This window comes from Lissotriton helveticus, chromosome 3_1 (genome assembly GCF_964261635.1).
Source record: "Lissotriton helveticus chromosome 3_1, aLisHel1.1, whole genome shotgun sequence".
NCBI lineage: Eukaryota > Metazoa > Chordata > Amphibia > Caudata > Salamandridae > Lissotriton > Lissotriton helveticus.
The window spans coordinates 1773864682-1774008860 of record NC_136061.1 but is presented as its reverse complement, the minus strand read 5'-3'; the positions used below and the strand labels follow the sequence as shown (position 1 = coordinate 1774008860).

The window sequence follows — 144179 nt, the reverse complement described above, 5'->3', positions numbered from 1 at the left end:
CTTATTAATCGTGCTCGGATCAGAGGTCTTTTACACAATGTCTCATTCATGAAAAAAGACAGATATGGTATGAAAGCACACGAGTGTGGTCTGAAGATTGTTTTAAAACATTTGCTCTTGACACTTTTCCATGTTGCTGCCAATCTATAGGTACTGATCATAGTTCACGGAGGGTGTATAGAACCACAATTTCATTCTGATGTACACACCAATCATAACTACCTAGATTCTCTTACTGTTAGCACCGCTACTGTGGGCAGTGTCAAGGGCATCGCTCACCAGAGTGTAGTGTCTATTTCCACTAGATCAATGTATGCGACCCTGATGTTGTCAAAACGGATCACAGATTATCTATAGGGACAGGTGGAGTCGCAGCTGTCCTCATTGTACATTGGGCCATGTAGTTACAAAGTGCATCATCCAATCGTCTCATGGTGATCGTCTGCTGGGAGTTAGGAGCAGGGGGGAGGGGGGGGGGTTGATTACAGTTGTCCACACGGTATATCATCGTTCAAGCCCCTTTTATGGGATTGAATGCGAAACACCCATCTCTGTTCTTTCTCCAGAAGGAATCTTTCATTACTCAGTTGCTCTATCACAGTCCATGAAATTTCCTCAGGCTTGTGATTCATTTCCAGGAAATGACTGGTGAGTTTGGTACTTGTTTTTTTGCACTTTATCGTACTCTTGTGCTCACCTATCCGGATTTTAACTGGCCTGCTAGTCATTCCTACATATTCCAATCTGCAGGGACATGTGATCAAGTAAACAACGTTAGTGCTATTGCAATTACTAAAATTCCTTTGTTCCCAGATGGTCCCGTTGTTGAAGGTCAAGTTAGTACTTTTTCTTGTCAAACAGCAGACTTTGCAGCTCCCACAAGGATAGTGGCCATGTACAAAGTTTGGATTCTTTTGCCCAGTGTGGCTGTTAGTCTTGGGTCTTGTGTGGATTAGGACATCCCTTATGCTTCGTGCCTTCTTATGAGAGAACATTGGTTTCGGTATTTCCAAACCACCACTGTTCAAAATCTTCCAGTTCCTGTTAATGATCTTAGTCACTTGATTCGAACAGGTATTATAGGTAGTGACACAAATCGGTCTCTTGTCATCATCTTTCGGTATTTTCTCTTCCAAGAGGCTCTCCCGGCAATTGTTCCTGGCTCGTTTGTAGGCCTGATCGATGATCTTGTCAGGGTACATTCTGGCTTCCAACTTCTTTCTCAGATCCTTTGACTGGAGTTTGAAGTTGTTGATCTCAGTGCAGTTTCTGCGGAGGCGCAGGAACTGTCCGTAAGGGAGATTATCCCGCAAATGTCTCGGATGGAAACTATTGTACATCAACAGGCAGTTCTTTGAAGTACTTTTAAAATGGGTGGTGGTCATTAGTCTACCCTCCTTCGGAAAGATATTCAGATCCAAAAAGACCAAGTTGCTGTTGGAGGTGGTGCTGGTGAATTTTAAATAATCGTCTTGTAAATTCAACCAACTTAGGAATTGCTCGGAAGCCCTCTCATCTCCATCCCAGATGATCAGGATATCATCGATGTATCGTTTCCATATCTTGATGTTGTCTCTGAAGGGGTTGTTTGGATGCAATATTTTGGTCACTTCCAAGTGGTGCACATACAGACCAGCTATGCTGGGAGCAAATGTGCTTCCCATGCTACAGCCGTGTTTCTGAAGATATAGGGTGCCATTGTACTCGAAGAAGTTCTCTCTTAACGCTAGGGAACAGCATTCCATCACCACATTGCGTGGTGTCTGGTACTCCCAAAAGTCTTCGAAAAGGACGTCTTCGACAATTTCCAACGTTGCGTGGTGCGGCAAGCTGGTGTACAAACTCTCTACATCACAGCTGATCAAAAGCTGGCTGCTGGGATCGAAGCGGACGTTTTCTAGTAGATTCAGGACGTCCTTCGTGTCCCGGAGATATGTAGAAGTTTTTTGGACTATAGGTCTCAGGAAGGCGTCTGCAAATCTTGACAGAGGTTCTAATATCGACCCAATGCCAGACACAATGGTCGTCCCGGAGGATTCTGTAAGTTCTTGTGTATCTTCGGGAGTGTGTACAGGTAGGGGGTCCTTGGATTCTTTTAACAAAGGAATTCACCCTCCTTTTTGGTAATCCAGCCGTGTGTTAAGGCCTCCTCTACCATAGTCTTGATCTTGATTGCTATCCTCTCCGTCGGATCTGTGTGGAGAATCTCATAATTTCTATCATCCTGGAGTAGTCTCATACATTCACGGTCATATTGATTGGCATTTTGTATCACAGTCGCACCACCCTTGTCCGCCAGTTTTATCATTATGCCATTGTTGCTGGCATAATGATAAAACCGGCGGACAAGGGTGGTGCGACTGTGATACAAAATGCCAATAAATATGACCGTGAATGTATGAGACTACTCCAGGATGATAGAAATTATGAGATTCTCCACATAGATCCGACGGAGAGGATAGCAATCAAGATCAAGACTATGGTACAGGATGCCTTAACACACGGCTGGATTACCAAAAAGGAGGGTGAATTCCTTTGTCAAAAGAATCCAAGGACCCCCTACCTGTACACACTCCCGAAGATACACAAGAACTTACAGAATCCTCCGGGACGACCCATTGTGTCTGGCATTGGGTCGATATTAGAACCTCTGTCAAGATTTGCAGACGCCTTCCTGAGACCTATAGTCCAAAAAACTTCTACATATCTCCGGGACACGAAGGACGTCCTGAATCTACTAGAAAACGTCCGCTTCGATCCCAGCAGCCAGCTTTTGATCAGCTGTGATGTAGAGAGTTTGTACACCAGCTTGCCGCACCACGCAACGTTGGAAATTGTCGAAGACGTCCTTTTCGAAGACTTTTGGGAGTACCAGACACCACGCAATGTGGTGATGGAATGCTGTTCCCTAGCGTTAAGAGAGAACTTCTTCGAGTACAATGGCACCCTATATCTTCAGAAACACGGCTGTAGCATGGGAAGCACATTTGCTCCCAGCATAGCTGGTCTGTATGTGCACCACTTGGAAGTGACCAAAATATTGCATCCAAACAACCCCTTCAGAGACAACATCAAGATATGGAAACGATACATCGATGATATCCTGATCATCTGGGATGGAGATGAGAGGGCTTCCGAGCAATTCCTAAATTGGTTGAATTTACAAGACGATTATTTAAAATTCACCAGCACCACCTCCAACAGCAACTTGGTCTTTTTGGATCTGAATATCTTTCCGAAGGAGGGTAGACTAATGACCACCACCCATTTTAAAAGTACTTCTGCCTGTTGATGTACAATAGTTTCCATCCGAGACATTTGCAGGATAATCTCCCTTACGGACAGTTCCTGCGCCTCTGCAGAAACTGCACTGAGATCAACAACTTCAAACTCCAGTCACAGGATCTGAGAAAGAAGTTGGAAGCCAGAATGTACCCTGACAAGATCATCGATCAGGCCTACAAACGAGCCAGGAACAATTGCCGGGAGAGCCTCTTGGAAGAGAAAATACCGAAAGATGATGACAAGAGACCGATTTGTGTCACTACCTATAATACCTGTTCGAATCAAGTGACTAAGATCATTAACAGGAACTGGAAGATTTTGAACAGTGGTGGTTTGGAAAAACCGAAACCAATGTTCTCTCATAAGAAGGCACGAAGCATAAGGGATGTCCTAGTCCACACAAGACCCAAGACTAACAGCTACACTGGGCAAAAGAATCCCAACTTTGTACATGGCCACTATCCTTGTGGGAGCTGCAAAGTCTGCTGTTTGACAAGAAAAAGTACTAACTTGACCTTCAACAACGGGACCATCTGGGAACAAAGGAATTTTAGTAATTGCAATAGCACTAACGTTGTTTACTTGATCACATGTCCCTGCAGATTGGAATATGTAGGAATGACTAGCAGGCCAGTTAAAATCCGGATAGGTGAGCACAAGAGTATGATAAAGTGCAAAAAAACAAGTACCAAACTCACCAGTCATTTCCTGGAAATGAATCACAAGCCTGAGGAAATTTCCATGGACTGTGATAGAGCAACTGAGTAATGAAAGATTCCTTCTGGAGAAAGAACAGAGATGGGTGTTTCGCATTCAATCCCATAAAAGGGGCTTGAACGATGATATACCGTGGGGACAACTGTAATCAACCTCCCCCCTGCTCCTAACTCCCAGCAGACGATCACCATGAGACGATTGGATGATGCACTATGTAACTACATGGCCCAATGTACAATGAGGACAGCTGCGACTCCTAGTACAAACATCAGGGCACAGCTGTTTTGATGCACAGCGACACCACCTGTCCCTATAGATAATCTGTGATCCGTTTTGACAACATCAGGGTCGCATACATTGATCTAGTGGAAATAGACACTACACTCTGGTGAGCGATGCCCTTGACACTGCCCACAGTAGCGGTGCTAACAGTAAGAGAATCTAGGTAGTTATGATTGGTGTGTACATCAGAATGAAATTGTGGTTCTATACACCCTCCGTGAACTATGATCAGTACCTATAGATTGGCAGCAACATGGAAAAGTGTCAAGAGCAAATGTTTTAAAACAATCTTCAGACCACACTCGTGTGCTTTCATACGATATCTGTCTTTTTTCATGAATGAGACATTGTGTAAAAGACCTCTGATCCGAGCACGATTAATAAGGTTTTTTAGCACAACCATCACACCACAGAATGTACGCATCCAAGCCCTTCCCGTTTCTTTACAAAAACAAGAGCAAGCGTGAAAAGACTACTGATCACAGTCCTCACTTGGTGCCAAAACACGGCGGCCATCTTTGAAATGTAGCGCTCCAGCCTTTTGGTCGAGGGCGTTCACCAGAATTGGCCAGCATCACGCAAGAGAACGGTGACCTATATCTCCCTCACAGACGAGAGACCGCGAGTCCTCGGAGCTGCACGGAGGTAGGGACAAGAGGCAAACTCTTACGCCGGTGATTCAACCGAGCAAAACCATCTCCGCCTGCAAGCTCATGAGGCATTGAGAATTAACGAAAAAAGTATGTATAATGTAGGAGTGTTTAACATCACTATCTCCTTAGAATATCGAGTTTAACAACTATGATACAAGGGTCTATCTCGTTATTTGTGTGAGTGGATGTATGAACGTGTTGAGTCACAATTGTATGGGTGAGGAGATAACTGCGAATCGCGTCAAATTGGTTGATTCGTGATGAATTGTCTGGTTTATATAACCAGCCATGAGAGGTATTTATCGATTACCTTGCAACATATAATGCATAGACAATAACTTGTGACAAGGCGAGAATCTTGCCTAAATTGGTAATTATTTGGATGATACAGATCCAATAATTAGAAGTAAAACATGAACTTGTTTGTGTTTTTTCTCCCCTTTTTCTTTTCTTTCTTTATTTACAGAGACCATTGGTCCTCCTTTTTTGGCACTTAATATTAGTGCCTTGCTTCACACGGGCCAGCTCATGCCCAGAAGCCTAGATATTCAGCCTATTTTTGCTGCTTTATCTATAGGACAGTAGGCTTATGACTATAGAACCGAGCTATTTGTAGTAGGGATCACTACATGGTCCTGATGATTAGGTAGTTGGGGACTGCCTATGAAACATGTCGACTTGGTAGTTAGCAATTGCACTACCTCACTTTCCCCCTTTTTAACGTTCCCAGCTAGAGATCTCAATAAAATTTATTTTTCTACTAGCCAGGGAATTTTTAATTTTTTGAATTTTTTGTGCACTCACTAGTTAGGTCCCTACACTTCACTGACACCTTTACACCTACACATAGCCCTGTCACATCTATAGTGCTCCCGCGTAGTCCGTCTGGTCGTAGCACGCCCCGCCCCGTTATAGGGACGGGAAGACCCCTATGATGAAGCATGACACTATTGGATTTTTTTAGTGTGTGAGGGGTATTTTAACAAGCACATGCGCTCGCATCTTTCCATCTCTAAGAGAGGGCCCACTACTTCACATAAACCAAATTCAAAACATTTTTTTTACACCTCTACACATTGATAGAATCTTACTGTTTACATGGATCGTTTAGGAGGGTGATTCTATCTCAACCTCTACGCTTCCCTTCTTGATTTGTTGTGGTTCTGGCGCAAAGTACACAACTTCATCGACACGCTCATAGGAAGTAACACAAAACGTGGACTACCTGGTCTTGCTACGGCCTTTATGACCACAGAGCTCCAATCCAAAGAAGACCGCGACCTAGTTGACCTCCTGCTAACAGCGTCGGCCAAAACAATCCTAGCTAACTGGAAAAACACAGGCAAAGCCACTTTCAAGCGATGGTTCAACTGGGTAACCTTCCTGAGGGGGTCAGACAATATCACCGCAAATCACCACTCAGCGAACCACACCGCCAAAGGGGGAATGTGGGCCGCCCTGGACGCTCACCTGGAGCGATAAATTCCCCCCCCCCCCTTTTCTCTCCTTTTCCCCTTTTCTCTCCTTTTTCCCTTTTTCTCTCTTTTCCTCTTCTCTCTCCACCGCAGCCAAGAATTTTGTTATACTGCATTGTATTATACTTGTAAAATTTATTTTCAATAAAATACTTTGAATAAAAAAAAAAAAAACTCTGATAAAATCATGTCAAATGTAATACTAAGCAAGAAATTACCAAATTGTACTAAAACATGAAAACCTATGGCTATAAACTTTCCAAAAATACCAAATCCCTGGCTGGGGTGACAAACTGTCCAATAACTGTAGAACAGACACAAAAGCCCCAATGGCTAGGAGCAGAAAAGGAATTATGCTCCACTATTACAATCTTGGCAACTATGGCAAACCCTAATAACCGTATTGACAATCAACACTGTAAGTCATATTGGAAATTCAAACAAAAATCTAAAAACATTATTTTCTAGATCAGATTTCCTTTCCCTAGGTAGCCATTGCAAAATTAAAACTGATCATTTTATATCATGACATGGGAAAGAACTGGCAATTGCATCTCTACTAGGATCAATTCCCCAAATCCCCTACTTAGGAACAGGAATAAGTTACAAAACAATGAGTTCTTTAACTACTCAAACGGTGTATTACGAAGAAAGGTCATCTGGCAGATGCACCATATATCAGACTTAATGTTGAGATTTCAGACAATTGGTAATGTCATTTCTAAAATCTTAGTGCTTTATAATTTCATACAACCCAAATCCGATTAAAAACATTAAAAGAAAACATAAAAAGGGCCTGTAAAAACAACCTCCCCGCCCCCACCAGTGGTCCAATTGTCCCTCACATGGGAATCCATATTTAAAGGTAGGATAACAGTGGCTCGTGACAATCTGAGTTCATGACTTTATATATAACAATTTGCACTGCTCATAAATGCACAATATGCTTGTCATGCTGATTATCCTGTTGACTTTCAAGCTGAACCAGGAGATTCGATTCACATTGTAAACTTTGCATTAGGGGTACAAAGGCACTATCGAGACACATGTTGAGTGTGGATGTCGTATATCTGTTAAAGCTGGTTACAGGCCATTTTGGAAAAGCCTTGACTCGAGCCCACAGAAGCAAGCTTCCTTAAATCACCCCTCTTGCATGCATTTTCTTGAATTGAAAGTTGTACAATATTTACCTGCCTATATACTTAGACATCTCCTTGCAATGCCCATCTAATACCTCGTCACAGAGTACTGCACTGACCAGTATTCTCTCTTCCAAACCTTACATTTCTCATTTAATTGTGTCTCCATTACTCTTCCCACAGGCTTGTAAACGTTTTCAGAAAAATAAAATAGCATAACACACCTTTACTTAAGCTATTCTGGACAAGCATTAACAGTTTCACTAATATGATACTTTTGCCGTTTTATGCATTTTTTCCACTCTTGACTCCTTGACAGAGAATGAGCTACATGTGTATATTTCCCTAGTCTTGCACGCCAGTTACGCTTATGCTTTTTACCTTCACCAAATACTCCATAAAACGTATTGGAAGTGAAAAAAGAAATTCTATTTAAACATATGTTCCAATCCCACTTCAAGAAACCAGCATCAATAAGGAGGTATGTACCATAGTTTTAATATCACTTGCTCGCTTTCGTGTCTTCCATTTAGGACCTTGTATATTTAACTGACGTTGTCGTTCGTCCTTCACAACAAAACTGCAAGTTCCAAATCACAAATTTTCTTGTTTCAACTGCAGTCATAGTAATTATTCTTGTGGTAAACAATTTCTTTGCGTTTTGCTTTGCTGACACTTGTATTTTGCTCTGTTGTAGTTCAGACAAGAGTAGAAGTGCCAGTGTGTAAGCACCTAAGCTCAAACACCCATGTGCCACAAGGACATGCAAATGCAAAGCATGGAACAGGTACAATTCTCACTTAACAGATCTAAATGTAACTGCAAACTACACAATGCAATGAGAAACCAAGATGGGAGACAAAGCCAAGGAGGACACCAGAAAGGTATTAAAACTGGTTTGTTGGAAAGTGTCTCAATATGCAATATTAACTAAACGCGTGGTTCCTAGTTGCATCACACTGGAGACATTCCATGCCAAAAAAGGCAATAACTGAACAAGTTAACTGGCTTCACAAAGCAAATGTTACACTCCTCTGATAGAAGTTATTTTACTGAGTTCTAAGCTCAAGTTGCTTTGAAGTAAAATGGGAGTTAAGATATCACATTAACAACTACGGTGTCCACTAGGTGCAGGGAATTGCAGAATAGGGGTTATTATAAGAAGTACTAGACTAAGTTGTAATGTAGCAGGAGTAAAATACCAATGTGGCAGCTGATAAACACTAGTGCACTATCATGAGCTGATTTGGACCTTAATTGTTCAAGAATGCAGACAAATTGTTAGGCAGGTATGTGCCATATCTCTGAAGCCCTGAAGAAGAGAGGGGTCTGTGAAACACGTGCTGGCTGATATTTCTTATTTGGAACTTTTTATGATCAAAATTGAGAACACAATCGACTGAATAACATACATAGTGGATATCCATGAAAATTATTTTCAAGTGCCTGTACAAATTCGCTTGAAGTATCTACAGATGAAAAACAAAAAATATAATGTAACTAGAATTCAGAAAAAAGGGGAAGGGCTAATAAAGCCAAAAAACAAGCCTGACAAGTTATTAATGCTGAATTCATGCTTTCCAGTTTTCTGCATAGTAATCCATTAAGGGACTCTTCCATGACTTGAAGCCTTAGAACCTGTTCACGAGAGGCTAAAAGGAAAAGGTTTTGTTAATCTCACTATTCAACTGTTTCAAAAATTGCAGAAGATTCGGGGTTAGCCCTACAGTTTGAGCTTAAATTTCAAACCCAGTACATGGGCGGAAAATGACTAAAAGCACTATTACCAATGCAAAATGCGCCCAGGAGAACAACTCAATGTTTTTATAGGATGCTATTGCCCACATTCAAGTGAAAGGAACACCCACCATTCATTATGGTTGACAGCTAGAAAGTAAGCCTGGTAGTAGACTGTTCCAGTCAGACTCACTGTGATCAGATTGCTTTTCATGAAGATCCTTGTAGTATTTCTGCACCCTGGGGTACTTCAGAGTGCTACCTGAAGAGTTAAGGTGGCAAGAGAACTTGCATCGCCGCAAGCTCAACAAGAGTTGAAGAACCCTCAAGATTTCTCCAACAGGGTGGCCCCGATTTTTAAGGACAAGATCTTGAAGATCCTCTCTAAATTCCAAGTTTCTGAGGACCACACAGCTCTTTTATCTATGGAAGATGATTCCTTTGGGCAGACCCCCATTAATAGTGAAATGTCCTTTTTTTCTAGTTTGCTGGCAGCTAAAATTTAAACTTTCCAGAGACAAATTACATCAGGTTCGCCAGATTATTCTTGCCCGCCCACAGTGCTGCAACTTGTAACCAACGTAATTGCTGCTTTTTTGGAGAAAGTTTCCACTCAGCTGCTGGAGTCCGAAGTCTATACCCAGTGCTGGAAAGAGATCATCATCCCTCTTAAAAAGAAACTGAAAGGAAATCCAGAAGATTTGAAAAATCTTTGAACTATCTCCCTGTTGCCTGCACTAGCCAAAATTCTTGAGAGGCACATAAATCGGGAATTAGCGCCTTTTTTTCTTAACAGATCACAAGCTTTTTTGAATTCCTCACAGAACGCTTTAGAAGGACCCACAGTACCAAATTGGCACTGATCGCAGTGGCAGATTCCATTTGCTGAGATAATCGGGGGGGGGGAGCTAGAAGGAGCTATGATCCATTCAGCTTCCTTTTGTATCATTCAAAATCAATGAGAATGGATCACTTGTACCTGCAACCAGGGTTCAATATGTTCTATCAGTCAGTACTCAACAGAGTACTAGTAAAAAACCCTCATTCACGTAGACAGGTCGGATGGCGGTTTATCTTGATTCTCCGCTGTCAGGATTGTCAGATCACATCCCAGAAAAAGACTAAGGGTGAATATAATAGCCCATGCTTGTAAATCTAAAAAGCGAATCTGGAGACAACAAAACAAAATCACGGCAAGTACTGTACCAAATCTGGCCGCCGTGAGTCCGCATGCACAACCATTGGTTAGCGCTCTAGTGAGAGAGGGCAATCACTGTAGTCCAGGTGGTGGACTATCTTTGTGGCGCACTTCCCCAAAGTTCGCCGAGTAGGAGGTCACGTTGAGGGGAGCGTTGCGAAGTTAGGGAATTGAACTCGTCGCGCTCGAGCCCTCATAGCCGTCGGAGAAGTTTGCTGACAGTATTTTCAAGTAAGAATGGTCCGAGAATAATTTAGCAAGAATGCGCATTGGTAGTTATTGAGTGCACTTAATGAAGCATTCATGCAATCACTAATTCGAGAAGGTCAAAGGGTAGATACACAGTTGGAGTGAAGTAACTGCAACAGTTTTAAGTGATAGAAAAGAAGACAGTTATCTATCACTTGTACTAATTAATTTAATGGTGAAGCAAGACATAAAATTGAGTACAACTTACTAGAGAGCAAATAGGTTTAAAAACAACTGCAGTGCACAGTTATGGTGAGGAACCCCAAAGAAACATAGAAAAAAGAGAAAGCTAAGGTGAAGCAAGTTACAAAGATTAATAGTTGTAATTGACCCACAGCACACAGAATACAAAACCACTAAAAGAAGAGTAGCATTGGCCACATATTCGCAGGGTGGGTTAACAGGATAAATTACCAAAACAAAGCTAAGTCGTAGATATGGCATAAAATGTATTAATGAGTGTGTTTTACTTATAGTTTTATACATACCTGTGAAGCTGAAAAGAAGCAAGAAGACCACCGAAGCTGAAAGAAGAAAGAATAGCAGTGTGACTGTCTCTTGTCTGTCCAATCCCCTTTCCCCCGTGGGGTTACATTGGCTAGACGTTTCATTTGCGTTTGGCTGTGGAATCTTGCGGGGGCATTGGGAACTTGCGGCGTTCTGCTCCCGTGCCTTTGAAAGAAGGGTCCTGAACCTGACAGAGTGAAGTGCCCATGTTGATTTGGGCACCTGAGAAGAATGGCGGAAGGCTTGGATTTAAAGAAGTTAGGAGAAATCCTAGAAGGGATACAGAGGGAACTAATTTCAGTCAGAGAGGAGAATAGAGAGTTGAGAAAGACTACAGACCTAACCATTAAGATGAGTAGTTTAGTGACAAATCCCAGTTTGCAAAATACAGGATTCCCGTTAGGAAATCCCAGTGAAGCTTCAGGTTCCCAAGCAAAGGTCACCACCCAGGTTATACAATCGTTATCCCCAGAAATCCCTTTGGCACCTCCAGAACGTTTCAATGGGGATCCACAAAAGGCTCAAGTGTTTTTGAGACAATGCACCTTACACTTTGTGTCGCCCAGCAGTTTCCCCGAGGCACAGTCTCGAGTTGCATTTAGCTTGTCTTATTTAAGTGGGGATGCTGCTTCTTGGTCAATGCCCATGGTGACCAGAAATGATCCAATTCTGTACGATCTAGACGAATTCAAGAAGGAATTTCTTAGGATCTTTGACAGAAGGAGAGTATCTCAAGCTACAGATAACAAGTTGTTGGAGATAAAACAGGGCAGTCGAGAATTAGTGGCATATCTAGCCCAGTTCAATAAATTGGTTGTGGAGACAGAATGGCCAGAAAATAAACGAGCGGCAGTCTTTTATCGGGGTTTAAAAGACGAATTGAAAGATGCCTTGGCACAAGTGCCCAACAGACCCACAGAGATTTCGGCGTTAATCGATTTGGTATTAGAAATTGACTTTCGTCAAAGTGAGAGAAAAGGAGAGAGGAAGCGAGATTTTCACCCAGGTGTGCCCCGGTTTGATCGTGTAAGAAATGAAGGCCACAAGGAAAACTATTCAAGCCGCGGAGGAGAGCCCATCCAGATTGGAGCCCTTCGTGGACCTCTCACTAAGGAAGAAAAAGAACCTCGAAGGGTAAACAAACAATGTCTTTACTGTGGAGGAACAGAACATTTTGTTCGCAATTGTCCAAAGAAACCCAAGTCAACACCGCCGGAAAACGCTTCGCACCACCAGTAAGTGGAGTTGGACTGGTGGATGCAGAATCTAAGACAACTCCAAAAACCCATATCTTGGCAAATACACTACAATCGGCAGCTCCACATTTGGTCATGATGATGACCCTATGGTTCCGGAAAAAGATATTGGAAAAGATAACCGTAATGGTAGATTCCGGAGCAACGGGAAATTTTTGCGACTTAAAGTTCGCAGAGAAGATTGGTCTTCGGGCAATCAAGAAGAAAAGAAGTGAGGCGGTTCGAGCTGTCGACGGAACAAATTTATTGTCGGGACCCATTGTAAGTCACACAGAGCCAGTGGAGTTTGAATTGGAAGATGGACATCTGGAGACGTTGCAATTTCAACTAATACTGGGTCTGCCCTGGCTCACAGAACACAATCAGACTATATATTGGGGAGCCCGATGAATTACTATGAATTCGGAGTATTGTAAGGAGAATTGTCATAAAGGATGTTAGAGGGTCACAGAGAAAAATCCAGCATTTCATTTAAGTGAAAGAGGAGCTACGATTTGTGTTATAAATACAGTTCTACCTGAGGAGTATACCGGGTTCGAAGATTTTTCAGTGAAGTGGAAGCTGAAAAGCTTCCTCCGCATAGAGAATTTGATTGTGAAATCGAATTAGAGCCTGGATCAAATCTACCATGTCGCCGGATATAAGCATTGACCGAAAAAGAAGATGAACATTTGAAGGAGTACATATAGAAGTATCTAACCAATGGTTTCAAAAGGCCATCACAATCCCCCGTCTCTTCCCCACTTTTCTTTATTCCAAAGAAGAGTGGAGAGATGAGGACCTGCATCGATTATAGAGCTATCAATCGGATAACAATCAAGAATAGATACCCCTTGCCACTAATATCAGTTTTGCTGGATCATGTGAAGGGGGACGAAAATGTATACAAAACTGGATCTGAGAGGGGCGTACCATCTAGTCAGAATTCGCGAAGGAGACGAATGGAAAACAGCATTCAGAACCAAACATGGACTTTGAGTATCAAGTAATGCCATACGGTCTGTGCAATGCGCCAGCTGCATTTCAGCATTTTATTAACGATGTGTTGAAAGAATCCATTGATCAGTATGCAATAGTATAAATAGATGATATTCTCATTTACTCAGATACTATGGAAGAACATAAAGATCATGTGAAAAAGATACTGCAGAAATTGCAAGAGAACAGTCTTTTTGTAAACTTAGACAAACGTGCTTTCAGTGTTACTTCTGTTGAGTTTCTGGGCTTTGTGCTTTCCCCAAAGGGAATCACCATGGATGAGAATACGATAAGGGCAGTTCTTGAATGGGAATCACCTAAGTCTGTGAAAGAGATTCAAAGTTTCATTGGGTTTGCCAATTTTCATAGGAGATTTATTCAGAACTTCTCTCAGAAGTTACTCTCTATGACCAGATTGCTGAAGAAAGGCGCAAAATTCGAGTGGACCGAAGAGGCTGAAGAGTCATTCATCCAGTTAAAAAAGTATTTCACCACAGCGCCAATCTTACTTCATCCAGATCCCACAGAACCTTTCTATGTAGAAACGTGAAGCGTGGCTCAGTGGTTAGAGGCGGCAGACCCGGAAGCTGAGATCGGCCGTGGACCAGGGTTCGATTCCCCGCCTCGGCGGGTCTCGGGCTCAAAAAAAAATTCCACGGACTCGATCATTCTCGCTCCGGTGCCTACTCAACTCACGGGGTCACACTCTGCCACTCTGGGCAATAGCTTGCTTAATCTCCACTACGCCCCTCGCGGCGGGATGCCTGGCTTTCACCTTGTGGATACCCTGCCGGGGTATCTCACAGGGGAATACAAGGACGGGTTCCCTAAGCAAGCGCTTAGATACGGGTCGGTGATTTACGCTCTATAAATACATGTACATTTACATTACATTTACAAACGGACGCCTCTAATTTGGCATTGGGAGGAGTGCTGTCTCAAAGCCACAAGATGACTGGGCAACTACATCCAGTGGCTTTTCGTTCCAGAAAACTGAGCACGGCCGAAGTAAATTACACCATTACTGAAAAAGAGTTGTTGGCCATAAAGGATGCCTTCAAGGAATGGAGGCATTAATTGATGGGTGCAAGGCATGTCGTGACAGTGTATACAGATCCTAGAAACTTGAAATTTCTCAAATCAGCCAGAACATTAACACCACGACAGTTACGCTGGTCTTTATATTTTGCGGACTATGATTTTGTCATTACATATAGACCAGGAGCACAAAATGGTAAGGCAGATGCCTTGTCCAGATTGAGTACGGAAGGAGTTGTCGAAGAAGTCAAAGATCAGACAATAATTCCGGCAGAAAGGGTAATCAGAGCAGTGTTACAGGAGTCTCAGAAGGATGAGAATCAGAATTCTATGGCTCTAGAAGAAATGAAAGAATGGCTGAAGGAGGATCCAAAAAGAGAAATTCGAGGGGGGTTACCATATCACAATGGAGCACTCTATTTGCCCACACTTGAAATACAACAGAAGGCATTGTAAGAGAGTCATGATAGCATTTTGGCTGGACATAAAGGGATCGCAAAGACAGAAGAGTTAGTGCGACGACGTTTCTGGTGGCCTGACTTGATCAGAGAGGTGCGGCAATATATAACCACATGTGAGATCTGCGCAAGGGAAAACCCGAAGAGGCAGGCTCCCAAGGGGTTATTGCAACCCCTACCAGCCCCGCCATATCCTTGGCATACTATAACCTTAGACTTAATTGTCGATCTTCCATCTAGTCGGGGATTTGATACCATCTTGGTTTGTGTAGACTTTTACTAAGATGGCGCATTTTGTGCCATTAACAGGGGTGCCCACAGCGCAGACACTAGCACATGTCTTCAGTCAAAGTGTAGTAAGAGCACATGGAATTCCAAAGGTATTGATATCGGATAGGGGTTCCCAATTCTTATCCCATTTCTGGAAGGCTTTTACAAAAAAACTGAACATAGAGACTAGGTATACCACTAGTTATCACCCAGAGACTGATGGTCAGACAGAGCGAACAAAATTACACATTTTATGCAGATAAGAGAAGAAAGGCACCCGAGTTACTAGTAGGAGATAAGGTTTGATTAAATACAAAAAAACATAGGCTAAAAGGAGTTAGAAAACTGCAGCCTGGATTTGTAGGTCCCTACTTGATTGAGAAAAGGTTGAGTGCAATAAATTACCAGTTAAAATTGCCCAGGGGGCTACGAGTTCATCCGGTATTTCATGTTTCCTTACTTAAAAAAGTGTCAAATGGATTGCGGATGAACCAACCTCCTAAACCAGTTCAAACTGAGAAGGGAGAAGAGTTTGAGGTACAACGAGGTCTGGATTCAAAAATTCAGAAGGGACAACTGTACTACTTGTTAGACTGAAAGGGCTACGGTCCTGAGGAACGATCCTGGGAGTTGTCTTCTGATGTTCATGCTCCAAGACTAATTTGAGAATTCCATCAAAGGTTTCCTGCCAAACCACAGCAGAAGAGAGGCACTTTGAGAGTGGGTACTGGCAGGGTTGTCAGATCACATCCCAGAAAAAGACTGCGGGTGAATATAATAGCCCATGCTTGTAAATCTAAAAAGCGAATCTGGCGACAACAAAATCGCGGAAAGTACCGTACCAAATATGGCCGCCGTGAGTCTGTGTGCACAACCGTTGATTAGCGCTCTAGTGAAGCATGTGCAGTCCACGTAATTGAAATTTAGTTTTGGGAATCGAACGAAATTCCTGAAGCATTCATTAGCTGACAAAACTCGAGAGCGAGTACATAGTTTGAGTGAAAGATGTCTGAGTAAACCCTTTACTATAAAATCTAATGAGACCAGAGCAAATCAAGTCAGCACCGAGAACCTAGCAGGAAGACCAGGAATAGTAATCAATTAAAGACTTCAAGCAATCACTAATTCGAGAAGGTCAAAGGGTAGATACACAGTTGGAGTGAAGTAACTGCAACAGTTTTTTAAGTAATAGAAAAGAAGACAGTTATCTATTACTTGTACTAATTAATTTAATGATGAAGCAAGACATAAAATTGAGTACAACTTACTAGAGAGCAAATAGGTTTAAAAACAACTGCAGTGCACAGTTATGGTGAGGAACCACAAAGAAACATAGAAAAAAGAGAAAGTTAAGGCGAAGCAAGTTACAAAGATTAATAGTCGTTATTGATCCACAGCACACAGAATACAAAACCACTAAAAGAAGAGTAGCATTTCCCACATATTCGCAGGGTGGGTTAACAGGATAAATTACCAAAACAAAGCTAAGTCGTAGATATGGCATCAAATGTATTAATGAGTGTGTTTTACTTATAGTTTTATACATACCTGTGAAGCTGAAAAGAAGCAAGAAGACCACCGAAGCTGAAAGAAGAAAGAATAGCAGTGTGGCTGTCTCTTCTCTGTCCAATCCCCTTTCCCCCCATGGGGTTACATTGGCTAGACGTTTCATTTGCGTTTGGCTGTGGAATCTTGCGGGGGCATTGGGAACTTGCGGCGTTCTGCTCCCGTGCCTTTGGAAGAAGGGTCCTTGACCAGACATCCGCCTTGTTATTTACGTGTCAGCATCATCATTGGGTCTCTTTCTGTATACTTCCTCCACCTGGAGGGAACCACTGGTTTTCACAGTAGTGATCAGAAATCGATGGCAAGTGAAGTAGTGCTCAGGTGCATTGAAATGTTAAAAAGCCTTCCGCATACTGCCATAAATAAATTATTCTGTCTGGTGTATGGGAGGGAATTAAAAAAGTTATGTAGTGCGTGCAGTTAGGATTGAATATGGATCCTTTGCACTATTCAATTGTCTCCAAAACTTTGGTCGACATGTTTCTGCCTCAAAATTGCCCCAGGATGGGGTCTATGAGCTTTCTTCAGGACCTAAATAGTGAGAATAGGGTATTTTCCTATCCTGTGTATTAACCTCAGAGTAAAAACTCTGACGTACCTAAAAGGAAAGAGAGTGAAAAATGACCTATGGAAAAATTTAAATTGAAAGAGGATACTGTCTCAATTGTTCAACTCACACATATGCGATAAGCAGACTAGAATAATGGCAATACTTCATATTCGTAAGCAAACATAAAAATGGCAAATCTTTAAAAGCTGTGATATATCACTTATGTTTGGAAAGTAGATTAGGGGTGAGTAGTATGAGTGTGGCGCCTTTAATTCATGGTCTCTAGGTGGTGTGTCTACAGGTAGAACAGAGGTTTAGTTGCTATGTGTTTGTGTTCCATAATTTACATTATCGGTGAAGGTGATGGTCTAAAGACCTCAGCAAGTAGAAAGTAGTTATTTTACATGAATGCGCATTGTGAGATACACATGTGTATCTCTGATCGTAAATATTGTGATTAAGTATAGCTGTCACAAGTATGTAGGCTTTCCTATTTCACAATTAATAAGTTGGCGACATTTGTTCACAATGTCTTATGGCAGTGAATTTCCCCGTGTGTGTGTAGTTGTTAACCAGTGTTTCTCTAATTCTTTAACCTAGCGAAGATTATCTTGTGCGCAACTTTTTTTTATGGCTTCTGGGAATAGGCGAAAAGGAAGGATCATAGTGACAATTAAATAGTAGACAACAGATTTGCTGCGTACCTTGTGAGGTCCCGATTTTGGGCTTCTACAGGACTCCTGGCAGCTTAAACCCTGTAAATCGAAAAGCAAGTTTGATCGATACATTCTGCATGCGGTGTACTTTACGTGTCTTCTCCTAGTGGAATACAGCGTTGGTTCTACCTCGTGTGTGGGGTGCACGACTTATGCTGATGCTGCTCTCAGGGTCCTGGATGAGGCGGGATCGTGAGAGTTCACTAAAAGGAAACTAACTGGAAATGGAAGAAATACCTATTGAGGTCTGAGAGCTTAAAATAAGACTCTGAAAAAAGACTAAATTCATTACAGAACATTTGATGTCGTTTTGAGAAACTATAAATCTATCCGTTGAATTAAAAATAGTTTTCTCAATAGGGATATTGCAATCTCAAGACCCTTTGTAATTGGTGATTATGTTTCAGTATTTATCGAGCTCTTGATCATGGTATGGTTTTGTGTTCTTGATGCTTAGGGCCTTGTGTGCACTAGCATGTAATTTATGTTTCTGGTTCTCCTGTTAGCAAACCCGGGTTTAGGGCAGTCGAGGTTGCCTGAGGTGACGATGCACCAGTTTTTGTTTATTATTTTCTTGACAGTATTGCTAGCTGTGCTGTACGTAGTCACACAAGTCAGAGTGTTCTGAGTGTGGGCCTTGGGTGTTAAATCCAATAGGCTTTCCCGTGGTTGGTTCCTTGCCCTTTTCTGAGACTTTGCCACTATCTTGGCTGGGTAGTCTCTCTTTGAAAGTTTTGAACATAGATCTTTTGCTTGTGTTGGATTCCATTTGCCGCCAAGTGAATTAGGGAGGTGCAGCCATTCTAGTTATGCTAGACATTTTCCCAGCCTTCGACACCATCTCCCCACTGCGATTTGTGCAAAGACTGCGTAAGGGTGATCAGTGGGGTTCTGCCTTAAATCTATTAGAATAATTTCTGGTGACTACAACACAAATAGTGAGCTGCAGAGACTTTAGGGCTAAACTTTTCCAGCTTTCCTGTGGTGTCCCACAAGGGTCCTACCTCAGTTCTCACATTATTTAATATGTATGTGGGCCCTATGGCAAAACTTGTATGCTCCTTTGGTTTTCAGGTATTGTCCTATGTGGATGAGGACAATACCCAAATCCTCATCCTGGTTAGGTCAGGAGTAGCAGACAAGTTCAAGTCTTGAATAGTGGAAATCAGCACCTGTATGCAAGAGAATTAGCTCAAGCTGAACACGGAGAAGACAGAGATTGTGGTCTTCGGGGTGTAGAACTCAGTTTGGACTGACCATTTGTGATCGGAGACATGCGGACAACTACCGGCTCCAGGAACCTCTGTTAAAAACCTGGGGGTGATCGTTGATAACACCCTTAACATTTGACTCTCAGCTCAATAGGACAGTGAGTTCCTGTTTCTGGATCATCAAGTGCCTGAAGAGGATCTTTCCTTTCCTTCCCGATGAGTTAAGAGTGTCAGTGGTTATTGTGCTCATAACAATTCTCATGGACTACTGAAACGCTCTGTATTTGAACGCCAACCAGTAGTCGCTTAATAAACTTCAGGTTATCCAAAATGCAGCTGGCGTTCTTAAACATCTCTCGGTGAGGGAGGAATTGCGGACACCGCACTGGTTCCCAGTGAGGAAGCAATTGATTTTTTAAGCCATGTGCCTTGTTTATAAGGCCCTCAACCAGCATGGCTCTATTTATTTAAGAATCGTCCTCAACAATCTTTCCAGCAGACATTTGAGATCGGCTGGTTAGATGAAAGTGACTGTTCATCGTTTTAGGAAGGCGAGATGGAGTGAGCATACTTTCCCTGTGGCAGCTGCCAGGATATGGAACACTCTCCCTGCACATATTGTTGGCATTATTTCTAACTCCACGTTTCGCAAGCATGTGAAAACTTGGCTTTTTTTTTTTAACAACCATAGCTGCCTTAGATGGTCTCCCCCATTTGCTCTTGCAGTTATAGCGCTTTGATGCCTTTTTTGGTTTTATGTACTTTACAAATTACGAATTTGAAGACAAAAAAGTTCAAAAAGATTAGCTATCCCGGATTCCACTTTTGTTGGAAAACCATTATGGGCTGGCCTTCTTGAACATGCAGCCCCAACCCTCTGCAATTTAGTGACTGCAGCTCATATATGTATAATACATGTCATTTTTCACATGGCATTTCCGTGTTAGTGGAATTATACCGCATGCAGGTCGAAGGGTCCATGGTAGTTCCAGAGGTCTCTCACATTAAAGATTTTAGATCCCCAAGCTAGACGCAGGATGAGAAAAACAACAATCAATTAATAAAACTAATCTTAAGAAGCCAGGTTAGTCTAACATACCGGTTCCAGTCACGCTACAGTACAGTAGAATTCCAGTCACAGTGGAGGCCAAAGCCAGAGTCTCATAATTCCTGATTGACCACGTAGAACTCATTGCCCAATTCTTCTAGTTCCTGCTTAGCAATGTAGTTGTGCTCCAGTCATCTGTTCCTACCTGGGAACAACGTTTGCCCTTCTCCAACCCCTAAAGGTAGTCTTTTATTTACTAGATTAAGTTAAAGGCATGGATCTCAAAGAAATACGTTTGCTTACATTGGAATCAGTCAGCTCAAATCAATATGCTGAATACAGCCAAGACAAAACCTACTAGATAGTGATACAATGCCATAGGGTTGTTGCAACAGCATTTTGTCTGTTACTAGTGCCTGCAAGAAGACACAAGATAACATTTCCTAATACAACACATTTTGGGATATTGGTGGATCCATGCACTGACTCCTACTGATTGGAGAATGCAATGCACAATTGAATCTACAAGGTATTCTAGCCACACTTCCAAGTTCCTTCAATCTTCAGAGAAATGAAGCTCTTGATTTGAAATCATGATTTTCTAGTAGGCATCAATGATGTTGAATGAGACAACAACCTAGATTTTTTTTGAAAACTTTGGACAGAAGGCTGTCAGAGGGAACCTTGATCAATGTATGGGAGAAGACCGAAAAGCGTTGGGTGGTTGTACTCGCAACATAAATTAGAATAATTTTTAAAAAATTGACCGAGTGCGTACCCTTTTATCCTGCGTTTAGGAGCTAGATTTTGGAATAACATTGAGATATATATATACACATATATACACACGACACTAGGACACTGACGAAGGCAAGTGCCGAAACGCGTCTTTACTTTTTTGTGCAATTAACCTAACTGGGTTTAACTTACTGAGAGTGCTGGTGTGTCGACTCTGGTCTGGCAGAGGAGCTGTGAATATATATATATATATATATATATATATATATATATATATCAATCTCGAAAATTGGAATGGATGATAAAGAGAACAATTGTCAAGAATGTTCGGAGAGACAAGAACTAGTAAAGATTTTGTTGCTTAAGTGGGCTGGTGTATTCTGGTAGAGGCATTTATAAACAAAAATAAACTGATTTGATTCTTGGGTTTCTAAAAAGTTACAGCAGTAAGTGATTGGTTTCCAACATAGACTTTTTTTTCCTTTAAGAAGATCCTGTTTGTGTAGGATCCAACGTTCCCGAGCACTGTGTATGTGGCAATATTCTCCTCATATTTACGTTCTGACAATCATGGTATGTTTTTCTTTGCTGGTGACCCGTGTCATGGGCCTACCGAGAATTCCTCTAGATTATTTTTCTTAGGTTGCAATCTTAAAGAATGCTAGACTTGGTTGGGCTATAGGAGTATATGGTACTCCTTGTACATATAGAAGGAGACTGCCCTCATGAACAGGGTATAACACAATTAATGGAGGCAGTTGATCACAGAAACGGGGTACTGGATTTCTTACTGAAAACCCAGTGGTCAGACTGCCTACTGGCACTCTGGTAAATCCATGTAGCAATATGAGTGAGTGCTCTGATAAGAGTGTTGTTTATCTCTCCTGTACCCTAGCACACAGGCAGACTGCCCTATGGCTGGGTAAAGCTGAGCATGGAAATAGCCTCCAGGTTGTAGTGTGCGCTGCAAGATTTAGTCATAGTCAGCCTCACCTTCTCCATGATTGCCCCATTGTGCATTGTCTGATTTTGTATACATACTCACATAGAGAGCGTGGTAGAAATGATGCAAGGTGCCTGGGCAAGGCCTGTTCCAGCAAGTGAGCCTCTGGCCAATGAAGAGTCCCTTTTAAGCCAATGCAGAGAGGCATGCATCACTCTCCAAAAATCTAAAGAAAGTCAACTAGAAGGTTGGAGTGGAGCTAACTGTTCCAAGACTGGATAAACAAGCATTTGCAATGCAATAGGTCTCGCATTAATTAAGTTTGAGCTATTGGCATTGCGAAATATTGCAACACCAATTGCAACAAAAGTCTATAAATTGTAGGCCAAAAAAAGTGTATTTATTTTTGTAGCAATGGTGGCATGCTGCGCTTTAGATGAATATGATTAAAAGTAAAGTGGCCCATACTGCGATTGCTACAATAGTTAATTGTGGATGCGTTAACAATTAATGTGTGCACTGATAGCTGGTGGTGTGTGTGCCTGTAGAAAATGTACACTGATGGCTGGTGGTGTGTGTGCCTGGCGAAAGCGTGCACTGGCAGCTGGTGGTGTGTGTGTGCCTGGAGAAAGCGTGCACTGGCAGCTGGTGGTGTGTGTGTGCCTGGCGAAAGCGTGCACTGGCAGCTGGTGGTGTGTGTGTGCCTGGCGAAAGCGTGCACTGGCAGCTGGTGGTGTATGTGTGCCTGGTGAAAGCGTGCACTGGCGGCTGGTGGTGTGTGTGTGTGTGTGCCTGGTGAAAGAGTGCACTGGCGGCTGGTGGTGTGTGTATGTGCCTGGTGAAAGCGTGAACTGCCGGCTGGTGGTGTTTGTGCCCGGTGAAAGCGTGCACTAACGGCTGGTGGTGTTTGTGCCCGGTGAAAGCGTGTACTGCCGGCTGGTGGTGTTTGTGCCCGGTGAAAGCGTGCACTAACGGCTGGTGGTGTTTGTGCCCGGTGAAAGCGTGTACTGACGGCTGGTGGTGTTTGTGCCCGGTGAAAGCGTGCACTGACGGCTGGTGGTGTCTGGTGAAAGCGTGCAGTGTGTGTGTGTGTTTTTCTGGTGAAAGCGTGCACTGTGTGTGTGTGTCTGGTGAAAGCGCGCACTGTGTGTGTGTGTCTGGTGAAAGCGTGCACTGTGTGTGTGTGTCTGGTGAAAGCGTGCACTGTGTGTGTGTGTCTGGTGAAAGCGTGCACTGAGAGTGTGTGTGTGTGTGTCTGGTGAAAGCGTGCACTGAGTGTGTGTGTCTGGTGAAAGTGTGCATTGAGTATGTGTGTGTGTCTGGTGAAAGTGTGCACTGTGTGTGTGTGTCTGATGAAAGCGTGCACTGTGTGTGTGTGTGTCTGGTGAAAGCGTGCACTGAGTGAGTGTGTCTGGTGAAAGCGTGCACTGAGTGTGTGTGTCTGGTGAAAGTGTGCACTGTGTGTGTGTCTGGTGAAAGTGTCCACTGAATGTGTGTGTGTGTGTCTGGTGAAAGCGTGCACTGAGTGTGTGTGTGTGTCTGGTGAAAGCGTGCACCGAGTGTGTGTGTGTGTCTGGTGGAGTGTGTGTGTCTGGTGAAAGTGTGCACTGAGTATGTGTGCGTGTATGTGTGCGTGTCTGGGTGTGTGCTGCGTGTCTGGGTGTGTGCTGCGTGTGTGTGTCTGGTGAGAGGTCTGTGAATGGCCTCTAGGCACCTGCATGAACAGGATGCTGGTGAGAGGTAGTGATTTATTTGCAGTGCAGCCTCAATGCACCGTAGGCACTTGTATGGTAAGCGTATGATGTTGAGAAGTACTGAATGATTAGCACTGCATTTCGAAAGGCCCTTTTAGTGCTTGCTACGAGAGTCGCCGATTAATTAGCCCTGAAACTGAAGGTCCTCTACGGGCAGGGACAAATTGTTGGTGATAGGGAGAGAAGTAAATTTATGGAGTTTTATATAGCTCGAACTGGACCCGAAGCACAAAGGTCGAGAGTGAGCTCATGGAACAGCGGGACGTGGATGGAGTAAATTACAGTGGTAGGGGCGAATATATTTAACGTGATGTGGCACAAGGAGGTTTTAACTATAACATTGAGGTTTAAACAGCGCACTGAGGGCCACTCAGAGGCACATACGAGGTGCGCCAAAACGAAAGAGTTTCTATACCTGCCCACTAGGAAGCAAAGTAACTTCTCTAATATATTAAAGTTATGATTATTAAAAAAACATTTTCTTTACATCACACGGTTTGCACATTTGGGTGGTGGCATGTTTTTTATTTCCCTTTTTTACTGTTGGAACATATTGACATAAATAAAATACAAATACAGACGCTGTCAGAAGCAAAGATCAGTGTCGTTCTTAGTTATTCACTGACTTTACCCTCCTGCTAGAAAGGGGGGGGAGGGTTATAAATTCCAACACATATGCAAACTTGTGAACTTCTGTATGTCAGATTGTGTGCAACAATAAAACTGTACTTTTTGCTAACATTACTGGAGTTTCATCAGCGACAGTGCTAAGTGCAATCACTAGTACCGGGTAAAGTCTGATACAAGTGGAGACCTCCTTATGAAGGTACTGTTAGAAAACTGGCGCAAACTATGCCAATCACTTCCAGCTAATGGGATACATATCCATCACGAAATGGTCGCTTGTCCGTGTACTTTAATCAGTGCAACAGAAATGAAGTGATTCTGTGTCCCAATGTTTTCCCGCATAAAAGTGGATTTTCCGCATTTGTCACATATTCCAACATCTGCAGTATAAGTTTTGACTTAAAAAATAAATAGTTTCTAGCTCAACGGGATCAACAGGTACGTCAACAAGACCACCCACTGTGCCAGTCAGCGGCAGGTGCTTTTTTCGAAGTTAACTGGTGACATTTGTATTGTTTATTACTGTATTTATGTAGTACGCTTCTACAGAGGCAAATACTTTTGCCGAGAAGGAATTCATATGCACTAAATTGAAAAGGTAGCCAAGTAATACTGCCACTGAATGTGCCCGTATTATGCTGTATGAACGGGAATCATTTTCTAACCACATAATGTAGCCAAACCAGCCGCATAATGTGTGCCTCCACTGCTGCAAATTCCAGCTGCCTTGGCCTATACTGCGCCTCAAACTCTAAGATGCCACAGAGGTTAAACCTATGGGCCTGACAGCAGAAACCACTGGGACTGGGTGTTCTGACAGTTTTGTGACTGTCGGAGAGTATACTTTAGATTAAAACAGAATTGTTCTGGGTGTTACTTCAATTCCGAGTACATATAAAATGCCTTTTCGATCCATAGAAAGAAAATATGCATTTTCAGACGGTGATGTGCCTGTCATTGCCTAGTCAAACAGATTAATTGCTTGGTCTCTATGCAGCTAAATGGAGTGAGGTATTTGTATTTTAAATAGCTACAAGGAAGATATGGGTAATAAAGTCTCATTCCTCAGGTACGAACGACATTAGTAATGAGCAGGTCTTTGGGCAGCCATGGGCAGGAAATTAGCACCTCGCCTTAATTTGAAACGCTTCAGGCCAGGGGTCAGCACTGAGGTACAGAAGTCCTGAGTCTACAAGTCCAGCAATTAGTGCGAAAAGCGGCGCTGGGAACAGAGCTGTTGTAGGTTTTTGTTCCAAGCACTCCCACGCACCATAAACATCGCTCTGTGGAAGATGAAAACCACCCTACGCGCATTCCGGACATGAAAGGCTAAAGCGCAACACAGGCCGAAAAAGAACAGCAAACTGAAAATAAAATTAAACAAGTAACAACATGGTGCTCAGCCAACCTTTGCGAAGGGCCTGCCACTGCATTGGCAGTACGTGCTTTTAGTTAACTTTTTGTCCTCTCGAGCTGGAAACAAATTTTTTGGGCTAAGATAAGCAGATTATGTAGCAGATAATGAATGGGTTGTGTCGTAAATGCGGTAATCGGCGAAGGAAAAACGTGCCTACTACTGTGGTCCTGCACTCCAAGCAGTGACAAACCGTGATTAATTTGTAACAAGCAGGAAGTGGGATAAGGGAGGGGGTGGAAAATGGTGAGCACTTTCACGGCCGCTTTGATGTTCTCAGTGGCCACGCGGTTCACTGAGAACATCAAAGCGGCCACAATAGTGCTCCCAAAGGCTGCAGGGTGACAAATGGTGCGCGCGCCCGGCGCACATGCACTGTACCCGATCCCCCTGCAGCCTTTGGGAGCATTTTTGAAAATCCCTACTTATTTCTCGCAGAGCAACGCATGCGCGTTGGCTCAGTGAGACCTAAAAAATTACCCTTGCAGCATGTATTCAGTTTTTCTCTTCCATTTCAAGGAGCTCTGCACAGTTGTGTAAAGGAAGACAAAGACCAGAAGCATTTAATGAGTAAGGACTATGAGTAATGACTATTTGCTCAGGGTTGAGGAAAATACTTAGCTGGTGTTGAATGAGACAAGGCAGCGGACAGGCTTGAAGTATAGGATCTGCCCTGTGAGGAGGTCGGAGAGCACAGGCCTGCACGCTTGCAACTCTTGATTAATTCACCTGCACTATCCCCTTTGAGCAGCTCAAACGTATGTGTGCTTCACGCTGCTGCCTGTAAATCAAACTGAATGACACTTTGGACAGGGAAGTCTAAGAGACTATGGCTGACAGCAGTTTTCCAGAGATGCTGGTTTAGCCAACATCAGTCTGAGCTGGAACTAAGCCACAATTTAAAGGATACCCAATGTTTATGTGAATTGTTCCCATATAGTAATTGAATGTACATTTCCCTCAGGTGGATATTCTGCAGAAAATCTAGGACATGTCTGGACCACATGGAAGACAATGACGAGGTAATTGAACAGATCCAAATTGACAGCACTTATCAGGTGAAACATAAAAGGTGCAGCCTAACAGAACCTGGTGTGTTCACAAAGGAGGGCTTGAAAAGCTTCCAAGAAGTCAAACAATAAAAGTAACCACCTACAGAACACACAACACGAACTGAAGCACCTGGTGTTTAAATTATTAACCAGCTCAATGGCACGCATTTTAAGGGAGACAAATGGAGTCAACCCGGCCAGTTTTTGAAACTGTACCCTGCAGCCTAGAGATTTTTGCAACCAATGCTCTCTTCGCTGTGGGCTCTTGTCACTAAGTCTCGAGCAACCTTTTCAGACTGATGTTGTTCCCCAAGAACACCGCATTCAATAGCCTCAGATGCCACATGGAGTCAATTCATAGTAAAGTTGACAGTGTTGTCGGCAGAATACTTAGTCACTGAGCAAAACTGTTTATCCCGTGTTGAAAGCTAGACTAACTGACAAAAAGTACTGTTTGTCTAGGAAGCACTGTAGTTTAGCAACTACTGCACCCTCCACTATTTTGCATCCATGAAAGGGTTTGTACAAAAGAACAAGGAAAGAAGTAACTTGGTAACTCTGTGATCCCTCATCTACATTACCAATACCCACCCTTGGCCCATCGCCATATCGAAGGCAAGTCGGCTAAATTGTAGCTCTGGGGTGCAATACACAGGATGTTAATGAAGCAGAGGAGGTTGTTCATATACTGAACAACTTTTTGAACACTGAGTTTTGCGCCTATATGAAAAGCATATTAGCTCTGAGCACTGCATTAAAATAATTATCTCCTCCATATTACCACACACATTTCTGGCAAGCGTGGCCAATTGAAACACCACAAATATGGATTTCCTTAACAAAAGTGGGGGAAAAAGAAAAAAAAACCAGATCTAAATTCAGATATTGCCATGACCTTGTTTATTTTATTCTCCAAATAAGTTTCACGTTTTAACTGCATGCACAAGCATAACTTCCAAATCTGTGCACTTGAGGCATCACCTTTGAAGCAAGGCGTGGGCCTTTTTCCATGGGCGGTTGATGGGTTCAGCTAAGGAACTCCTAGTGACAGGGTTAGGAAGATGAAGCAAGAGCTTTGGACACTCTCAAAAGGGCGATGCCAGCTGAAGATAGGGTAAACAAACGCAGCGTGCCAGGGATTCTTTGCCTCCTGTGTCCTTCTTACAACTGTTTCCAGAAAGCATTGAAGTTAAAGCAAGGCCATCTGGACGGATGTTTATGCACCTCAACTGCCAGAGAGGGTTTGACGATAGAGCCCTGCCAAAGCCCATGTACTGTCAAGAACCAACAACCAGCTGGAAATTACTAGTACCACCATCTCTGAAATGTCTAGAGTAGTGCATATGAAAGCTACAAGCAGTGACTACTCAATGTGCAGGGAGACTACAGTGTGTAACTCAGCCTTCTGAAGCGAATAAATTAACAATGTCACTCCACAGTACGCAGGGTATTATGCTTCAGAACACAGCACACCAGCAGCATGTTGTTACACACTTAAACAAAAAAGAATGCATGAAGTGCTGGACTGACCTCCGTGCAGTTCTGTGCGACTGAGGAACCCGCGAGAAGGGAAGGGCCAATGGTAGACGAAAATACGGGCAGACTGATTACCTGAAATTGGTTTTAGTTTCTAATATGCTGCATTCAATACTGGCAGCCACTGCTGCCTGTCTGGTACTTAAACTCATTAACCATAACCAATAGTCACCACACTCATTGGTCACCATGCCCCATCAACAACACAGTAGGCAATACATACCACATTCCCCTTTTCCGGACTCTTCTAGATCAGTCAACCAGTCCTTATGTAGGAAATCAATGTATGCTGTCAGATTCATACGCAACCTGTCAAGACGTTTAATACTTCTACAGTGTGTGTATGTTTTGGGGCTGCACTTGTAGCTTGGGCTAAGGACAACTGTATGTGAGAACAGGTCATTCTAGTCAATTACCAGCTACTAGCCATATCTTTAATAGCTCATAACCCTCTTCAACGAGCCCTTCCACCATAGTCACCAGAGTTCTTTTCCTTCTAATCTGACTGGTGCAGGTTGGAGATCAAATCTGGCACGAGGTTAACAGAATGCTTTACATCCTCCATAAACTTTCACATTCAACTCCTAGATGGAGCAAGGGCAGGATTTGCACTTTGGTTCAACCTGTAGCATTTGTTGAAGGTGCACGTAGAGAACAAGGATAGGGAAGTCACTTGCAAAAAGCCTCTAAAAACACCCCTCAAATCTTGTCTTGCATAACAGACATGGCTTGAGAGTGACAAATTTGGACTGAAAGGATATAGTAGACTTGAAAAAAATACTCTGTAAAGTGCATACTTAGAACAGACATATTACATGGTAGATAAGAAATTCCCACAGAAGCAAACAAAGTGTTAGCAGCTGTTTACTGCTGTCAAATGCCCATCACCCTTCAACTTTTTTTTTTTTACAAAAAAAATGCTGTTCAGTAAAAAGTCTATTGATAAAGAGGAAATTACATTTTGAAACAGGAACTTGCATTGACAAAGCTACATATTTACATATGCATAGGTTCCATCCCAAAGCTGTGTGCGCCCTGCTAGTCAGCAGAGCTGGGAGAAGTAATTAAAAAACAAAAAAAAGTACATAGAGTTAAATCCTGAAGATGACCCAATTCTCCTCACTTCACATTACAGGTTTTGGTAGTGTTCCTCTCTCGTCACCACTCCAGTTCACTGGCATGGCCCTACCAATCATGGATCAGACACTGACCCTCGGACGGCTCCACGGTATACTATGGTAAGAGTTAGCAGCAGGCTGCATGGGAGGGGAACAGCACACATCAGCCCCCACAGCGCCCAAGTCCCATTGCTCCTAGTTCAATTAAAAGGCAGAATCAGTATAGCCTTTCTTGCAGAGTCATGTTTCAGCTATCATTAATGGTGGTTGTTTTCCAGCCGTGGAAGGCGCAGTTTCAAAGGCACAAGTTCAGGGCGCGTCTACTAGCAGTAAACCTTAATCAATGGAGTCCCTGAGGAATCGGTTTCTGTATCTTGAAAGGAGTCCGTTTTGCCTGTCGGCGATCCTGCACAGGAGAGAGGAAAAACATGAGCTTTGTATGAACACTCCCTACCTTTGTAGGTCTGGCTTAAGAGCACACATCAGTAACCTTCCATTTTTTAACAGAAAAAGCTTTCAGAGTGCTACTAAGAGAGGGGCTTAGGGTCCACCCCAATGTTTTTTCTGAGTGCTGATTTGATTGGACTGAAGTTGTAAGCCTCCGCTGAAGTGTGTGCTTGCAATGTTCTTTTTGGCTTGTGGCAATGCTTATACTCAATACAGCAGTACCGAGTTAGGTATGGTAGCCAGCAAACAATCATGACTAGAGGCTTATCTTCTTATTGTGAAATGTTATGATAAAGGCAGCAGGTCTGACATTTATTGTGAAAAGCATATGTTAACATGAATCCATTCAAGGGTTTATTATTACACTGCAAAAGTCTGTAGAGAAGAATTTTGTTACATGGAATCTCACAGATTGTCACAGTAAGCAAGGGTTTTAGTGTTGGGAACGTAACCAAACAAGAAGTGGGGATAGATATGCCTAACAATAATCCTCATTGGGCTTCCTAAGGAAGGATACTCTATTGTTTTGACGACTGACATTTTTTACATATTTGTAATTTTATTACGGTCTACCAGACGCATGCCTTATGGGAAAGACTGTGCCCAACACTGTAGTTCTGAGCTGCTAATGGTGACAAGCTAATAATAAAGGTAACAGTTTTGAAAGGATGAGGGGTAGTGTCCTGTGGATTGTGTTGACATATTGTCTCAATCTATGGTCCTGTTGCCGAATCCTAATGAGTGGGTAGTACCCTTAAACCCACCATGATGATAATGATTGATTATCCCTAGTAATCAAGTAGACATTGTTTCTTTGATAGCTTCAGTGTAAATTATTGAATGGACTAATTATTGACATATGAAGATAGCCTTACAAAGCACTTTGTCTGTAGCACAACTAAAACATACAGCAAGCCTCGTGAGCGAGGAAAACGGGTTGACTATCAAATGCGTCTTCAGTTTGCCATTTCGCTCTTCTAATCTCCTGCTTACTTCTGGTTCAACAGATACCATAAAACAGCAGGAACCCTTCCTGGCATGTTTTTCTTGCGGTGTGGGTATTCCTCCACTCAGGACTCAATTAGTCTACCTTAAGAAATGAAGATCTATAACCTAATTTTGAACTTTATGACTTGGAGTATTAGTATTCTAAAATTATTGCTTTTACATCCTCGGACGATCCATTGAGATTATATACCAGGATAACATATCATACCAAAAACACTGATTGGTATCCCTCTACCTAAGCAGGGGTAATGTGTGCCTCATAGAACACCACTAGCTATAGAAAAAAGAAAACAGAATCTTTTTCTTTTTACACAAAACCCTTACCCACTCTAATAGTGGTATGCTTTATCATCATCATGACGTGGTTTTCTGCGAAATACAAATAACCCTTGTTTAGGTGAAGAGATACCCATCTGTGTTTTAGGTTAAAGTATTGGGAGACCGAATCGATTTCTTCCTTCTTTAAAAAAAAAAAGTCTCCCCTCCCTTCTAGTTGGCAGGACATCTTATACGGGCCTTCCACACTGTTTATTTAATATATCATACTTCCAATTCCCGTACTAACTCACCATACGCACTCCCCAATACAATTTTACTTAGGTTATAGACAACCTTTTGACTTTTTATGTAATTCATTCTTTATTTCTGATTTGCTTGTAGACCGAATTTTAATTCACGATTCAGAAAAGGGGGTGGTGATGAACAGAGTGTCTGAATTAAGCAGACCACTCTTACCCAGTCCAAAGATCAGGGCTTGATCCATCACCGTTATTTAGCTCACTGCCCCATCCCAGCTCAGAACCTGGCTATATGCAAATGAGTCTGTCCCTGGCCCAGTGCATCATGGGAACAGGGCAGACCAAACTACCAAGCCAATTCTTCACCAGAAAGGAGACAAGCTTCCGGGGACCGGTTTCTGCCATTTCAGGCGTCGTCGGCCCGGCTTGCTTGAATCCTGATGGAGCAGTGAGCAAGGGACTCATGTCCGAGTATACCCTGCCACACCTATAGTGGCCAAAAACGATTCAGAAAAGGGGGTGGTGATGAACAGAGTGTCTGAATTAAGCAGACCACTCTTACCCAGTCCAAAGATCAGGGCTTGATCCATCACCGTTATTTAGCTCACTGCCCCATCCCAGCTCAGAACCTGGCTATATGCAAATTAGTCTGTCCCTGGCCCAGTGCATCATGGGAACAGGGAAGACCAAACTACCGAGCCAATTCTTCACCAGAAAGGAGACAAGCTTCTGCTTAATTCAGGCACTCTGTTCATCACCACCCCCTTTACTGAATCATTTTGTCCACCATAAGCGTGGAAGGGTATACTCAGATGTGAGTCCCTTGCTCATTGCACCATCAGGATTCAAGCAAGCCGGGCCGACGACGCCTGAAATGGCAGAAACCGGTCCCCGGAAGCTTGTTTCCTTCCCAGTATAAGAATTGGCTTGGTAGTTTGGTTTGCCCTGTTCCCATCATGCACTGGGACAGGAACAGACTAATTTGCATATAGCCAAGTTCTGAGCTGGGATGGTGCAGTGAGCTAAAAAACGGTGATGGATCAAGCCCTGATCTTTGGACTGGGTAAGAGTGGTCTGCTTAATTCAGGCACTGTTCATCACCACCCCCTTTTCTGAATTTTAATTCACAGCACAGAGTGTTTGGTACCTGGCTGTTTTACAATAATATTTGAAAGATTTCTAGACATTCCGCTAACCTGTTTGTTTAGTCTGGTTTGTTTTTGGCACCCCACTTCCTTCTTCATTGCTTATATTATTATTATTTTCCCTAATTTTTGTATGTTGGATAGTTTTGTTATTTGGTGGTCTGTGATGGCTATACTGCTTTTGCTCGCATAACTATTACAGTATTGAGAAAGCCCTGGGCCTGCGTGCCATTTAGAGGGTGAACCAGCGTTGGCTAAAACCTCTTATTTTGAACTTCTCTTAAGACTGAACTATTCCGAATATTTAAAACCGCATTTAAATAAATCGCTGTTTCAACACTGCAAAGGATAAGCCTTTGTGTATTGTTTCTGAGATTTAACTCGTCCAAACTAGAGTTCCACAAACAATTTTCAACCCTACTTTCACTTTGATAAATGTAATAGGCCTGATTGTTTACTATGAAAAGTTCCAATGAAGGCTGTAGACGGGAACAATTTATTGTCGAAAGCATGTGTTAAATGCAATAGGTATATATGGGTGGATTGGTGTTCTACATTCAGGCCATCAGATAGGTATTGGGTTACATGGAATCTCAGATTGCAGAAGTAGGCAAGGATTTTATTTTGACCGCCTTCTCTGACACACCCTCGATACACAAAATTTGCACTATGAGAATTCTTGTTAAGCCCTTGTATGATAGAGTCTTTTGCTCAACCAACTGTAATTTTATATGCATTTGTAAGTATAGTGCTTGATGTCCGATAGCTGCCTTGTGGGAAAGCTTGCGCTCATGCAATAGGCTTGGTTATGTACAGGAGGAGTTGGTTATAATGGCAAGACAACAGTAACAACTATAGGTATAAATGGTGCGCTGAGGAAAGGTATTTCAAATGCTGTAGGCCTGATCTGTTTAAAAACTATGACAAAGACAGTAGGCCAGATTCCCGATCTATATAACATATGCTAAAGCCAATAGGTAGATTGTTTTTGCACTGTTAGAGCGTGCAGTCAAGTATTTTGTTACATGAAATCTCACAGGTTACCTCTGCAGGGAATCATTTTGATGTTGGTTACCCCCATGACAAAACCTCGGGGCAGATGTTTTGCACAGTAATAAGTCTTGCAAGAATCTCTTCGAAAGGCCTGCTAAGCCTTAGCTGTCTGCCAGAATCATTAAACAATACAGACATGCATAGATATAAATCTGTATCTAAATAGATTCATAGAGGACCTTTAGGTTTGCCAGTGTCATTTACAGTCTGCCTACACCCACGAACGCATACTGCATGGGGTAATGGCTCAGTCACTGTTCCTCTAGCCTTAGAATGGCAGCATTTCTGATCACATGTGCACATACACCTGAAAATGAGTGCGGTTCAGTGTCAGGGCTGGTTGGCCAGTCTTTTAGATTCAAATTTTCTCCTTTTATAGCTCCCCTTTCATTTATTTTATATTACTTTTTTTAAAGAGGATACTCAGCTCTCCATGCATGAAGCTTGTTTAATCTGCAGTGCACAGCATTCATGTGACCATCTCCTCTAAACTAGGCAGCCAGGAACCCCATAGAATGCTGCAGTCCATAGTGTATAATTGTTTTACCATTTGAATGCATAGTTTCTCAACATGGCGGGCATGCTGGAACGTTAAAACAACAATACTCTATGTACAATTCCACTTCAAAAAGGACACCGTCTTGTTTAGATTTGTGAGTGTAAGTTTAGGCCTACCGCATTTATATGGCAGCATGTTTTCTTTTTTCTATCTAATTTGCCTAGTATATGTTGTTGAGTATGTGTGGGTTTGTGCAGTGGTTGTGTTAGAGGGTGAATGCAAAAATTAGTCGGTGGATAGATGAATGGATGCATGAGTACAGCGATGTGTGACAGAATACATATAAGATGACTTATTGAGTGCCTAAACATATCAATGTCACAAAGGACACTTTCATTCATAAGCCATACATATAGGCATTGGTAATGCTTATTAAATTATTTCAGTCATGCTCTGGTGGAGGAGTTAAGTCAGTTATTTAAGATAAATGTGTGGCCACAGACACTGCAAGAAAGATGGAGAAAAGCTACCAACCATGCCAGTTCCAGGCCTGAGACAGATGTTTGCTACTCATACCCTGAATCCACTATGGACGACAAGGTCTTACCTGGAGCACTATAGGGCCTCATATTTCGCGCTTCTGCGTCAGATGAGGTTTCTTCGGATATCTGTACATTCAAATCTAGGAAGGAGAACAATGAGGAATGTGGAGATAAATAGGATGTGACACTGGTTGTATCACTGGTAAAGAGCCATCACTCGACACCAAACAGTTGGCAGGTCAAACTTTCCTTAAAGCGATCCATCATGCTAGCAAAGTAACGTACTAAGCAAAAATAACCAACTGGTAAAATAACATAGCTAATTTTACTCTTGTGAAGTAAAAAGGGCACACGTGCTATTTTCTAAATAAACCAGCATTACTGACCAGAGGACAACTGTGAATGACGTCCCTGAGGACACTGCAATACCAGCAGTCAGTTTTACGGAAATATTGAACACACATACATGAAAGACCTCGCAAAAGCCGGGAGAGGCAGATGAATGCAATACTGAGAAGAGTACAAGATGGTCCCAGGAAAAATATTAACCCTAAGATGGGTTCATGATCCTCGAACATTCAACAGTCGATATTATTTCAGCTGTACTACTAATCGAAACCCTACTGACAGTCCAAAAAATGAGCATAAAACATATAACGTCATAGCATCTGGAGGATGAGCGCTTAAGAGGGCATAAAAAGTGCAAAGGACACAGATCTTATTTTTGGGTGCAGAACGTTACCCTCTTAATAGGGAAATGAGATTCATGACAGTTATTATACTGGAGCAAAAAAGAAAACAACCTGAAGACGAACCCAAAGAGTACACCATTTAGAGGCATGACTACAATATCGCAGAACTGTGTGAGGTGCCCAGAATCTGAAAACATCCTAGGTCTGAAAATGCTGATAATGTTCGAGGACAACTTTTTAACCACAAAAATAAAATTAGGCATAACACACACTTGAAAAAAAAACTAATTCGAAATATGGGACTGACGCACAGAAATGATTAAATCTTGTAACCCCGAATCCACTTGATCAACACAGCAGTGGAATAACTTGCTGATGAGCTTGTCCGTTCTCCCTCTCCGCCATTACTTCAAGTGGTTTATACGCAACCTATTCAGAATCCTCACTGTCAAGCAAAACTGGTGGGAGCCATTTTACCCAATTCGATCGCAGCATAGAGAACGCTTCAGAGTCACTTAAAGCCATTCCAAAACAGACAACTGGGTGACATGGCAGTCTTCTCACAATATTTTGTTGAGGAAAGAAAACACAATATGCCCCACATTCTACCAATTTTAAGAATGTGGCATTTTGCCATTAACTCACATAATTCCTGTGGCATTGCCATGAACCTCACAATTCCTGGGTAGGTGACCGAGCTTTGCTCATTTGAATAATATATACAAGCAGAGGTAAAGAAAAGAGGTCTGGGTCTAATGCACTAATTCAAGCACTTTAGAGCAAGACATAAGGGAAGAAGCCAGCAGGAGTAGACAGAGAGGCCTATATAGTTCAAGTTCAAGTTCTGGAATTTATATAGCGCACTACTCCCCCCCCAGAGGGTCTCAAGGCGCTTGGGGAGGGGGTTCATTATTTATCAAATAGCCAGGTTTTAAGTTCTTTTCTGAAGGAGATGTGGTTCTGTGTAAGGCGGAGGTGAATGGGGAGTGAGTCCCAGGTCTTGGCCGCCAAGTAGGAGAAGGATCTTCCTCCCATGGTGGATCTTTGGATGCGCGGAACTGCGGCGAGGGCTTGATTGGAGGATCTTAGTTGGCGGGTGGGTGTGTAGAAGGATAGTCGAGTGTTGAGGCATTCGGGTCCTAGTTTGTAGAGGGCCTTGTGTGCGTGGGTGAGGAGACGGAATATTATTCTCTTGTTGACGGGAAGCCAGTGGAGGTCTTTCAGGTGACCGGTGATGTGATCTTGGCGAGGGATGTCCAAAATGAGTCTCGCTGATGCGTTTTGGATGCGTTGGAGTTTTTTCTGTAATTTGGCTGTGATTCCGGCGTAGAGGTTGTTACCATAGTCCAGTCGACTGGTGACCAGTGCGTGGGTGACAGTCTTTCTTGTCTGAGGGGATCCAACGGAAGATTTTTTTGAGCATACGAAGTACGTTGAAGCAGGAGGATGAGACGGCGTTGACTTGTCTGGTCATCGAGAGTGAGGAGTCAAGGATGAAGCCAAGGTTACGTGCGTGGTCTGTGGGTTTGGGGGCTGTGCCCAGAGCCGAAGGCCACCATGAGTCGTCCCAAGCAGAGGGGGATGATCCTAGGATGAGGACCTCCGTTTTGTCAGAGTTAAGTTTTAGGCGGCTGTTTTTCATCCATTCGGCTACCTCTTTCATGCCTTTGTGAAGATTGGTTTTGGCGGTGTTAGGGTCTTTGATAAGGGAAAGGATCAGCTGGGTGTCGTCAGCGTAGGAGATGATGTTAAGGTTGTATTGACGTGCGATGGATGCGAGTGGACTCATGTAAACGTTGAAGAGTGTGGGACTGAGTGATGATCCTTGTGGTACTCCGCAGATGATTTCGGTGGTCTCTGATTTGAATGGGGGAAGTCGGACTCTCTGGGTTCTCCCGGCGAGGAATGAGATGATCCAGTCCAAGGCTTTTCCATGTATGCCGATGTTGCTGAGGCGTTCTATGAGGGTGCTGTGACAGACAGTGTCGAAGGCGGCGGAGAGGTCGAGTAGGATGAGGGCCACTGTTTCTCCGTTGTCCAATAGTGTTCGGATGTCGTCTGTCGCTGCAATGAGGGCGGTTTCGGTGCTGTGTTTGGCTCGAAAGCCAGACTGCGAGGGGTCGAGGGAGTTGTTGGATTCAAGGAAGGCGGCAAGCTGGCTATTGACGGCTTTCTCAATGACTTTGGCAGGGAATGGGAGGAGGGATATAGGGCAGTAGTTTTTAAGTTCAGAGGGGTCTGCTGTGGGTTTTTTCAGTAGGGCGCTGAGTTCGGCGTGTTTCCAGCTTTCTGGGAAGGTAGCGGAGTTGAAGGAGCAGTTGATGACATCACGGAGATGGGGTGCGATGATGGAGTCTGCTTTGTTGAAGATGTAGTGGGGACAGGGGTCGTTTGGCGAGCCAGAATGGATGGAGTTCATTAGGCGGATGGTGTCTCCAGTGGTGATTGGGTTCCAGGCGCTGAGGTTGTTAGGGGGCGGTTTAGGTTCGGAGGTGGGTGGAGAGGATTGTTCTTTGGAAATGTTCTCGAAGCTGTTATGTATATCGGCAATTTTGTTGTAGAAGAAGGAGGATAACGAATCGCAGAGGTCTTGGGAGGGAGTAATGTCGTTTGAGGCTGTGGTAGGGTTGGTGAATTCTTCGACGATGTTGAATAATTCTTTGCTGTTATGGGCGTTGTTGTGGAGTCGATCCTTGAATGCTGATTTTTTGGTGGATCGGATCAATTGGTGGTGTTTACGGGAGGCTGTCTTGAAGGTGGTCATGTTGTCAGTGGTTGGGTTTTTTCTCCAAATTTTCTCGAGAGTACGGCATAGTTTCTTGGATTTCTTAAGGTCCTCGTTGAACCAGGGGGCCTTTTTGCTGCCCTGTTTGGTTTGGTGGTTTTTCAAGGGTGCTAATTCTTCAACGCTGTGAGTGATTCATTGTTTGAGTTTGGTGGCAGCTTGGTTTGGGTCCGATGAGAGGGCGGGAGGGTTTTGGTTGAGCGATGTGAGGAGTTGGCCGGTGGTGATTTTGTTCCAGTTTCTTCGAGGAATAGGTTGTGGGGGGTTGTGGGTTGAGGTGGTTTTGTAGCTGAAGTGAACACAACTATGGTCTGTCCAATGGAGAGTTGTGGTGCGATCGAAGGAGATGTGTTTGCTGGAGGTGAAGATTGGGTCGAGCGTGTGTCCGGCTACGTGGGTGGGGGTGTCAACCAGTTGTTTGAGTCAGAGATTGGCCAGGTTGTCCAGAAGGGTGGTGGTGTTGCGGTCGTTTTTCTTTTCTAGGTGGAAGTTGAGGTCTCCTAGTAGAATGTAGTTCTCGGAGGTGAGGGAATGTGGGCTGATAAAGTCAGTGATGTCTTCGCTGAATTGTTTACGGGTTCCTGGAGGCCTGTAGATGAGGGTGCCTCCAAGTGTGGTCCTGGGGTCGGTGTGGATCTGGAAGTGGAGGTGTTCGGCGGTGGCGAGGTTATCGTCGAAGCTGGTCGTGACTCTGGTGGTGTTCTGATGGCGATGCCTCCAACTGTTTGGTTGGCGCGGTCTTTTCGGATGATCTTGTACGCGTCTGGGATGGCCATGGCGATGTCGGGTGCTGATGAGGTGTTCATCCAGGTTTCTGTAAGGAAGGCGACGTCCGGTGAAGTAGAGTTAAGTAGATCCCAGAGTTCAGTGGCGTGTCTGTGGACCGAGCGGGTGTTGAGCAGGATGCACTTCAGGTGGTTAGAGTCGGAGCTGTGGTTGGTGGATTTGGTGAGGGTCTTGATGCTGGTAAACTGTCAGGAGTGGCAGGCGAAGGGACCGTGGGTACGTCCTGGGGCAGCTTCGTAGCATTGTGCTGTGCATCCGGGGTTAAGGGCTAGGAGGGTCGAGGCGTCATAGGTTAAGCAGGTGGGGTGGGTTTTGCGAGGGCCAGGGGGTCTGGCGCTGGGCGCAGTCCAGGCGCGGACGGGCATAGACGGGCTTACCTTTGGCGCACCTTCGGCACGCATGGGGCGCGACCGCTGCGCGTGAACGCTGCGCGGAAAGACATCTGTAGGTATTGGAGGGGGAGGGGCTAGGCAGGGTCAGCTGGGAGGCGGGCGCGGGGTGGAGCTACGGTCTAGGAAGCACAACAGACAACAAAATGGCTGCAAGTAGGAGAAATCGAAACTGGGCGAGCCTGGGGGATAAACAGAGGCACAATCGGGCATAAAGTATTATTCTGACAACAATGCACAGACTTAACAATTCAGCACAAAGATGGTAAAACGCACAATGCACAATTTCACTACAACATGGAAAGCGGGCAATGCAGGCAGCGGCAGTAATGCGGGGGAAAGATCGCGCTGATGACTCAGCTGGAAGGCGCTACGATACCGCGGGACAGCTTTCAAGCGCTCTCAGGTCACGGAGTCAGCAAGCCTTGGGAGCGTGGGGGAGCGACCTCTTCCGAGCTAGTCAGGAGAGTCACCTATATGTAAATGAGTTCCTCATGCAATTCAAGCCATGTACTGTAGTGGAGGCGGAAGGATACATAAAATAGCCAATAGCACTGGGTGAGGGAAAAATACTACAATGGGCCAAGACAAGATGTCACTGACACATTTTCAGTGCTATAGATGAAGGAGGCTTGTGGAAGAAAGTGAATGTTTGAAATGGGCAGACCCAAAGTCCACTCTGTGTATATTGTTAGCAGTAGGTTTGGCCGACAGTGGTGCATTCAAAACCCAGACCTAATAAGGGCCTGACTCGGAAAAAAGGTGCATAAATTGTTTTTATTTTTAGAATTTATAAAACTCTCTCGAACATTTAGAAATCACGTATTTTGCTTCTGCTGAAAGCGTAAACATTTCAATAGAGTGTGGCGGGTCACCTTAAAATACACTGCAGTCACTGAAAAACCAGCACAAAATTAAATACTTCGGTGTCTATCTTGATCACACAATTTACCTTAGGCATAATCTACCCTGTTCACAAAGAGACAATGCTTCATTCAAAACCTGTCTGTGAGGTATGTCGAATGAAGGTTTACATGGCGCCATTGTTAAAATAATATTTTTTTTTCGTAAGGGAGGGGTGCTGCTTTCTTAAAAGTAGAAACTGGAAAAAAGGGGTGGAGGAGGAATAAGATTAAGTAGTCTATGGTTTCACCACTTCGTATGTAATACAAGAATGGCTGTAGCCTGGAGGCTAAAAGTACTTTCAAGGTAAGATGACAAAGCCCATTTCATGGAAAGATCAGCATATATTGCAAAAGAAGGGTAATACATGTAAGAAAGTATCTGGGGAACCAGGTATACGTGCAGTAGACCTGCACTGCTTTTAAAGAATCTGAAACTCACAATGAATTGCAGGATCAAAAATATGGCACACCTCTCAAGAGAAAGATTTGTAGCTCATGCATAGACTTTTGGGAAACTGCAAAAACGTATTTTTTTCCTCTTCTAATTTAGAGATCTTATTTATCATTTCTTTAGACTGTGGTATAGCCTTCCCTTTATGATAGAGTAGGTTCTATGGTTATTTTAGTTTACTGTGTACGGAGTTTTTACACCATGCTGATGTATTTTAAAACATTTATTGTTTGAAATTTCTCTCTCCACAACCGAACTTTTAGTTAATATTTGCATTTTGCAAAACTTTGTAAATTAACCAGACAATAAGAAGAATACACGATTAGAATTCTCTTTGCATGGGTGATCTCATCCTAATATGGGAAAGGTTTTTCTTGTTAGCAATTTTTTTTTTCAATAATAAAAAAGTGGATTAATTTAAAATAGATTTGTATTCTGCATGTATTAGTTTTCTAATGAACAAGCCACTAATGGAAAGCAATTGATCTGGGAGTTCTTGGTCAAGTAACATGACTAAACTAGACCGCAAAAAGAAAACTTTCAACAAAGTCTTACATCAAACCTTCATTTGAGCCCTGATGAAGTTCTCCAGGTGAGAACGAAACACGTTGGTTGAATATATGCTCCTATATCGCATGAACTATTTGATCTGAAATAAAGACTTTTTGAAATTATACATCGATTCTCTGGACTTCATTACCTGACGCAGGCCCACCCCTTGCTTCAAGTTAGGATCTGAAACACAGAGGCATCAATTGACGGCTGGTGCCTGGGCTTGTTGCACAGGACTTTAATTGTACATGAAACTAGCTTGAGGTGCAGAAGTAGCAGTCCGCCGTTCAAGTCCCTTTCTTTTGTACTGAGTAAATGAATGTATTTTAACATTATTACCCATGAGGTTCTATTTTACGTCCCTATCTGCAGTAAAACCAGTGGTTAGCATGTGCGGTGCTTGTCTTATAAACACAAAATAAGCTCCCCGAGAATTTTGAAATTTATAGATATATGTGACATATCCCTCCCAACGCTACTCCGTATAAGTGTTGGGCATACAAACAAATTTCAAAGATTGTCCTCACACACCACCAGGTGTCATGCTTCATCATAGGACAATCCTCGCTCTTCAAAACCTCCATTTGATGGAGAGCGGGCCTGCATCTGGAGTCATGGAGGCACTTCTAATTAAATATGGATCCATGATATAAGTGCGTTAAATACAAAAGTGACATCCTAAAACAATTTATTCGCTAAACTCCCACTTGGTGATTAAAATCTATTCTGGAGAAAAGGGGAATTAGTACCCCATCACCACGGTTACCGTCAACATGTTTCTGCCTTGCGGCTCAATTGAGTCAGTGGCTTTCATCAGGACGGGCATACGGAATCCTAATGAGGCAATGTGCTTTGCCTCCAAACCAGAGTGACCTGTGTCTACCTCTTAACTAATCTCGCTTTCCAATACCTGTGGACAGACAACAACATCCTTACCATTCCATATTCTACATTTAGGGAATGCATCACAATGCTTGTACATTTAAAAGCATGCAATGCTGAAACTGGACCTGGAGGATGGGGGCATGGGCTTGCCTGACAGTGAGTTGTATTACTATGAGACTAAGCTACAGCATGCGGTGCAGTGTGTGATAGTGGAGGTTAACTGGGATAAGAGGCTGCCGAGGGGGTACTGCGGGACCACACTCTTGTTGGAGTTGTTGAGGGGGTCTAGGGTGCCGGGGCACTTTCCTTACCTGGCATGTCAAGAAAGCAAACATTTGGGAGACAATGATTAGCAGGGTCATGAAACAGCCCTCACTTGCAAGAGAGCCGAGTATCTAGACCCTAGCACCAGTTAAATGCATAAGTGAGGCTATATTGATTTCTCATTGAAGGGAGGGTGGTTGTGAGGCGTTGGGGGACTTAAATCCGGCAGAGCAGTTCATTACTTTTGAGGAGGCTTGCGATGAGTTCTCGGTGGGGACTGGACAGTTCCTCCAGCAAGCTACAATTACCAGTACAGTTCGGGAAATTTGGTCAGGGTTCCCGGATGCTCTCGAGCTGTCCGAGACATTGCAGATGTTGCGGACAGTGGGTACTGCTGGAAATTCTGTGTCTGTGCTATAAGGCACTCAAGCAGGACAGCGTAGGGAGAGCCTTACTGCCAAACGGGCCTGTCTGGATGACTTAGTAGACCCCTGAAAGAAAGAATGGACCACAATCTGCGTACTAATTAGAAAGGTGTCCTGTAACGCCAGGCTTAAATTGTTACACTTCAATTATGTCCACCTCACTTACCTGACACCAATCAAACTGAGAAGAACATATGTGGGTAGGTTGGGGGCCTTCCTAAGGTGCCTACTTTCTAAACATGGCCTGGCTGTGTCCAATGATGCGCACGTTTTAGGGCAATGGTGAGGTGAGATTGGGGAGGGTGACTGGCATTGTGATGAAGAGGCCCCCAGTCGGTGTCTACTGGGCATAAGGTAGAAGCCCTAGAGGGGTGTGATGCGCTGGATGTTCTTGCAGCTTGCGCTGTTCGTTGCCAAGCAGGACCTAGCCATGGGGTGGTTGGGGAGGAGACCCCCTTCAGTGTCACCGTGGAGCAGGGATACAGTTGACCGGGCATTAGCAAGGGAAACTCACACCAGGCAGGCTAGGAAAGATGATGGAGTGAGGGGAAGACTTAGACACCTGGCTGGCAATACTGGAGGCATTCCAGGAAGCCAAGGAGGGCACCCAGGGTGCAGCCATTCGGGTACAGACCAAGCATGCGAGTACACAATGCACAAATGCAGCGGTAGGGATCAACAGTACAGGTACGCAGAAACTGCTGCACAGGTGAGGTTATGCAGAAGATAGACTTGGGATGGGGGGGACTGGGTAGGTTTCTGGTGAATCCACATATTGAGGAAAAGGATTGGTTATATATGTTATTTGAGACAGGGTGGGGTGGCATGACCCTCTTGTGACAATGGAGGTGGGAAAATGATAAATTGTGAATATTGTGAAGCTGTCTACTTTGATGCTAGCTTGTATATCAGCGAGAAGAATAAAAATAATTTAAAAGAAAAAAATATATATATACACACATATATATCAACACACACACATAAATTTACACTACCTGAGTGGGTCCGTGTCCGTTTTTCTGGAGTGACACAGAGGGAGAAAACTGAGTTCTTTGGATGGATGGATGGATGGATGGATGGATGGATGGATATATATATATATATATGTGAACAAGGCGGCAACGCCGAAACGCGTCTAAGCAGACACTGATCTTTGAATAAAAGTTTGGATTCAGACCCACGGAGTCAGCGCCTTCTTCAAATCGTACAAGCATGGTATGAAAGAATATATATATATATATATATATATATATATATATATATAGATATATAGATATATATATAGATATATATATAGATATATATATTATTTAAAATTTGAGACGCAAAGTGGAGACAGACCCTTAAGTTTGTTCTGGGCAAGACATTGACAAAATCCTGATGCACTAATATCTAAAGGAGCCAGAGTAAGTGTGCTTGGGCGATGATCACACTTGGTTCTTTGGCTTCCATATCAAGATCTCCTTTCGTGCCCTTGAGACAGCCACTATTTAGAACAACAAGGAAATATTAAGAGGGAACATTTAGGAAAAATCTATTCCTAGTATACCAACTTTATGAGACCGGAAACACAAGGCAGCAAAAAGCCCCCAGGCAATGGTTTTCATTGAAACCAATGCTTCCTGGGTTGAGTTGTGTCTCTCAGTAACACTACCTACTACTCTTTCAAATGTATACCATGTTCTGCATGGGCTGGAATGCACTGGCATCTAAGTTGTCTTACAATAAACAGCTGGAGGCTGCCATGCAAACATTTGACAAAGTGTGCGAGACCAGTGACCCTGCCCTTGGGTGCAGCCGGAGATGATGGAACATGAGGGCCACCTGAACATAGGAAAGGGGCCACTGAGTATGAAGATTTGCAGACTGTCAAAGAAGAGCCAACTAATGAAGAAGTTCATAATAAGGATATTGCCAAATGCATGAGTGGGGTGGTGCTGTAAACATAAACAGTGGCATGGGTCTGCCATAAGCTGGGTGGGAAACAGGTTCTTCCCAGACAGTAAGGGCAGTGACCTGAGCTGGGCTAGAAGTCACTGGTGAGAGTATTAGTGTCATCATAAATTAATGGCATATGGCACACGTGCGTAAGGACAGAGAAGCTACAGATCGGAGGATGGAATAACACCTCAGTTTCAATAGAACTGTTCGAAAGTGAGAGTCACCTCCCACCCCATACTGATTTCATGTGGACTAGTAAACACATTTGGAGCTAGCAGTGAGAGACCTCCTGGAACAGGAGCAGGCAAAAAATAAAGGGCACAGTAGAACTGCAACCCAAAGAAAAATATGAAACAAACAATAAGTACGAGTGCACATCTCCTGTCTCCCTTCGCAAGCTCCATGGTGGCAGAGGTAGTGATAAAGAGCTTCATGCACCAGTTTTTTTTTTTTTTTACATTAAAGCAGATCTACTTATGCAATAGTAGAAATTAAACAAAATCTGAAAAGAATTAGGAAAGCCATCAGTGATCCGGACAACATAGTTAACTCGCTGTAGGAAACAATGGAGTAGATGACTTCAAACCAGGAAGAGATCTGAGCAAAAACACTGATACTGGGAAAACAGAATACAATCCTGGAAGAATAGGATCTTGAAAACCGGCCACTCAGAAATAATGCACGTATCTGAGGCACAGTCAAGGGCACAGAGGGTAAAGTCATTAAGAAATATGTACCTTATTTAGTTGAACCGATTTTAGAAACAGGTAGCTACCCATAAATCAAATTGATCATGTTTTTTGAGTAAAAACCTAGTCCCGAACAAGCCAGATGCTGCAGAATATTCTAGTCTTCATACACAAGCATGAACAAAAGGAAAAGATCATGCTGAAAGCACATAAAAGTATAGACCTAGTTCATAGAACAATGACAGATCATAAAAACAGAACTTCCCTCCAGCTATTACAAGATCTATTGGATGTGGTAAAAGGGGGTATGTGGGAGATCCATGGGGAGTCGGATCATGGTTGAGGTTCCACAAGGGAATAAGGATTGGGTTCCAATGGTGAGTCAGTCCCCCGTTCATTAGTCTTACTTTTGCCCCTATGGGAAGACTCTCTAAGGTTAAGGGTGTTATCTTTTCCTGTGCCCTTGTTTTACACTTTATTAAACCACATACTTGGTCTCTATGCAAAAGACGGACCACAAATGGTCAAGGAGTTTGGAGGAAAAGCATTTCACATTGAGGACACACCCAGGTGAGTGACATCGTAGATATAGAAGATGTGATGAGTTGGTGGGACCGTAAGAAGCCCAAGTTATAATTTGTTGCGATCCAAATTCACAATTTTTAATGGAGATCTTTTAGAGGAGGGAAGGAATGACGAAGCCGCCTAATTGACCACGTCCTCACACACACACATGTGCAGCAACAGACAAGGCAAGTTGTGTGGGAGTAGAGATATCCTTACCTATAAAAGAAGATGACTTATAAACATTCAGTAAATAAACATAACTTAATGTAAGAGACCATAACCGCTTCAGAAGGTGTATCAGTATTCTGCGAGAAATGGAAATACTATACCCTGACATTTGTGTTGACTTGGGAGGAAGGACGGGAGCAGGCTGGAATAAAGATACCTCTCAGAATTATATTGCTTTTCCTCAATGAAGAAAGCTGCTGAAGTAGGCATACTTCTCTCCCTAAGCTCAGTGTATTGGGTGCAAGAGAAACATTGGGACGGCAAGTCCTCTTGAAAGGTTCCCTTAGGCGTAAGGTGTTTTCCGTAGCTTCAATTTATGTCCCAAGTACTGGATAGGAACGATACTTGGTAGGAGCCACGAATTAAGTCTTACATTTCTATAATGACGAAATGAGCATGCATGCTAAGACCCACAATAACTTACTACAAACTTTGCTTTCTTGTGTCTGGGATATGTGGCTGGTAATTGACACTTGAGTGGAAAAATGAAAAAAGTGTTGGATTTCATACAGCTATTTTGAGTTAAGATTGGGTCACTGTGGTGTTATTCCTCCAACATAACACAGGGTGCGTCTGTAGGCACCATTTGACAAAAATAAAAATGTCTCAGGTTTGTATAGTTGCATTGGTAAAGAATGCACGTGCCCCGTTCTCCCGACACAGGCTTTGTGTAGTGAAGTCTATCACAAGCCTTGAATACGGATGACCATTGCACTTTAGCCGTTGCCCTGTTGGAAAATGCTATTGTCTGCATTTATCTCATCATATTAAGATGATTATCTTTACACTATACTAATGTGTGTCGCAGACTTTTCTTTAAGAGAAACGAACAAACAACTTATATATAGCTTCACGCCCTGAAGAAGTCTCGCATGAGACGAACTGCGTTGGCTAAATGGTCTATTTTGACTACTGGATTTTAACAACTGAACAAATCTATCGATAAAGAATACGTTTTGCAACTACAAGAAAACCTTTGGACCTGCTTCTTCCATCAATTTCTATGGACATTTCATGATTTAATGAATTTGAATGAAACTTGCAATTGATGTGTGCTAAATCCAATTCTCTTTAGTCTATCACAGCAGGGTAGACTCTGGCCTGGATCATGCACAAAGAGGTGCGAGGTCTCTGAATTTGCTTGTGATCAAGAAAGACAAAAAGTATTTGCAATGCAATAGGTCTCGCAGTTACAAGAGTTTCAGCTATTGGCATTGTAAATAACAATGCCTTTTATTTATGTTTTTAAAACAAAAACAAAAATAAAAGGCATTATTATTTGCAATGTCAATAGCTCAAACTCGCGTAAATGCGAGACCTATTGCATTGCAAATGCTTGTTGTGGATGTAAGCGACAAGAACGCCAGCACTTAGTGCACGCGAAGTGACCTTGTGAGATGTAGACGCCATAGTAATTAATGTGAATGGTCTTAATGACGTATCCTTGAGGTTATGGCGAGTGACAATAATTAGTGTTATCACTGAAAATATCTTTGTAAAGTGAAAGCGCGCCATGCACCCGTTGTGCTGAAAGGCCGCAGGAGGTGAAAGCACGCCATGCGGGCGTTGTGCTGAAAGGCCGCAAGACGCCGTACGCAGGCACATGTCCGGTCCCGTCCGTACGAGTGCACATCTCCTGTCTCCCTTCGCAAGCAAAATCCACGACAATAGATCTCGCAAGCGAGCAACGCATGCTAGGCGAGACCTAAAAAGCTGTGCCTCAGCTAAAGGGACCATCACCTTGTACAGCAGAGCCTGCAAGCTAATCTGCCCCCTACATTCACCAAAGGGCAGTGCTTCAGGAAGTTTAATCTGAAGATCCTTGCTAACAAAGTCTTCATTTAATTTCTAAAGGAAGCCCAGTCATCATTGTCTAATCTAGATGTCTGGATACCCACCCTACTGCATCAGTAATAAAGGCAATACACTTCCCCTGTTTGGGGAAGTTTGGCATGCTACAAACAAGAGGCATCCAAAGGGTTTGCACTTTGTTTCTTATAATTAATACTGTGAGCCGCACTTTTTTCAATGTTAGCACCATTTACCCATATAACTTCTCACTTTGCTATGAACATGAGGTGCTTGCTTCCTTCAAGCACAGGCTAAAGCCTTGGGGAGGAGATGTAGTCTAACGGCTAGGGTGGTCGATTTCCAATCTGGGGAACCGGGTTCAAGTCTCAGCAATGACGCTCAATAGCCCCTGATTCTGGGCAAATCTTTTAATCGCCCCATGCCTACAAAAAATCCTCCTTTCCCCACTGGCTAAATTGGGTCTCCCACTTAAGAGGTGCAGATAACATCTCCTTAACTTCTACCCCATGGAGGCCGCCGCTCAGGAAACTCTGGTCCGCACTAGATGACCACTTTGATGCATTCAAACCCCCATGAATTTGAACACATGGTACTCAAAGCGCTTTTTTACATAGCTGTCACGTGCATTCTTCCTACTTATACAGGGTAGATCTACACAAATGCTTAGCTCAAGATGCCTCTGCTATCCAATGTTGGTGTTCTTTTCTCCTCAGGTCATGTCATGTGATAATGGTCATGTTAAACAAGTCATCGTGTAACTTTGGACGCAACTCGTCTACATCTGCCTATTAGACAATATGTGTGGACCCTTTGTTTTTTCTGGACTTGTGTTTATCTGGACTTGCCTGGTTTACAAAATGCAACTTACGGATCCAGTAGCAAAGTTTATAGCTCTGTTTTTTTTATGATTTCATTATAGTATTGTACGTAAGTTCTTGAACTGGTCTTCTTGTACTGTTGTTTTCCTTGCAGCTCCTAATAAAAAACCTTCGAACATTAAAAAAAAAAAAATGAATGGGTCCTTGTGTAATGCAACTGGTGCTCATGTAAAGCGCTCTGACACCTGAGGATCAAGTTTGCGCTACATAAAACTAAGAAAGAAAGAAATAGAAATGCTCTTAAAGTTCCTAGTATTTGCGTCCAGCCATTACTTTATGCTTTGCGACCCCTGCACTGATCGGCTGACTTTGCTGTAGCGGTGGTCTAGTGGGAGACATGCAGTAGATAGACTTGTCAAGTGATTCTAGAGTCTTATCAGCAGTACATAATAAATCACTATCTTTGCATACAATTATACTGATAACTATCTAAAGTCTTGCTTTCCCGAATTGCATGAGGTCTCAAAATAAACCTCAATATTTTTAAATCCGGCACGAAAACGTATCTTTACTTAAAATGTCTGATTGTTCCCTCTCCTCTTCGAGCTGGCCCTCCCCTTCTCTTCCGTCCTCTGCATGCCTCCTCTCTGAGCACAACCTTCTAAAATGCCTTAATCTCTACGATTGCATTTCTGAAAACTGCCCACAACTCCAATGAAAAATCACAACCTTTCCTTTGTTGAAAGTCCTAACCCTGCAACATAATAGTTAATCCCTTCAAACGCCTCTACTAACCCCATCAACCATGTGCAGGAATTCACATAAACCCCTACTAATATTCACGCCCAACTCAAATTAATGTAATCACAAAGAAACTAGAATGAATGCATGTAATGGTTTGCTGAGCACACAAGACTAATTCCAATAAATAAAAATAACCAATCACACTGGACTAACCCTTGGTTCTGAAGCAGCGTGCTCCCCAGCATAAAGTGCTCAACGCCTCTTCAGGGGTAGTAAGTGCTATATAAATGCACTAGCAATGAATTGCTACATAAAGCTCAGGGATTCCCTCATCAAGTAGGGAGGATTCAAAACTGGTTATGTCTCACAAATTCGACAAACAACACTGGTGGGGAGGAAATCAGGGGCAATATGGACTGACAGTAAGAAATGGCTAACGTAGATGAGATTAGGGACTAGTAGCAATTTAGACACCCACTGGCCACGGACATGTTTCATTATCCAGAGAAGCATCTCTCTTACACAATACTAGACCACTTGTAGAAGTCCAAAAGAATACGCCAAATGATAGTGGTGGTTGGACACAGCCACATAATGACCTCAGAAGAAGGTCTGCTCAGGGGGTGTGAGAGGCAGACTCCCCATTCTGGAGGGAACACTGGAGGCACTTCAGTAGGACCAGGGACACAAGGAGGAGATGGGGAGGTGAACATGCTTCGACTGCGGAAAGCGATACAGACAGTGATGAAAGGGCAGGTTATTGCACAGACTTCCAGACAAACATGACTCATAAATCATTGTGGAAATCTGCTACTGGAATGGTTACTGCAGAAGCCAAAGAGAACACCACTTTATCATAGTGGCAATGGTGGAGCATCCTGGCTTTGGAGACCGATAAAGCTTACTAAACCACCTAAATCCCAATTATCACTTAGAAGGCAACAGCCTATTGGTGGCTAAATTAAGAGCCGAACGAGCTACATCTTTTCACAATGGGCTTTTATATAATGTTTGCATAGCTCATCTTCGAAACCCTCACAAAACAGATGGAGGCTAAGATCACAAAGGCTTCTCTGACCCCAATCATTACAGATGTATACATTACTTTGATAAGCATGCCTGGAAAGGATCTAGCTCAGTATCGGTTAAACAGGTCTACTTCTTTCCTATATCTTGATGCCAAGCTACTTGATATAACTTTGGCATCCAGACTGGCACACACTTATCACATCCGAGACACCTGACAAGTTGGGTTTCATTGTAGTTGGAGACACGCCCCAAAAAATTCTCCACATATTGGACATGGGCTGCATCACTTGGTCATTTTGTTTGCTGCCCCGCTGCTCTGGGACTGATGGGCGGAATCTCAGAGGCTGGAGAGACGTCATCTGGGGCCATCTGGCATGGTGGGCTGTGCCCTCGCGCCTGACATCAAAATGGCCGCCGAGACTCTCGCGTGAGCTCGGGCCAATTCTTCGCGCTGCTCTGCACGGCGCTTACCGGCACAACCAGTCTTCTTTCGCGGCGGTTGGGGTGGGCTCCCACGTCGCTGCGCTTCTTGTTGGCACTTTTTTTGCAGTCTTCTTCTTCTGGGCACGATGCAATCCAGGGTGGGCTCCTGGTATAAAATCGCCGTTTTCTTCCGATGAGCACGCAGATGGGTGCGTCGCCTCGTCGCCAGATGTCGTGTTCCCTGACCCAGGAAACACAGGAGACGGTAGGAGTTTCAGTATATTCTTTATTCGCTTCCTTGATACACGCTTGTTGCCCTTCGTTGCCCCCGACCTCTCGCTCCGAGGTCCTGCTCCTAACTGACCTTTGGTCCCCTCCCCTGACTGGATGTGGTGTCCGGTATCTCTTGTCCCCACCCAGTGCCCCAGGGTCCTAGTGCCATTCCCACGGCACGACAGGCTGAGCGAAGACTGCTTGTCCTGAGGGACTATGCCCTGAAGGGCGCGGCCCCAGTGAGGCTACTGGAGAGGGCACTTGGGTCGCTGGATCGCTGCGTGGGAGGCAGTGGAGGAGACCCGCTCTCCCTCCCCTCCTGCTAACACTAAGATCACCCTGCTGTAAAGAACTCCTGGGCCCAGCAGAGAGACTGCTGCTGGCTCTTCAGACCTAGAAGTCCGTCTGTGAACAACAGGCGGTCCTTTTCCAATCCCTGCCTAACCCTATCCCGCAGGACGATATACTGCAGAGGCACATAACCCCTTTTATTTGGGGGGTAAACAACCTGGATTGCCTCACTCCATGCTCATGATGCCCAGAGACGGGGGAGGCTTGGCATGTCCTAAGCTTTTAGAATAGTAAAGAGCAGCATACTTATATTACATCTCTGAAGTCTGAATGGTTTGGTCGAGAGAGTGGCTAACACTGGTTTCATATGGACCGGGGAGTGGCCTGCTGCCCCTTCTGGGACTTGGCTTGGTTACCTACGCATGCCTGACCACATAGTGCCTATCTACCCAACCCCATTTGAACGGTGTGAGAAATCTGGGACAAGACATTGCTTCAGAGGGGTCCCACTACCTTCCCCTAACATCCCGATTGCTCACAATCTAGAGTTCACCCAGGTGCCGGACCCCCATACGTTTCTTAGTTGGGAAGCAGGAGAATGCAGGGCCCTAAGATCTATTTCATGGGTGGCACTATCAAGCCCTTTGAATAATGCAAGACAGACATCAATCTCTCTGAATTGACGTGGCTTCAGTATTATCAACTACACCACTGGACACAATACCCCCAATCATCAAGGGGCCACCCGGGACTATACTCCCTTCAAATTTGGCCCTTGTTAGGGCCCATGACGGTTCCAGGGGCCTTATCTCTTATGCATACCGAGTAGTTCAACACTACACACACAACCACAACAACACACACAACAAACACAACCACACACACACAACCACCTATCAAGCCAGTTGGCAGAATAGCACCTCGTCCAAGCAGTGGGAGACTCTGTGGTGGGACATCCTCCAAGACATACAGAAACATCCCCCAACAGGAGACGGCCTACAAGCTTATTGGTCAGTGGTGTTACACACCAGCCCGCCATTACACTATATATTCTTCTACATCTCCCCTTTGTTGGTGATGTGGAGAGGAGACTTCTGTCACATTTGGTGGTCTTGTTCCCTTATAACTACGTACTGGAAGTAGTTTTTGGGGCATAACCAGGGTGCTGTATGGTACCAGATTCCTCCTATCCATACCACTGTTATACTGGGTACCTGGCCCCTCTCATTGGAAGCCATGACTCAAGCAGACTGGAAATTTATTAGTCTTACCTATCTTACCCATCTTTAATTCACCTGCTTTACCCCCACCAAAAGAAAACTGAAAGCGCTGCAGCTTTTTGACTGAACACCCCTTGCCACCAGGGAAACTCAGTTAGTGCTAAACACTTGGGGCTTTACCCCCAGCTTTCTCCCCCCTTATGTACGAGGGCTTATCCCATACACATACGTCATTGCTGTAGCTCGGGGGATCCTAGAGGCAAATACTGACTTAATGTTGCTGACTTTAGTTCTCAATTTGTTTTGTTCGTTTCTGACATGTATAGTAAAAAAAAAAAAAAAAGGGGGGGGGGGTTTCAACCTTGGGTTGGATGCCTCACAACTTCCTTGTTGCTGCGTATCGCTGTTAACTATTCTCCAGACATTGTTGCATAGAATTGTCTTGCAATGCTATGCTTGGGGTACAATTTTGTTTTCTTAGAAGTCTTGCTTTGTATTTTGATAAACTTTCAATAAAAAGACTATGACGCAAAAATAAAATATGTTCTGGCACTGTAGTACATGATCTCTCCCTTTTCAAACATATTAATGGAAAAAATAACGTTTTTATACAATGAGGTTTATTTAGGGTTACGAAAAAGGAGTTGGAGGATATTTGTGCTGGCTTGCAAGACGTAGTATCACGCCACAGGAGCTGAGGAGTCAATGATACCAGACTCCACTGTCTGCACCATGTAGTGTACAGATTCCACAACAGTGTTGCCAAAGGAATATATTCAATGGAAGCCACAAACAAAATAAAACTAGCTTTGCTGATGACAGCTTGTGATATCATTAACACACAGGGTCATATGTCTCATTTTATAATATCTGGGGAATTATGATGTCACGTAGTGGTTAGTGGGGCCATGAGTCATATTAGATATCTAATGTAGGACCAATATGAAACATTTTCTGTGTTTAAAAAAAAAAAAAGAAATGCCACACCATCTTCCAGTAACAAATCAAATGCTAATAACTGTTTATCTTCCCTTAGAGGTTTCAAACATCTAGGCAAATACCATTTTTTTAATTCTAATACTGAAAAACAGAACAACCTAAAAATGAAACTCAATTCTATCTTCTTACTGTTTGTACATACCAACAATGTTAACACTATTACATTTGAACTCGAATTAATGCCCATGGCCTACATTTTTTAATTGTGTGGTGGGAGTCCCAAAACAGCGTCTTCTAGGCATCTCTGCATAGTCACTGGACATAGACACTTGACACTTGACTAAGAGGATAGGTACTTAATGTACTAATTTGGTAAAACCAAAGGTTAATAAATAGGTAAATAGCACAGAACTACTGACAACCTTCAATCACAAAACCTAAAAGGGCTTACAAAAAATATTCAGGTTAGACTGTCCGAGACCATGGAAGGCACAGTGAAAGCCTCATTAGAACCTGTCAAGACACTCTCGCCTTCTGCCTTTCTAGGTACAAAACTGTTCCAGCCATGCCTAGTTCCTTAGAACCAGGCGTCAGCATACCTGTAGTTCAAGACAACCTATTTCTAAAGGGTAATTACTATAAAACTGTGAGCCCATAACACACTCCCGGTTACCGACTTACTTCAATTATTCTATCGCTCTCTAAAACAGTGTGATTTATTATTCAAGCCAGATTTTGATATAACTGCTATTTGTCTCCGGTTAACTGAACCCTCCACTCCCCAGGGACACAAAGTAATTTCATGTATCCCATTACTCTTCTGTAGTGGGCTACATCGGAGCGAAATGCCTGCCCTATCATTACTGATCTAAGTCAAAGGTAAGGGTCAGTACCAAGGCAGCAGACACTCAATGCTGGCATAGTCAGATGACTACAAAACCATTACAACGTTAAGCCTTCTGAGGGCGGCAAGTGCCAATTAAATACATAATCCCCTTTGCTGTGGGATCAATGGATGCAACTTTACAGCATCTCTTGGTTCCCTGTCCTCACTCCTGAGTTACTGGACAACAGTTACAGCAGGAGCTTAGTGTTCGACAAAGCAGAGGATACCGCCAATGGCATTCTCGCTGCGCTGGCAAACTGCTATTCTGCCACATCCCTGGTGAACAGGCAGGTAAGGCCACCTAATTTTGGTGTTGTAGAGCAAGGGGCTTTGGTCAAGAGAATTATCGCCCACCTCTGCCTCTTTAACTGAAGGAGTCACAGAAGAGGTGAAAGAGGGAAGGAAGAGCCACCTCCCAAGCAAGACATCCATTTTCTAAAAAACATTAGCCTCTGTGACTCCAATGCCAAACTCCAAAGGCTGAGGGAGTTTGTAGAGATATATTCCAGGCACAAACATTAATGCAAAAATAACCCTCAGAAATTAAACTCGAATACCACTTCAATATGGCATCAAGAACATGCCAGAATTCCAACATACCATCTGCCCCAAGGTCCTGTGCTGATTCAGTCAAGTTGTCAACAATCTTCATAACATCAGAATACCTAAGTTTATCTGTGGACTATGGCACACAATGGAGCCACAAACAAATACCCACCACCCCTTCCTTCAGTTTCATGCTCTTTCTAGCCCTGCTCCAGAGCATACTATACTTCCTTTGCTTTTTCACCTCAGAGCATGAATCCTCATTCACCTTTCCACCATAAAGCAAACAATCCTTTTCAGCCCCTGAATAACTGATAAAAGAACTCCCCTTGCCTGTTTTTCTCACAGCCATCATTATCTATTCTTTCTCTGTATTTGAACATGCCCCCCTTTGACAACATCTCAGCGTAGCATTTGTCTGTTCACTGCACCTTACTAATCTCAGAAGACCTCTTGCTCTCATCAGTCATCATTATCTCACATCTTCTGCATACGTAAGAATACATGCCTTCCATCCCACTTCAGAGCAGGCCTGCTCTACCATGTCCGCAACCATGAGAAAGCATGCCCATATTTCCCTATGAGAGAGCAGACTTCTCCTAAACACCCACCATATCCCAATCATGTTGCCCACTCAACTTCGAACTTTAAGGCAGACACCTCATTTTCTCTCCATCTGGATCACCAGCATCCACTCTTTCCAAATCAAACCTTAAGTACTTTACTCTTCAAATCTGTGAATGTGGCTTTCCCCTAACAAAGAGATCAGCTCTACTTGGCTTGCCCAGTCCCAGATTGAATTTACCTCCTACTCATACAGAGAACACTGTTCTACAACTACAGCCTCAGTATATGCTTCTGCTTCATACTACATAACTTCAACAGAACATCCATCCCTTTGTTCCACCACCATTGCAAAACACATACCATCTTGGCTAAGGATGGTGGATTCCATGACCATCGTCTCATTGCCACTGTCTGGCTGGATTCCTCGACTGCTCTCATTCTTGTGGTTATGTGACATTGCTGCCAGGCTTTTGGTGATGGGTGGCCGGGTGCGGCTCTTGCGGGTGCTAATGCGGATGATTCCTCGCACAAGTCGGCACTCCGCATCCTGCTCATCCAGATTATAGTCCTGTGTGATGCTACTGATCAGGTCTGAAATCTTGTTGGTCTTCTCCAGGAAGACAGTGTCAGATGTGCACTTGGCTAGCTCATCTATTTGGTGTAAGCTGAAAAGCTCTGTCAGTTTCTTGAAGATCAGGACGTCGATCTCTGTACTGGACATGGACCAAGTCTGTTCAGTGTCCAGGTCAAGCTCATGGAACGAGTAGTACTCTCCAGACCCACGGTGACTAACCGAAAGGCCTGAATTTTCTATGCTGTCTCTCTTGTCCGTTTCCTTCACTGATTCCTTGCAGCAGGAATCATCATCTGGCTGAGACTGGACAGGATTCCGATTGGGGTATACTGGAATCCCTTTAAATTTCACATCCGGGTAACTGAAGCTGCCCCCGGCGTGGCAGGTCTTCCCCTGTCCTCCATTTCTCTCTTTGGGAGAGGCATCATTTTGGCTACTGGTTGAAGTGTAACCGTTAGGCTCTCCACCCTTGATTTTCGATTCAGTGATCTCTTCTTGGCGCAAGCATGGCAGGTAACAGTCTGTTTGCTTACGCAAACGGTGCCCACATGTCAGTATGTAACATATTACGTCCCTGTACAAGCTCCAAGCCCTAGAGAGGCTGGGGCAGCACTGATCCTCTTCAGGCTGTTGTTCTGCAGTACCCGAAACTAAGGCAATGGGCTCGGTGCCACTGGAGTCCCTGGAATCAGTCCGGCGAGATCGCTGCACTCGAGTGTTTGGAACTTTGGACTTTCTATTCTGCACCAGATCTGGAGTAGTCTCTCCAAAGACCTCCAAGCTGATGTCGCTGGCTCTAAATGGGTAGCTCCGCCTAGAGGCCACAATCTTCCCAGGCTGGTGCATCCAGGGACTGTTGCTGCCTTCTTGGAGGTTGTGAGTGCTTGCTGCTTGCATGGCTCAAATACTAGAAGAAAAAAAAAGTAAAGTGAAGACTGGGAAAGGATGATTCTGTCGACACACTATTAGTTCTATATTAAAACAGTGATTCACAATGGACTATGCTCCTTCAAACTTTCTCGAACATCTAAAGGAAACACCAATTGCATCATATTAAGTAGTAGGTCCTAGCATCTAATTCGTTTTTATTCTCAAAACAAATAGTTAAAACAATCAAAGACTGTATAGTGCTCATGTGATCACATGGTAACGAAGGAGAAGACAACATAAAAACAGTCACAAGAAAAAGTAAGCACTCCATTATGGATCAACAACAAAAAAGAATGTAGATTTAGTATCTGGAAATTATAGCATTTTAATATGCTTACATAGGCTCGAGTCTACTTGCACGGATGACAATGACGTCTTTGCCTTGTAAGGAGGTTCAAAATTCATCATTAGGACAAACTATTTTATGAGCATTATATGGGCTGAAGAGAATATCAAGATTTTAAAAGGAGATTGTGTACAGAAAATGAGATGCAATCAAAGCACATCCGAGTCACATCTATACTCATGTAGTAATATCAACGCCAAACCTAGTTGGCACAAAAGAAAAATAAATAAGTGAAAAGCCGAGATTTCATTAGGAATAAAATATTGTTAATATTTAAATCATAAATTATGGTCACTAGCATCAGACAGCAGCGTCACAAGACACTATTGCGTCCAAATTGGAGCACTGTCCCCAGACGATTCATGGCGGTGGGAGCTCCTCAGAGCAGAACAAGCACTGTCCTACCACAAAACTATTGGAGAGGACAATTGTCGCCAGTCATTTAAATATATCAGACAGTCAAGCAGATCCGTAGCTTGCGGTGCACACACACAAAAGCACTGATAAAGCCAAGAGATCTCACTTTTGGAACCTGTTGGCCTGCCTATGGTTTCAGCATGCAGTACAGCATCCCTAATACTGTGCAGCATGGCTTTTAAAAAGTTGAAAAAGCCTATCAGTGAAAGTGAACATGCCCTTGTTAGGTCTCGTCTAGCGTTGGAGCGCGCATACGCTCCTCGCTCTGCGAGGCGTCTTGTAATCGATAAGATTTTTGAAGGGGACTTGAAGCACCGCCTATCATTTTGATTGGCTGGCATCATTTATGCTAAACGCTGGCCTCCAATTGAAAATTAGGCTTTTTGGTTAACGCCCTGTCTCCTTGAATTAGTCGGTGGGCACTTTTTTTTTCCTCATTAAGGCAATGGTGACAGCTTGTTATTAGTTGTATGTTCATGCTGAGCGTGGGCATCGCGCTCAGTTTTATTTATTTTAATTTTAAATTAGAAGCGCAGTGCCCGCTTTAGGGACACCCCGTTCCATTTATTTATTAATTGTGACTTTAATTTAGAACGCAGCGCCTACTTTAGGGACACTCAGTTTATTTATTTTATTATGTAATAATGTGGAGCAGCGTCGCAAACAGACCGTGGCACCAGAGTCCTGTTTTCAGTTTTTGCTCCTTCCGGGACCGGAGTCTGGAGGTGAAAATAAGCTCTCCTCGCACCCACTCCCCCTCCACTCTTCGTCTGTGGTGAGGATGGGAACTGCGTAGCCCCCTCTTAATTCCTCACGACCCGCCGCCAAATGAGAAGAGGCAGTCCGCCTTGGACCCTTGCTGAGGGCCCCAGAGTGCTGGCCAGGGGGTCGGGGTGGGCGCAAGGAGCAGCTTCAGTGTTAAACCCCCTTCAGCCCCATGAGTTTGCCTCCCAAGGGGAGACGAGGAAGGGGTTGGGGGGAGTCTGTGCTGGCTTGTTTTCCCTTCTCTACCACCAGTCCCGCTTCCCCTCGACTCTCACAGGCTCCACCATGTCAGGTACGAACCTGCAGCGTCAACTGCTCCCCCCTCCTTTTTCCTGCACTTCCAGGCAGCACCAAAAACACACCGCCCCATGGAATATTTTTAGCCTCCTCCTCCACCCATGGAGTGCTTTCCAGTCCTTTATGGACAGTGTTTCGAGCCACAGACTAGGATCCCGACCTCTGCGTTCTGTAAACCCAGCCCTCAGATCCTACTGCCCCCCTTCCCTCCTCACCCCCGGCAAAGGACTCTGAAAACTACAACTGTGCTCCCCCCACAGCTCCAGGCATCCAAGGAGGGGCCCTGGCGTTGCACCTCCTCCCTTGAAAAGTTGACGAAAGCCGCTCTATGATTGGTCTCCCAGGCAGCGCCATGAATACATCTCTTGCGGTCCATGGTTGGTGCGAACCATCATTTTAAACGTATTTTTCTTTCACGTTGTTGAGCGTTTGAGCAGTTACCTACTCCATTTGCTGTCTGTCAGATAAGTTGTCCTTAGACACCCCGGACTAACAATAACACTATTTTTATATCCACTTTGCCTGCTCGGAGGCTCTGTAAATAACAGTTTAATGATACTCTCTTTACCGACCTCAGAGAGGGGAGTTGCCTTGCCATGGTTCAGACTCTGCTGCTCTGCCGTTCATATGTGTGAGGTGAGTGTTAAGTCGCCGAGCCATCCCAAATCCCCCTCTCCCCCCAAACATTACCAGAGTGCAAAGAAATAGAAAAGCTGGGATAGAGGAACCAACCACTCCTACCTGGGATCTGGGAAACATTGGATCTCTGTAATTGTTCACCCTTAATGTTGTGTGCTTTAACTAGCATCTGAACTACTATTACAGAGATCTGAAGTTCTGCTAGACTTGCATTTCTGATGTATGCAGTAAAATTACAAATCGCAGATTGCAAAGACCACCAAACTCAAAGTTCCATCTTGAGTGCCCATGAAACAGCCAGGCACCCCCTCTCTCTTCTACAAATTAATCAGCAATGTTGCGCTTTAGCTGTAAACTTAGTAAGCTAAAGTGCGGGTGCAGCGATTGCTTAAAAAGTAAAGAAATAGAAAAAAAAATTCTATTTCTTTCGTTTTTAAGCAATTGCGGCATCTGCGCTTGAGCTTCGATGTTTACAGCTAAAGTGCGAATGGCACAAATGCCTTTTATTTATGTGTTTTGAAAACCAAATAAAAAGCATTGTTATTTACAATGCCAATACCTCAAACTCTGGCAAATGCGAGACCTATTGCATTACAAATGCTTCTTACCTCTGTCACTGCAGTAAGGCCTACAGGCTCATTCTGCTATGTGCTTAACTTACCCTTTGCTAACATAAAGTTAGAGCATAGCTCTTGGCATTTTATGCATGTACTGCGTATATGTGCCCCAGATTCTGGGTTCCATTTCGGCAGACTCTGGGCTGACTGGAGGCACATGTGGAGGCAGAGGAACCACCCCAGACATTTGTGGATTGCTGCATTCCTGTGAGCTATGTGGGACACACTGGAGGAAGAAAATCCAGGCTCTTCAGTAAACTTCAAAAAGGTGCTCTTTGATTCAGAAGGAGGTCACTGGAAAGTGCCTGGGCACATTTCAGGGGGGAGACGGGACGGATAAGAGAATCACAAAGATTAGGGCTAGGGCCCTGAAGTAACCTTTTCATACACATCACTGTGGCTGACATTCAGGCGTGGACCTCTAGGTCACTCCCATGGCCTGTGTAGTGGGGCTATCAGAGTTGGAGTCACTCCTGCTGTGACAGACTGCTTTCTGGCATAAAGGCATAGGAGAGGGCACTTCAAAAGGAAGCAGACCACCCCAACACAAACTTCAAAGACTCACATCCTAAATCACATATAGTGTCTGGAAATAGACTATAAACAAGCATTTGCAATGCAATAGGTCTCGCATTAGGCAAAGTTTGAGCTTTTAGTATTGTAAATGGCATTGGCTATTTTTTTTTGCAGTAGTTACGTTTTGTTTTTATAAAAAGGGACATATAAAATATGTTGCATATTGACATATAATGATGCAGCCCACCTATGACTTATGCAGCAGCAAAATGGAGCAGCATTGAGATCAGAGTGCAGCTCTGGAGGCCACATGTCCACCCACATAAGAAATGTTAGAGGTTGTCCACTGACAAGTTTCCGAAATGGCGCCACCTCCTCTTCGTAACTGAATAATAAACAGATACAGAAAATACACACCACAAGCACTGCAATTTGGCAGCTGCGGCGTCTTCTGCATGATTATAGTCCCTCCCCTCCACATAATTCATCACTTGCCAAATAATGTATCACTTGCCACATAATTCATCGCTTGCCACATAATTTATCACTTGCCACATAATTCATGACACATAATTTATCACTTGCCACATAATTTATCACTTGCCACATAATTCATCGCTTGCCACATAATGTATCACTTGCCACATAATTCATCGCTTGCCACATAATGTACATAGCATGCCACAACAGTTCATAGCATGTGACCTCATGTGCTTGGACTCCACAGTGAGGGCACTCAACCTTGTAACCACATTTCAGAGTGGCAAAAAACGTGTCAGTTGGGGGTAAAATCGGTTGACTCCTCACAATTCCATGCTTTACTTGAACTGTGGGAAAAACTGGCCCGGATCATCCTAACCTGCAGCAAACACCAGTTGGGGTTAGCTGTAGTTATTGTCAGTAATAAGGATCCCTACCAGTTCAATGAGTAAAGACACCCTCGCAGTTGGAATACTCCACCGTCGACCCTGCTGCCAGTTATGCGGCATTGCAAACACACTTTGATTAAAGGGTGAGGTTGGGAATTATTCCTGTATGTTAACTGTTATAACCATATGTATTTATGTATTTAAATGCGGTTGTTGGGGCGGTTCTCCTGCAGAGTGGTGTCTTGGATGCTGTGAAGGTTACCCAATGAATATTACACTCTTCTCCCCCAGGCATGTTATGTTATGTTATGTTAATAACTTTTATTGGGCGCACAGCTGCCCCAGCGAAGGGGCGTCCTGGCGCCTGATCAAGTACCACAACACAACAAGTCGATGCTGAAAAAAAGGAGAATCAGTCAGCAGAGGCAAAGGTGGGTTTTTATAGCACGTCTAAAGAGAGTCAGGCTATTTAGGGCACGAATATGGACAGGAAGGGAATTCCATAGTCCAGCTGCCAAGACACAAAAGGAGCGACCTCCCATCCTGCTTAGTCTAAACCTAGGTTTGATTGCCAGAAAAAGAGATTCCGACCTGAGAGACCGCGTGGGGACATAGAAAGAAACAAGCCCCACTGCATGACCTGCAGGCCTGCGGAGAGAAGCGTGTATGACACACGTGGTTTCTAAGCACATGTCTGGGTCTCCTTTTAAGCATCAGATTACTGCTCATCTACAACAGGAACACTGCAACAAACCATTAATAATGTAAGCTCTTTGGGTCTAAGGTGTATCCTTTGTGGTTGGTGTGTAAAAGCATGGGCTCCAGAACATCTATTGTCAAAATACCTATCCTACATACGTGTCATTTTACATACAGGTAAAGCCGCTCCTGCGCTTGTCCCCAAACATACTAGGACTGAAGTTAGAATACCCTGTCAGTCTAGTCCTACAAGAGGTGTTGCACAAGTTTTACTGTATTTCAGAATTAAGAACAAGTTCACTTTTTTGTTGATAGGTATTTCTGTAGACTGGAGATGTTTTGAAGTCTGTTTTCTCTTTCTATGCTTTCACGCTGAACCCCTCTAATCTCTCGACGCACATTTGATGCTTAAGCTCTTTCCCTGCAAGGTCTTCCTCAAAGGCCTTGTGAGTAGCTCCCGGTACTCTGGGATTGCTGTGTGACTGTGCACATTGTGTTTCAATTTGTACTGTAAGTGCAGCTCCTGACAGTCCTCTGACCGCAGGCCGGTCGCTGCCCTGCGTGTTTTCTGCTGGCAGCTGCACTCTGCAACCTTCCACTGTTCTAAAGGATTGTATCCCGAGAGTGGGCATTATTGTATGTTAACTCCACATTCCGCAATACAAATAACTTGCACTTTCCTCTGCAAGGCCTATTTCTATTTATAGTGGCTTATCCTGTACTTTATTTAATTTCAACTTTTATTAAAAGAAAAAAAACTACTCACTTGGGTGTGTGGCTGTCTTATTTCCCCATTCATAAGTTGTAAAATGCATATTTAACCTGCAGACTGAATTTTGTTCTGTTCATGTTATTAAAGTATACCACTAGCTGCTGAAAATGCCTTGCTGCGCTCTACCAGCTGTTGGTGATGTTGTATTAAATGTCCAATTTCAGTGACAGACCAAGCTCGAAGAAGCTCTCCTTGGAAGGATGCTCAGTGTGTACTTTTATTGAAGGGCACTGGCGCTCCTGCCTCTCCCATCCTTTGTACGTCAAACTCCCACACGTTCATCCTTCCAATGTATGTAAAAACATCTAACACCAGTGCTGCGTTTTTTAGGTCTGGCTACGAACAGCTTAAGTGTTTACACCGAAATCTGCAAACAATGGAAATTATGGAATACCCTCCCTCATTGGCTATGATGTGTGGAGTAGCCCCCCTGCACAAGCATAGGGTGATTTCACTGCACATTAGACATGCATCTGCTGAGAGCGAATAGACAGATTTCACTTAAAAACAGCCCTACTGACGGCCGCATACGAAGAAATAGCAGTGCCACTACAATGCAATAAGTCAATAAGGGAAGAAACCACTATATATAAAATTACATTTACACAGTTTTTCTAAATATTTTAAGAGACAGTAAATGAAGAGCCTTGGCTGAAACTGTTCCACGAACATGTATAAATAGTTGCACTATTTTTAGTATCACCTGTGCAAACTTGCGGTCACATTTCGTAGAAATGTGGTGTATGTGCTAGAAGCTTCTAGTGCCTGCATACTAGAAAGCGCTCCTTCAAGATGACCATCACCAACCTTTATAACATCCTCGTTACTCTGCCGGCCTGCGACCAGGAAGTCAGGCAGGCCGGCGCGACAACAGGAAACAGGAAGTAGGAGGGCGGGAGCCTACCCCGCCTCCCACGGAAGAGCCGGAAGAGCCGCGATTGGTTGCAGCACCGGAGCAGGCAGGAGCCTACCCTGCGCCCCGGTGCCGAAGAATGGAGGAAGAGTCCTGCTGCCGGTGAGTGGGGCTTCGCTTTGTGGCTGGCCTGTGAGGGCGGGAGGGGGGGCATGTGTGGGCGCGCGCGGCGGCCTGTGTATGTGTGCGTGTGTCTTGGAGTCTGTGTGTATGCGTGTGTGTGACTGTGGGGGAGGAGGAGGAGGGGGTTGCGTGTCAGTGTGAGTGTGAGTGTGAGTGTGAGTGTGAGCGTGAGCGTGAGCGTGAGCGTGAGAGTGTGTGTGTGTGTGTGTGTGTGTGTGTGTGTGTGTGTGTGTGTGTGTGTGTGTGTGTGTGTGTATGTGCGTGCATGCATGCATGCATGCGCGGTAGGCTGGGAGTATGGGAGGGCGGCGCAGGACGGAACGTGCTCGTTCGCGCACACCAATCCAGCCTGGACTGCGCTCGTGCACCTTCTCGTCCGTCCTTCCCTCGAGACAGCTGACTATACGTCTCCAACCCTGGAAGCATCCTTTGGATGCTAATTCCAGGGCGAGACCTAAAAAGGAAGCTTGGGGGCGTGGCCAACTGTCAAAGGGAAAGGCCGCACGGTAGCCGAGCTCAGCTGCGCCACTCCCGATCAATCTGATATTAAACACTGTGCCCCAGCCTGACATGCCAGTGGCTGAGCCTACCTGGTCCTTACGTTGTGCCCAGCAGCTGGACGAGGGGCGACCTCGATCGGAGGCACCCCGTGGAGAAATCGCGTCCCGAGTGGTTGGGAGACCTTGGTGGCTCTGGGAGTGCTCTAATGATCCTTGGGGAGTGCGCTCTACTCTACGCCGCGGCCTTGCCGATGAACCGGTAGCTGCGCTGCGCTGCGCTGCACTGCACTGTCGGCATCGGCGGTGCTGGCGGTGAATGCGCCGCCCCCACAACTTCTCTCCTGTGTGGCGGCCGGACAGCTCTTGGCTTGCGGGCGTTGCTGCTTCCTGCAGGGAGTTTGCAGCCTGCACGCCCGAACATTGTGAACCCCGAGCTGGGGATGGGGCCGGATAAGCCTGCGATTGGGTCAGCGCTGCATATTGCACCATACGTGAGCCGGGTGGGATGCACAAACCGTTCCTCGGCAGCTCCGGCAGGACCCCCCCAGAAGAGAGCACTAATCTAATTCCGCGGCTGCGGCCTACTGGTGGATGGGACGTCACCTGAGGTAGGGGGGCCGAGCTGGGAGCTCAGTGTCAATGGCCCTGGCTGTGAGTGCACCGCCCTGTATCTCGTCTTCTTGCTACTGGCTGGATTGCCTGGGGGCCGAGTGAGTAGCTGTCTGCGCCCAGCCCTTTGATCTCCCAGAGGGTGCAGTGTTGTTTCTTGGTGGCTGTGTGTCTGGCAGTGTGGCCCCGGGTGTGCTTCGGCCAAGCGGACTTTGAGTGTGCGGTGCGAGGCCCCCTGTGAATGGACTCTGCGCTTAGGACTGCAGGGTTGGTCTTTGATCTGAGCTTGCACTCCCTTGGCTGTAGAGTACGATTTGAGGGCCCGGGCCGCTCCTGGGCTCTGGTGGTGGTGACGTGGGCTTTGACTGTCTCTTGCGTACCGCACTTCCACGCTTTCGGTTCCTGAAGGCTGCACGGGCCACTGTACTACTTATGAGGTGCTAGAAGGACATCCTGGTATTCTGAGGTCTGGGTGCTGCTGGAAAAAGCCGACAGGCTGGTGTGGGTGCGACCCACTGCAGGTGGCGGTGAGTAACTGGCAGGGCTCGACCCTCCTTCGGACACCTCACAGTCACCTGCGACATCATGGCAAGCAGCCGTAGTGGTCGCAGCGTGGTGCAAGCGAAGCTGGATTAAATTTGCGTGGCAAAAGGGCCAGGATGGCGAACATGCTAATCCCAAATCGCATGGTGAGCAACCTGATCAAACGTTGCAGGACATTTTAACTGCAATAACCACTGTGCGTAACTCACTTGAAACCCGCATAGAAACTGTTGCCACAGAGGTTTCTTTGATCAGGGCGGACATGAGGAAAATCTCTAATCGCATCAGCTCCGTTGAAAGTACAACCAAGGAACTAGTGAGTGATACAGATCTCCTTAAGCGTCAAGTGACCGAACTTCAAACTACACAGGAGGCACTCGCACTACAGCTGGACAATTACGAAGGCTGCATGAGATGCAATAACATACGAATTTTAGGGGTACTGGAACGGGCAGAGGGTCAGGCTGCTGACCTCTTTGTTGAGGAATTGATTCTCCAACAGATTCAGCCATGGGGCCTCTCCAAATGCTTTTCAATCGAACAAGCGCATCGTGTATCTGAGGGCAGACCGAAACCTGGAGCACCTCCCTGACCTCTATTCGCAAGAGTTTTTAATTTTCGAGATAAAGATTCCATTCTCCAGATGGCAAGGGCGGCCTTTCCGTTGACGATCGACAACAGTAAAGTCACCTTTTTGCCTGACTTCACCCTGAGGTTTCAGAAACAGCGACGTAGCTTCCTGGAAGTGAAGCATGCGCTACGGGGCCAAGAAATTCAATACGCCATGTTGTTCCTGCAAAGCTGCGGGTCGAGTCAGAGGGTAAACTATGGTTCTTCACAAGGCCGGAGGATGCTTGGGACTGGCTCAATGGCTGGCAAACTGTTGGTAAGCATCCCAACAGACCTGTGGGCGACGCCGGTAATGCTAGTAACAGACGCCAGCGGTCCCCACCCGACGGCGACTTGGTGGCACAGAGCCCGAAGGGATGAAGGTTGAAAATCAGCAAGTATAAGTGACTGCCCCCTTAGTCATTGACTTCCAGAGCAAGCATCTGGTAGCGGCTTTCAGATTTAGGGTGCCTCACCTTTTGCATGGTTTCCAATAGAACAGGGATCATGCTGCTCCAATTCCATCTTGTTTTCAGTGTATAAGAAAATGCTATCTCTTGCCTATTGCAACAATTTACTCGCTGTGTTTATATACCATGTTATGGGATTATTGGCCGGAGCTGTTCCTGTCTTCGTGAATCGTTGCCCCCAGGGAATGGGGCTGTTCACGTTCCCGACACGGGAGGGCGACAGGAACTCTGCAAGTTGGGGGTGGCGGGTGGTTTTGTACCCGTTGTGAAGGGAGGCAGGGTGGGTGTTGAGTTTTGGGGGTGGGGGGGGTTTGTTTGTCTTTGGTATTTTGTTTACTGTACTTGTGCAATGCTGTTTGTTTTCCCTTTCATCAATGGGTCCAATCGTCCTATGCACCAATTCACTTTGTCTGTGACATATTAACCTCACCGCCAGAATACAGTGGTATTACAATGGGGAGCGCTGGGGATACTTAGAGATCAGTACACTTGTCCACTCGTTGAAGCGACTGGACCCCGATCCGTCTTACTGCCGCACTGCAGGCTCCCCCACTTCCTCTGCTCTGCTGACACAATCCTGATCTCACCCTCAGAGTCCCAACTATTTGTCGTCCAAGCATATCACCCATATGAATTCACACTTAGTCCTTAAACTCCTTACGTTAAATGTCAACAGCCTGGGTGACAAGATTAAGCAGGGAATAGTACCGCAATATCTGAAGCAGCAGGCGCCGGACATCGTCCTACTCCAGGAGACACACTTGGGGCACTGAATAGGTGGGGATATCGAGTACTACTCCGCAGGGGCTGTCCATACATGATCCACAGGACATGGACGGATGCACAGGGTAGATATGTAGCATTGTCTGGCACCTGGGAGAGGCAGATTCTCGACGTCATATCCATGTATGTCCCCCCTGGACTACAGCGTCCCGCGTTGCGAGACATAGGAGCGCTCATACTTGACTTGCCGTTGGGATTGCTGGTGCTGGGGGGTGACTTCAATTTGACAGTTGACGGCTCTAGGGATTGCCTCCCACCCCGTAGGGACCCACCTAGGGAATCCCAACTGACTGAGTTATTGTCCGCTATGGGCTTGATGGATATCTGGAGATGGCTTAACCCGACCACCATACAATTTACGTTCCAATCTGGGGGGCAAACCAGGCGTTGTACTACCCTATCAAGCCTTGGGCACCTAAAGTACCCCACATTAGGGAAACACTATTCAAAGACACGGACTACTATTTCACAGAAAATGTGGGGTCGGTCACTGTAGGAGAGTAGGGTCTGCTTCCTATGGTTACCCCAACTTTTTGCTGTGTTTCACTGGTTTTTCGACTTTAGTATGGCTGTGGCCCTGCTAATCAGGCCCACAGGCTCTGTTCTCACTCTAAATTGATACCATGTACTTTAGGTACATACCAGATTGGTTACTGGGTCTCCCTTATGAGCCCCTGTATATGGTACCTTAGGGTCCCAGGGCATAGGTACCCCAGAGGCCTACCAGGAACTGAAGTATGTATTGCGCCACCCCTGGTTAGCCTTCCAAACTGACACCACAGGTCTGCACTTACAGCCTGGGTAAGGTGGTGTAAGCACCTCTTACTTAGATATAGTATACCTATACTACCTTTACATATAGACACATAGTAACCTATAAGTCACTCCTATAGCAGGCCTTGGCAATCCTGAAGGCAGAATGCTTGGTTTTGTGTGAGAGGGTGCCCTAGCATGAGCTGAGCCCCTCTGCAGCATTCGGAACCATCTCCTTATAGCTGTTCTATGATATAGCCATACTATATACTCTTAAGTGCATTATAATCCTCGCGGTAAATGCTAACTTTGGTTTGGCTTTATCAAACCATGTTGTGTAAGGTGTCAAAGACTTTGGAATACCCCCACCCCTCCAGTTCTGGGGGTGGGGGCAGCATTCCACCCTTCTAGAGGGAGAAGACGTGTACATACAGGCAATCCCAGTTAAAGTTAAACAGAGCCCCAGCATCACAAAATGGATGGTGCTGCCACAGACACAAGTCTGCCCTCCTGCTGCTGGACGAAACTCCGGCAGGGGAGGCCTGGACAATAGGTTTCCTGTCCAGGGAGGTGCTAGCACCTCACCAGACATGCTTTAGTGTATTGGGGCAGGGTGGGTTGCATTCAGTGAATGCTTTTCAGACACTGTCTGGGGCACAGAAGGTGCTCCATGCATTTCCCAGTTCAAACCGGTTGCTGGGGCACTCAGCCCCAACTCTGGCGCGAAACAGGACAAAGGGGGAGGGACCTTAGAGTTAGTCCAACCCCTAAACTTGTTATAAGTATAGAACCCCAGTGCCTAGGACTTAAGATTACCCTGGACGAAACTCTGCAACATATATCTTGGACCTTTGACATTCCATATCGACTTGAAGGCGGAAGAAATCTCTTACTGTGCAACTTATCGTATGCTAAATAAGTTCCTTGTATTGTACTTTTACCTCGGACCTCATAAAGAGTCCAGAGGGGTTATGTTTAGAATAAATACATATATATTTGATATATACCTTGTGTGGTGTGCTTTCATTTGATCATTCAAGCGATTATAATTGGTAAAACAACTAGCTTAACTCGCCTTTAGGTCTTAGCCTGAAGGCTGCTCTCCACAGCTACCAATAGGATAGCTTTCTATAAAGGTTGACTTTAAACCTACCATCAATAAGGGTCGTTTGGACTGGTGCAAGGTGCCCACTAGAATAGTGGACATCATATGCCAGGCCAACTTCTCACAGTCACTTCCCTCTGTGTATTGGGAGGGAGCATTTGGTGTGGTCATTAAGGGCCGAGCCTTATCACTGATGGTGGGGCATAGGAGGGAACTTGCCAAAAGAGTAGTGGAATTTGAAGAGGAAGTCCTGGTCAAGGAAAAAGTCCCTGCGTGTGCCAACTCGGTCACACAGCACGCACTAAATATGGTGCGTCTGGAGGGGGAGGAGCCAAGATGGCGATCAGGATGGTTGCATAAACGCTCGGCTCCGTGCACCCTCCCGCCCCACACGTATATCCTGGTGCTTATCCTGAGCAGCGTTTGCTAATTCGAGTAGGTGAAGGGGAGCATTCACTTACAGTCTGCTTCTAGGGCTCCTCCGTGCAGTAGACCCGACGAATTGTCCCCGATTGTTTGGCGGCCTTCGAGGTGTCGAGACCGGGATCTTGAGTGAGGAGAGTGCCCGGCCGGAAACGAACTGCCAACGGCCTCTGGTTCCGCTGGGAAGCCGGTCGGAGAGATCCTGAAATCCGCGAGCCGACAGAGATGAGACCAACCCACTCCCCATAGTGGGTTGCCCAGCGGACGGTGTGATATAGCTGGGCCGGAGAGAAATTCGTGATGCCCAGCTCCCCTTCGGTGAGATACCTGGTCATGTTTATGGCCCACCCCGGGAGCCTGTGGGTGGCTCCCAAGGAGCTACGGGGGCTGGCTTAGCCTTTCGGTGCCTCTCCTTTCTGTCGCCTGCCCCGACTATTGAGTTCTCGCTGTGAATCCTGCAGTGTCCGGGTGTCGGGCCCGTTCCCGCGGTGAGGTGGAGGGCAGAGAAACCGAGATGGCGGCTGATGCCCTCCTGCGTGCCCCTCACCCGGGCGGGGAAACCAGTGCGCGAGAGAATCCCGGGGTTTGGCTACATGCAAAAAACACCCACTCCCAGAGATGTCCTGGCTGCATTAACAACTTTGCAGGCTACCCTGATCCGGGAGGCCCGAGACTTGGGAAAAAGGATGGCCGCCATTGTTGTTCCGCCAAATTTTGTGACGGTACGGATCGCTCTCATGGAGGCGCCGCTGTGTCTGCCTTTGATGCATTGACGTGTTCCCCGGATGGATCTGCACTCGTGGAGACGAGGATGGCTTTGGTTCATGAGCTAGCTGTGGCTGCACCGGTTACTTATGCGATTGTCTCCTTGGGGCCTATCTCTAAACTGCGAGTGGGGGAACGGCGTCGGTCCATGGTTTGGGCGGCCCCGGCATGGTTTCAGCGCTTCCCGCTTTAGATGCTTCCTTTTTCTGGGATGGCGGGACTGTATTCTGACTTGAGACTGTTGGCAATGTTGATGTTGTCGTGGTCCGTCTACCGCCGTGCGTCATTGGCGAGACTCCGGTGGCTTGTGTCCTATGGAACGGTGGCACTGTTCGGCCCTCCCGGTGCACTCGGACCTTTTGTGCTACTTTGTATCCTGCCTAAGGACTGGTTCAACGTTGGTACTATCGACAGAAGGGGCCAGGGGTGAATTTGTTTGGGACATGGGGGGACTTATCGATGGTTTATGGTGATTTAAGGGGCGCTTCGTGGAGCTGTAATTGCTTGCGTTATATGTGACTGCCGTTACTTGTATTTCTCAATCGCTGCTGTTTGGAAGTTTTTTGCATGCGGAGGTGGGAGGGGCCGGGACACTAGTTTGGGGGCCCTCCTCCTGCATATTTTCTCTTTCTTTTCTCTTTTTCTTCTCTATATTTCGGGTCTCTTATTAGGGCGACAGGCACGCTGCTGGGGGGGATAGGCCGTAGCCTTCTGCAGGGGTGCAGGGTTGGGGGTTGGGGGATGGGTGTGTTTTGTTCTCCCTTTTTTTTGTTTCTATGGCCCTTTGCCCTTTCCTTTTTCGATGTCATCGTCCTCATGTCTCCCATAGTGTGTTTTGTCTTGAGGGGTGGGATTAGTTTGACATGTCTGCTTAGTGCTTATTGCGTCTCTCCTGACCCAGATGCCCCTTCCCCGTCATTTTCGATCTATGTCTATCGCTGGCGTAATTCCTTGCTTTCGTTAGCTGTGCTGGGGATGTGTATGATTGTGCGACATTGATTCTATTTTATTTTTTTGTTATTGCAAAATGAACCGTCTCTGATCCTTGTCTTGAGTGGTAATTTCAATGTATGACGTATCCTGGCTGTTCATCAGCCTTCGACCCCGGACCGCTGCATCTTGTATGTTATATTGCCCTTTTTCCTGATTTGCGTAGCGGCCGGCCGGATTGGTTGTAGGCCTGAGGTTGTATTTTTCTGCTGCAACAATAAAGGTTCCTAAAAAAAATAAAAAAATAAAAATATGGTGCGTCTGGACTATCGGCAGCTACTGACAGAGGCTGCCAAGATGCGCTATCTTGCCACCCGTCACAAGATTTACAAGAATGCGGAGCGCATGGGTAAACTCCTGGCCTGGCTAGAAAAAAGGGAGCAGTCATCCAGATGGGTCGACTCGATATCTGGTGTTGATGGTGCGCTTCTCACTGATCCTCAGCAGATTGCTGAAACATTCACCTCTTACTTCTCATCTGTATATACTACTGCCGAGACCTCCCAGGCCCCTATGGCTGCAGATCTCCTGACTACTACCAAAGTTGCTCGCCTCTCCACACATGACAGAGACTCCCTAGAGAGTGACATTACGGAGACTGAAATTTAAAAAGTAATTCAGGACGTACAATCAGGTAAAGCTGTGGGCCCCAACTGAACTTTTTAAACCAATGGCTTCCAAGCTCTCTCCCCATTTTTTGCGCATGTACACCGAAGGTTTTGATCTAGGCATCCTTCCAACTGATGTTAGGACAGCCTCCATTGTGGTTATACACAAACCAGGCAAGCCAGTGGATGATTGTAAATCCTATTGCCCTATCTCCCTCCTCTCCGTTGAGGCAAAAATGTTAGCAAAATTATTGGCCAACAGACTTATCCCCTATATCACCGAGTTGGTGCATCCGGATCAATCCGGGTTTATGCCAGGAAAGGAACACGGCCTTGAACCTGCGGCGGTTGAATGGGGTCCTTAGCAGAAAAGGCACTATCAGGGAGGATGCGATCCTGCTGTCATTGGACACCACCATGGCATTTGACACCATTGAGTGGGATTTTCTCTTCGCAGTACTGGCTCGGATGGGCTTCGGACCCAATTTTATCAAATGGATCAAGCTACTTTACACCCAACCGACTGCGCATGTAACATTTAACAATCACGTCTCTAGTCATTTCCCACCGCAGCGAGGCACAAGACTGGGGTGCCCTGTGTCGCCCCTACTCTTTGCTCTTGTATTGGAGCCACTGGCTGTCTGGATCAGAGGCAACATGAAGATACGGGGACTTAAGTGGACTGAGGATCACGAAGATCGCATTTCGCTTTATGCGGGTGACATCCTCCTCTATTTGGCCACGCCCTCAAGGTCCCTACGTCAGATGCTCAACATATTCCATTTATTTGGTGCCCACTCGGGTATACGATTAATTGGGCCATGTCCCAATTATACGTGTTGTGGGGAAACCGCCACATAGCCCATGGGGCTACGACATACCTGTGGCATCACTGGGCTTCAAGTACCTCAGCTTTTTCATTACCCCTGATCAGACTTTATTCTATGAATCCAATCTGCTAGGGCCCCTGACCCGTCTGAGATTGGATGCTAGACATTGGCGATTTCTCCCTCTGACCCTTCTGGGGCGGGCAGCACTCTTTAAGATGCTTGCTCTACCATGCTTTCTGTATGCACTGCAGAATACCCCCAATGTGATCCAAGACGCATATTTTGCCAGTATTGACAGCGTAGTGCTAGGACTGCTATGGGAGGGGCAGGCACCACGTATAGCAATGAACAAACTTACAATGGTATGGTATGATGGAGGTATTGCATTGCCTGATATGCGGCTCTATTACCAAGCATCTCAACTGGCTGCGGTTAATAGGTGGGTGCATGGGGAGTACGATGATCCAAACGTTCACACAGACCGCTGGCTTTTAGGACGGGGAGTATACAATAAAGCACTCTACATGAACCCCCGTAAGCTTCGCCTCACGGGGCCAACCGCACGCACAGTGGAGGTTTGGCATGGAATCACTAAGAAATGGGGCTGGCACAACAGACTTACAAAAGCTATGCCACTCTGGGAACTGTATATGTTGGGTCAGCTTAGTAAATGCCCTGGCTTTGACAGGTGGGATATGATAGGCATTTCAATTGTGGGGGACATGTTGGTGAGGGGGCCACATTTGCCTACCTACAGGCCATGTATCAATTGGCACCCACCGAGAGCTTCAGGTATCTCCAGATCAGCCATGCTCTCTCAGCGGCTATGCCCAAGGAGCTTCCCCCTCCTGAATCCTCTCCACTGGAGGACAGATTAACACTTGACTGTATGCCCACAAAAGCTATATCTCCTACTTAAAAAAAACTGTTAAATAACCGCCCTGATCCTATGCAACGCCTGCGGCAGGGTTGGGAGTCGGACCTGGGGAGTATGGATGATGAGGACTGGCGCAACGTACTGGCTTCTCTTGGAGAAGTGGCTATCCCAATGAGACTGCGCCTAGTCCAATTGAAAATCCTCCACCGTCTGTACTTTGATGCAAAGCTTCTGTTTAAGCTAGGTAGGAGGCCCGATTCCTTAACCCTTCGAAAATGCAACCAGACAGGTACCTTCTTTCATATCTTATGGGACTGTCCAATAGTGGGGCAATACTGGGATAAGGTTACAAAACAGATGGAGAGGGCGTGCGGCAGGAACCTGAAGGCCTCCCCCCAGCTGTGCCTCCTTAATGTGTGGGAGGCCACAGACCTCTCGCAGATTGAGGAAACATGGGCCTCCATGGGGTGGGCCATTGCAAAACGTAACATTGTGCAGAGAGGGGGGTGGGGACGGCCCCATGTTTGCGAGATTGGGCTATTGACATGGATAGGGTAATGATTGTTGAAAAGGATGTGTTTAGACATAGAGGGTGCCCCAAGAAATGGGACCATGAGTGGGGGAAGTGGAACAAATACAGAGGCGATATATGTTTGTCCCCTTCAATTGAACTGCAATGTGAAAGATGCTTATTGCTCGATGAGCCTGGCGGGACGCAGAGACCTTTCTCTAAAACATGTAGTTACCGACCCGATTGTAAGATGCCACCTGGCATGCGTGCTGTTTGTATGCTTCTATCCTTTAGTACTAGATGCCTACTGACAGGCTAGACACGGTCACTCTGGTTCATCTATGGGAAGTCTATGGTGCTTATAGACGGATCTCTGTATTGCAACATGTCATTGTATTGTAGACCCGACTATTGTTTTATCATTGCCTTGTACCCTTTTCTTTCTTTTTCTATTAAAAATGGTTTACAAAAAAAAAAAAAAGAGAGGAAGCTTGAGGCCCCAAAAATGCCAACTGTCAAGCAGCCACTGCTGGGCTGTGCAAGGAGGAGAAGCTCTGCCAGACTTCTACCTGTCACCAGGACTGGGTGTTAAGGTTTGCCAGTCTCAAAGCTGGGAGAGGGGACATCACTAAGGAAAATCCAAAAGACCACTTGCCCCTGGAGCACCAGAACTTACCTGCTTGCCAAGGCCTGTAAGGAAGAGGAGATTGCTGGAGAGAGAGGGGTAAAGTTCAGGATCCTGGGGAGTGGTTCTCTGTAGTGAGGTGTGAAAAAGTGCCAATTGAGCTGTTGTCAGTGTGTGGTGGGAATGGAAAACGGTGAGCCCATTTGCCAGAGGTGGCCGCCGTGAAGTTAACAGTGCCAATCAGGCCGTTGCCCATGTGCTGTGTGCAAGTCTGTGACCCTGTACGCCAGGGGGTTGGTAGGTTGTTGGGGCGGCGTGAAGTTAGCCATGCCTATCTGGCAGTTGCCAATGTGTGGTTAGAGATTCGGGATCCGGGATCAATCAGGCCACTGCTAGAGTGCAGAGTAGGAGTAGTGAACCTGTATGCCAGAGGGTCTACTGGAAATTACATTATCAATGCCGGTTTGATGCAGTCATTGAGCGTATAGGCCGTCATGGTAACCCATGCATGCACTAGCTCTCACTAAAGATCGGAACCATGAGCAGTTGAATGCCCCCACTCACCACTTGTGGGAAGGATCAAAGGAAACTTACTCTTGCATTTGAGGAGCGCCGAGGACACCTAGCTGCTGCCCCTGCAAAGCCGTGAGTATTACTCACCGAAGGGAACTCAGGGCAATTGAGATGCTCTCCTGGAGACTCCGGTCGCGCAATCTCAGCTGGTGCGAGTAAGACTGATAGAAGGGCTGGAAGACCTTGGGGAACCTGTCCCCCAGATAGTGCTTCGGCGCTGAAAACTTTAGCCTTTTCACAGAGAGTTGGACTGGGGATCCGGAGACTGATTGCTAGTGGGCCTAACCTGAATGTCAACTATAGTGAATGGGGACGAATTACTACCACTAGCGAGAGAAAAATTTGACACTGGGACCAGACTATTGAAACACTAGAGCCCCGACATGAGAGGGCTGCGTGTATTGCTCGTGTATGCTGTATTTCACTCTATTCAGTTAAATACGGTCCTATGACAAAAGTAGTATTTAGATACAAACACTATCATTTATTGCTGCTGTTGAATGGACTTTCAGTTGTGAGCCTGTGTTCACTGCCCAATATCTACCTCCCCCAAGAAGCCCAAGACTGCCCGACCTTGGCTACCACTGAGAGTCAAGGTTTGAAGGGTACTTGGCCCACTTGCTCTGGATCCATAGAAGGCCGGGCCCAATGACATCAGCAGTAAAAGGCCTTCACTCCCACGGTTGGACCCAGTAGCTCTTACTTGCCCCATGCCCCTCAGCACGGGGTTCTGACAGTACCTGAACAAAAAGAAGAAAGTAGCATGTGAAAACAGAGCGGTGGAGGGACACAGGTGATGCATCAATGCCTCAGTGAAGAGGAAAACACACAAATAGGAAGGAAAGCCCACACACGATATTGAATAAGAAGCAGGTTAAAGAGAGTAACAATGAAGCCAACCAAAGGTTAGCAATGGCTGGCTCCAGGCCCACAGTAAGCTAAAAATAGGTCGTGCAACAGACATCGCATTCAGTCTTGCAGGCAAGACCTAAAAAGAGGTTTCTGGGTGTTTCACGAGGGGTACACCTTCACTTCAATTTATAGACACAAGTACAAGTAGACTCTTTAAATACAATATAATAGTATTTTTAAAGAGCCCACTGCAGGTTTATGAGCGTGGGTACATTGTAAGAATGCATTTTGGGAGCAAAGGTACACTGAATACGTGTGTTTTCATTTTACACTGAAAATTGAGGCATTATTCGGACCAGTGGTCCCCAAGCCCAGTCTTTGCTTTAGTAAAAGGGTGAGGAATTCTACAATTAATTTTTTACACCGGCTTTAGAGGCTAAAGCCGGTGTACAAAATGAGAAGCTTTGAAAACTCAAAGGTTCCAGTGAAGCATCTTCAGTTTTATTATAATCCCAAGAGGAGTATGGAAAATTGTTCTATAGGGGTGAGTATAGGGGAGTACTCGAAAGGTCAAGTTGTTAAGTATTAAAAGTCAGATAGCACTAGCAGTACCCACACCATTTAAGACCGCTCCATAAATGTTGAGTCCAAACAGTTAAATGTCAATGAAAATTGATTCACAGAAAATGCCAGGGGTAGAAAAAGTGACAGTACACCCTTTGACCTACATGACATCACACAAAGTGCCTTCCTATTATCTTTAACCCTGAATCTTCCCAGGAAGTACAACTACTAAATGATTACTATAACAGACAAATGTCTATTTTAGATACCACGTATATTATAGTGTCGACATGATCTTTGGAAGTGGTGGAGTGTAGTACCTGCCCTAGATTATAGTGAGTAAGTGAAGGTCTCTTCTAGGGGGCACTTTCATGGTGTGGCAAGCCAATGAAGCCGGATTCTCCTCAAGAGTGAACCTTTTTTTTCCAAGAAAGGGCGATCTGTGCCCCCATATGGCAACAAGCAATTGCAAGAGATACTGGCTTGCAGTGGTGCAGAGTAGTTGTTGTAGAGTGCATTGGTTTTAAGAAAGTGGTGTTCAGTGCATTCGCATAAAGTGGAGTAGAGTGGCGTAGTGCGCGTGGTGCTGAGTGGAGTAGGGTTGCATAAAATGCAGTGGCATAGAGTGTAGGGACGCAGAGTAGATGGTTTCAGAGTAGAGTGAAGTGGCATACAGTGGTGTGGTGCAGGGTAGACTGGCGACGTGCAGGGTACACTGCAGTGGCACAGAGTAGTGGCGTACAGTGCACTGGCGCAGAGTGGAGTACAGTGGTCAAACAAACTGGACATCTAAGGACCGATATACCTCACTACCAGTGAGTTCCGCTTATATAGGTCATATCTTTGCCCACCTCCACAGAAATGACATACTGAATCAGAGAGGCAACAATTATTTCAGATCCATTTCCAAAGGTTTTTTTAGACAAAGCCCAATAGTCAGAATTTAGAAGTCTTTCCAGCCAATGTCATTTAGATAGATTCTTTATTCATAATTATTTCACATATAAACACCCAACGCGTTTCGCTCATCCAAGAGCTTCATCAGGGCTCGAATCAACTTCCTGATTTAGGTTAGAACAAGTGCTCTGCTGGAAGGACCAGGACCATTCTTTACATTGCCCACAATAGATTCTCTAAACAGCATTCAGGGGAGCAGTCAACCACATGCGAAAACAGCGAGTAAGATTCTCATGCCCATACAATGTGTTCTGCAGGTACGGAGAGGAAAGCCATGGACCAGAGCCCAGTGAATGCTGTTTAGTGGTGCAGAGTGCAGCGGCGCGGCGCGGAGTAGAGTGCCGTAGAGTACAGTAGAGTAGAGTGCCGTAGAGAACAGTAGTGTAGAGTAGAGTGCCTTAGAGTAAAGTAGTGTAGAGTAGAGTGCCGTAGAGTAGTGTAGAGTAGAGTGCCATAGAGTAAAGTAGTGTACAGTAGAGTAGAGTAGAGTGCCGTAGGGTACAGTAGTGTAGAGTAGAGTGTCGTAGAGTACAGTAGTGTAGAGTAGAGTGTCGTAGAGTACAACGCCATAGAGTACAGTGCCATAGAGTAGATTAAAGAGGCAAAGAATGGATTGCCAGAGTGGACTGGCGTATCATGGAGCGGCTCAGAGTGGAGCGGCGTATCATGGAGCGGCTCAGAGTCGAGCGGCGTATCATGGAGCGGCTCAGAGTGGAGCGGCGTATCATGGAGCGGCTCAGCGTGCAGGTGCAGTGTGGGAGGGGCGGCGCACAGTGGGAGGGGCGGCGCACAGTGGGAGGGGCAGCGCACAGTGGGAGGGGCGCGGAGTGGCATGGAGCAGAGTGGCGCGGAGTGGCATGGAGCAGAGTGGCATGGAGCAGAGTGGCGCGGAGTGGCATGGAGCAGAGTGGCGTGGCACAGAGTAGCACAGAGTGGAGTGTAATGGAGTGGTGCAGAGCGGAGTGGAGTGGAGTGGCGCGGAGCAGCGCAGAGTGGAGTGGAAAGAAGCGGCGTAGAGCAGCACAGAGCGGAGCAACGCAGAGAGGAGCGGCGCAGAGTAGAGCAGAGCGGCACAGAGTAGAGTACAGCGGAGTGGCGCAGCGCAGAGTGGTGCCCAGGGCAGGACAGCGGGGCCCAGGGCAGGGCGGCGGGGCCCAGGGCAGAGCGGCGGGGGCCCAGGGCAGAGCGGCGGGAGGGCCCAGAGCAGAGAGGCGGGGGGCCCAGAGCAGAGAGGCGGGGGGGGGCCCAGAGTAGAGCGGCGGGGGGGGCCCAGAGTAGAGCGGCGGGGGGGCCCAGAGTAGAGCGGCGGGGGGGCCCAGAGTAGAGCGGCGGGGGGGCCCAGAGTAGAGCGGCGGGGGGGCCCAGAGTAGAGCGGCGGGGGGGCCCAGAGTAGAGCGGCGGGGGGGCCCAGAGTAGAGCGGCGGGGGGGGGCCCAGAGTAGAGTGGCAGGCCCAGAGTAGAGTGGCAGGCCCAGAGTAGAGTGGCGCAGAATAGAGTAGAGTGGTGTGGCGCAGAGTAGAGTGGCGTGGTGTGGCGCAGAGTACAGTGGCATGGAGTACAGTGGCATGGAGGGTGCAGAGTAGAGTGGCGCGGGGCAGAGTACAGTGGCATGGAAAGTGCAGAGTAGAGAGGCGTGGAGTGGCATGGAGTGGCGCAGAGTACAGTAGTATGGAGGGTGCAGAGTAGAGTGGCGCAGAGTGGCATGGATTAGAGTGCCACGGAGTGGCGCAGAGTAGAGTGGAGCAGAGTAGAGTGGCATAGAGTAGTGTGGGGTACAATGCACTGGCATTGAGTCGGGTAGAGTAGAGAGGCGTAAAGTGGAGTGTTGCAGAGTAAAGTGCAGTGACGCAGTATGGAGTAGAGTGTCATAGTGTGGAGTGGTGCAGAGTAGACCGCAGTAGTGTGGAGTGGAGTAGAATGAGATAAAGTAAAGTGTGCATGGTGTGGAAGCATGCTGCTATTACAGACAACACATTTTCAATTTGAATGAACATTACCTTTGCAGACATGCAGTTTTCCTGATAAAAGTATACGGCGCACAAACTATAATGTGTGGAAATGCCATCACCTAGCGTATTGATTTGATCGTATTACATTCTTGTTTCCACCACACTTCAGAATTACCTAAAAAGTGCTTCATTTGTGCCTTTGTAATTCTGATATACTCTAAAATATCTGCACAGTTCATGGACAGACATTTATATTTTGTTGTAAACTAGAAAAAAAAGTGTACAGCCTTCCTCAAGCACACCCTCACTACCCAGCATGATTGTTACATAAATCCTATCACTTTGAAGTAAGAGAAAGAAAATTAAACATCAAGCTCCCTGGAAGACAGAGCCTGACATTTGACCTCTGTCTTGGAATGCACAGCAAATGTGATAAGTTAAGAGAACAAGATTTAAAGGCCAGTTTTCAGAAATCCAGTACTGGTGGAAGAATAGAGTTAAAGGATTTGGGCAGCAGAAGGGACAAACTATCTGGACAGCCTAAAACTAATAGAGCCAGCAAACAAAAATCAAGCACGAGTTACAAACCACAAAGTCAATGGTAAGCAATGGGCGGAGTGCATTACCAGGGAAGCTTTCCGAATGCCCCCCTGGTGTTAGCAAACTAGACAGCTATGCTGTCTGCCAGGCTTCGACATAAAAATGACCTACATCATGCCTGCGCCAGCTTTTTGGCATTGGTGTACCCCCATGCCAAAATTACACACAATAGGTCAGTGCCAGAAGTTTGCCAGCAATTAATACTCTCCATCAAAAATGAACTCTAGTATTGCAGTCAGCATTATGTCATGGTTGCCCCCATTCATATGCCGCAACTGTCCACTTATGCCACAAATTCCCACAACGTGCTAGCCACAACATTTTGCCACAGGTACCACAATGACAATAATTCCACAAAGTATGCCAGACCCGCTTTATCCATGTGTGCACCATATGTCAAGAAATTCCTTCTGCTGGTATCAATATTTAAAAATCGGTGCCCGTTATACCAACAAATGCCTGCACATATAGCAGCACCAGTATTTTGCTATAGGTGCCTCTAGAAGCCAAGAATTACCTGCAGTTTGCCAGGGCCAACTGCAGTCGTGCAAGCATAATACTGCATTCTCAATCAGGGTCACTTACATTCACTTAGTGAGACACATTCTCACTCACTTGCAATCACTCATTCATTGTTACTCCCTTGCATTCACTCTTCCTCCCTCGCATTCACTTATCGGATTTACTTTTTATTTCTCAATCATACTCCCTCACTGTCATTCACTTTAAATTATTCCCTCACACATTAATTTAGTCTTACTCAGACTCATTCAAACTCACTTTCACTCAACTTTTACACTCACTTATTCTCTCTCTGACATACTGATTCGCAATTCAATCACTGTCATTTACTATCACTCACTGAAGCTAACGCTCATTCTTAATCAATCATTCTCACTCACCTACTTGTAGTTACCCTTACTCATTCTCACTCACATTCAATTATTCTCACTGATGTTCAACCTCACATTGCACTTCCACAACTCTGGCGACTCCTAAATGACGTCCATGTACACGTTTTGTTTGAACATTTTTACGGGCTGCCTTTCTTTTATTTTGGTTAATAAAATATAGTAGGTGGCAACCAGAACAATTTAGCAACAAATTTGGGGGGAAAAAAAGCCTTAGTTTACTTCCATTTTGTGAGTTAACAGAGCCTTAAAGAACGGGAATCAGCAGAACCCACAGAGATGGACTTCAACCTTCAATGAAGGGGTTTATGAAAATCAAAGTCACTACAGCTTGATGTTTTTTTTCTTTTGTGGTGGTTTTCCCCTTCCACCCGGCTGTTTGCCTGGATACTGAAGAGGAAAAGTTGGAATCTCGCTTGTTAACATGCAACAGATATTGCCTCAGGCATTTGATGGGATCAGCACAGACAGCATGAAGAACGCAGTCCTTCAGCTTTCATAAGAGACAACAGTGTCGGGTGTTACAGGTCTCTCGACCAATCTCCATACTTGATGAAAACTAAGTTCGAGAATATAGACTGATAATGGTTAAAATGCTAAAAGATTAAATGCAATTAAAAAAATTACAAACTGGCAAAAAAACAAAACCATAGTTGTCTGGCACCAGGAAGTTGCAGAGGTTTCAAATGTCTCACTAAGTTACGAACTGAATGCGTTGTTTAAACAAAAACAATACAAGATTTATTTGAAGAAGAAAACCAATGAACCTTTTAGCAATGGCCTTCCATTGCTACCATGACTTGAACTTGTAAGGTAAGATATCTCCCGAAAGTTTGTGAGGGCAGAGGGATGACAAAGAACTTTTTTTTAGCAATTAAAACAAACATAAGGGGGCGGAGGGCGGTGTCCACCCGAGGGGGGGGGGGAGAGGGGGGAGGAGAGTTGAACTTTGTGACCCAAGGGGAAAAACACATAACACTTCATTTTTGAAATAAAAAACAAATTGTCATAATAAATTTGTTAACAACGGAAATACCATTAGTAAGGACATTTTCAAGGATTCAGGAATTGTGAAGCTACGATTTATCAAGACTGCTATAATCTGCAGTAATCTGCAAAGCGCATACATCCTTGAGAAACGAATGCATGTGGGAAACAAAGTCTAAATTGCAGAACATAAGACGCATGAAAGTGGATCCCCATTGTATAAGGTAACGTGAAACGTTCTTCTGCAAAAATTGTTTAGGTTGCCGTTTGTTCTTGATCAGACATCCTTAGCATTTTTTAGCGAAAGTGTATTCGTTATTTCTCCTCTTTCACAAAGGATCGTATTGCAACGCCCGCCTAAACACACCACTCCCCCAAGGGCTCCACATCACTCTTTCTGTCTAAAGAACACTTGTGATGACAGACACTTGGCGCCTACCCCTCCTTGGCTTGGGTCACTGGAAGCAGAAAGAGGCTGAGGGCTGGTGGTTTAGCGTCTAGGCTGATATTTTATAGCAAGGGATGGAGGGAGTCAAGGAAATGTGGTATCCCCTCCTTCATGAAATAGAAAAATATAACAGCACATACAAGAATGAATCACTATTTCTTAAATGATGCAAGTAAAAACCGAGAATCAAGGCATAAAAATTAAATGAAAGAGAGTACGGAGGATTTTACAGAAATTGTTATTCGGCTACAAGCTCTTGGCCCATCCAGAATATCAAACAAAAGATGTGTCTGTTTCTGACACCAATAGCAAACCAAGCTGCACCTCGTGCCCAGTGTGAGAAGTTAGGCTATAAGCTTTGTCCAGCAGATCTGCCGGGACTGGGAGTGACGAATGACTGGAGGCCACGTCCAGTCTCAAAGGATGCGGGGCGTAGCCAAAGACATGTCCCTTGGCCTACTGGCTGAGAGAGCTTGGCCCAGAGAATGGCGCATATAGTATAGTTGTATAAATGTTGATGGCATGTCTGAGCACAACCGAACTGTTCTCTTCAGACATGAGCAGTGGAGTGGCAGAGCCGGGCGATTTGGTGCTGAGGAAATGCATCTTTTCCAAGCACCCAGGATTTTTCGAATTGCAGACTACCTCTACCCCCCCCCACAACAAATTAGGACTTTTTATTGTCACAATTTCTATAAAAGGATCTAAAAAAACAAAAACCTAAAAGAATAAAATACCTTGGTTTGACCCTCCTTTTATTGACCTTGAACGGCTACTGGTCCAATAAGCAGAGGGAGGGGAGATTTCATCTTCTGTCTCATAGACTGCATGGCCAGTGAAGCTACTAAGAACTTCCGGGAGGTTAAGTCCACCCTACAGGTAGCTCAAACATGCCATAAGCACAGCCAGGGGGAAATTACTCAAATGGAAAGAGCAGGTATGTGAATGTCACAGACTACTTTGGCAGTCATTCTCCTCCTCCCCACACTGCTTGACTCCAATTCCAGCTCACCTCTCCCCAGTGGCACTAATCCTTGCTGTCCTTTCTCCCAGTTTTCCACCCACCTGCCCTGAGTGACAGAGGTCCTCCTGCCCATCCGCTGGTCGGGCATTTGTTTCCGTGCTCCTCCTACTCACGCTTTGTTCATCCTACTGCCATTTGTTTTCCAGTCTTCTCATCCCCTCTACCACCTTGGCAGTCACCTGCCTTCAATCCCACCTGGTGGCACTCGTTTTTCTACCTCCCTTACACCCCCTTTCCCTACATCCTGTCCTCCAAGCAGCCATGATCCCCACTCATCTCCCCTGAACCAGTCCTATGTGTTGTGAGGATTTAGCTGGGATATATCACCTCTGGGATGTCAGGTAAACCTTTATTTCATTTACCAACTCCGCCGGCACTCAGCAGTAGAAGCAAGGAGCACACGCATTAATAGAAGTTAATCTAGGTGGATCAGTATTCACAGAATATTAAGCTTTCCAACTATGAAAATGAAGGGAGGCCTTTAAACCAGAGCCAGCAGGTCAGCTCAAATGAGCGTAGAACTAAGACTTTACTGAGAAAAAAACAAGTTGCAATCCCCGTAATTGGTGCAATAAGCGATGCATATTACCTTAAAGGACACTCTTGCTGGCTCTCCAGTTAGGTTCTTCCACAAGCCCATAAAGCATGCTAGCACCACCACAATCCTAATTCAATCCGCTGCTGGTGCAGATAGCCATTCGAGGCAAAACTCAACCCAACCCTGTCTTCTTCCCTGTGGTCTTTCAGTCAAAGCTTAGATCCCAAACCCATCGACCATCAGGCTGTCAGGCCTTGACAAGCATCAATGGCACAACCTGGTCATGGCCGATAAACCACTGTTGTCAATTAAAACTGGATCCCTTCCTCTCCAGGCCCGTTAACACCACAGACAGGGTACCTCTAGGCTAGGCCAGTCACCAATGCATATCAACCCTGTAACACGAGCCTCTCACATCACCCTGCACACTGACAAGATGAGCTACCACATATGCACAGTTGATAGTTCATCCCAGCTCAAACTAGAACACTATTCAGAGAAAGAACCACCTACACATGTGCTAGCGCTCATCTTGGGGGTCAACATCATATGCAGAAAAAACTGCTTGAATGAAAACAACACACTGTTTCCTGGGCCTGTTAACCATGCCTCACTCTCAATAGCTTTCCCTAAGATACAGGGCCCTCCTCCATTTCCCACTGCAAAACGTATGTTGTTTGACAATAAAGGCCTTTGAGTCCAAAGTAATCTCAAACTCAGATTTCCACTACTTACGTCTGCCAAGTAGTGCCACTATTCCATCTTTTACATAATATTGAGCTAATCATTGCTGTGAAAACATAACCACCTAGATTACTGCAAAATCCGATCCAAAACAAAATATAAACAAATGTAAAAACGTGTGTCATATTTGGTCTGTAATGCCATGGCCAAATCACCTCGACAATGAAGTTCCCCCACAGGTTCCCATGAAAAGAAAAAGAAAGCTTCAGAACTATCTGTCTCGACCACTGAGATTTACACAGTCAATGGCTGGAGTACATTGCAAAATTGTTTGTACTTTGCCATTCAACTAGACGTTTTAGGTCGGCCAATCCACATCTTCTGACAATACAGCCAATATGATCAACGAAATTCAACAAAAGATCTCTTCAAGTGCAAGGCTCTAATTCAGACTCAAAAATGATTTTCTCCAATTTAGAAGGATCCTAAAAACCCAAGTTTTCAGTCTGGCGTGTATTTACATCTGCCCCAAGCAAGAATTGTGAAAATTGGCTACCAGGTGCCAAGCTTAATGTCCCCCAACACAGAGCGAAAATGTAACCCCTGCCTACACCACTCCAGGACACCAAGTCTTTGTTGAATCATTTTCTAAGTTTTTGCACATTTTCCTCAGCAGACACAGAAGAGGATTCTCATCAGCTGGCTCCACCATGTTGGTTTCTCCAAATCTCTAAGATCGATTGTTAAGCATCATTTCTCCATATATAGTCCCATCTCAAAGTTTTCGGAGAAACAAAAATAAGGGCAGCCAATTCAGTTTTTTTCAGGTGGGTGCTGCTGATGAATACTTCTGAGGCCCAGTTAGCAATCTGGCTGCAAAGGTCTGAGTCACTTACAGTTAAAAATGAGAACTTTCAGGTAAGCCAAAATAGAGGGACTTTTTTATAATCTAACTAGGAGTTTATTAAAGCAGTGCCTACTATAATCAGATCCGACGATGTGATGCACGGCAGGATACTGAGCAGCAGCTTATGCTGAAAAAAACAAGCCATTTGAGATAACAGAAAAAGATGCAAATCTAATTTAAGTTATGCACAACTTGAACTGGTTTAAAACAAACACATTTCCAATAACTTGAATAGAGAGTTCCTTAAGTACTCCATGCCTAAAACCACTGTCACTTCAGTCTTATCAAATCACAGTCTCAGCCAAAGGCTACCCAGCCAATCCCTGACCTCCACCACGAACCTGCAAAACAGACTAAACCGGTTTAAAGGGGCGAGTTGAAACACTGTGAAATGGCCTTGTGAACTTTACTTACTAAGCTTGGAGAATCACCTTCCTTTCAAAGAGGTGAAATGAAGACAGAATACATCTGTACTGTACTGGTGGAGCGAAATAAGTTACTAACAGAGAAGGAAGACCTTGGTGAAAAGGTAAGAGAAGGTCTGCACCAACGCTTATAACAGGCTGCTACATTTTATGTGAGGGGAGCAAAGGCAGGGAGGGGAGCAAAGGCAGGGAGAGAGGCAGGGAGAGAAGCAAAGAGGGGTGGAAGAAACCCCGTTTACCTAGTGACTGTACCCACCCTCGTATTTTCTACTTGAACGCCAGCTCACGTCGCAAAATAAAAGTTGTTCCTTCACCCCATGCACCCGGAGATTAGTCGCTAGGAAGCACCTTAAAAACAAGTAAATTAAAAATAAAAGTATTCTCAACTCACTAGGGAGAAGGTTACAAATGAGTAGCAGGAGGTGACCAATAGCAGGTGCAATTGTGATAGAATTCCCAGAAGCTGGTCTAAATGTATCTGGTGCAGCCTGAAAAAAACTACCTATAAGAGATAATGTTATCTTGACTCATTAGCAAGTACCCAAGATTCTCAGAAAAGTTATAGCATGTTAATAGTTATGCAGAAATAGGGACTAAAAATATTACAGATATATATGTTAACTTGTTAACAAAATAGATACTTACCACGTGTGTAACATGCCCGAGAAGATGAGCACAAATCTTTGCAGAAACGCCAGAGAAATCGAGAAGTTTTACATCCAGAAACATGACCAATTGCGTTTTCCTAGACAATGTGAAAAAAAAACAATCAAAAATATTTGGGTGGGAAATACAAGAGTTTTGAACATATGTTCAGTCACAATCTGTGTGTATAATATTGAACTACAATGTATCCCATTTCCAATTTCACAAACCTTGTAGACTGTAGGAATTATTTCTTTGTGTTACTATAAAAGGAAAACAAACACTGAACTGGACATTAGATGTGCAGTTTATAAGTGCCAAGTAACAATAGCAACAATAGCCATCAGATCGCCAGTTCAATTTACATGCAAAAGTGCAACCAATGGCCTATCTCAATAGGAATTCTTACCTAAGATATGGTGGTAAAATTGCAAGTATATGACAAGCAAACGTTCTAGGAAGGACAAAGAGCGAATCCGTTGAAACAGGAAGTAATGCAGATGCAACGATGGGCCCACCGCACAGCGATTAGTGAAATCCAACTTTAGCACCCATCAAGAAATACATATTCATTGAGGCACCAGTGGGGCATTTTAGCGATTACTGTGCGCCTTCCACCAACTTAAATTATTTGGTAAAATGTAATAAAATGTATGAACTTGAGAGCAGATTTACCATTGTGGCGAAAGTAATATCAGGAACATTGTTAACCAACAAGACCGCCTCATTTGAGCACAGAAGCTTGGGTTAACCATCTTTCTGCTTATGCCGTTTTAAAATTTGGGGCAAGGTGCATTAATCGTTTGCACTAGCAATAACTTGGGAGTCGACTGCGCAGGGGCAAATACAAATGTAGACAGCGAGTCATTATATATCCCATTCCTATAATTAAACCAGATGATACAACTTAGGGAATTAGAGAGTGGCCAGGAGGCTAAAGCAGGCTTCTCCAACGAGTAGCTTGCGAATTACTGGTAGCTCCCCAGGTACCAACAAGTAGCTCACGTGTGTAGCTAAGCCTACTAATTTAGAAGCTCTTGCTTCGTTGAATTTAACAAATATTAAAAGTGTGTATTGAAGACAAAAATGCATGTTTTTTCAGAATTCATTTAGCAAATATTTAGAGAAAAATAGTTGGATTCCAAAATATATTAACGCTGATAATTGAGGGGATAAATCATGAGGTGCTGTGGAGACATGTTATTATTACTACCTTGGTGCCAGGGGCTCTGCAGCTATGGATATTATGTATTACCCGTGTAGAACGATTCCACATTTACAAAGCCATTTTTTGGGTTTCGCTTCATAGCGCCTGCGCATTGCTTGTGAAAGCTATTGTGGTTAATATAAATCTGAAAAAGGAGCTTACATCCCGCCCTTACTTTTTATTGGTTTGTGTGCTTGCCAGTTACTTTTCCTCCATGCCTATTGGCTGTCGCACACTATTTACTCTTTTCATCTGCCGAACTTCTTTGTGAGGTTCCTCTCTTAGGCATGCTTTGACAGGATGTTGAGCCAACACAAAGACTCGAACCCGGCTCCCTAGCTCGAAGGTCGGCAGTTCCGACCGTTACACCACATCCTCTGCCCTGCCCCTTCTCTTCTATTTTCGCTACTCTTGTTAACAATCACGGCTGGGTCACTTCGCTCCTCCCAAATCCCCCTCAACGCGGCCCCCCTCTCAGTCAACTGCTCATGTTCTGACTGCCCTCCTCGCATCCACTGCTGCTGTTAGATAAACTCTAATGTATCTTTCGTTGCATCCCAAAGCTCTATTATATCTTAATTTGTGTTTGAGTGCCACACAAAATGGTTAAATACATGTACATAAAAAAATATTAAAGCTCATCATGTCCTGTTCTCCTTGGAAGGGGAACAAATAGCCGCACTGCAGAAAGCTCCCTCACTGCGATCCCGCTTTCTTCAGCGATCGCGGCTGGGTCACTGCGCCGCTGCTCCTTGCACACCCCCCTCCATGCTGCCCGCCGCAAGGGCCGGACTGGCCATAGCGGGCACCGGGCAATCCCCCGGTGCGCCGCACGGGTGGGGGTCGGTTTTGGGCCCCTTTGGGGCGTTTTTGTTACAGAGCCGTTTTTTGAGCCAAAAGCTCCAGGAAGTCCATTGAACACGTTTTATAGCTATATGTTGCTACTTAGCAAACAGACACAAGCACAGTTACCTTGCAGGGACCTGGGCCATTTTTTGGATGGGGCAGCAGGTACAGGGGACAAAAGCTCCACGAAAGCCACACAATACAAAGTATTGCTATATGTTGCTACTCAGCAAACAGTCACAAGCGCAGTTATCTTTCAGGCACCAGTTCAATGATTTGGATGGTGCAGCAGGTACAGTGGCACAGGCTCCCAAAAAGTTGAGGAAGCCCACTGAACACCGATTATTGCTATATGTTGCTATATTGCTATATGTAAACAAGCAGTCACAAACTCAGTTACCTTGCAGGCACCAGGGCAATTACAAAATCACATCAGATTACAAACCATTGAAATCACTTTAACACTTTAATAATAGATATTTACATCCTAAATAGCTGCTGTTTGATGTGTTCACACAAAGCAGTAGCATGGCTTTTTCATTTTTCGCGTTTAGTGGCTCTCCGTTCCTTCTGCAATCGCGGCTGGGTCACTTCACGCCGCTCCTTCCAAACTCCCTGTGGTGTAGCGGTCTAGTGGCGCAAGCCCCGGCAGTGACGTGGGGCGGATATCCGGTGGCGGCCATTTTGGGCATTGGCGCGCAGATCTCGAGAGCGTCGCAAGCCCGATCCGGCGCTCTAGAGTAAATGTACTTAAAGCAGTTAAATTTGTGGAATAAACTTCCATATTTAAAAGAGAGTGTCTTGGCATTATTTAAGGTGGCTGTGCAGAGAAGCAACGTTATAATGGTGACGAGGTGACGGGATACCCCCTGCAACCGAGTCCACGAGAGCAGCACCACCCAAGGAACATCACCAGGCACATATTGTGGCACCCGGGAGCGTGGCAGTGACAAGTGGCACTAAAAAGAAGTACGGACGACCCCTTCACAGGCACGGGATAGCAGCGGCCTACGGCAGGCGTGAGTACATGCGCCGGAGACACACAAGTGGGCACTGAGCCACCCTCGAGAAGGCTGCGCTGGAGCCCCAAAACGGAGACCAAGCGCAATGGGAGAACAGACCCAACCAGGGGACACAGAGCCAGGCGAGGTGGTACCAGGCACGTCCACCCCAGAAGAGAGCGACAGGGAAGACGTCGGTGGCGCCAGAGGCCCTACCATGTGCGCCCAAACCTCAGCATTAACGAACCCCGTGCCCTTCTTATCAAAGATGGGCAAACCAGAGATGCCCTGGGAGGACTGGAAGCAATACTTCCTAAATTACCTCTCAGCATTGGAAGAGGAAGGCGAAAACGAATATACAGAAGCACGGCGCAAGAAGATATTGCTGCACAACTTAGGCCCAGCGGGCCAGAGAGTATATATGAACTTAGTCAAACCAGAGAGGCCGGCAACCGACACGAACGTATTCCAGCACGCGTTGGAGGACCTGGATGCCCACTCCAGACCAGTGGTATGCACGGCCATTGATAGGTACAATTTCTTTCAAAGAAAATAGGCCAGAGGGGAAATAGTGGACGATTACGTGGCTGCATTGCAGAAGTTAACAATCACGGGCAAGTTCGGAGTTCTACAAGAAGAGTTGATCCGCGACCAAATAATCATGCACACCGTCATCACGTCAATCCAAGAGAAACTGTGGGTAAATGGCGACGCACCCCTGAAGGAAGTAGTGGGGTTGGTCAAGAAAGCGGAGATGTCCAAAAGGTGTGCTGAAGCGGCAAAGCCAGAAAACAGCCCAAGTGCAGCTGTATGCAGAGTAGCAGACAGAATAAGTACAGAGGCCAAGCAACAATCAGGGCACCAAGGAGCACGCATGTACAAAAGGCAGAACCAGAAAATGTATAAGAATCAAGGAAAAAGGAATGGGAGCAAGAATTCATGCTACAGGTGCGGGAGTACCGCGCACGCAGCTAATGACAAAGGATGTCCAGCGTTTGGATCAAAGTGCTCGTTCTGCGGTCTCGTGGGGCACTACGAGAAAGTATGCAGGAGAAAACAGTCAAGAAACGAAGTCAAGTATGTGGCACAAGAGTCGAACCAGGAGAACGAAGACGCGGACGGAAGCGAAGACGACGAGATTCTGATGATAGAAGACCAGATATTAGGGATCGAAAGCACCACGGACAAGAAACCTAAATGTGAAATGGAAATTGGTGGTGATCAGACGACCATGATAGCCGATTCAGGGTCACCGTATACGATCATCCAGAGGAGCATATGGGAGAGAGAGTTCGCATCCAGAGTCGGATGACAACTCCTACCGTCAGACATTCACCCCGTCACGTACACTGGGGAACCCATCCCCATGGTGGGGTATTGTCCATTAACATTTACTTTCAAGAACAGATCGACAGGAGGAAAGTTATATGTCGCTGAGAAGGGACCATCCGTGTTGGGATGGAAAGATCAAGGAGCCCTCGGCATAAAGCTAAACCCAGGCGGGCGCACGCAAGTACTTAATGGAGGAAATTGGCATATACGAAGAGAGGAGCTGGAAAGAGGAATTCCCAGAAGTGTTCAAAAGAACCATTGGTCGACTAACTAAGTTCACACACAAAATTTGTCTAAAGGAAGGAGCACAACCCAAAAGTCATAAAGTGCGCAACATTCCATTCAGGATCAGGACGGCTGTGCAAGAAGAACTGCAGAGGCTGAAGGAGAACGGGGTGATAGAAGCGATTGACAGCGCAGAGTATTTGGCGCCGTTGGTGGTGGCACAGAAGCCGAACGGGAAGGTGAGGTTATGTGTTGACCTCCGCAAACTCAACAAATGCATCGTCGTGGACAAATTCTCCCTCTCTAAAATCAACGAGATGCTAGCTAAGACCAAGGGAGTGGAATGGTTCTCCACGATGGACCTCACTACGGCCTACCACCAGATCGAGCTACACCAGTCTTGCAACCACCTGACATTGTTTATCACGCCCTTCGGGTGTTACAAATTCCTGAGAATGCCGTTCGGCCTGGCCTCCGTAGCGGCAGTGTTCCAAAAATTGATGTATCGACTTTTCCACAAGATGGATCGCATTCAATATTTTCAGGACGACATCTTGATAATGGGAACATCGCGTGAGGACCATGATAAAAAGTTAAGGGACGTGCTCACCACCCTGACGCAAAATGGCCTCACGGCCCAATGGGAGAAATGTAAATTCGGTGTGAACAAAGTCACATACTTGGGGCACGAGATAAGCCATCGGGGCATTGAACCCAAGGCGACGAATGTAAGTGCCATCAAAGACGCCCCCACTCCAGAAAGTAAAGAAGACATAAGAACCTTCCTGGGAATGGCGGAGTTCTACTGGAAGTTTGTCCCACACTTCGCGTCTAAAACCCACCACAAGCGACAGATACTGAAGGACAAGTCTGCTTTCCGATGGACTGAAGACGAACAGAAGGAGTTCGAGGAGATGAAAGGGGGCATCTGTGAAGCAGTACCCATTCACGGATTCGACCAAGAAGCACCCACAATACTGACCACGGACGCCAGTGACCGGGGATTGGGTGCCGTACTCACACAGCAGTCTAGAGAAGGCATGACCACAACGATAAGTTTTGCATCAATAGCGTTGGCCCCCAATGAACAAAAGTTCAGCGTCGTCGAGAAGGAAATGCTGGCGGCCGTATGGGCAATGGAGAGATTCCGGCAGTTCTTCTGGGGAGGAAGAATCACGTTGCGTACTGACCACAAACCGCTGATAAAAGTGCTTACATCGAGCGGCCACGAGCGCGCAACCCCAAGGATTGCGAAAATGACATTAAGACTACTTGACTATGTCTATGACGTGGAGTACCTGCCTGGACACAAGAACAAAGTGGCTGACTTCTTGAGTCGTGCAGCGGCAAAGGAAAGCGCAGAAGGGCAAGGCAGGAACGAGTGGGAAGACTTCGTAATAGCGACAACAGCCGACCCAGAAAAGGCCATAAGCATCCAGGAGTGGGAAGCTGAGTATGTCAAAGATGACAAGCTCGACGCCGTGAAGTCCTATGTGGCTGAAAGGTGGCCAGACAAGAGGATGTTGGACGAGGAACTATAGCAGCATTGGGAAGTTCGAGAAGAATTATCAATTGGGGGACAACCCCTGCTTCCTCTTGAGAGGTGACAAAGTAATACCACCTAAATCCCTGACTGAACGGCTCTTGGACATAGGGCACGAAGGACACCAAGACATTGTTAAGACAAAATGGAGATTGAAGGAAGACTATTGGTGGCCGGGAATGGACAAACAGTTTGAAAGATACGTCAGGACTTGCGAACATTGCAGCAATGCTGACAAAACACAAAGGCTATTACGCCCTCCCCTTGGCATGCATGAACGCCCGGAGAATCCGTGGGAGGAGATAGCGATTGACATCCTAGTGCCCGTCCTGACCTTCCAAGGGACGCAGAAATACATCACAGTACTAATAGACCGATACTCGAAATGGCCTGAAATAAACATAACGGAGGACACCGAAACTGAGACAGTGCTGGCATTTCTAACGGACGTTTTCATAAGGGAAGGAATCCCTAAAGGGATACTAAGCGACAATGGACCCCAGTTTGCGTCTACCAAATGGGCCACGTTCATGGAACGAAATGGAATTGTAGTCAGGCACACACCAGTGTATCACCCGGCATGTAACGGACTGGCGGAGAGATTTAATCGGGTGATCATGGGCTCTATCCAAGCATCCATCAATCAATCAAGGGAAAGACTAGGAGAAGGTGCTGAAGAGATTGATATGGGCATACCGCATCACACAGACAGCAACGCGATACAGCCCGTTCAGGATACTAAGAGGGCGTGAGCCGTTCACTAAGGACAATGTCGCCTGGAAGCGCCTCACAGTCCAGAGTCACTGGTCACCGGCGGTGGTTCGCAAGAACCTGGAAAAAGCTCAGCAAATATATACCGAACTTTACAATAAAAGACGCAACACCCAAGAAACCAGCCTGGAAAGGGGAGAATGGGTGAGGGTAAAACAACCCATCCAGAGGAAGAAAGGGGACAGCAAATTCACCCCCCGCACCTCCCCCCCCCCCCCCCAAGTCATGGAACCGTACTCCAGGTCTGCGTTACTCAGCGATGGAAAGATATGGTCGCAAGACCGTATGGCGAAATGTAATCGTGTGGAGAACTGGGACGTGGTGCAGGAGAAGGAGAGAAGTACGCCACGGCCAGAAGGAGCAACCAGGAGCCCGACAGGCAGCAGGGAAATAAACACCCAATGGGAATCTCCGCGGATGAGAGAGAAGAGGTGCAAGTAACCCGGAAACCGGTGAGACTGGAGAAAGAAGAGGAGCGAGAAGGAAGCGGCGAAAGTAATGAAGCTGGGCCCAGTCCTGGAGCTTCGAGACTGTCGCCCACCAATACCCAGCAAGACTTGCAGACTAGGAGGGGTAGAAGGATCATGCTACCCAAGAGGTTTGAAGAGTTCAACATGGAGAGCAAGTAAGACTGTTGTGTTATAAAGTATAAAGGGGGGAGATGTGGTGTAGCGGTCTAGTGGCGCAAGCCCCGGCAGTGACGTGTGACGTGGGGCGGATATCCGGCGGCGGCCATTTTGTGCATTGGCCGCGGATCTCGAGAGCGTCGCAAGCCCGATCCGGCACTCCCGAGTCAATGTAATTAAAGCAGTTAAATTTGTGGAATAAACCTCCATATTTACAAGAGAGTGTCTTGGCATTATTTAAGGTGGCTGTGCAGAGAAGCAACGTTATACTCCCCTCAACACCTTCCCCCTTTCAGTCTATTGCTCATGTTCTGTCCGCCCCCTAGCACCTGCTGTTACAGATAAACCCTAGTGTATTGTTTGTTACAGTCTAAAGCTCTCTTACACCTTAATTTTTGCTTGAGGGCTACACAAAATTATTAAATAAATATATACCTAAATAAATATTAAAGCTAATCGTAAATCGTTTTCCTCAGGGGAGGTACAGCCAGCCGCACTGCAGAAGCCTCCCTCTGTGTGCCACCCCCCTTCCCACAGCAATCGCAGCCAGGTCACTTCATCGCCGCTCCTCGCAAACCCCCTCAACGCGGCCCTCCTCTTAATCTACGGCTGCTGGAGGCGTCTAGTTCTCCTTTGAGGCACAGCCAGCCAGAGGAGCAGGACCCAGGGCCGCGCTGCGGGGCACCAGTCATTGCAAGGGGTACAACTTCGGTTTTATCTCCATGAACAGTCACCATGGCAGCCCCCCTGTTGCATTATGCAGCAGGTGCAGTGGCACAGGGGGCAACAGCATTTGCAAACCACTGAACACCCATTATTGCTACATTTGACTTCTAAGCAAACAGTCATAAGTGCAGTTGCTTTGCAGGCACCAAGGCCAAGATTTGAATAGTGCAGCATGTGCAGTGGAAAGGTGCCAAAAGCTCCAGGAAATCAGCTGAACACTGATTATTGCTGTATGTTACTACTAAACAAGCATTCACAAGTGCAGCTACCTCACAGGCCCTAGGGGTATACTTTGCATGGTGCAGCAGGTGCAGTGGCACAGGGGCCAAAAGTTTCAGGAAACACTCACTGAACACCGAATATGTTGCTACTAAACAAGCAGTCACAAGCACAGTAACCATGCAGGCACCAGGGCCATGATTTGAATGGTGCAGCAGATGCAGTGGCACAATGCTCCAGGAAACCAACAGAACACCAATTATTGCTATATATAACTCCTAGCAAGCAGTCAGGTGTGCTTTCTTGATTCTTTTGTAACTATTGCACCCAAAGTAACACATAGCCTAAAGTATCACTGTAATAAATGCTGTAACCTATTGGACTTTTCTGTCTCCCTACATCTAATGTTACATTCGGGGCATTTATATGGCACATTTTCACAGTTTTTGTATGGTCCTAAAATGCTTCTGAATCTGGACACACTAACAGCTTGGCAAGGGCATTCTTCATTCTTTAACATTTGCATTTCAGCCGCTGTAAACACTTAAACTTTATCATATGGAGGAGGAGGAGCTTGGCGGGCATCCGAGATGGCCGCTTGAGCACAGCGCTCTCCGGACCCTCGCCGCTCCCGACATTTTATCCTGGCTGAATCCTGATTTCTTGCAAGAATTCGTGTAGGGGACGTTTGGCTGATTACCCTGGCACTTTTCAGGAATCGATTTGGACTTCGTATTCCTGAGTTATGGTGCTCTGAACTTTTGGGCTCCGCCCTTGAGGTGCGCCCGGGACGGGGTGCGGTACTGTAGCCGTCCTGCAATTGAACAACAACGGCAGGAGATCTGGCCTTGTGGGTCCCCCCTTCCTAGGTTTCGGTTTCGATTCTGTTCCGACTTGGGCCACGGCTGTGGATGTCGTGTTGCGACTGAGACTTGGAGGCGGATCGGCTGTTGGGCTTTCATGTGACCTATTTGCTGGTTTGGCGACCTCCACCCGAGTTGTGCCCCCTTTTTATGTACTTTTGATCCTGTACTTTGGGTGTCGGGCCCGTCGAACCTGGTGGCTCGTCCTGTGACGCATCTTCAAAATGGCGGGCAGAGGGGACAGAGAGACGCGCAAGACGAAAACACCTCTGCGCGGAGCTCCAGTTCAATCGAATGTCATGGACCGTTATACCCATTCTAAGGGGTCCCCCGGAGCTGCCCTGCCTGGTTCTAGTATAGCGTCCGAACGAATTTTGGAAGAATCGGCGGAGCCCTCCTTACAGGATATCATGGGCGCCATCTCGGGTGTGAGAGAATCCATCGGCCTACAGTACGAGGCCTTGGCCCACAAACTTGACACCGTGGCTATTGAGGTGAATCTGATTCGTGCTGATCTCGGCAAGACGAATGAGAGGGTACAATCACTGGATATTAAATCCTCTAGCCTTACGAATGACGTCTCGGAGCTCCAAACTGAGATTGGAAATCTCCGTCGGGGGAATGACTTCATGACCCGTCGCCTGGAGGACTTTGAAAATAGGGCGCGTCGCTGCAATGTTCGCCTGGTTGGTGTACCGGAAAACCCTGAACCCCACTCGGTGGATCTCCTGGTTGAGGATCTGGTCTTGAATCATTTGGCCCCTTCTGGTCTCACAAAATTTTTCACGGTGGAACGTGCACATCGTGTTCCAGGGGGCAAAGTCAAGCCGGGAGCCCCGCCGAGACCCATTGTAGCGAAGCTTTTTCATTATAGGGACCGGGACGCTATCCTGCAGGCCTCGCGGGTGAAGGGCCCGGTGGCCTTTGAGAACGCTACGGTGAACTTTTACCCGGACTTTTCCCAACAGGTTCAGAGACAACGTATGGAGTTTCGTGGTGCCAAGAAACGTCTCCGGGATCGGGGCCTACGTTACGCCATGCTCTTTCCCACAAGACTCCGGGTTGAATACAATGAACGTACTCTTTTCTTTGATCGGCCAGATGCTGTTAATGACTGGCTGGACTCATTGCCTGACCGTCCTCCTGAGACAGACTCCGCCGCTCACCCTGGCGGTGCCGAAGGTGGTGTGGAGATCTAACTGTTCGGCTCTTATGTCTTGTTTTGAATACATTCTCAGGGGTGTAGGCCGGCGTCCCTCTACATTGCGATCATTCTGTCTTTTCGTTTGTTATTTTTGTTCTTGCTGAGGTTGGGGGGTGGGTGGAACGGAGACCTTTCCTCCTCCGGGGTCTTTGTGTAGAATAGGGGTTCTTGGGCGACAGGCACACTGCAGGTTGGGGTGGCTCTTTAGCTTTTTGCAGGGGTGCAGGGTGGGGGGTGTTTCTCTTCAATTTGGGGGAGGGGGGTTGGGAAGTTTTTTCTTTTCTGTGTGTTGTTTTCAAGGCGATTTGCTCCTGTGTTTGCTGCTGTTTCTGATGTCTAGCTCATGGACGAGGGGTCTTGGCTCGGGTGGTTGGGATGGGGGGTAGAGGGTTGAAATTTCTTTCCTGGAACGTTAATGGCCTGGGTGATCGTATTAAGCGCAGTGTGGTCTTAAAATGTATTCGACGTTTGTCACCGGACATTGTTTTCCTGCAAGAAACCCATTTGATTGGTAATGTTTGTTATGCGATGAATAGATGGGGCTACCGCCTTGTGGCACACTCAGGGTTTACCTCCGGATCTAGGGGTGTGGGTATTCTGGTTCGAACCTCCCTCCCCTTGGCTATTGATGAGGTGATTCATGATGACCGTGGGAGATATACTGTCCTGGTGGGTAGATATGAAGGCCGCACCCTATCTCTCTTCAATGTTTATGTTCCCCCGGGTTTGCAGGCCTCTACTTTTACTGACTTGGGCCGTGTTCTGTTGGATCTCCCTGATAGCACTCTCTTTCTTGCCGGTGATTTTAATTCGGTGCTTTCCGGCCTTCACGATCGCCATCCCCCTAGAGATACCCCGCAGGCTCAGCAGTGGTTGGGTGGGTTTTTAGATACCTTTGGCCTTGTGGACTGCTGGCGACTGTTGCATCCTACTCAACTCCAATACACCTTCCATTCTGGGGCCCATGGCAGTCTGTCCCGGCTGGATTATTTCCTGATGCCCGCAGCCCAATCATCGGCGGTTCGTGAGATTTTACACTTGCCGAGGGGTATTTCTGATCACTCGCCGCTCTGGCTTCGTTTTGAGGTTGGGGTAGAGGCGGCGGGCCGAGTGGCTCCCATTAACCCTTGGTATCTTTCCTCCCCTGAGACTCGTACCCTTTTGCTCAAGTCCATGGATTCATATTTCCTGGAAAATGAGGGGTCGGTCTCTTCGGCTGTGTCCCTGTGGGAGGCCTTTAAAACCGTGATTCGTGGACAGGCCCTTTCCTTGATTGTTGAAGCTAAGAGGGCAGGGAGGAAGGAGGTGGTGGAACTTGAGGGGGAGATCTCTGCTTTGGAGGACGAGTTGGAATCTGGTGTCACGCCTGACAAACTCCATGCCCTGGGTCTAAAACAGTTTGCGTATAAATCTCTGGTCACTGACGCTGCAAAGGTGATGTTTCGTGAGCAGCAGGGCAGATTGTATGATGTGGGTGACAAAGCGGGAAAACTCCTAGCGTGGTTGGACAAGAAAGAAAGGGTTAATCGTGTGGTGCCCGTGATTCAGTCTGCGAGTGGTGAGAAAGTGATAGATCCGACCGCCATTGTTGATCGTTTTGCGGAATATTTCCGTGTGGTATATGCTCCCGTGTCTGTGAGAGATGTTGACGACTCCCGCCTTCTTCTGCGTGATATTGCTTTGCCCTGTGTCACCGACTTGGACCGTATTGCTTTGGACTCCCCTTTTACGAATGATGAGATAGCCAATGCGGTTCGATCGCTCCGTTCGGGCAAAGCACTGGGCCCGAACGGTTTGCCTATTGAGTTGTACAAGTTATGCCCCGATAAGGTGGCGCCGTATCTCCGCGCCATGTTTCTAGAATCTCGTGAGCGGAACATGCTTCCCTATGATCAGCGTCTGGCGACAATCGTTGTCATTCCCAAAGAGGGTAAACCACGTGACCTCTGTTCCTCGTATAGGCCCATATCCCTATTAAACGTTGAACCTAAGGTGTTGGCAAAACTTTTGGCGACCCGTCTCCTTTCGGTTCTTGGAGAGTTGATCCATCCGGATCAGTCTGGCTTTATCCCGCATCGCAATACTGCTCTGAATTTACGTCGCCTTCACGGCGCGCTGGCGAGGGCGGGGCTTTTGACTGAACCGGCCATTTTGGCGTCCCTAGATGCCTCTATGGCCTTTGATACTGTGGAGTGGCCCTATTTATGGGCGACGCTTGAGAAGTTCGGATTCGGGTGCGAGTTTATTGGCTGGATTAGGCTGTTGTACGCGGAACCTCTGGCGCAAGTTGTAGTGAACGGTAGAGTGTCGGCCCCCTTTTCCTTGGGCAGGGGTACCCGTCAGGGCTGCCCCTTGTCCCCTCTGTTGTTCGCGCTCGCTCTTGAACCGTTGGCGGCCTGGCTCCGTTGGGAACCGTCCCTTAAAGGTATTCGTTGGGCCCCGGACTTCGAAGACCGCGTCTCGCTTTATGCGGACGACATCCTCTTGTATCTTACTTCCCCTCGCAAGTCTCTATCTGTTTTATTTGACGTTCTTGCGTCCTTTGGCGCTAACTCAGGCCTCGTCATCAACTGGTCTAAATCCTGTGTATACGTTTTGTCTGGTATCTTGCCTACGTTGCCGAGTAGACTTCCTCTTCAGGTGGTCCGGGATGGTTTCAAATACTTGGGGGTGTTCGTTACCTTGGATCCGTCCCTTCGTTTTGATCGTAATCTCCTTCCCCCGTTGCTTAGGCTCCGTTTGGACGTTGCCCGCTGGCGCAAACTTCCCCTGTCTCCACTGGGTCGGGCGGCCCTGTTTAAGATGATGTCACTACCGCGGTTTCTCTACGCTCTCCAGAATTATTATGATCCTATCCCCAAGACCTATTTTCGGGAGATTGAGAGCCTTCAGAGGCAACTTATTTGGGATGGGCGACCGCGCATTGCTCTCGCTAAACTTTCCATCCCGTGGTACGATGGGGGCATGGCGCTCCCTGACATTAAGAGATACTACTGGGCTTCCCATCTGTCCGCTATTAATCACGCTATGTTCTCTCCGGGTCGTAATCCGGCGTTTGAGATGGATAAACTTCAGCTTCCGGGAGGTGACTTTAATAGAGTGCTTTATTCTCGCTCCGCTGGGCGCCATCTTGTGGGACCTACTTTGACTGCTTTGACTGTGTGGCGTGCTGCGAATGTGAGCCTGGGCTGGGAGGATCGATTGACGTTGGCGACGCCGCTTTATGCTTCAGAACGTCTGGGCGGTCTTTGGTCTTCCAAGGGTTTCGACCGTTGGGACTTGATTGGGATCTCTAAAGTGGGGGATGTATATTCGAAGGGTTCGGTGCGCCCGTTCCAGGCCCTCCAGGCTGCCTACGGCCTGAGTAGTCGGGAATTCTTTCGTTATTTACAGATCAGGCACGCTTTGGTTTCGGTGTTTGCTCCTGGTGAGATTCCGCCTGACTCTTCCCCACTTGAAGACCGTATCCTTGACGAACATCTTCCTGATAGCACTATCTCCCTGATTTATAAAAAGTTGATTAACAATCGGACTGACTTATTGGCCCGGCTTCGGGAACAGTGGATGGGAGATGGGTTGGAACTTGATGATGAGGATTGGCAATCGGCCCTCTCCTCTCCGAAGGAGGTGGCTATACCGGCTCGACTCCGTTTGGTCCAATTGAAGATCCTTCATCGGGTGTACGTGACGGGACCGCGACTGATGGTGATGGGCTTTTCCTCCGATGGACTGTGTAAGCGTGGATGTGGTTTGCGTGCTACTTTCCTGCATATTCTTTGGGAGTGCCCGATGGTGGCTGCTTATTGGGTGGCCGTGCTTGATCTGATGACTGTGGTGACGGGGATATCCTTGCGTCCGGAACCTCGTCGCTGTCTTTTGAATGTTTGGGAGCCCACGGACTATTCGGTGGCACAGACTAGATGGGCCACCCTGGGCTATATGATCGCGAAGCGAGATATAGCGCAACTCTGGGGGGCCTCCAGGCCCCCTGCCCTCTCGCAATGGGAGGATAATATGGATTGGTCCATGTTCCGTGAGAAAACTGTTTATGTGGCATGGGGTAGACCCAGGGCATGGGTGAAGGTGTGGGGTCAATGGAACGAATACCGTGGCGACATTTGTACTCCTCCCCTTGTGGATACTGTCGAGATTACTCTATCTCCCTAGGCTGGCGTTCCCGGAATCTTCATATAGGGTCTGAGCTGGTGTCGCCGGCTCTTCCCCCCTTCTTCTTCCTGGTCTCTGCCCCCCTCCCCCCCTCCCCCCCCCGCTCCATACTCCTTAGTGCTTAGGATATTATTATTGCACCTCCGTTGCTGTCCCCCCCCTTGCGTCCCTTGGGCTGACTTTCAGTGATACACTCTCGCCTTTTTTGTATGTTTGTTCTTTCATTTATATAAAACCTGTTTTGGTCCTGTATATAATGTGGAGTATTGCATTGTTGATTGGCGGTTACCTCTGCGGGCTTATGTGAAATGTCTCTCCTCCTTTTTAGCGGCTGGCCCGTGTGGTTGTAGGCCCATCCTTGTACATTTCTGCTTGCTCAAATAAAGGTTTTAAAAAATTAAAAAAAAAAAAAAAATAAAAAATAAAAAAAAACTTTATCATATGGAATTCCATACAAAGCATTGTCAAAGCCATTCAGTCTCCCCTATGCAAGAGCTATCAGTTTTCTCAAGGTTTTGTTTGTCATTAAATACAGCAGCGCTAGCTTCAGTGCAGCATAACTAAAAATGTTAAAAGCGATATAACGCGGACAACGGTGGCAGTTATACAGCTTTTTTACACTACATTCAGCCATTTGCAACAAAGCTAAAAAGTATTATCAAAGCCAATAAATCCCACATAGGGCATACCTAATGGCTTTGCTAATGCTTTAAGCTTTTAGCCAATATTGCACAACTACTCATCAAGCTACAACTTACAACAAAAAAAAGCTTATTATTAATCACATAGGCACATCATATTGTATTTACCCATGCTTGTTACATTACAATTTGCAACCAAGCCTAATGAACTAAGGTGATTACTACTGGTAATGTTGTAAATGATGGCCATCAATGTAATTGATCAACTTGGCATTCAAAGATCCTGCCATGTGGTTAACCACAGAAACATCTTTTGGCAGTATAGCCATTTCCAGAGGTACAAGGCCTCCTGGCACAGGGTCTGTGACCCCGACCCTGCCCTGTTTCTTGCAGTACCACATGGTGGAGGTGTTGACCATGAGCACCTGCAACAGCCTCCCCTTGACCAACAGCAAGAAGGCTTTCAACGCAAAGTGAATGGCCCTCAGCTCCAGAAGGTTGATATGGAGCTGGGACTGCGAGGAGACCAGAGGCTCTGATCTCCACCTCTACCAAATGGCCACCCCATACTAGAAACGATACATCGGTCACCACATTTAGCTCTGGATGGGGAAGGCGACAGGGGTCTGTTGCTGATCCATGAGCAGTCAAACAACCACTGCAGTAGATCTTATGCAAGCCTGTTCTTTTCAGGCTTTGTGTCAGTTACACCCATACACCGCTTCATGCAGAACCATGTAAAAAAGAAAAGGTGCAGAAAGATGATCTCGCCCTGTGGTTTCTGGAATACAATGCCTAAAATTCTAATATGGCCGCCAACGTTACGTGCCTCTACTCATTGTCTGATGTCTACAGGGTGTGGATATAAAAGAAGGACTAAGACAAGAATGGGAGTCTACTATTCACAAGACTTCAGTTTTTGCTGGCATGAAGTACAGAAGTTCGGGGAACGAATAAGTCCTGGGCGCGTTTTGTGTAAGCGCGACGGTGTGCAGTTTGAAGAACGTCTCCGTACTGGCGAGTGGCCAACCAGTGCCCGAGTCTCGCCGCGGTCCATATTACTGAATGCAACTCTTTGTAGGGTGCCTGCAGGGTAATGCGGTCTGCTATGCTCAGAGTCCCATTGTTCTGGTTTTCGTGCAGTATCGAATTTTGTGTACACACGTGTTCAGTGTTGATGTGTGTCACGCATTTCAGGACTATATCGAGTGCCCGTTTTCAAGATTAGATCGAGTGCAATTGAAAGAACTGCACAGACCTTTTGAGGCAGCAATCAGGTGTGAATTCAACTTTGTTATTTGAATTACGCACTTAAGTGGCAATGATACAAGATTGAATTTCACCTTGTGCATGAGTTAATGTATGGGGCCCCATTGTAAGAAGGTTATAGTCTCATTTGAACACAAGTTGTTTAAAACATTGGGGTACAATTTCACTTCTATGAGGCAACAGAAAAGACCAGTCACAGTGGTCAAGGCTCCCAAGAACGAACTGTTCAGTTTCATTTCTCATATAGAATGTTGCGATATTTATGGAAAACACCATTAGCTTAAGTTTGTCTTACTGACTACGGCAAGATAGGAGGTCAGCGAATAGAAAAGCTTGCTGCCTCATGCGAGACTGCATGTTCCCATGTTTTTCCATTACAAGTCTCCCTCCAGGTGTACTCTACCTAATTTTCCTTCCTCCCGCCCCCATGTGGCCACTCTAATCCTCTGTGCTACAAAACAAAACAATCAGAGTCAGAGCTGCTGGAAGCTGGGTTTCTAGTGGAGGTTACTATTCCAGAGGATCTCTGAACCAAAAACCTCTGAAATCTAAATGTGGTCAGAGAGGGTCCCCTTGATATGTGGCCCACGGGGACTTCAGATCCTACTGCAGAGGCCACATATGCCACCTGGCGTGCTTGAACAGCAGGATGGAGGAGGCCATCAGTCCCAACAGCCTCTGAGTCTACTTCACTGAAATCCAGGGCATAGGTTGAAAGATTGGGATCATACCCTTAACGTCCTGGACTCTTTCACAAGTGAAAGCTATGAAACTGAACTGTGCACAGAATGGCTCCTGTGAAGGAATAATTACAAAAAGGGTGAGGTGATGGACAGAGTATCTGAGTTAATCAGAACACTCCTACCCAGTCAACAGATCAGGGCTTGATCCATCACTGTTTTTTAGCTCACTGCACCATCCCAGTTCAGAACCTGGCTATATGCAAATTAGTCTGTCCCTGGCCCAGTGCATCATGGGAACAGGGCAGACCAAACTACCAAGCCAATTCTTCACTGGAAAGGAAACAAGCTTCCGGGGACCGGTTGCTGGCACTCATAAAAAATATACACTAAATGCCTGAAGTAATTCATTGCCCACATACAGGCCAAAGATTACTTCTCACTAGCTGCAGACCTGCATTTGGCCACATTCAAAATCTCGAAAGCAAAGTTATGCTCCATTTATGGTCTCCATTTGTTTAAAAACGTTAAATGAAAGCATGGATTGGCTTCCTAGCCCTGGCACTAGAGTGGACAACTTTGTGGGTTAATGTGACCATATTCAATTGCAAGTTGCTGTCACTCATAGGGATGCGAGCCAATGCTTTAAGTGGGTAAAATGTTAATGGCACTGGGTAGCATGAAAGCCTACACACTGCTAGGGAATATCAAATTCCACAATTGCCCAACCTTTTGGAACACAAACGGTGTATTAAGTTAAACCTGAAATGAGTGAACCAAAAGCAATGGGTATTTGACAGGCCATCATTTAGATAAGGTTCCAGTAAAAGGGAAGTTTGAACCAAAACATAATATCTCACAGAAGGCATAAACAAGCCTCTAGATTATCTTTCTTTAGATTCTAATGACAAATGCTTCCTTAACCCAGACACTATTAGTCTTGGCTATGGTTTCTGGCTGGTAAAAAAAACCCACAATCAAAGCATACTAATATGTGAAACCAATTCTTGGTCTATTTAGCCAGAGAAGTCTATTGGCATAGTCGAGGTTTAGGCAATCTTTAATGATTACTTTGTTGAGTTTGAGGTCTTTCTTGAGCCCATCACAGGATCAGGGGGCAGAGCTGAATTAAGTCAGAAACTTAATCAACAGCTAGTTCTTTGTGAGCATTAAAGTTAGACAAACTACAAGGCAGCGAAAGCACACTGACAAGTTACTTACCTTCGATAATGCCTTATCTGGTAGAGACATAATCTAGCCACAGATTCTTTATTATAGTATATCCCAGGCGTCAGGCTGAATCCAGGAGACTTTTGCTCGAGCAATACCGTTGCATGCTGGTAGGTGGCTGCAGCTGGCTCTGCGTGGCGTCGACGCCCATGCCAGAAGTGACGTCCGCATCCCCTATATAGGAGCAACCGTGTCGCGATGAAGTCAGTTACTTTTTACGACTTTCCATTCGAGGTGCGCTGTGCCATGACGTGCACGGAGTGTGGTGTGTTTAGAACAACTAGGGCCCTGAAAGGGATCAGCCCTGACCCTAAAACCTGTCTGCTGTGCGGAGAAGATGGGTGGGTCAGTAAGGAATCTGCGGCTAGATTAAGTCGCTACCATATAAGGTGTTACTGAAGGTAATTAACTTGTCTATCTGATAAAGACGTCTAGCAGCAGAGTCCTTACCTTAAAATAGATACCCAAGCAATACCATCCCAAGAGGAGGGACTGCACACAAGTTTAGACCAGGAAGTCCTGCAGGCCAGAGCTGCCAATAAGGCCATCCCTGCAGACATGACTGTCCAGGCAGCAATGCTTCATGAAAGCGTGCTATGACGCCCATGTTGCTGCCTGACAAATGTCAAGGACTGGAACACCACGTTCCAATGCTGTAGTCACAGCCTTAGCTCTGGTGGAAGGAGTTCGTAAGCCTTCAGGAGGCACTTTCTTGTCCAGAGCGTAGCAAATTATGATGCAGAGGTCGCAAGATAGTCCTCTCCTGCACTGTACGACCATTCGCTGATCCAACGTACAACACGATGAGTTGGTCGTCTATCCAATCTTTTTAGTGCAGTCAAGGTAGAACAACACTCTTTTTGGGTCAATACAGAGGAGTTGCTCTTCCTCTTAATAGGGGTGCGGAGGAGCATAGAAAGTGGGCAAGGTGACTGGTTGCCCCACGTGGAAGGGCATTACCACTTTTGGTAGGAAAGGAGCCCTAGTGCGAAGCACCAACTTATCAGATAAGGAGGCTTGGATGACAGTCTGCAATTCACTCACCCTCCTGGCAGTAGTTATTGCCACTAAAAGACTTTTGATGGAAAGCAGCCGGAGGGTGCAGTTTTGCAGAGGTTCGAACAGAGCGCACATCAGGAAGGTGAGAACCAAATAAAGGTGAGGTGTCCTGGTCTGCTTCTGTACATACCAGGCGTTATGGTCTTAACACACATTAACTGCCACCAAGTGTCGTTATTATGCAATACCGGGGCACCCCATCCACCTTACATGCTATACGCCACCTCTTCGGACGACACACACCGCCCATTCACTATCTTGCCTTGCTCTCCCTCGAGGCACCCAGGCATTAGCGCATTCCTTAAGCCTCACATCCCCGGCCGGAGCACACTTTCCTTTGTGCATGCGCACTACACAGCCTTTACCCTCCGGCACATGCGCAATGCAGGCTGCACTCACCACGCCCAGCCGGAAGAAGGAGACTCCCTGCCCCGCGAACTGCAATTGCGCTCCCTATAACTGGACACAGGCTCAACTCAATAGCAGGCTGTGGCTGGAAGGGGTAGGTGCAGAGGCTCGAGCTCGAGGCAACAACCGTGAGTATTCGCTCTCTTTGCCCCCCTCGGGGGGTGTACAACGCTGGTTCCTTTCCGTGCTTAACTTTTCAAATACCCGTGGGCTCATCAATCAGTTCTCTGACCTATGAGGGGTGTCTACTTTATCTTTCCAGTATACCTGGATGCTTGCACAACCAGCGCCGCTTAGCCTCGGAAACAAGACTTTCATTACAGGGTAAGCCATGCCAAACGCCATTCCCTGTTCACTGTTGTGTGCTGCGATCTGGAATGAGCGATTAGGGGTCGAGGAAGAACCAGAGTTCAGCAGCAATCAGACTCCACTCCCACCAGAGACACGGACAGCGGGGGGCGGGAACGGGCACACGGACAGTGGGAGGGGGGGCGGGAACGGGCACACGGGCAGAACTGTACAGAGTGATAACCAAAGCACAATACTCTATTGGAAACAAAGCAGCACAGGACCCTGCAACATACAAGCGGAATCACATACAGCGCCAGTGTTAACGCCCTGGATTAAGCAAAACTACGAAGAGTCATGCTGCATCCATCTCTCCCAGGTCGAGGAAGAACCAAAGTTCAGCAGCAATCAGACTCCACTCCCACCAGAGACACGGACAACGGGAGGGGGGGCGGGAACGGGCACACGGACAGCAGGAGGGGGGCGGGAACGGGCACACGGGCAGAACTGTACAGAGTGATAACCAAAGTACAATACTCTACTGGAAACAAAGCAGCACAGGACCATGCAACATACAAGCGGAATCACATACAGCGCCAGTGTTAACGCCCTGGATTAAGCAAAACTACTAAGAGTCATTCTGCATCCATCTCTCCCAGGTCGAGGAAGAACCAAAGTTCAGCAGCAATCAGACTCCACTCCCACCAGAGACACGGACAACGGGAGGGGGGGGGGGGGCGGGAACGGGCACACGGACAGCAGGAGGGGGGGCGGGAACGGGCACACGGGCAGAACTGTACAGAGTGATAACAGCAATCAGACTCCACTCCCAACGGAGACACGGACAGCGGGGGGGGGGGGGGGGGCGGGAACGGGCACACTGACAGCGGGAGGGGAGCACTCACCTGGACTTCTTCCGGCGGCGATCGGCCTGGAGAAATGACCCAAAAAACCTTCGAAGAAAAAAAATAAACCACCGCCCAACGCCGCATGACGTTCTTAAAGGGGCGGGATGAGTAAAAATCGCCGGAACGTCCACGAATCTGTTCCGGCAATGACAGACAGATCTCTCTTCCAATGGCTAGCCTCCATTTATGGAGCTAGCCAATGGAAGAGCAGGCGGGACAAAGCCCCCGTACTGTTCTAACATAAGATTTCGCCTGCGCGAACGCTGCTGCGCAGCGGACGCCAGGCGAAACCTAAAAAGGTGTCAAAAAGTGACAGAGGGCAGCTCTCTTCACAAATCTGCGCTAGCTGGCACGAAAAAGAAAAGACATCAGCACGCCAAGGTGGCGCCTATATAGGTGACATGGATGTCACTCCCAGCTCAAGGGATGTCGATGACGCCACATACTGGTACGCAAGGTTTTGCTCGAGCAAAAGTCTTCTGGATCCAGCATGACACCTGGGATATTCTAAGGTAAGGAATCTGCAGCTAGATGTCTCTATCAGATACTTGATAATTTGGTTCTCAGTAGTTTGTAATTGTGATAAACTGGAATACTCACAAATCTAAGCAAGATTGGATGCTATAGTAAGACATTTATCTTGACAGATTTTTAGCATTCCAGTGACACAAGCTCCGATTTAGAATCAAACTCAAAAACCAAAGCAAGGTTTCTCGAAAAAGGATGCAGTTGCGGATGCCTCTGAACGGGGGTGATGGGACGGTTGGGGAAAAGTGGAAAAAAAAACATTAACTTACCTTCTCCGCTGCACGCCTCTACTCGGTCCTAGGTCTGCTGGAAGCCCCCACGCTTCCGGGCTCTCCCAGCCAATCACAACGCTGCAGGAGCAGCAGCGTGATTGGTATAAGCATCCTGTTTGGACGCTCCGGGAGTGCCTGGGCGTGTTCTCCATGGAACACAGCCCAATGGAGAACATGGCAAGTGTGCATGACGGTTTGGTCGGCCAAACAGTCATATGCACTTAGAGGAGTGCAAACCACTTCTCCCCTGCTCCGGTGTCACAGAGTCCAGCCCCGCGCCAACTCCCTCATAGAAAAATAAAAAGTGTCCGGTTATTATCATTTGCTTTTTTGCACTGCTGAAATAGTAGTAGAGTGACGCACCTCCGCCTTAGCAGAGGAGCCCCCACCAAAAGCATGCCTTCTGGTGTTACCCAAAGAGGAACAATAAAGGGAGGATTCAAAGACGATCCAGAGGTAATGATAGGTTTTTTCCTTGCTGAGCTTGTTGCTTTTGACATAATGGGCTCTACTCTTGATGTTTTTAGGTCCAAACATTATGATGTTGGACTTGGTATAAGTTGTGCTAAGGTAAAGACTAGCCATAAAATCAACAAAACTATTCAAGCGGTCTGTAAGTCTGACAAATTTGTAGAAGTCAGGAAAGCAACACCGGCATAAAGTAAGACTCGTATTAGCCGCCAGTCCATCATGGGTAGGTCATGCCCTACTGCACAAAGAACCTTATCCAGATTATTAATATACAAGAGTAATAAAAAAGGTGCCAATATGCAATCTTGTCTGACACCCCCATTCAGGTAAAATATGGTCATGCACTCCCCTGTGTGACCATAACGGACAGTAGATATAAGGTCACACTGTAGGTCACATAAAGAAGCAATTATGGTTTTACCAAAACCCATGCTCAGCATGATGTTTCAAAGCTTAGTCCTACTGACTGTCAAAGGGTATAGTTAAATCCATGAAGCCCAGATGGAGTGAGCCTGCTTTAGCCGTGGTGTACTTTTATGACTAAATAAAGGTTCAGACCTTGGTCCACCATTACCTTCCAGGGCTGAAAAGCATTTTGTACCTCGAACAGAATCTGCTGGTCATTGGCCAACACAGTTAATCTACTAAATAAAATTCTCCCCTTTACTTTGACGGTAGAATCAAAGAAAGAGATGAGCCGATAACAGCAGGGGACTTCTTTATTAAGCTGTTTAACGACTAGAATAATGACAGAATTTGACATTAAAGGCATATATTGTTATCTAATGACCGTTTAAATGTAGAGAGTTAAAAGGGGTGTCCATAGATCAATATTGAATTGGCGTACTGCTTCAGAGCAAGGAGTTTTTTTTCTTTATCGATAATATTTAACTGGGAAGAGGTCAAAGATGGCATTAACAGAGGGGCTGAGGAAGTGGACAAAGACGTGTCCAATTGTTCAACCGAGGCACCATTAGAGGCAGGGGCTTCACAAACGGCTGCAGTGCTTGAGCCAGAAAGGATGAAATGAGAAATTCAGCTGCTCTAAGACAGAGCTAAAAGAGTGACTAATTATTTCCCAGAATTTGGAACAGTCTTTGGAGTTACAAGAGTCCACTAAATCTTCCCAGTTGTCTTGCCTTAACACAAGTTTCCTTCTCTCAATGGCTGAATTGTAATCTCGACAACAAGACGTGACTACATTTGTCTCTGGGCTTCTCCTTCAGAGATTCCAAAAGCTTTTAAGGGCTTATGAAACAAGACTGATTGAAACATCTGCAGGGAGGAGAGCTAGTTCTACTACCGTGAGGACCGATCTCACCATGGTGCAAATGGCAGAAGAAAAAAAAAAATGTCCTTATCCAAGGAACCTTCATTCAAGCAAGTAAAGAAATCCCTGGAACACTCCACTCCCGAAACAATTTGAGGGAAACTTGGCTACGAATAAACTCATCCTGACCAACTCTGCAGCCCTAGTCTTTAAAAGAAACCCTCAAACACAAAGCACGATTAGAGGATGAAGAATTTATTTCCCAGGAAAAAGTGGCACATAAGGATTTGTGGTCTACTCTAGAAACCCGGAACACCACCTTGAAATTCATTAGAGAATGTGTTAATCCAGAGGAGACAAAGTAAAAAGCAATACCAGAAAAATGACCTCTCCCAGAAAAGATAGACACACACTGGATAAAGTTCTTATTTGGACTAGCTTCCTCAACCAGGTTAAAATTGCTCAAAATAGCATTTAAAAGTTCACCCTGGATAAAATGTCTAAATTGTTAGGCAACTGGCAGTAAGGAAGACCAATTGTGGGTATCAAACACAGCAAGAGCCACACAGGCGAGTATTAAAACCACTGAATAACACAATGGATGCACAACCCTTGGAGGAGCAAGAGTGTTTATTCAATAAGCCTCTCATCTGATAGGAGTGAACATTCTGGGATCAAGTCGGGTTGGTATTATAAAAGTTAACAAGACAGACATTGTTGCGATTCTGAAAGGACAGACCGCAAGTACTTTTGGGGAACTAGTGTCCACTTGGTTAGAACCATAATTTAAACTTGGAGATAAAAACGGGAAGACCCCCTTTGGAACTTGTCGCGGGGAAAAAATACACTTCTAACCCTCCAGTAACAAGCTGTTGGATGTCTCCCATGTTTCCTGCAGATACCTCACAAATTTTGTTTTCTTAAGTAGAGAAATCCCCCCATCGTCGTCTAAGTTTCTAACCTAGCTCGAGCCACATTACAACTTAAGATATCTAGGTTAAACTCGGGCAATGATTTCCGGGGTTCCCTGCCAATGCCATCACCAGAAAGGGTACTATGGGACAGTCATTCATCATCATTAAAGGAACTCAAGGGTCCAAATCTATTTTGGTAGGAATGCCTTGGAATTCATCTTTGTCAGCTGCTTCAGTCTGGTTAGTGAAGGTCAATTGGGGAGAAATAAAAGATTAATTGGGGGAGACATAAGAGGGATAGAGGGTTTATTTAAAGACCTTTAAAAATAACCCAAGAGAAAAAGCTGTACAGCGACATAAAGCAAGCGTGAGTTTGAGGTCCATTAGTAAGCGAGCAGCAATGCTTGGGTTGTTAAAGTTCACAACAATACAGTCCCCATCCATTGTTTTGGGTAACTTGCCTAACCAGTTAACTCTCAACGCCATGAAAACAGAATTATGAAAATTCAATTTTTTTCTTATACGTCCCTCTAACTAGTGACTTACTTTGTTTTTAAACTGGCAAAGTGTTCAACCATCCCGGGATCTGAGAGAGGACATGTTGGCAAGAACAAGAACGCTAGGGATTTGCAGTAACTGGAGTGCACCGAAGATTCTGAGATCAGATCCAAATCTAATGTACACCTGTGCCATTGCAATGTTTCTGGGGTGGATGTGGATGATTAGTGTAAGATCTGCATGAATACGTTTTCTTAATTTTGTGTCCATTATTTAACATTGACTTTAATTGTGAATATCAACGAACTGTGTTTTAACTAAGCTCCATTCTTGGTTGCTCAACACCTAATTAATTTGGCCCTCCATCAGTGTTTTCCCTCTTCCCTGTTGGAGTTTAACTCTTCCACCATTTATTCTAATGCTGATTATGAAATACTGTAGTTATTCAATCACGTTAATTTGTTGTGACACTTTGTCTACTATACAAGTTGTATACTTGCACTTTAACATTTTATCGCGGTTTTATGTATTTGCATTTGTTTTATTCTTTTAGGTGCTTTTATGACTAACTTGTCGAATGAAGCTTATTGAACTGAACTACAGAAATCTGCAGGAATACACAAAATTCCTACCACCCAGCGCTACCCCCACTTGTGCTGATGAAAACGATGCACTACTTATGTGTCTGGGGCGAATTCCTGTGACAGGAACAGATCAAACCAGGGTCAGTGGTATGCCTTTCACCTCAGTTTGGTCCACTCCTGTTGCGGGCATTAGGTCCAACCACACAAGTGCCACCGAGTTTTATCAGTACAAGTGGGGCAATTCTGAGTGGTAGGAATTCCTGCGGATTCTGGAAGTTGCCATCACAGAAATGTACAGAAAAGGCTTTATTTCTTGGTTTGAGGTTAGCAGGGAATTGTGGGTACGAAAACCTTGTGGGATTCACGCAATGCACAGCACCCTGGAAACCCCAGGTTGTCAAGTTTTCAAAAATGATTTGTTGGTATGCTTCCATAGTGGCGGCCGAACACGACCCAAATCCTGCAGCCACCCTTTTCCCTGATAACGCCAAGTAACATTTTAGGGACTTTTGTGTCAAGGTCTCTTGGCACACCCACACAAGTGAAGTACCATTTTTATTAAAACACTTGGGGGAAGGGTGCGTGCAGTGTGGTAGGAAATCTGTGGCTCCCTGCAGATACCAGATGTTTTATTTCTAAAAAATGGTGTGGGATGTATGCAAAGCACACCATACTGGACTCCCCCGGATGTCTAGTTTTCAGAGCTGTCTGGTTCTGGTAGGTTATTCCAGGCAGCAGCCTACACAAGCCCAAAAGTGCAGCCATTCACAATTGCAAGTCGAACAATATTGGGATTTAGCCACACTCCCTTGACCCATAGGGTGGGGCCTGTTAGGATGGGCAAGACCCACCTCATATTTTATTAAATATATTCATATTCCTGCCACACGGTGGGCTTTTTGCCCCCCAGGAGCAAATTGGGGGCACATCTCCTGTCTGCCCCTGGAGGGAAACACAAAGACTGGCTTGTCCCTTTTGGGGTTGGGTGAGGCCAATGCCACAGTGCAACACCTGCACCACTTTCTTTGCCCAATGGGCAAAATTACTGGTGTCAGGTGGAACCGCCTGAACATTCCATGGAGTCTAGTGAGTGTTCTGCCCCACCCTGGGGGGCAAATCGGGGGTAATTAACCCCATCTACCCCTGGAGGCAGAACCCTGTTGCCCTATTTAGTGGGGTGGAAGCATAGCCATGCCCACGGTGGAGGCATACCAATCTATATCATTATTATTTTTTAATAACTTTCCCTGGCGTCTAGTGGGCTTTTGCCCCTGCCTAGGAGGCAGATCTGGAGTAATTACCCCATCAGTCCCTAGGGGGGGCAGAAAGACAGTTTCCTGTTTACTACGTGTAGGAGCATGGCCATGCCCATGCTAGGCAGATATATATATATATATATATACATACATACATACACACACACACCTTGGTGGCTAATGGGGGGGGATTGGAAGGGGGAGGAGGAGATAGCTGCTTCAGGATTGCTCTCCTGTGGTGATCCCCAAAGAAGGGATCCAATGGGCAGAGGTACCATAGGAAACGGAAGATTCTCCTCTTTTCAACAATACCTCCCCCAAAGCACTCAGTGCTCCTGGGGCTGAGATATGACCAAGAGCACTGATTTAGTGAAATTACAAACAAGACCATCGGCTCGCTTTACCTTCAATTTTACTGCAATGACTTCAGCACTCCCTGCGTGCTGAATGTAACTGCAGAAAAAAAAAAAAAACACAAACACTCAGGCCGCCCGGGAAGCTCTTCCCAAGCAACCGGATGATAAAATATAATAAAGGTCCTCCTCTGGTGCTGAGCACAAGGGCCTTTAAATACCTTCCGAGTGTCGCCCAATGTCTGCACCCCACATTGGGACGGTAGCACGGTCATCAGCCACACGTAAGAGGTTAAGGTAAGTATTAGAAGCTTACAGTACATCCAGCAGGCTAATTGCATCAGAACTACTGCAGCAATTACAATTCTAAATAGAGCTCTAAAATGAAGATTTTAACTATGGAAATGATGGGAACATTCTATGAAGGGCACAACAACAAAACATTATGATGACAAACGTTCACATAGCGTTTCATAAACACACATACTTCAATACAACTCAGCACATAGAACCGTATCTACACAAACATGTAGTTACAGAACATGAGGCCTCTGTGGAATTGTAAACAAAACAAAAAATCAATTTCCCCTGTTAGAGTACATACATTGAGTCTACTGGAAGCAAGAGAGGCTCTTCTAGTATTTTTGTGGATCGCCAATGGTATGCGTGACTTTGAAGGTAGCGTGCCTGATGGCAAGGCATACTGGCAGGTGAAGTACAAACATCAGAAAGAAAGAAAAGGATCAATTTTGGGAGACAACCGATACGGAGGACTCTCAGCATACCAGGAGAAGTCAGACACTGCCTGGACCCACCCTCTGGGTTTGTCATTAATTCAGGCTGGGGCTCTGTCTGAGAAGATAGAGGAAACTACTTTAGAGCAGGTAACAGGTCCTAAAAGTCACAAATTCAAAAGGTAGCCTTTCAGGTTTCCATCCTTATCAGGGGAGAAGAATGGAGTGGTGCACATTAGAAACTACATTAAAAGGTTGTGTTGTCTCCAGATAGGAGATTCAAGGAATCATGTGGAACGGAAAGAAAATCTTAGAATTTCCAAGGAGGAAGTTGCTGATTATGAGAGGACTTCTCTGTCGCATACTGTATGAACAATCACCAACTTCTCACAAGCTAACACATACAGCAGTTCAGAAAATGCCTTCACAGGAATGGAATAACATGTACAAGATGAAAGTGCCAAAGTACTCTGCCAAACCATAGTCTGGTGGAGGAATCCCAGATAGTTTTTCCAAAACAGTCACTACCTAATCTCCCAGCGAAATATTTGATGATGGCAGAAATCACTGCTCCCAGACTATCCAACAAAAATGATGCCATGTTATGAAAGGATTATACTGCTTCAACCTACTGCTAAGAACTAGCATATATTGAACCTTTATGTCTTGCTCTTTACTCAAAGGTTTTCTGGCATTCTGTGTGGTTTGGTGTTAGTATGGCATGCTCTGCTGAGGGGATGGCATATGTGGCTTCTATGGGAGAGCATTGGCAGAGTAGTAGAACAGGAATGGGAGCAGCTGTGGCTCCATCCTCCTCCTCACTGGGATGTTGGAATAAAGAACTACTAAGACTACAACTTGCTGGCAACATGGGGACAGGTTATGACCCAGGTTTCGGTGATGATAGACTTACAAATCCCAGTCAATTCCCCGATTTGCCCGTTTGGTGTCACAAAGCGCACTACATATTACTTAAAACTAGCAGATTTGCTCACTCCTTCACCGCCTAGCCACATATCCTAGGGCAACCCGCTTAATCCCTGAAATCATGGCGCAAGATGGTTAAGAGTGCCACTCCTTAGCAGAGATGGCCCAGGCCTTTGCCTCCTATTACCGCCAGCTATACGAAGATTGAACTCCAACCCTCTCTCTCCCGGTTCTCTTGGAGGTTGGTAAGGGCCACCTCCCTAGCTTGGACCCTGATACCCAAGACGATCTAGATCGCCCCATCACCCGTGAAGAGATTGGGGAATCGATCGCTCTTCTCTCCTTCGGCAAGACACCAGGCCCAGACGGCCTCCCTCTAGAATACTATGTTCACCACCAGGATAGTCTCATCCCCCCATCTTGCAGAACTGTTTCGGGAAGCTGTTGAAAAAGGCTCCTTTCCCCAGGAGACGGACATGACCACCATTGTGGTTCTTCCTAAGTCCCAGCCACCCTCAACACAATGTGCAGATTACTGCCCTATCTCCCTCATCAATACCGAAGTTAAACAATTCGCTACAATCCTCGCGCAGCGGCTCAAACACCAATTGTCCGAGTTGGTTCATTCCGATCAATGCGGGTTCATGCCCTCAGGAGGTACCCGGCACTGTCTCCGTAGATTGCAATCAGCCTTGGCCCACCGCCACCTCCTTACCCCATACCTTGCGATTCTTCTTGTAGACTTTGAGAAGGCTTTCGATTCGGTGGACTGGGGGCTTCTAGAGGACGTCCTGGATACGATGGGACTCGGTCCGCGCTTTTGTGCCATGGTCAGGGTTCTATAGGACTTTCCTCGGGCTCGTGTCCTGGTGAAGGAGGTACTATCAGAGCCTTTCTCAGTTTGCAGGGCAACGAGGCAGGGTTGTCCTTTTTCCCCTCTGCTCTTTGCTTTGGTGATGGAGCCCTTGGCATCCCTGATGCGGTCATGCGAGCACGTGCAGGGATGGAAATGGCCCAGCACCGAAACAGACGAAATTTGCCCTTTATGCAGATGACGTTCTCATCTATTTAGTAGATCTCGCTCGGTCAGGCCCCCATTGTCTCCGCATCCTGTATTCCTTCGAATGGGCCTCTGGCCTCCGGTTGAACCCGGACAAATCGGTTCTAGTTCCCCTCCACCCGTCCCGTGAATGCTTCAATTGGCAATCCACTATACCATTTTGTTGTCAATCATTCAAATACCTGGGGATATCGATGACCCTACTCCCTGAGCTTAGCTGGACCCTCAATGTCACTTCTCTGGTGAAACGGGCCAAGGCGGACCTCCGGAAGTGGCAATCATTGCCCCTGAACCCCATGGGCCATGGGGAGGGTCGCCCTCTTTAAAATTACGGTACTCCCCGATTCCTCAAAATACACCCCCCATGCTTTCCCAGGGCCTGGTTCCGCGAATTGGATAGCCCAGCCAATAAGTTCCTGTGGGGGAAAGGTAGGACCCGATTGGCGCTAAATGTCTGCAGGATCCCCTCGTTTGACCAGGGCCTGGGGATGACTTGCCTTTATCTGTATTAACTTGCCACGCGATTACTCTCTATACACGACTGGTTTAACGGGTTATGGTCTGACCCGGCTTACAGGCTCGAATTGGGGAAGTTGGGCCTAACCAAGGTTTAGTCCATGCTGTAGGGGTCCCCTATTCCATCCCTCCTACCAGAGGGGACACCCTCGGTGTTACTGGCCTGGCAGGCTGCACTGCGGCACACCAAGTGGACACACACAGTGACCCAATGTACACCCTTGTGGCAGGGGACTGGATCAAAGAGGTTAACGAGCTGCAGGGCTCCAGGGCTTGGGACCTTATAGGCATCTCACAATTAGGCGATGTAAAGGTGGGGGAATCACAGGCGCTCCTTCAAAGACCTCCAAAACAGATACTCCCTGCGCCAATCACAATTCTATAGGTACTTGCAACCGAGACACGCCCTCCACAAGCACCTCACAACAAGTACACAGCTTCCTGATCATAGCCCGCCTGAGGCTCAGATTATGTTTGGGGACCTGGGGAAGGGTGGCATCTCCCACATTTATCGTACACTGATCAATAATATCCCCACTTCCCTAGACCGACTGCGGACTCTTTGGGCACCCTGGACAAAGAGGACTGGCGTGACGCCCTTATGGCCCCTAGGACTGTCACTGCCAGGCTACGCTTGGTACAGCTCTATTACTTGCACGCAGCCTACCTGACCCCGGTGCGCCTTCACAGAGCAGGATTTAGCCCAACCTCTGCATGTACTAGGTGCGGTCACGACCCCGCTGATTTCCTCCACATGGTATGGACATGCCCCCGCTGGACGCGGTTCTGGGGGGAAATCGAGGAAGAGCTCACCGAGGTCTTGGGGTGGGAGGTTCCCCATAACCCAAAACACGATCCTGGGCATCACTGATGGGTTGGATGGGTCTCGGAACGAGAAATTGTTCTTCACAACAGCAATGGTGGTTGTCAAAAGTGACAAGGTGGCCTCCTGGAAATTCCCTGAACACCCGAGTGTCGGATGCTGGCGGACTGGGGTAGACTGGTGAGCCACGCAAGAAAAAGTCATGTACGAGGCACGTGGGTGTCCCAAGAAATACCGTAGGGTCTGGGGAAATGGTTGGGGTTATGGTCTAGTTACATGGGGAACGTCCAAATTCATGTTGCTTTGCCTTTATTAGTGTCTGTAAACTGGGTAGCGCAAAAGCTTATATGTACTCCTGGATTTTCATGGTGTCGTGATGATTGGCTGGTGTCTTCTTTCCACTTACCAAAATTAATAAAAATGTGTGTATCAAAAAAAACTAGCAGATTTGGCCATGGGCCTCTTCAAGCTCCTCACAGTGATGTCATAGAAAGCTCTGCAACCATCTTCGGTGGACTGCTGGCTCCAATTGATGCTGAAGCGGGCATAGGCTGAAGGTGATATTATGGCAAGGGAGGCATGAGTGTGAGGCGGGGTGGGGTGAGCACCCTTTGCAATACTTATGTGCTTAAACAACGAGAAAAGATGGTGGCCTCCACGTGAGTACTGCTGGTTCTCGGGAGGGGGTCTCCTGTTCCCTGCACTCCACAACCTGTTCTCCAACTTGGAAATGGTAGAACACTGAGATGTGGACCCGTGCTGCTCCGTCCGAGGGCCAGGTCGTATGGAATATGCCTCTCCCCCCCATTTCCCAGCACTGCAGCTCAGCAGATGGGAAAGTGTTTTCTCACATACAGCCAGTCCACAAAGCTTCCGTCGAAGCCCTCCCTCCTCTTAACTCGTAACCCCAACTAATATGCCATGATTGCCCCCTGGTTTCGTTGTTTATTATTTTGGATTATACACTGGTTAGAACTGGGGGTCTCTAGTTGGCAGAGGTAGGTACCACTGTCCAAATAGGGACCCTTGCTTCTAGTCAGGGCAAGGAGATAACCCTCTGAGATAACCCCTGCTCACCCTCTAGGTAGCTTGGCACGAGCAGTCTAGGCTAACCAGAGGCAATGCGTAAAGTATTTGTATCAACACTCACAGCAACACAGTGAAAACCCCGCAAACTGACTCCACAACAGTTTAGAAATATAAAGGTATTTTAATCTAAACTACACAAGACCAAAACGACAAAAATCCAACATGCACAGTTCAAGAATATGGTTTCAAAAGAGTTCTTAAGGTTGCGTTAAAATTCTTTAGGTTGCGATAGAATTCTCTACGTTGCGATAGAATTCTCTACAGATGCGTGAAAAGTTCACAGTTGCGTCACGTTTACTCACAGTACCTTTTAGTTGCAACAAAGTTCCAAAAGCAGAAGCTGGTGCGGTGGAAAACAAGCGATGCGTTGCTCCTGAGACCCTGGGGAGGCGATGTGACAGCCCCGCTGCTGCAGCAGCGGGCGTGTTCGACGAATCCGGTCTGTATGGGGAGGAAGGCCACTTGTATGGATTCCGGTGCGTAGGTTCCGTAGGAAGTTTGTTCTGCGACGATCTCGTAGGGGCTGCGACGATCTCCGGGGCGACGGTGCACGGTCCAGCGGTGATCCTCTCTCCCGCAGCTCCTCGATGTGATGGCTCTGCGACGATGCTCGCAGTGACGGGATGCGGTCCGCAAGCAAGCGGTGCGGCGATCTCACCAAGCGACGACAGGCTCTGCGACGACACTCGCAGCGATGTTAGATTTTCCCACACCGATCTGGTGCGTCCCGCAAACGAAGGATGCGACGGCTCTGGCAGCGGCGTCAGGCGCTGCGGCGATCTCGGCCTTCGTAGCCGCGGGAAACTTCTCGCACTGTCGGGGATGCGCTCCGCAAGCGAGCGATGCGACACTTTTCAATTTCAAAAGTCTCTCAAGCTTAGTTTCAAGCTTCCCAGCACAGGTACAACTTCCAGAGGCCCCACAACTGGATCAAGCACTCTAGGAAGGACAGAAATCTTTCAGCAGAGTTCAGGGAAGCTGGGGGTGAAGTCCTTTTGTTCCTGGGACTTCAGAACAGGGAGCCAGCTCAACTCAGGCCCTTGGAGATTCCTTCAAGACAGGGGACACAGCTCAGCAGCAAAGTCGTTCCCCTCTCCTTGGCAGCAAAGCAACAGGTCAGTCCAGCAGAGCAACAGCAGGACAGTCTTCCTTCTTCAGTTTCAGCTTTCTCCTTGGCAGAGGTTCCTTCTTGATTCCAGGATGATCTAATTTTCTGTTGTCAGGGGTCCTGTACTTATACCCCTAAAGTCTTTGTTCTCTCTGTACATGTGGGCCCTGAGCCCGGTCTAAACCAGTTCTGGGTGTTTCCTGAGTACTTTGTTTTGCTGTCTTCTTTCTTCCTTTCAGAGTGAGGGGCAGGGTCGTCAGCCGCCCAGCAGGAGGTGGAGTCAGCATTGTGGAAGGCAGGCACAGCCCTATTCCGGCACAGGTGCTAACTCCTCCCACCACTCTAGTTGCAAATGCAGTCATTCAGCCTAGGGCTGACTCAACCAGCCTCCTGGGGAATCCCCAGCCCCTGTCACTCTCAAACCAGACAGTTAATACACAAACAGGCCCAGGCACACAGAAGGGTCAGACAAGAGAACAGCAACTTTCTAAAAGTGCTGTTCTCAAACACAGGATTTAAAAACAACCTTTCCTAAAAGATGTGTTATTAAATTCTGAGTTCAGGGATACTAGATACGTCCTATCTTGTTCCTAAGGGAAGAAATGCTGTTAACCACTGTAGCCAGCATCCCCCATGTTAATCTATGGAGCAAGATAGCCTTACAGTAGTGAAAAAGGAAAATGGCTGCCATTCACTACCAGAGCATGTCACCTGCACTAGTACATGCTCTACCTTTTACATACACTGCACCCTGCCCAGGGGGGTACCTTGGGCCTTCCATAGGGGTGACTGATGTGCACAAAAAGGGAAGGGTTAGGCCTGGTCAGTGGGGACACTGACCAGGAGGACATGACAGTTCTAAACTGCACACAGGTACTGCAGTGTCAGGCCTGAGACATCATTTTAGGGCTACTCCTGTGGGTGGCACAACCAGTGCTGCAGGCCCACTAGTAGCATTTGTCATCACCAGCCCTGGCACACCCAGTGCACTTTACAAGGGACTTCATGGTGATACAAATATGCCAAACATGTAAATCCAATCAGAATAACAATTTACATAGAGAGCATATGCACGTTAGCACTGATCAGCAGTGGTAAAGTGCGCAGAGTCCTATTGACAACAGCCACGGGTCAGGAAAAATAAGGGAGGAAGAAGCAAAAAGTTTGAGGATGACTCTGCAAGAAGGGCCAGTTCCAACAACACTTTATTGGACATTACTGTTACATAAGCATGACCTGAGGGCACTCTAGCTCGGAGAGTAAGGTGCTATGTATTCTCAATCTCTCTATCCTCCCACTACACTAGAGATAGAGCCGACGCCTGTACCCTCTGGGCAGTGTCATTTACAGATGCTCCTTAGAACGGCCTCATTCTCATATTTTCGCAGGCTGGGACTTTACTTGATGAATGGGTTGTTTTGACATGTTTGTGATATTTTACGGCTGCACTGATTATTGTTGCTTTGCCATGATGATAAAAATCCCAATAAAGGGGATGCGGCATGGACCCCGCGGACTTCTTTCACATGGTAATGTTGCTGAATTCACGAATATGCTGCAATTTTTGGAGAAAAGGTGAAAAATATACACTTTGTTGCCTCTGCAGGGTACCAGGGGGACAAAGCAACAAGGCTAGGGGATCAGGGTATTCCTACAGTGCCCCCTTTTCTTTTGTTTAAATCTTTTTGTTTGGGACTCAGCTGAGGCCAAGTCCCAAAATGGCAGCCAACACTTCCTGCTTGAAGTGTTGGCAGCCAATTGTATCTCTGCACGACATCGAGAGTATTCACCGCTTGTTTGCGACCATAGATATACAAATTTGGATTTTCTTTAATATCTCAAACATATTTACACCAAATCACAAAAAGCACGCTTTCTGGACCAAGATCTAGCTTTCTGACAAATTTGGTGTAATTCTGGTCAGCGGTTCAGACTGTAGCCATTTCTAAAATTCCTAGGGGAATTAACACGGGAAACACACTATTTTTGACCCCCTCTTTGACATTTACCCAAAACTTTCTATGCAAAACTAGACCCAGGTGGACACTTTTTTCATCAACCTGCGCCAAAGATATTGGCAAATCAAAAAATGCTTTTCCCTAGGAAACAATTTCCTAACTATAAATATCTACTGGCGACCTCCAGTAGATAATATATTATAGTATCAAACTCATAACAATAACAAACATGTCAAAGTACCTTACTTTCAATTCCAGACCAATACTTCTATTTTCCCCATGGATGATCATCTGATGCCTTACTGTTTTCCCTCCATAGTAATTCATCTCTTAAGAATTCATAGTAAATACACTACAACTTGTTTTCTAAGTTTAGGTCTTAGCTTTAGGCCCAGCAAGCAAATTGCAGGTTTCCCAAATGTAGTTCTATTACAGCTTTATTGGGTAATGAACATGGGTAGGGGTAGCCCAGCACAACATTGAGTCCATGACTGGAAACAGAGTAAACAGTATGCCCTATTAAATCAAATGTGGGTTTCTTGATGCAAAGTGTTCAGATCACAATTAAATAAAGCAGTAAAATGGCTTTAGATGACATGAAGTAAGAAGTGGTGTTACATTGTAGCTCATATGCATTTCAAACATCTGGCAGCTCAACTGGAAAAGTCAGAAACAGGCTCAGTCTTCTTTTTCAAAAATGTGGTTGCATATGACAGTGCAGGAGAGTAGTTTATTACTTGTAAAAAGTGGATCTGCTTATTTTTTTTAAAGAGGCCATGGCAGAGAAATGTGTAGGATGCACAGGTGATGGACACCTACAGAGAAGCCTCTCAGCACAATTCACCAAGGTACGAAAGGACATCAGTGAAATAATTGCATAAAATGAGATGTCAGCATGAAGGCATCCATATGCAAAATGATTACAATAATAATCAAGCAAGACATGGACCTGATCGTCAGTGCATGGAAATGTAGGTTTAACTCCATAACGTTTCGGATGAAAACTCAGGAGGGTTCAGATTTCTTCTGGACCTCGAGCAAGCCAACAAGTGAGTTCAGACTTTAAAAAAAGGATATGCTGTAGCAAATTATTCCATTTGCATGCTTGAGACAGAGGCCGACACAGACAGTGCTAAAGTAGCTATCCAGTTTAAAATCGCCTGTGTGCCGTTCCAGGTTTTCACTTTGAATACACTATACTTACCTTTGGTCTAAATTTGGCTATGAATTACAAATACAATTGCTTATCTGATAGAGATCCTAACAATAAGGACAGTGATGTAGTCCCATCTGTCTGGAATCATCTCTAGTCCTCCAAGCAATACCGTTTATGTTGGAATTTGGCCACAAAGGAATTGCCACTTAATCCAATTGATTCAAGGCATAAGGCACATCATTCAGTGGTGAGCGATGCAGTAACTAGTGGAGAGTGATTACATTAGAACCTTCAGGACTCACGGTGGGGACATTAGTTGCCAGCAGTATACAGCAGGATGCAGCCTTGGAGTCAAACGTAATGCAAGGCTGCTTGTACAAAACAAACTAGCTGTTCCTCCAATTGGAGAGATCTGGAAGCAGTACTGAGGTGTATAGAGCATTGTGTGCAACTAATTCTAGCATTCGTGGTCTTGGTCAAAACAAAATGATGGTACCCAAAAACTACATCAAAAGCAAGGAGGGCATTAAAGACAGGGTATCAACAGATGTACCAACGCAGATCATGGCCTGAAACGATTCTCATCTGCTGCTGTTGAAGGTGGAAGCTGTGAGGGGGTCAGGACTACTAGATGGAAGTAGAGGCTGGCTTTCTGATCTTTCTAGAATTTCTGGATCCAACATCGTGGTTATTGGACTGTGTTGTGCGTGTGCTGCATCCCTTGCATAAGTTGCTAGACTGTGTGTCATGGGCCCTAATGCAAGAAAGGAAAACACATCCTGTGCCCCACCTGCCTAGTATTTTAATACCAGAGTAGTATTAAAATACAATATTAATGTTTTGACCTCCAGAGAACTACCTCTTGAAACCTGTCCAGGTCAATAGTACACCCCCTTCATTCTCCAAACTTGCCTGTATCCTCTTACAAACAAATGTCCTCTACCGCTCACCCAGTCCTCCTGTATTTTTAGGTCTCGGCCTGCGTAGGCTGCGCTTGTACAGTCTCGCTGCAGAGATTTTATGTTTACAGAGTAGGAGGTAAACGAGCCAGCTCTTCTCCATTGGCTGGCTTCCTAAACGGCGGCCAGCCATTGGAGAAGAGCTCTGCCTGTCACTCTAAGCCCCGTCTGTTTCGGATTGAGGGGCGTGTTTTTTGCTGTCCATTCTATCCGGGACGTCTTCAGTCACACAACAAAAAACACGCCCCCAGTCTGAAAAGGACGGGCTTGTTATTCACATTCGGCTTTGGCAACAGTAAACACGCAGGTACCGTGCTTGTTTTGCTCCTATTATGTGTCCATCTCTCTGCGCTAAGTCCTTGTTTTAGGCTACGATGCACAAAAGCGAGGAGCTTTTCCAAACGTAGTCCACAAGAACACGGATGTTACTCAAACAAAATGAAACAAAAAGTTAATTGCGCGGGTTGCGCCTCGATAATAAATTCCAAATGAGATCTGTGCTGGAAGTAATGCATGCGTAGCCGAGGGGCACCACAGATCCGTACAGCCAGTTTGAGGACGTTATAACATCTGCCCTGGAGACCTGTTCCAAAAGGGCCAATTTATGATTTTCATTTTCACTTGTTCCGGGATAGACTGGGATTGCGGCCCGCAAGACAAGATGACGGCGCTCACTGTGATCGAAGCATAGCCGTGGGAGTGAGAGACTAGTGACGGTGCGAACTCCTGATCACTGTGTTAAACACCGGCCTGCTGAAAACAGCGTGAGCAACGGGAGAAAGCTGAACACTGAATGCGACCACCCAATATTATTACAGGCAAGTGCTGTGCGGCCCGGACTGATTGCCCTGGAAGCTGTGTGCTGGACGAGCACCTGGGTTGCATGGCCGTGTCCGGCGGACGCGGATATCTGCGGAAAACGGCCTTGAGCTAGATGGGCATGTGCTGGGTCAAATGCAGGAGCGAGATAATGTGGCCTGTGTGACAACGCCATCACAGAACTAGTATACAAAGTGAAGGAAGATCTACGCCATGTGCGGGTGGATGTATTCTGCCCCCAGACGCAGGGACCTCGGCTACCTGGGACGCCGAGAGGTAGCGGCGGAGGAGCCAAAAGGGAGCTCGAATGAAGTGGTGACTCCTGGCCCCCTCCAGAAGCAGTGAGTATTAGCTACTGCGTTCCCCTAGAACCTGTGTGTGCGTGTGCGGCTCTGTGTGTGCGTGTGTGGCTCTGTGTGTGCGTGTGTGGCTCTGTGTGTGCGGCTCTGTGTGTGTGTGCGTGGCTCTGTGTGTGTGTGCGTGGCTCTGTGTGCGTGGCTCTGTGTGCGTGGCTCTGTGTGCGTGGCTCTGTGTGCGTGGCTCTGTGTGCGTGGCTCTGTGTGCGTGGCTCTGTGTGCGTGGCTCTGTGTGCGTGGCTCTGTGTGGGTAGCTTTTTTGTAGGTGGCTCTATGTGAATGACTATGTGTGGCTCTGTGTGTGTGTGTGTGGGGCTGTGTGGCTCTGTGTGTGTGGCTCTCTGTTCCATCGTTGTGATTCTGCCCTCTGTTCCCTCGTTGTGATTCTGCCCTCTGTTCCCTCGTTGTGATTCTGCCCTCTGTTCCCTCGTTGTGACTGTTTTTCTGCCCTCTGTTCCCTGTGTGTGTGGCTCTCTGTCTGTGTGTGGCTCTCTGTCTGTGTGTGTGTGTGTGGCTGTCTGTCTGTGTGTGTGGCTGTCTGTCTGTGTGTGTGGCTGTCTGTCTGTGTGTGTGGCTGTCTGTCTGTGTGTGTGGCTGTCTGTCTGTGTGTGTGGCTGTCTGTCTGTGTGTGTGGCTGTCTGTCTGTGTGTGTGGCTGTCTGTCTGTGTGTGTGGCTGTCTGTCTGTGTGTGTGTGTGGCTGTCTGTGTGTGTGTGTGTGGCTCTCTGTTCCATCGTTGTGATTCTGCCCTCTGTTCCCTCGTTGTGATTCTGCCCTCTGTTCCCTCGTTGTGATTCTGCCCTCTGTTCCCTCGTTGTGACTGTTTTTCTGCCCTCTGTTCCCTGTGTGTGTGGCTCTCTGTCTGTCTGTGTGTGTGTGGCTCTCTGTCTGTGTGTGTGTGGCTGGCTGTCTGTGTGTGTGTGTGTGGCTGTCTGTGTGTGTGTGTGTGGCTGTCTGTGTGTGTGTGTGTGGCTGTCTGTGTGTGTGTGTGTGGCTGTCTGTGTGTGTGTGTGTGTGGCTGTCTGTGTGTGTGTGTGTGTGGCTGTCTGTGTGTGTGTGGCTGTCTGTGTGTGTGTGTGGCTGTCTGTGTGTGTGTGTGTGGCTGTCTGTGTGTGTGTGTGTGGCTGTCTGTGTGTGTGTGTGTGGCTGTCTGTGTGTGTGTGTGTGGCTGTCTGTGTGTGTGTGTGTGGCTGTCTGTGTGTGTGTGTGTGGCTGTCTGTGTGTGTGTGTGTGGCTGTCTGTGTGTGTGTGTGTGGCTGTCTGTGTGTGTGTGTGTGGCTGTCTGTGTGTGTGTGTGGCTGTCTGTGTGTGTGTGTGGCTGTCTGTGTGTGTGTGTGGCTGTCTGTGTGTGTGTGTGGGGGTGTGTGTGTGGGGGTGTGTGTGTGGGGGTGTGTGTGTGGGGGTGTGTGTGTGGGGGTGTGTGTGTGGGGGTGTGTGTGTGGGGGTGTGTGTGTGGGGGTGTCTGTGTGTGTGTGTGTGTGGGGGTGTCTGTGTGTGTGTGTGTGTGGGGGTGTCTGTGTGTGTGTGTGGCTGTCTGTGTGTGTGTGTGTGGCTGTCTGTGTGTGTGTGTGTGGCTGTCTGTGTGTGTGTGTGTGGCTGTCTGTGTGTGTGTGTGTGGCTGTCTGTGTGTGTGTGTGTGGCTGTCTGTGTGTGTGTGTGTGGCTGTCTGTGTGTGTGTGTGTGGCTGTCTGTGTGTGTGTGTGTGGCTGTCTGTGTGTGGCTGTCTGTGTGTGTGTGGCTGTCTGTGTGTGTGTGTGGCTGTCTGTGTGTGTGTGTGGCTGTCTGTGTGTGTGTGTGTGGCTGTCTGTGTGTGTGTGTGTGTGGCTGTCTGTGTGTGGCTGTCTGTGTGTGTGTGGCTGTCTGTGTGTGTGTGTGTGGCTGTCTGTGTGTGTGTGTGTGTGGCTGTCTGTGTGTGGCTGTCTGTGTGTGTGTGGCTGTCTGTGTGTGTGTGTGTGGCTGTCTGTGTGTGGCTGTCTGTGTGTGTGTGGCTGTCTGTGTGTGTGTGTGTGTGGCTGTCTGTGTGTGTGTGTGGCTGTCTGTGTGTGTGTGTGTGGCTGTCTGTGTGTGTGTGTGTGTGGCTGTCTGTGTGTGGCTGTCTGTGTGTGTGTGGCTGTCTGTGTGTGTGTGTGTGGCTGTCTGTGTGTGGCTGTCTGTGTGTGTGTGGCTGTCTGTGTGTGTGTGTGTGTGGCTGTCTGTGTGTGTGTGTGTGGCTGTCTGTGTGTGTGTGTGGCTGTCTGTGTGTGTGTGTGGCTGTCTGTGTGTGTGTGTGGCTGTCTGTGTGTGTGTGTGGCTGTCTGTGTGTGTGTGTGGCTGTCTGTGTGTGTGTGTGGCTGTCTGTGTGTGTGTGTGGCTGTCTGTGTGTGTGTGTGGCTGTCTGTGTGTGTGTGTGGCTGTCTGTGTGTGTGTGTGGCTGTCTGTGTGTGTGTGTGGCTGTCTGTGTGTGTGTGTGGCTGTCTGTGTGTGTGTGTGGCTGTCTGTGTGTGTGTGTGGCTGTCTGTGTGTGTGTGTGGCTGTCTGTGTGTGTGTGTGGCTGTCTGTGTGTGTGTGTGGCTGTCTGTGTGTGTGTGTGGCTGTCTGTGTGTGTGTGTGGCTGTCTGTGTGTGTGTGTGGCTGTCTGTGTGTGTGTGGCTGTCTGTGTGTGTGTGGCTGTCTGTGTGTGTGTGGCTGTCTGTGTGTGTGTGGCTGTCTGTGTGTGTGTGGCTGTCTGTGTGTGGCTGTCTGTGTGTGGGGGTGTGTGTGTGGGGGTGTGTGTGTGGGGGTGTGTGTGTGGGGGTGTGTGTGTGGGGGTGTGTGTGTGCGCCTCTCTGTCTGTGTGTGTGTGCGCCTCTCTGTCTGTGTGTGTGTGCGCCTCTCTGTCTGTGTGTGTGTGCGCCTCTCTGTCTGTGTGTGTGTGCGCCTCTCTGTCTGTGTGTGTGTGCGCCTCTCTGTCTGTGTGTGTGTGCGCCTCTCTGTCTGTGTGTGTGTGCGCCTCTCTGTCTGTGTGTGTGTGCGCCTCTCTGTCTGTGTGTGTGTGCGCCTCTCTGTCTGTGTGTGTGTGCGCCTCTCTGTCTGTGTGTGTGTGCGCCTCTCTGTCTGTGTGTGTGTGCGCCTCTCTGTCTGTGTGTGTGTGCGCCTCTCTGTCTGTGTGTGTGTGCGCCTCTCTGTCTGTGTGTGTGTGCGCCTCTCTGTCTGTGTGTGTGTGCGCCTCTCTGTCTGTGTGTGCGTGCGCCTCTCTGTCTGTGTGTGCGTGCGCCTCTCTGTCTGTGTGTGCGTGCGCCTCTCTGTCTGTGTGTGCGTGCGCCTCTCTGTCTGTGTGTGCGTGCGCCCCTCTGTCTGTGTGTGCGTGGGCCTCTCTGTCTGTGTGTGCGTGGGCCTCTCTGTCTGTGTGTGCGGGCCTCTCTGGCTGTGTGTGCGGGCCTCTCTGGCTGTGTGTGCGGGCCTCTCTGGCTGTGTGTGCGGGCCTCTCTGTCTGTGTGTGCGGGCCTCTCTGTCTGTGTGTGCGGGCCTCTCTGTCTGTGTGTGCGGGCCTCTCTGTCTGTGTGTGCGGGCCTCTCTGTCTGTGTGTGCGGGCCTCTCTGTCTGTGTGTGCGGGCCTCTCTGTCTGTGTGTGCGGGCCTCTCTGTCTGTGTGTGCGGGCCTCTCTGTCTGTGTGTGCGGGCCTCTCTGTCTGTGTGTGCGGGCCTCTCTGTCTGTGTGTGCGGGCCTCTCTGTCTGTGTGTGCGGGCCTCTCTGTCTGTGTGTGCGGGCCTCTCTGTCTGTGTGTGCGGGCCTCTCTGTCTGTGTGCGGGCCTCTCTGTCTGTGTGCGTGCCTCTCTGTCTGTGTGCGTGCCTCTCTGTCTGTGTGCGTGCCTCTCTGTCTGTGTGCGTGCCTCTCTGTCTGTGTGCGTGCCTCTCTGTCTGTGTGCGTGCCTCTCTGTCTGTGTGCGTGCCTCTCTGTCTGTGTGCGTGCCTCTCTGTCTGTGTGCGTGCCTCTCTGTCTGTGTGCGTGCCTCTCTGTCTGTGTGCGTGCCTCTCTGTCTGTGTGCGTGCCTCTCTGTCTGTGTGCGTGCCTCTCTGTCTGTGTGCGTGCCTCTCTGTCTGTGTGCGTGCCTCTCTGTCTGTGTGCGTGCCTCTCTGTCTGTGTGCGTGCCTCTCTGTCTGTGTGCGTGCCTCTCTGTCTGTGTGCGTGCCTCTCTGTCTGTGTGCGTGCCTCTCCGTCTGTGTGTGTGGCTCTCTGTCTGTGTGTGTGGCTCTCTGTCTGTGTGTGTGGCTCTGTCTGTGTGTGTGTGGCTCTGTCTGTGTGGCTCTGTCTGTGTGGCTCTGTCTGTGTGGCTCTGTCTGTGTGTGTGTGGCTCTGTCTGTGTGTATGGCTCTGTCTGGGTGTGTGTGGCTCTGTCTGGGTGTGTGTGGCTCTGTCTGGGTGTGTGTGTGGCTCTGTCTGGGTGCGTGTGTGTGGCTCTGTCTGGGTGTGTGTGTGGCTCTGTCTGGGTGTGTGTGTGTGGCTCTGTGTGTGGCTCTGTGTCTGTGTGGCTCTGTGTCTGTGTGGCTCTGTGTCTGTGTGGCTCTGTGTCTGTGTGGCTCTGTGTCTGTGTGGCTCTGTGTGGGTAGCTTTTTTGTAGGTGGCTCTATGTGAATGACTGTGTGGCTCTGTGTGGGTGGGTGGCTCTGTATGTGGGGGTGGGTGGCTTTGTGTGTGTGGCTCTGTGTGTGGGTGCAAATGCAATAGGTCTCGCATTTGCGAGCAATTAAGCTATTGGCATTGTAAATGACAATGCCATTTATTTATACGTTTTAAAAACCAAACCATAAATAAAAATAATGTCATGAGCAATGCCAATAGCTCTAACTTTAACAATGCCGAGACCATTGCATTGTAAATGCTTGTTTTTTCTCTCTCCACGGACACCATGATCCCTTTACTGGGGGAGTGTTTCAAGCAAGAGCAAACATGACGTAAGTGTTGCATCCCAAATAAGATAACGGCACCCCAGTGGTAATCATGCACGAAATGGAAACTCTTCCCACATAGTATCAAAACAAAGACAGCAACCTTCGAAACACACATCCTATACTGCGCAGCATGCTACCCATGTAGGAAAGCGCTTCAGCACCGAACATAGGGGTAGTAAGTGCTACAGTATAATACTCTGTCTTGGCAATTCTCGGTTATTATATCTAGTCCTACCTTAGTTTCCACATATATGTTCACCATCCTGTTACATGGTGCGTTTTCTTTTGTTGTACATTCCATGTCTCTGTGAGTTCCAACTAGCACAGCCTCAAGGAGTTGAAGTTGGAAGTCATAAGAGGAGAACCTGCAGGACGTGGGATCTTTTAATTAAAGAATAAAAGTCACCTACAACCCTTTAACACACTGCTACCTCTCACATTTTGTTTGCTTTAGATACTTGCACAAGTGCAACCATTGCCTACGTAACATTGTTTGTTCTTGTGCTTGAGTGTCTGCCATATATTGCAGTATTATACCTCTAATTGTACTTTGTTTTCTCTTGTAACCTGCACACATGTCACTTTTTCCTCCTGTATTGCACCGTTTGCTACCTCATGTATTTTGTTTGCTCACAATTGTCACTTTTGCCTCATGTAACTTAACGTTTGCTTTTGTAACTTGCTCACTTGTAATTTTCTCCTCGTGTATCATTACTGTTCCTTATTGTGAAGCACTCTGACGCCTTCGGGTAAAGTCCGCGCTATATAAAACGCATAAATAAATAAACCCTGTGACGGTGCCTCACTTAACACAGTGCTAGCTGGGGGGAAAAAAAGAGTAACCTGTAGTTTCACATTTATCTTTTACTGTAGGGTTGGGGGGGGGGTATTTTAACCGGGATAAGTAATGATAATGTCAATCAACGTACAGCTGAAAAATACGGAGATAAGAATGCGGACAGTCCACTAGCATTCTACCTACCCATGGCTGCATCAGGTCAGCTTGTGCTCGAGTGCACAATCCTGCCCTTTACTGCTCTGCCCCGTTTCTCGAACCGATGAACACCTCCCCTGTTCTGAAAGCCAAGGGCCTGCCAGCGCCCCCGCCCATAACGTGCTTGCCCTTCTAGCCACCCGATCTCGTTTCGGCCTTAGTTTCTCACCTGCCGGGGCACTTCCTCTCCGGGCTCAAAGCCCCATAGCCTCACTTTCCGGGTAGTTGAGGGTAAGCTAGTAGCCGTTTTTTCCGGGTTTCTGCTCCCTTCGATGCCCAGTTCCTGTCTTACTTCCGGTTCCGGCCGGCCCCGAACGCGCTCAGGTTACCTGCAACACGCAGGTACAACCCCCACCTACACCTGGGTGCAGGTAAGCATGACGTCAGACTTCCTGCCCTTCGACGCCATTCGTGGAAACAAAGAAAGGACGTTCACCTCTTCAGTCAAGGAAAGAGAAGAGTGCTTTAACACGCTTAACTAATAAACTGTCACTAAAGAACTTATGCAGCAATTTGATCAATATGGATCTACACGCGTGAGAGACAGCTTCATATCAAGATTAGATTTCACCCAGTTAAAGTTAGTTATTTTTGAGAATTACCGATAACAGTTTGATGGGCAGCAAGATAAGAATTAATAAATAATTTATATTTTAGGTACCACCCACCGTATACTCCTACACAACTTAAAAGCAACAACTAGAACTTTACTTTAAAAAGCGAATTATTTACGCTTTTAACATAAATATGTATCAAACTAATTATCATTAAATAGAACATAATTATTTAATTAAATGTAATTTATTTTTCACAATACACCCGAACAAAATAGACAACACAATCCTAAAATGTAATAAACACAATTAACACGATGCATTTAAAGTTTAATAATTATTATCAATTAAAACATTCATTCTAACTAAATTAAAATGTAATTTACTTCCTACCATATACCCCAACAAAACCTAAACCCACACCTAAAATGTTAGTTAAAAGATTTAATTACACAGTTAATATAATTAATTTTAAATTCAATAATCATTATTAAATACAAATATTTATATTAATTACTTAGAATCAATTTACTTCCCACCTTGTGCCCCTATAAACCTCACAACCCACACCTAAAATAAAAAAAGATATTTCCACATTTCACATAATTAGTTATTAATTTCATAATTAATATTAATTAACAATTAATTAATTTAAATTAAAATACTTCCGACCCTGTAACCCTATAAACCCCACAACCAAGACATAAAATATATAGTAAAATAATATTTAAAACTATTAACATATTTAATTAAATAATTAAACTTAAATTACTTCCCACCCTGTACCAATATAAACCCCTCAACCGGCACATACAATTTAAATGTAACAACATTTATTACACTATTAACATAATTAATTATTCATTAAAAATTAATTTAATTAAAAATGTATGTTAATTACAAATTAATCACTAATTTATTATAATTAAATTACTTCCCACCCTATGTCCCTAAACACCCACTACCCGCTATGGTACTAAAAGTTAAAAAAAAATACTTACATTAAATTTAATAACTACTAAAAAATGTTTAATGTACCATTGCAATCTCCTGTCAGAAACATGTATGAACCTTGTTGAATCAATACCTTGCCATTGTATCTTTGATGGACTGCATTCAATAAAAAGAGTTATACAAAAATTAAACTCCGACTGCCATCATTGTAATACGGCGGTCAGAGTTTGAACCTACAATGTCGGTCGAAAAGCCTCAGACCAGCAGTCGGAGGTTTTCCGACTGACATTGTAATCAGGCCCTTAGTCTTTAAGCTAAAAGAATTGCTTTTAAAGTATATATTTTGGCATTAGATACTCAGACTGTACCTAGTGCAAACCTTTTTTATTAGTGTCCATTAAAACCATGAATTGCAGAACTCAGCCAATAATCTCTTTAAATTACCTCTAAAGAAGACTAAATCTTTGTCATCATGAAACTTCAATGTCTCCACAAAGTGTATACAGGCTCCTAAGCAGTATTTACAGTTGGTGATTAACCAATTGCACATATTTAGGTTTCTTTCAAATAGCAGGCACTCCGGTGAGAATGTTGTTTCTTTACCTCTCTGTCCATCTCTCAGCTTTATAGCGCAGGAGATTAAACACCCTCTTCATGTTCAGCCAGAGGCACCTCAAGTTCTCCATTAACCATCCAGAAATGGTTGTGGAACTGGTATTGTAAAATTATATAGTATTGGTGCTCCTCATAGATCCCACCCACTTCGACCCCCTAATTATATGGAGATTTACTTTCAGGTGAGTTGAGGGGGTGGCAGGAGTAGGACAGTAGGGTTGAATTCAGATGCAGAGCCCTCATAGTCTAGACCAGTGTTTCCCAAACTGTGGTCCGCGGACCCCCAGGGGTCCGTGACACATTCCCAGGGGGGTCCGCAGGCAACAGTTTTAAAAGCACAGAAAAGTTTCTTGTAAAATTAGCAGCTTTCCAGCAACAATAAAAGTGTCAAGATAAAGCCAGTGATTAATGTACCTGCTGGAGCGTGAGGAGAGTTTTGTTTAGTGGCAGCTTTGACTTAACTAATGTAGCACAGAGGGTTAATGTGCCTACTGCAAAGAACGTGTAACATGCATTTCAAAAAGCAGCATTTCATGTGCAAAGTTCGTGGTTACTGCTTTTGTCACAGAGATTCTTTTGTTACTGTGCACTTCAAGTGACAATCGTAATCTAGCAGAGGGACCTATAAACTGTCATCAAAGAGCTGCTTGCAAACTGCATGGTACCAGTTAGTAACTTTTGTTTTTTCCCAGTTATTCATTGTCCTGATGCTGCTAAAAAGATTTATTTGGGTGGAAATACATTTTTAATGTTAAAGTCAGTGCTAGCCACTGTGTTATGTTCTGAATCCTGAGTTTGTGCTTTTCCAGACCAAGCACTCGTTAAACATTTTATAAACACACTGATTTACATGTACGATTCAATGTCTCTATATGTGTGTGATGTAAAGTGCTCTGACATCCTACAATGGTATGAGAGATGCTATAAAACAAATGAAATACATGTGACAGAGGGGCTATTCCTTCAATATAAAATACTAAGGGCCAGATGTACGATCCGTTTTTATATGCGCGAACAGGTTCGTGAACCCGCTTTCACATGCAAAAACGTATTGGGCCATGTACATTGCCTATTTCGCGAGTCGCAATTTGTTTGCGACTCGCTAAATAGGTTTTGCAACTTGCTATTTGAAAGGGGCATTCCCTTCCAAATAGCGAGTCTTAAAACCATGTACAAATGTTTTGCGGTCGCAAAACACTGGCAATTACCACTTACTTCAAGTAGATGGTAATGCATTCGCAAATGGGAAGGGGTCCCCTGGGGACCCCTTCCCCTTTGCAAATGCATGCAAAATTATTTTTTGCAGGCAGTGGTCCCAGGGACCTCTGCCTGCCCTTAGAAAATGAAAGGAAAACGTTTCATTTTCTTTTTTTTTTAAATGCATGGTAAATGGGCTGCATTTTTTTAAACTGCTTTATTTAAAAGCAGTCCCTGACATGGTGGCCTGCAGAGCCCAGCAGGCCACCATCGCTGGGAGGGCTGGCTTTCCCAATAGGCTCGCAAATTGCGGGAGGCTCATTAATATTAATGAACCTCGCAATTTGCGACCCCATTGGGAATCCGAAACAGTGTTATGCACACTGGTTTTCATTTCATTTAGCGACTCGCAATTTGCCACTCGTAATGTGTCGCCAATTGCGAGGCGCTACATGAAATGGTCGTACTTCTGGCCCCAAAATCATATGGGGCAGATTTACAAGTCTCTTGCGCCTCTTTTACACCGCCGCTGCGTCACTTTTGTGATGCAGCGGCGGCGCAAAAGATGCGCCATGGTGCAGGGTATTTACATCGTGACACATCTGGGAGATGCGCCACGTTGTAAAGCCCTGCGCCAGAAGAAGGGTTTCCGGCGCAGGAACGGTTCCTAAAAGTGGCTGAGTGAAATCCACAAGATTTCGCTCAGTCACTTTGGGGCCCAATCTGCATCAAAACCCTGTGCCTGCTTGAAGCAGGCGTAAGGATTGACGCAGCATTAATAAGATTTGGCCCCCCAGAGCATTGCTGGAGCTGTGTCGCGCTTGCGACGCAACTCCAGCAATGCGCCACCTTTACAGCACAGATGCGTCATGCATCTGTGCTCTTTTTGCCCCATGAGGCGCAGCATTGTAAATGAGGCACATCAATGGTGGCGGAGGCATGGCGCGCAATAAGTGGCGCATCCCTGCTGATATGCATGGATTCGTCACTTATTGTAAATCGGCCCCTAAGAACTTTAAGTATTTGTTTTGTGTGCACACGTTTGTATTTTTTTCCAATTACTGTTTTAATATTTGAAATTTAACTCATACAAATTGCTTGGGGGTCCCCGGCTTCCAGTGGTGACTCAATGGGGGTCCTCAGGAGTCAAAAGTTTGGGAACCACTGGTCTAGACCATTGGAACTTCAAAGTAATGGCCCAGGAGACAGAGAAAAGGATTCGGATCCACGGATACTGTCTAAGAGATGGCACAGAGGAAGGATCATATTTTTTTATTTTCCTATTACCATTAGTGCAGCAGGTTCAGTGGAACTTGGTCCAGGAGTGTGAGGGGCCACTGCAGCCATTGTATGGTTGTTTTACTACCAAAAAGGGAAATGGGGTCCATTATGAGCTAGCATTAGGGCCCAGGTCACTATTGCTTTTTTACACAAAGGGGTAGGCCGCCTGCTTTGGGGCACTGGAGTGGACAGAGGAGACAGGGCTGTAGGTATCATTGGTGCTGAAGGTTTTGTGGGTTTCAGTTGGCCCACCACACCACAGGGGCAACTAAATTCAACAAAGTGGTGTGAAGAGCTAACTAAATCCCAATTATGACTGTGTTACTATCCTTTCTAGCTTGGATTAGGGACCAGTGCAGCTGTTACTGTTGCTTTGGGTCTCAGAGGAATGACACAAAGGAGGTGAAAATTGAAGACGAGGTGACACCTTAACTTGGTGTCACATGTAGGTATTTTAGAGTCAGAGCAAGAGAGGCTAGATAGTAGTTGTATACTTTTTTATCACCGCTTGTTCACAGATACAATCCTTTTCAAGTACTAGGTATCTTCTTTTCCTTCTTTTTGGTCCCAGGTCCAGAAAACAGGAATCATTCCGCTGGTACCCTTGAGATAAATAAATAACACTGGTAAGTCACCTAGTGTAAGTAGTGCTTTGATATACCCCCACCACGTCTCCCTGGTAAATAGGCATTCACGAGTGCAAGGGTTTGGGGGGAATTGGTGCTCAAGAAAACATTGGTGCTCACATGACAAGGAGCCCAGCCCTATGAGTGCTCCGAGTGCCTATAGGAGATGCAGTACAGTTGGGGTGTCCTCTTTAGTGGTGCTCTTAAGTCCCCATGTACTACTCTCCCACTGCCCCCACACCAAAGTTGATCACACACCTGCATGAGCCATGCACCTCCAGGTACGTGCCTGGGATCATTGACTTTTGATGAATTTGTTCCACAAAGTGCCTAGTAAGTCTGGTTAACGTCTTTTTACATCTGAACGCACTTTTATGTTCTAGCATCCTCGTGCGTACTTTGCGAGTAGTCATCCCAACGTACTTAATCGCACATGGGCAAGTAAGCAGGTAAATTACATGCATACTGTTGCAGTTGGTAAAATGTCTTTGCTCCCAGGGTCGGCCTGTCCCTATGTCTATTTGTGTAGTATGTGTTGTTTGGGGACAAACCGAAGAGCAACCACAAGGATGATGTCCTGCTACTGCCGGCAAATCCCATAGTGTGAACAAAATCATGCAGTAGATGATTTTCAATGGACAGTGTTGGAGAAACCATTTATACCATCACATATCGGTGATACATCGAAGCACCTATTTATGAAAGAACAACGATGGATTTACAAACTGTCAACGAATTCCCAAGGCCTCAATGACGAGATGTGGTATCAAAAGGAGGAGTAACGGGCTATTACTACTTGGTTAAGAGTAGAAGGTCCAGCTACAGCGTGCCCAAAAGGATACGTATTTGCAAAATATGCCGTGCTGTTCCTAAGAGGAGGAGGGGATTAATACAGTCTGTGATGCGGATGATGATGGCAGGGTGACTCAAAGATAACCCTGGGAATCCATTTTGTTGGATTTTAATGCCCTCACACACCCTTTCAGGTGTCATGCTTCATCATTTGGGCCTGGTCCTCGTTGGGTCGGCGGTGCAATACCCAACGGGCAACACCTCATAGAGGGGCTCTTTGGCGGAGATCTTTTTCCAACAGCCGTATGGATGAAGTGCGGGAATGGGGCCAGAATAGAGGGTAGACGTGGAGGAGTGAATTAAAATAAAACTAGTGGTACCGGGAATGATTTATTCAGGAGGTCCACTGTTTTAATTAAAAACTGGTTTCTAGAGGAGAGTGCTGGAATATAATGTTTCCAGAAATCCTCCAGAAACTGTTATAGTCCGGTCAACATGTTTCTCACTGGTGTGAATTTAACAAGCGATTCTTCAGGACCTATGTGACTTTTTAGCAACTATCTAATAGTGAAAAAAACTGTCTACTCTATTTCCCTAATGTCTAATGTGTGTACGCTAATGTGGGTACAGCAACACTTAGGGGTGAAAGGAGAACAATCCTATATTACTCTTCTTCTATTGTAACTGCCAATACCTACAATTATTAACACTCAGATAACGACAGTATCCAGGGGGTAAAGCTTCAGGTAGATCTTCCACCACAAGGTTGGTAGTCCCCGAGCTGCATTACATGCACCTACCCCTCGCCGCTGGAACCGGTTCCAGCGGCGAGGGGTAGGTGCATGTAAGGCAGGGAAATAGAGTAGACAGTTTTTTTCACTATTAGATACTTGCTAAAAAGTCTGGAAAAAGATCTTCGCAAAAGAGCCCCTCTATGAGGTGTTGCCTGTTGGGTATTGCACCGCCGACCCAACGAGGAGCAGGCCCAAATGATGAAGCATGACACCTGAAAGGGTGAGTGAGGGCATTAAAATCCAACAAAATGGATTCCCAGGGTCATCGTTGAGTCACCCTGCCATCATCATCCGCATCACAGACTGTATTAATCCCCTCCTCCTCTTAGGAACAGTACGGCATATTTTGCAAATACTCAATGACGAGATACCATGGACTAGCCTCTAATACAGGCTATATCATCTACTGACCCTAGAATTTGAGCTTCAAGACAATTTTTGCTGTACTTTATGACTGTTTAAGGACTCGGGCAATTGATAGGGTTTGATGGATTGTTGGTAAATCTCTGTCTTCAGGATGAAATATCACATATCTAACATTCCTCTCCTCATTCCTTTAATATTCCTCTCACCTTGGTAATTTTAGGTTCATTTTGGTGCCTTTGGGACATTGAATTTTGCACACAGCTGAATGTACATGTAAACACATCATACCACCAGGATCGATAAAGTTTGTTGAAAAATACCAAACAAACCAATAATTACAGTAGGATATATAATATTATCCACATTGTAGTATCGAAGAACTGGCTCAGTTGCAATATTGATCAGTGCTCATACTTTGCATTTTGCGATTGCGCTTCATTTGTTTCTTTGTTGAACTAAGGAGAACTGCGGGATCACGGTATTTTGGGGCCTACAATTCATATGAGGCTGACGTTTTTTTGTAGTTCGCTATTTTCTCGTGATACCTGTAACGCGAGTAGCAAGATCTACTCAAGATAAAATGTGACAAAAAACAACACAGGAACGTTACCAACAAAGATCTGGCACTACTGAAGAACCTAGCCAATAATGATAATATCGTTTGCGTAAAGGCTGACAAAGGCGGTGGCCTGGTAATCATGAATACCACGATGTATAATGAAAAAATAGAAGAGCATATATCAGATACTATTACCTATGCACCGTTGCAATACAACCCGACTAATGAATATCTCACGAAACTCACGGAATTGGTGACCAAAGCGAGAGAAGATGGTGTGATAAATGAAAGGACTAGCAAATTTCTAATTAAGACATGTCCTAAAAGCCCGTCTTTTTACATGATGCCCAGAGTGCATAAAAATCTGTTCAATCCACCCTTACGGCCCATTGTTCCAACTAAAGACAGTTTACATGAACCAATTGGTCAATTCATTGACAAATACATGCAACCCACAGTTCAACAGATGGTCACATACATCAGAGACACCAGTGATTTTTTGACGAAATTGAACTTGCTAGAGATTGACACTGACGAACAACTCACACTGTGTACGGCTGATGTGAGATCACTGTACACGTCGATCCCACATGGATCTGGCATCGAAGCTATGGAAGAAGCTATACTTACCACAAACTATGATCAGCCACTACAAACTTTGCTCATGGAACTGGTTATGTTTATTTACCCTGTATCATAGCTATTTTAAGCATAATGACACCTGGTACCAGCAATTGGTAGGAACTTCAATGGGCAACTGCGCGGCCCCAGTGTATGCCAATTTATTTATGAAATCATATGAGGAGCACAACATTCTCACCGACCCATTATGGACGAACAACTTGAAACTGTTTGTACGCTATATTGATGACGTATTCATCCTGTGGAAGAGCTCAAGAGAACGATTAGAAGAAGCACTTACGAGTCTAAACATGAGAGACGACAGAATTCAATTTACATGGGAAATCTCAACCAATTCAATTACCTTTCTGGATGTGCGAGTAAATCTACATGCGGGGAGGATTGAAACCAAAATGTATCGGAAAGACACTGACAGGAATAATACTCTCCATTATCACAGTTTTCACCAAGAGCCTCTCAAACGTCTTTTACCTCTGTCCCAAATGATGCGAGGTAAAAGAATTACGTCAGACGCAGACAAGGCCACAAAGAAAATCACAGAAATGGGCGAAAGGTTCCTTGTGAGGGGCTACCCAGAGATATTGGTGAAACAGGCAGAACAAAAAGTGAATAACATCCACAGAACTGATCTTTTAAAAGTACGAATCAAACATCAGGAAGATAGAATGACTGTAGTATCTAAATATTCTACCCCAAGTCTGAACTTCAAGAAGGTCATTCGTAACCATTGGAACATCTTAAAAGCCGAACCAGATTTCAATAATATCTTTGACAATCCACCCATTTTCGCCTTCACGAGGAGCAAGAATTTTGGCGAACAGTTAAAAAGCAAAACTGACCCCACGATGATCTACCGTGGAAATCGTCCTTGTCTACAATGTGGGAACTGCAACAACATAATCAGAGGGAATCACATAAATCACCCGATGAGAGGTCAGAAGATAAAACTTCGAGTTAACGCCACCTGTGACACAAGTAATCTAATTTACATGTTGAAATGCCCTTGTGGCAAGGTATACGTCGGTAAGACGGAACGTAAGATCAAAGTAAGGCTCAACGAGCACAAATCAAACATTAGAACCCACAACATTAGATCATCAATAGCCATGCACTTCGTCGAAGCTCACCACAATATTTCCCAGCTACAGTTTTTAGTACTTGAAGTCGTGGAAAAATAAGAAGGACGAGATAACAATCGCCTTTTGTTACAAAGGGAAAACAGCTGGATTTACCTCTTGAACTCCAACAAACCTTTTGGTATGAATGACCGGACAGAATTTATGTGCTATTTGTAAATGACATTCATTCGGTAGACCTTTTGGTCTCGTTTTGCCTTGTATCTGACCTGTGGAGACCCTAGGCCTTTTCTGACAAGCAAGTATCGTTCATGCTCCGTATTATGCTCATGCTTAATTATTCTTTATTATTTAATACTTTATTATTCATGGTCATGATCTTTCGCTCTGTTTAGCCTGCTATTCGTCTCATTATTAACTTTTGTTTTGTTTCTCATAACTTTATTTATATTGACACCATGTTTTTCTATAGACTGACAGTGGTGAGAATATCTGTTCACGATTGGCTGCCCCTCCAGTCACGTGATCGGGAGCCCAGCCAATCGCGTAACATCTACTTTGCAAGCTGCATGACTGAAGTTGTGATTAAGAATGTGGATGGCCGCCACGGAGGGCTGTCTTACACCAGCTACTAGCGTTGCTTTGGGCACGGCTGACATGAGAGAGATGCTCCGCGTCTTCCGAGTAAGTTGCAGAATTTCACTGCCGCTGTGATACACGCTTTACTTTTACGTTTACACTAGCACTCATACTTGGATAGAACTATAGGCACCCATTGTTGTGTGTTCTTTCGTTAGGTTTGCTAATAACATTATCGTGATACCTACCATGAACAGAACGACATGTGAGTTTCAATGAACTTTTCACTTTACGCACCACACACCTGGGTTTATTCACTGGTTTGCATGTTATTCCCACGTTCACATTGTCGACAGAGCATGAATTTTGTCAGTACACTTGTCTTATTTTGTATTCAACATATGTTTATTTGATACTGAATACGCCGTTATTTTGCCTTGTTTCTAGCCTTGTGGTCCCCGAAGAAGGGCTTAACATCCTGAAATGCATTGAACTAAGGAATTTGTTGTTCATCAATTTAACATAAACACTAAGAAAGGATCACTGTGATATATAAATGGACTTATGAATAAAATAAGACCGTCATGATGAAATGTTCTTTTTGATATCTTACTTTCATTGAGAAATTCTGGTACAATCCAGAAGATCAGAGTGGAGTGCCAGGGGATGCTTCCAATGACCCATTGCAATCACAACAGAGAGTTCTGCAGTTGGTAAAATGTCTTTGCTCCCAGGGTCGGCCTGTCCCTATGTCTATTTGTGTAGTATGTGTTGTTTGGGGACAAACCGAACAGCAACCGCAAGGATGATGTCCTGTTACTGCCGGCAAATCCCATAGTGTGAACAAAATCATGCAGTAGATGATTTTCAATGGACAGTGTTGGAGAAACCATTTATACCATCACATATCGGTGATACATCGAAGCACCTATTTATGAAAGAACAACAATGGATTTACAAACTGTCAACAAATTCCCAAGGCCTCAATGACAAGATACCATGGACTAGCCTCTAATACAGGGTGTTAATATCATCTACTAACCCTAAAATTTGAGCTTCGAGACAATTTTTGCTGTACTTTATGACTGTTTTAGGACTCGGGCAATTTATAGGGTGTGATGGATTGTTGGTAAATCTCTGTCTTCAGGATGAAATATCACATATCTAACATTCCTCTCCTGATTCCTTTAATATTCCTCTCATCTTGGTAATTTTTGGTTCATTTTGGTGCCTTTGGGACATTGAATTTTGCACACAGCTGAATGTACATGTAAACACATCATACCACCAGGATCGAAAAAGTTTGTTGAAAAATACCAAACAAACCAATAATTACAGTAGGATATATAATATTATCCACGTTGTAGTATCGAAGAACTGGCTCAGTTGCAATATTGATCAGTGCTCATACTTTGCATTTTGCGATTGCGTTTCACTTGTTTCTTTGTTGAACTAAGGAGAACCGCGGGATCACGGTATTTTGGGGACTACAATTCATATGAGGCTGATGTTTTTTTGTAGTTTGCTATTTTCTCGCGATACCTGTAACGCGAGTAGCGGATTAATCCTGCTAGTCTTCTGTGTGGATACACGATACTAAGAGAACATTGAATAGTGAGCACACAATATGGAATTATTCTCCGTGTTGGTTGCTATGGGTATGCTAACACATTGGTGACAGGCCATCCCTCCAAAAAATGGCGATCTCCACATTGTAGTATTAAAAAACTTGCTCAGTCTCAATATTGATCAGTGTTTATACATTGCATTATGCGATTGCGCATTATTTGTCTCTCTGTTGAATTAAGGTGAACCGCAGGATCGCGGTACTTTGGGGACTACAATTCAAATGAGGCTGACGTAATTTTGTAGTTCGCTATCTTCTCGCGATACTATCAACGCGAGTAGCGGACTAATCCTGCTAGCCTGTCGTGTGGCTACACGATTCCAAGAAAACATTGAATAGTGAGTACACAATATAGAATAACTCTATGTGTTGGTTT

At 45.9% G+C, this 144179-nt stretch overlaps 1 protein-coding gene across 1 annotated transcript; it reads right to left on the bottom strand.

Annotated features, from left to right (window-relative positions):
- Nucleotides 1-27744: 27744 nt before the first annotated feature.
- Nucleotides 27745-132514, bottom strand: KDF1 (keratinocyte differentiation factor 1). The gene is made up of 5 exons (XM_078682625.1): nt 132311-132514; nt 87377-87476; nt 56195-57315; nt 34793-34867; nt 27745-29921 (listed from the first exon to the last, which is right to left on the bottom strand). The coding sequence occupies exons 3-5, from the start codon at nt 57303-57305 to the stop codon at nt 29839-29841; spliced, it is 1269 nt and encodes a 422-aa protein (XP_078538751.1). The 5' UTR covers nt 57306-57315; nt 87377-87476; nt 132311-132514; the 3' UTR covers nt 27745-29838.
- Nucleotides 132515-144179: the final 11665 nt, after the last annotated feature.

What these genes read in the sequence shown, in the direction of transcription:
- KDF1 (XM_078682625.1), bottom strand. Translation starts at nt 57,305, where the DNA reads ATGCAAGCAGCAAGCACTCACAACCTCCAAGAAGGCAGCAACAGTCCC. An exon ending in CACCATCCTTAGCCAAGATG is followed by an intron (nt 34,868 to 56,194) that starts GTATGTGTTTTG and finishes TCTCCTTCCTAG; the next exon opens with ATTTGAATGTACAGATATCC. An exon ending in GAGGCCCTATAGTGCTCCAG is followed by an intron (nt 29,922 to 34,792) that starts GTAAGACCTTGT and finishes TCTCCTGTGCAG; the next exon opens with GATCGCCGACAGGCAAAACG.